The 111,480-nt window shown below is 39.3% G+C and overlaps 5 protein-coding genes across 8 annotated transcripts; 2 read left to right on the top strand and 3 right to left on the bottom strand.

The window, feature by feature from the left end:
- Positions 1–19,701: 19,701 nt before the first annotated feature.
- Positions 19,702–39,339, bottom strand: ubtd1b (ubiquitin domain containing 1b). 4 transcript variants are annotated; one of them, XM_053639752.1, is made up of 4 exons: positions 38,839–39,339; positions 38,296–38,685; positions 21,878–22,105; positions 19,702–21,319 (listed from the first exon to the last, which is right to left on the bottom strand). In XM_053639752.1, exons 2-4 carry the CDS (start codon positions 38,372–38,374, stop codon positions 20,943–20,945), a joined length of 684 nt encoding a protein of 227 aa, XP_053495727.1. In that variant the 5' UTR covers positions 38,375–38,685; positions 38,839–39,339; the 3' UTR covers positions 19,702–20,942. The 4 variants fall into 4 exon arrangements, with proteins under 4 accessions (XP_053495727.1, XP_053495728.1, XP_053495726.1 ...); XM_053639753.1 differs by having other exon boundaries at positions 38,296–38,644; XM_053639751.1 differs by having other exon boundaries at positions 38,296–38,611.
- A 40-nt stretch (positions 39,340–39,379) lies between these two features.
- Positions 39,380–66,077, top strand: mms19 (MMS19 homolog, cytosolic iron-sulfur assembly component). The gene is made up of 32 exons (XM_053639745.1): positions 39,380–39,428; positions 39,550–39,700; positions 40,421–40,469; positions 43,565–43,665; positions 43,885–43,970; positions 44,254–44,328; positions 44,496–44,565; positions 45,575–45,703; positions 45,919–45,980; positions 46,362–46,448; positions 48,510–48,584; positions 48,662–48,739; positions 49,279–49,417; positions 49,864–50,018; positions 50,396–50,474; positions 51,207–51,332; positions 51,644–51,725; positions 51,812–51,909; positions 52,018–52,182; positions 54,582–54,737; positions 55,467–55,566; positions 55,934–56,036; positions 57,309–57,383; positions 57,538–57,664; positions 57,841–57,947; positions 61,393–61,449; positions 62,811–62,997; positions 63,094–63,176; positions 63,611–63,775; positions 63,903–63,962; positions 64,111–64,211; positions 64,335–66,077. The coding sequence occupies exons 2-32, from the start codon at positions 39,613–39,615 to the stop codon at positions 64,363–64,365; spliced, it is 3,096 nt and encodes a 1,031-aa protein (XP_053495720.1). The 5' UTR covers positions 39,380–39,428; positions 39,550–39,612; the 3' UTR covers positions 64,366–66,077.
- An 80-nt stretch (positions 66,078–66,157) lies between these two features.
- Positions 66,158–81,758, bottom strand: zdhhc16b (zinc finger DHHC-type palmitoyltransferase 16b). The gene is made up of 10 exons (XM_053639749.1): positions 81,613–81,758; positions 73,964–74,211; positions 71,507–71,701; positions 71,231–71,319; positions 70,992–71,020; positions 70,744–70,877; positions 69,122–69,207; positions 68,893–69,016; positions 67,102–67,172; positions 66,158–66,954 (listed from the first exon to the last, which is right to left on the bottom strand). Exons 2-10 carry the CDS (start codon positions 74,207–74,209, stop codon positions 66,849–66,851), a joined length of 1,080 nt encoding a protein of 359 aa, XP_053495724.1. The 5' UTR covers positions 74,210–74,211; positions 81,613–81,758; the 3' UTR covers positions 66,158–66,848.
- A 3,692-nt stretch (positions 81,759–85,450) lies between these two features.
- prkar1ab (protein kinase, cAMP-dependent, regulatory, type I, alpha (tissue specific extinguisher 1) b) lies at positions 85,451–97,686 on the top strand. The gene is made up of 11 exons (XM_053639748.1): positions 85,451–85,576; positions 89,723–89,917; positions 91,688–91,855; positions 91,970–92,061; positions 92,173–92,234; positions 92,330–92,376; positions 93,236–93,394; positions 93,485–93,545; positions 94,427–94,548; positions 94,636–94,717; positions 95,141–97,686. Exons 2-11 carry the CDS (start codon positions 89,753–89,755, stop codon positions 95,311–95,313), a joined length of 1,131 nt encoding a protein of 376 aa, XP_053495723.1. The 5' UTR covers positions 85,451–85,576; positions 89,723–89,752; the 3' UTR covers positions 95,314–97,686.
- A 1,316-nt stretch (positions 97,687–99,002) lies between these two features.
- fam20a (FAM20A golgi associated secretory pathway pseudokinase) lies at positions 99,003–109,656 on the bottom strand. Its single transcript, XM_053639747.1, has 11 exons — positions 108,788–109,656; positions 106,851–107,044; positions 104,812–104,862; positions 103,600–103,678; positions 103,423–103,515; positions 101,646–101,761; positions 101,258–101,438; positions 100,605–100,714; positions 100,285–100,366; positions 100,143–100,202; positions 99,003–99,326 (listed from the first exon to the last, which is right to left on the bottom strand). The coding sequence occupies exons 1-11, from the start codon at positions 109,132–109,134 to the stop codon at positions 99,053–99,055; spliced, it is 1,587 nt and encodes a 528-aa protein (XP_053495722.1). The 5' UTR covers positions 109,135–109,656; the 3' UTR covers positions 99,003–99,052.
- Between the last annotated feature and the right edge of the window lie 1,824 nt (positions 109,657–111,480).

Raw genomic sequence — 111,480 nt, 5'->3', positions numbered from 1 at the left:
GCTTTCTGACTGTTCTGACTGCTGTTCACCCCTTGACAGGTGCCATAGTAATGAGATAATTAATGTTATTCACGTCACTTGTCAGTGGTTTTAATGTTAATGATAATGAGTCTTTATTAATCACATATACATTACAGCACGGTGAAATTCTTTTCTTTGCAAACCTCAGCAGGGTCAGCCATGATACAGCGCCCCCTGGAGCAGAGAGGGTTAAGGGCCTTGCTCAAGGGCCCAACAGTGGCAGCTCCGGACCTTCCGATCAGTAACCCAGACCCTTAACCACCAAGCCACAAAAAACATTATATCTCTCTCAGTGTTGTTGAGAGAGAATGTTGATATTCTGACTGTTGAAAAACACACAAAAAAAATTATTTATCAAGCTGGATACAATCGGATTCATGCGTAAACCGTTCATGTGAGCATTCAGACGGGAAATTAAGTATTCATTCAAATACTGTGACTTCGGAAAACTTTTATATCCTACTTGTACTGATGTATGTGTGTGTGTAAATTTACTCATAAGAAGGCTAATGTCAAATATAAATCAAATCATATCATTTGCATGAAATATTGCATTTTTCTATATGGAATATACTGTGGAGTTTAAACTGCTTATGCTTATTAGATTTACAGCATTGAGCAGAAGCCCTTATCCAGAGTGACTCACAGAACAGTTTCGGAGTCTCTATCAAAAACACATCCTCATGCCAGTTCACTCGGGACAAAGTGTAGCATCGAGGACATTTTGTGAAAGTTTGTTGTTTTATATTATTGACATTAATCAAAAGAATGTATTTTAAGCAAGCCAACACAAACCCATAAATTAAGACAAATAAAAGTGATCGTTCAATTGTAACCAAAGAAATGGCAGTGTTCAAAAGGAGGCCGGGTCGAGCTATCTGCCATAAACAAATTACTCAGCTGGCAGAAGATTTAGCACTCACTTATTATTATTGTTATTATTATTATTATTATTATTATTATTAAAGATTTTTATTGGCATAGAAATGAATCAATATGATTTCCACTTCTGTCTTTCAGCCTTTATCGTTTGTTTCATGCTCCCAACTGTCTGCACACTTTTATGGGGTTTTGTGGGCGTCACGACGTACAAATGAGCTGTTTCGGACTTGTGAACACATAGGCATGCAAGTAGGAAAATCAGCGTTTCTGGAACTTTTCTAAATGCGGCAGAATATTTTCGTTCGGTTTGGCTTGCACAAACATTTACAAACAACAAAAAGATTGACTAACGAGGCTCATTGTGTGTGGCATGGTTGGGCAACAGTAGTTGAAGAGCCTCTAAGGATAACATGAGAAACAGTAAGTTGAGCTCAGGATCGAACCAGGGACCCGAGAGCTGATTTCATTTTTATACATACAGCAGTTAGTTCTAGTCCATACTAGACTTGGCGGTTTTACTGTTTGTATTACTCCACTTGTCTTCCAATTCTAGCACTACTACAGTAGTGTCATCAGCAGATATGGCAGATGATACATATTTCATGAATGTAACTTCTGACTTAAAATATGAAATCCTGTCAGATGAAGGTGAAAAGGAAGAAGGGAAGCCAATTTCATCAGATACACCTTTAACAAGTATGCACAGATCAGTGTCAATGGGCTATCAGCGAGTGTGGCGTATTAGCAATCTATTTTAGTTAATATATATATATATATATATATATATATATATATACACACACACATATATGTATATATACATATATATATATATACATATATATATGTATATATACATATACGTATATATATATATATATATATATATATATATATATATACATATATATATGTATATATACATATACGTATATATATATATATATATATATATGTGCCATATTGTGTCCAAAATATCAGTTCCTCAATGTTAATTTCTCATTTTTAAAACGGTTGTATAAAAGCAATATTACACTACTGAACATTGGCATGAATGTGTTTACATGCAGTACTGCGCACTTGCGGCCGAATCACAGCAGTGCAGATATTCAATATAACCGCACTCTTGCTTGTGTGATATTGCTTAACTATATTATAAAAGTTGCAGGACATTTTGAATTTTCCATGATAGTAATATTCCCTGATCTAAAAAAAAAAAAAAAAAAATTCAGGCTTGGTCTGACCAGCTGCCATCTATGAAAAGAGGACACAACAGGAAGTCACTACAACGGGTGATCAGGGTAGCCCAGAAAATTGCATGGGCTGGTCTCTTATCACTGCAGGAGATCCCCCAGAGGAGAGTCTATAGATGGGCTAGTACAGCAGGTAGCGTTGCCGTCTCACAGCTCCAGGCTTTCCACATTCAATCCTCAGCTTGGGTTACTGTCTGCGTGAAATTTCTCCAGTTTCCTCTCACATCACAAAAACAGGCAGGTAGGCAAATTGGCTACATTAAATGAATCCTAGGTGTCAATGTGTGTGTGTGTGTGTGTGGGTGTGTGTGTGTGTGTGGGTGTGTGTGCTATATAGCCTGTGATTCACTTGCATCCAACGCTCTCCGGAATCGCCCGTGACCCGACCCTGACCAAGGTAAAGCTGTTACTGAAGATGAATGAATAAAAGGATGGATGGACGGATGAATGAATAGTTTTCTCTTTTTTAATTTATATATCAACTTATATTTATTGCCGCATCCATGAAAACAATGAAATTAGACATTTCATTGCACAACGGTTGTAAAGAATTAATAAGCAGTGGTTTATGAATTACCTCAATAAATATCACATAAGTAAGTAGCTTCACGAAAAGAAAAACAAGTCAAATATTTTTTTAACAAATGTAGTGACATAATTAATAAGACTCAATGTATGTGTTCAAATCAAGATTATTTTTAAAATATATATGCTAAACGTTAATGAACTGGTAAATGGTCTGTACTTATATAGCGCTATTTTTTATTATTTTTTTTTTAACCTTAGCAGTTCTACAGTACAAAGCACTTTACACTGTTTCTCATTCACACACACACACACACACACACACACACACGTTCACACACCAATGGCTGTAATCACATGTAATTTAAGCAACCAGCTCTATCTCGGCCCAGTCAGGTCAAGCAACATTAAGTTATTAAGTTCTGGCTCAACATGAAGGAGAGTTACTTTTACAACCCCAAAAGCTGATTATTTTCCAATAACAGCACACCCCGAAGTGTTTTATTCCTCTTAAGTGACAGCAATCACTAACCATCAGTTTATGGTCGAATTTGATGCTGTGGAATGTCTGCAATGTTACCACTTATTATAAAGTAACTATGAGCAGTATTTACCTTACCACAATGCAAAAAATGATATCTTAGCAAGTAAAATATCTTGAATATGGGCAACTGTAGTGTATCTGCCAATAAAACAAGATGGCTTCAAGCTTAAAATGAGAACAAAATGTCTAGACAGAGGTTAATCCTATATTTGCATTAATGTACAGTAATATTATACTAGGGAATAATAATAAAAGTGTGTGTGTGATTGTGCCCTGCGATGGACTGGCACCCTGTCCAGGGTGTACCCCGCCTTGTGCCCCATGCTCCCTGGGATAGGCTCCAGGTTCCCCGCGACCCTGAAAAGGATAAGCGGTATAGAAGATGGATGGATGGATGGAGGGATGGATGGAATAATAATAAAAGTGACTATATTTAATTTCACTTGCTAAGATGTCATTTTTTGCAGTGCAGCCTATCATTTTTCTTGAAGTTAATAAGACAAAAACATGCAGGTTTTCGTTACTGAGAAAACTGTTACAAAGTGCTGACACTGGAGTCTTCTTCCATTTATGTAAAATAGCCATCTCCTCACAAACTTCATCAAATCAACAATTATAGGCCTAGACTTTGTGGAATATCCATGATGCAAGGCCGTTACGATAGAAACAATAATGTATTAGAACAAGCACAAGCACAGGATTCAACAACTTCTTCCCATTTAGATTTGAGTATTCAACAGCACTGGGATATAATGCAAACTAGTCCATGTAGGCACATCATTTCTATATATTCTTCTTTATTACAAGAAGGGGATTTTTTTGGCACAAGTGAGGGACTTTTTGATTGCATCTCAGTTTGCTATTTTGCAATTGCATTTTGCTGGAATCATGCCCCTTTTAAGACAGGAAACCACCATGGTCAGAGTGAACTATGAGAATGTGAATGCTGGAAACCAAGCAGCCTAATGTATCTCCATGACCTAATGAAAAAGGGCATTAATCATGAAGTGCAATGAAAATAACTGTTTGAAAGTCATTTTGTTACGCAACTCAGATTGCCCCACGATTCTAGTGAAGAAAAATACGCTGGACCAAGTAAATCACTTTTGTTTAGAAAATGTTGTCATCTACTCTTTTTTTCCTGTCTGTGACTGCAGAAAAAAAGAAGTTATGATAATGGAAGTGACGGTTTGGTTTTGCTTCTCCTTGCCAAATACCGTCACCTCCTCCACTTTGTAACTCACCAAACACAACTCTCACATTTATACGGAATTGAACTTTATGTGACAAAGCTAGTATTTGGCAACAACATCACCAAATTAGAAATCTATTTCTGACACTGACCATGATTCAAAACTTCAAAGAAACTTTCAAAAATCTCCCTAATGTATCAGGTTACAGCATTTTTGGTTCCTTCCTCCATTGCTGTGGTGGCACAAATAACCAGGGCTGTAAATTCCCCTATCCTTTGTTTATGCACTTCCCAAGACCATGTCCATGAGAAGTCGACAGAATTTCTTTCGTCTCTGTGAAAAACCCCAAGCCGTATGGAATGTGCTGATAGCTTTGGTTTTTCAGGCCGCTCTCACATCTGAACTTCTCTGACCGAGTCATCTGTCCGCCATTCCCGCTTTCCCTAGTGTTTGGATGCCCTTGTCTCCAAGGTGACGTGCAAAAACACAGATGGTTCGTGAACATAGTCAAAGCATCACGAGGACATGAAGAGCACGGCCGATTCGAAGCTGCGGGGAGGGGCGGGGGGAGGCGTCTCACTATGCAGGATGCTTTGTCGTGTTAGTTAGATTATTTTCCTTACGTTTGGGTGGCCCTCTGTGCGAATAGGAAAATATTTTTACACACACATCACTGCTTTGTCTGCACAAGGAACACTTTTCTGACGATGTTGTACGTTATCTACCTTATGTTACGTATTGTGAATGCTTGCAATCCAATCATTTGCAATGCATAAAATCTATATCAGAAAAATTCCTTGTCCCCTGGTATGTAACACTGCAGTGTCAGGGAAGGCTAAACTTGAATTCCATGGATGTGACTAAAAAAATTTCTGAGACTGAAAATACTGCTGCATATCTAGTTCACTTACTTCTACTAAGTTAAAAGGCCTTCTACTGAAGGATACATATTTTCTTTAGCCGCGTGTGTGTGTGTCTAGGCTTGTTTGGCGGGTAGGGGGGATATTTCTCAAACCATACTTGCTTAGTGCTCTTGCAGCGCTCAAACAGATTTTTGCTCGGCCTTGATGCAAACGTGGCAACTGCCTCTTCCCCCCTCCTCTAACAACTCTTCCTCCTCCTTCCACCCCCAACCCTCCTTCCTCTCGTCTTCTCCCACTCCCACTCTCTCTCATTCCCAGTGCCAGACCGCCTGGGCCTTGTGGGTAATATGTGTGGCAAAACTGGAAGAGAATACGCTGACAGGCGAGTTGTTGCATATGTTGAGCTTCTAGATGTGTCCTGCCCTGGTCTGTACTGCAACTTAGGTTGAGGTATTCCGCTCTTGATGCACTAGATCATGGAAACTGCCAAGAGGAAATCTGATCTCCGTTCTTGGCTGAGACATGGCTGAGAGTTAAAGGGGGATGGACTGTAGAAATTAATTTATAGCAGTTACTGTTACTGTACTGGAATCCTGGATGTGTCAATTAGACCTGTCAGCAAAAGCTTGTGGAGATCTGGCGTCTCTGCTTGGGCTGTGATCAAGACTTTTCTCTCTTTCTATTTTCTGGAAGAACGCAACAACTCAGGCTGCTAAAAGACTAAGCTCTTAAGACAAGCTTTTTTTTGGGGGGGGGGGGGGGGCATCATACTCCCTCCTGAGGCAGCTTATAGTGAGCTTCCATTGGTTAAAGTGCTGCTCATTTAGTTAGTTACAGTTACAGTTACAGTATATAGCGCTTTTCTAAACACTCAAAGCACTTTACATAGCCTCAGAAGATCATTAGATAACATGAACCTGAGATAAACTGTTAAACAAACACTATGAAATTCAATGATTCAGCGACTTCAGTTTGTGTGGGAGGTGAGTGAATGTAGAGAAGGAACATGGAAATGTTTCATAATGTAGAACAGATGACGGTCATTGCATTAGAACCACAAAGGACGACTCAGTCGAACCACACGAAGAGGCGTGGCTAAAACAATGCACCATTTAATACAATAAAAAGCAGAAAACAGTTTAAAATAGTAATATGGTGTCTTTCGATAAAGCTACTAATAATCAGTATGTGAATTTGTATGCTTATCGTGACCTTGGATGATTATTATTTTTAAATGCATTTTGTATATTTGTTGTTTGTGGAAATTTCACACGCACCACATTATGTAACAAAGGATCTGGCCATTTGGTGAAATAATAATAATAATAATAATAATAATAATAATAATAATACACCAGGTAAGGAAAGCATTGCAGTAATCAGATCTCTCTGCTGAGGCTGCTCTGCATGAACCAGGGACATCCATTACCAGATTAGTTCCTTTCACATGTCATTCTAGCAGCAAGGCCAGACAGCAGTGGGATCTTTTTAAAGCTTCTGCTCAGCAGGGAGGAGCATGAGAGGGAGTGAGAAGGAGAGCAGACTTGAGCAGACTTGGCCATCTTGAAAGGGGGCTCAGACAATTTTCTCACTAAGCCAAAGTATGCATCTAACTGCACGAGCTGACCTGACCGACCTCACAGAAAATGTGTCACTGTGATCATACAGATCTACTGTTCAAAATTGAAGCCAATAAGTTAGGTGTTCACCCCAGAAACGTTCTTCATATCTTCAGGGGAAACAAATCTTATCAGATTGTGTTAGAAGTAATCAGAATGAACAGAAAGTGAAATACCATTTAAAAAAATAATACCCTAGACTCCATAAATGGGGCTTGCACTTGTAGAGTGCAGAAGTTTTCAGCTTATGTTAGCGGAATGTTAATTGATGTTTACAACAAGCTCATAGAGGCAGTTATCCAGTTCTGCTTGCCAAAGATTGCAGGGTACATGAGTGCATTTACTGACATTTAATGTTCTAAACAGCAACAGTATATCCAGAGGAAATGTCCATTTTGCTCCATTTTAGAAAAACAAGTGTGTTGCTTTATGCATATTTACTGCAGATTTGTTGCTGGTGCTTGATATTAGGTTGGTGAAAGGTAGGTTATGAATGCCTGTTCATGTTCAGATGAGAGATCCTGGTCATAAGGACACAACCGAGGCGCTAAGAGGATTTTAACAAAAGGCAGCTCATTTAACCTGTGAAGCTCAAGGCATAAAGTTTTCAGTTTTTCTTTCTCCCATGTTCTTACTCATCAACAGCTGTGACCTCAAAACCCATTTTTGTCCTTCTGCTTGGAACAGCCTGCGTTTACCGTAAATCTCCGCAGACAGAAAGATGACTGCCACATGGAGTAATAGCAATGGGGAACCTGGTGCATTTTTATAGGCTGGTGCTCCCAGTCGAGCAAATGCACCCGGCACAAACGAAACAGACATGTTAGCTCACCAGCTCCAAGAAATGCAAAAGTTTTTCTAGAGCATGGGTGGAGAAGATGGTCAGAATTTCCAGAGAGGAAACGGAGCGATTCAGTCTGCCGAGGTTTTTATGAGCTGCCTAACTCTGCCACTGATTTGATCATCTTTGCTTAACATTCCAAACACATTTGTTATATATAACTGCTGATGTTTCATTCCCTAGACAATGTATTTACTACCAAGAAGCATACATTACTTTATTACATATAATACATTGAACTGTGCCTCATTCATTTCCAGATATGTCATTTTTTTTCTCTCTCTTTCTCTTTCCACTGAGCTACTGTGCACAGGAAAGAGCACACTTAGCTCCTTGTTGCAGTATATCAATAGATGCTTTTTCCCACAGACCTCCAGCTCCCAGACTGTTTGCTCAGAGTGTGGGGGCTGCATGAAGTTGGCGCAGAGGCCAGTGAATGTGTTATTAAGGCTTATTTCTCCTTGTAGCCTTTCTCTTTCTGACTTCTCAGTGGAGGTTTTCTCAAAGTGGCCATCTTCTTCCTCACTTTTTGCCCTCTTCTGGCCCTGGCTGGATTGCCTAGTCAAGCAGATTCTAACCTCAGGCCTCCTCTCTCTTACCCAAAGCTGAACCACACTGGCCCAAAAGCAAGCAAGTCTGCCATTTGAAGTGATGTTTAAGTGATATTTAGTTTAGGATAGAACCACAACCTACAATCACAGAGCGTTAGGGTCCAGCATAGTTTGGTAATCTCATACCTGATTCAGTGACCATTAGCGTAGTTTCAAAAAGTCTTATCTTACCACTGAGTTTTCCTAAGTAACAGCTTTTTTTCTTAAAACAGCTGAAAGGAACTTTTATTTAGGGTCAGAGGAAGGGTGGGGCTGACCACAGTGGTATGGAGCTTTCAACAAATGAATTGGCTGTATGATATTCTTAAAATGTCATATTACAATAGCACAATGTTACATTGCAATAAAAATACAAAGGAAAGTCTGGCTGTGTTCATACAGGAATAAAATCTAAATGCTAATGTAAACCTGTCTGTATACATAACGCTGTTTGCAAATGAGAACATTTTAATTTAACTACAGTACTGATTTCCAAAGCCTTCTTATCTAGCTATGTGACCATGGCTTTGTAGTTTGTCAAAGTATAAGTTTGTGCATAAGGCCTAAGAAGGGCATTGATGTGTAACTGATGTGATGAGTCCATATACAGTGTGTAAGTCTTCAGAAGGAAGTCACTATCATTGATTCTGTGTGTTTTCACAGAAATCATGCGCTAACCTATTACTGATTACTGAGTTTTTCATCCATCCATCCATCTTCTATACCACTTATCCTTTTCAGGGTCACGGGGGGAACCTGGAGCCTATCCCAGGAAGCATCGGGCACACCCTGGACACCCAGGGTGCCAATCCATCGCAGGGCGCGATCACATACAGACTCACACACCCATTCATACACTACGGACAATTTGGAAATGCCAATCAGCCTTCGACATGGCTCTTTGGACTGGGGGAGGAAACCGGAGTACCCGGAGGAAACCCCCACAGCACGGGGAGAACACGCAAACTCCGCACACACAGGGCCACGGCGGGAATCGAACCCCCGACCCTGGAGGTGTGAGGCGAACGTGCTAACCACTAAGCCACCGTGTGTGTTTTTCATATATTGATTATTTATTATACACAGTGACAGCTGCTGGTGATATTAGACTGGAGGCTAAGATCTAATAACGGTCAATGGTTTGACAATGAAACTAATAATTCAATTTTATTTGTATAGCACTTTTAACAATGGACACTGTCACAAAGCAGCTTTACAGAAACATTTACATTACTGATATACATTTTAAAATTGATAAACTTATCCCTAAAGAGCAAGTCAGAGGCGATGGTGGCGAGGAAAAACTCCCTGAGGAAGAAACCTTGAGAGGAACCAGACTCAAAAGGGAACACATCCTCATCTGGGTAACACCAGATTATAAACAATTATGTAATTATAAATAATTTTTCTTCTGTATGCGATAATCGTATTTCACAATCTCACATGTGCCTTCTCAGTCACTGCTGATGACATGTTACTGATGGAGATCAAAATCTAGAGGCTGTTTCATTGTGTGTATTCACCTGACCTGACTGTCACTGATAGACTGCATAAATCTACAGTACAATCAGGGCTAGAAAGAAATCAGCCCCATCCGTGCATCTTCATACCATTCTACAATCATGTGAAAAAATAAGTACACCCTATGGAAATTGTTGTTTTGTTTTTTTTTTGGTTTTTTTTCTGACAGCAAATATTTGATCCTCTTTGAAACAGTGCCTATTAATAAAGGTGATACACTCTATCAAATGACACACAAAAATATACATTTTGTAGTAATTTGCACAATTTAAATGAACAAAAAACAAATCAGTCACATGGAAAAAGTATGTACACCCCTAAATTTATCCCACCTTCAAATACTTAAAATTTCAATCAGGTGTTGAAGATTGGGTGGGGGTGATTAGAACCTGCTTAGGGAGTGCAGGTGGAACCGGTCTTATTTATACCCCTCTCATATCTAGTGTCTGGTGTTTCCTTTGCTATTGAGCTGTGTTGTGTCATCATGTCAAGTTCTAAAGAGTTCTGTAAGGCCTTCAGAAAAAAAGGTTGTGGATGCCTATGAGTCTGGAAAGGGGTTTTAAAAGATCTCAAAATTATTTGAAATACATCACTCCACTGTAAGGAATACGATTGGCGCAGATTTCAAATAACTGCCAATTTGTCCAGGACTGGCCGTCCCAGCAAATTCAGCCCAAGAGCAGACCATCTGATGCAAAAAAAAGTCTCCAAGAACTCCAAAATTTTATCACAGGATCTGCTAGTAAGTCTTATAACTGTTGGTGTCAAAGTGCATGCTTCTACAACCAGAAAGAGATTGCACACATTTAACCTGCATGGGAGGTGTGCCAGGAAAAAGCCTTTGCAAGACTACAGTTTGCCAATGAGCATGTAGACAAAGACCAGGCTTTTGGAGTAATGTGCTCTGGACAGACAAATCAATGATATAGCCGTTTGGCCACAGGAACAGCAGACACTTCCTTCGCTGCCTCAGGGACTGGACAGCTTGCATTCATTGATTCAACTATGAATTCTGCATCATACCAAAGAGTGCTTGAAGATCATGTGAGGACATCTGTCCGAAAGTTGAAGTTGAACCGAAAGTGGGCCTTTCAACAGGATAATGATCCTCAGCACACTAGCAAATTTACCAAGGAATTGCTCAGAAAGAAGAAATGGAGGGTTATGAAATGGCCTAGTCAAATCCTGGATTTGAATCCCATTGATATGTTGTGGGGGGATTTGAAATGAGCAATACATGCAACTGAAAGAATATTGCATGGAAGAGTGGTCAAAATTTCCAGCAAGCCTGGTGGACAATTATGCAAAATACCTACAAGAAGTTATTTCTGCTAAAGGGGTAATACTAGCCTCTGAGGCCAATGGTGTACTTACTTTTTCAACAGAAGAATATCAGACCTATTGATATTTCTGTTAAATAAATGATTGAAAAATCTCATTTTCCTTGTGGTTTTGTTCAAGTATATCAACTTCATTAATGTCTGTTTCAAAGACGATCAAATGTTTGCTTGTCCAAATATGTAAAATAAATAAATAAATAAAGGCAACAATTTCCATGGGGTGTACTTATTATTTTTTCACACGACTATATGCATTTATCTTATGATCACTGGTGGTACTGTTGTGCTTGGTTCCACAAAAATCCAAAATAATCTGCTTTAAATCATTTGTTAACAACAAATAATCTGATGTTATTGCCAAAAATTAAATCCTTATATTGATGTCTATTTTTCTTTGAAAATAGCCCATTAACACTAGATACCTGTGATTATATACACTGCTAGCATCAGCCTCTAGGTACTTGTAGATGAGATAATATCATTTTTAATATTCATAAATGTTTATAAAGTTAACCGCGAATACTAGCTATACATGGCTGACGTAATCTAATTTTACAGGATATTTCAAAAGACTGGACTGCAATCACAAAAGTATGCCTAGTGAGAAACATTTAAAGGATGTTTGTATCTTTGAATCAGGCAACTATAACAGGGATTATTAACTCTTTGGAACCTCCTGCTCTAGAAAGTTATAAATGTACATGAGGTGACTGTCTTCCTCACTAAGTCCACCATCAGTGCAATAACATCCCAGTTGAGACTTTTTAGGTTCACATTCACACACTACGGACAATTTGGAAATGCCAATCAGCCTTCGACATGGCTCTTTGGACTAAGGGAGGAAACCGGAGTACCTAGAGGAAACCCCCGAAGCATGAGGAGAAAATGCAAACTCCACGCACACATTGTGGGTGTGGGATTCAAACTCCCAACCCACCATGCCTCCCATTAAACTGTTGATTCCCAGCCATTTAGGCTATTAACATAGGATATAGGACTGTTCGCAAGTGGGACATGTAGTGATGTAGTAATGCTCTGGATCACCCTAAGGTGTTCAGGTCACCTGCTTTTCATGCTTAAACGTGCATTAGCTTAGTACGTTTTTTGATTAGTACGTTTTTGTCAAGATTAGGTCTCTAACGGTTAGGTAGGTTCGACAATGTGATTTGAATCATATCACATCAAAATAAAAAATGACACTGGTTCTTACACCTCGACTCTGCACACACTGTTTTTCTAGAACTTAAATAAACATCTTGTACTGTAGCACTACTTGTATTGTTCTCCGCTTGATGTATCGCTTTGCTTGCATTTCCTCATTTGTAATTCGCTTTGGATAAAAGCGTCCGCTAAATGAATAAATATAAATGTAATTAATTATTCCGCCCATGTTCATGAAGCTCCGCCCCCACTGTGCCACCATGCCGCCATAGATATTAAGGGAAAGTGGTGATTCGGGTTATTTGTACAAGTAAGGTGTAAAAAAAAAAAAAAAAAACTTAAAAAAGGATAAATACGCATATTTTTTGAGTAGGCCATTTTTGTTTGTTTGTTTCTTCCACTTAAGATACACTTTTAGTCATACAACGTTTTGTGAAAACAACACCAAATATCATATTTGTGTTAAGCAGGGGAAATATGTTGTATTTCAGACCTACAAGGCCACATTTGCTCTGTGTCCTTTTGCTGTTCTGTTTACCTTATTGTCCGTTGACATCTGGACTCACTGCAAGCAAAGTAATTTGATGGGAATATTTAATAATCTACCTTTAAAAACAGGATTTAAAAAGCAGGAAATGACTTTCTCCACATGGGTCAACAAAGGCAGCACAATCCTTTTAAAAAAAATCTTCCTTACTAGTTTTCCTAAACGGCAATAAAAGTTCCAAACTAAGTTCAATTTAAGTTTTGTGGACACTTGACTCTCACACCCATATGTGGTTCTTCAAACTGTTGCCACCTATTTGGAAGCACACAGTTGTACAGAATGTATGCTGTAGCATTACAGTTTCCCTTCACTGGAACTAAGAGGCCCAAACCTGACACAACTGTGCACTATGAAGACATAGTTTGTCAACGTTATAGTGGAAGAACTTGAGTGAGCCCTGACCTCAATCCCACTGAACACCTTTGAATAGGAACGGCATGGCCTTGACATCAGTGCTTGACCTCAACGCACTAATGCTCTTGGGGCTGGATGGGCAAATCCCCACAGCCGTATTCCAAATTCTACAGGTACATCTAAAAAAAATGTGAATATCGTAGAAAAGTTCATTTCCTCATCATTTAATTCAAAAAGTGGAACTTTCATATATTCTAGATTCATTACACATAAAGTGAAACATTTCAAGCCTTTTTTTGTTTTGTTTTAATCTCGATGATTACGACTTACAGCTCACGGAAATCACAAATCCAGTATCTCAAATTATTATAATAAAGAATTTATAATACAGAAATGTTGACCTTCTGAAAAGTATATTAATTTATGCACTCAATACTTGGTCTGAGCTCCTTTTTTGTAGGAATTACTGCATCGACACGGCGTGGCATGGAGGCGATCAGCCTGTGGCACTGCTGAGGTGTTCTGGAAGCCCAGGTTGCTTTGATAGCGGTCTTCAGCTCGTCTGTATTGTCGGGTCTGGTGTCTCTCGTAGATTCTCTATGGGGTTCGGGTCAGGCGAGTCGGCTGGACAATCAACACAGTAACACCACGGTCAGTAAACCAGTTACTAGAAGTTTTGGCACTGTGGGCAGGTGCAGAGTCCTACTGGAAAAGGAAATCAGCATCTCCATAAAGCTCGTCAGCAGATGGAAGCATGAAGTTCTCTAAAATCTCCTGGTAGACGCTGCATCAACTCTCGACTTGAGAAAACACGCTGGACCAACACCAGCAGATGACATGGCAACCCAAATCATCACTGACTGTGGAAACTTCACACTGGACTTCAAGCAGCTCGGATTCTGTTCCTCTCCACTCTTCCTCCAGACTCTGGAACCTTGATTTCCAAATGAAATGCAACATTTACCTTCATCTTCCCCATGATTGTGCTTGTGTATTGAATCAGACTGAGAGATTAAAGCCTCAGGAAACCTTTGCAGGTGTTTTGAGTTAATTCGCTGATTAGAGTCTTCTCAGGTCGACATTTCCGTATTATAAATTCTTTATTCGGATATTTTGAGATACTGGATTCTTGATTTCCGTGAGCTGTAAGATATAATCAACAAGATTAAAACAAAAAAGGCTAGAAATATTTCACTTTGTATAATGACTCTATTAGTTTGAACTGCTAATAGCTGCATTCACGTTTACTCTAAGAATCCAGCTGATCAAAATCCTTCATTCTGATAATGTTGCGTCACATCTTTACTGTTACAAGATGATAAAACACAATAATTCCTTACCTTATTGTGCACAGTCAGCTCGACTTATTGCAAGCAAAGTCATTTGAAAGGATTATTTAATAATCTACCTTTAAATATGGGATTGAAAAATAATAGCAGGAAATGACTTTCTCCACATGGATCAACAAACACAGCACAGTAATTTGGTAACCCAAGACAGCATGTAAAGTTGTATAACTGGGCTAAAAACAGTCATCGTGTATACAAAATGGGAATTCTTTTTAACCGTCCACAACTTTTCTGTGTCAATAACAAGGCATTAGACAATGACGTCAATGAAACTTCCGCTGCCTTTTATTTGTGCACATCATCATCATCTGGTGGTCTGTTGTGGATGTTAACTATCAGTTGAACTAACAGCCTGTTGGTCACTTGTAGAACTATTTTGAGTTTACTCTGCCATCTGGTGGTTTTGTTGAATTTGTTTGCACTCGCACCACCATGTGGTGGTTATTTTCAGATAGCTGATATTTTTGTGTGAGACAGAAGGAAGTTAAAAGGCGGGGAAAATTTCGAAGGGGTGGTCTGGTTTACCGTAAATTAGACCAAGAGCATTGCTTAATCGTGCATATAAAACAGAATTGTTTCACAACACCAGATCATTCCTTCGAAATGATATCTTCTTGTCTGTCATTCCTTTGAAACCAACTCATGGAGATCTTCATTGTAAATTGTTTATCTTTGTAGTAACCCGATCTCAAGCCATTGATGTGAAGCATAGTTTGTGGATTAGGGTCTGTTTGAGGTGTTTGGGAACGGGAGAAATGTAGGGGAGGCGAGCTGGGACCGTAGCCCAGAGGTAGTTGCATCAGAACCTGTTAACTCTGAGACTCTGAGTTACAGGGTAGAAATAATTTACCATTCAAGTTCTGAGACAGGGAAGGTCTGAGTGGAGTGAGTTTGCAGGAAAAGTATGAACTTCTCTGTCGTCCTGTATACCTCAGCTGACACTGCTCTCTGACCCCAACGGTTTTTCTGGTGTTGAGAAGTGGAGCTGGAATTTGCAAAGAGAAAAAACAAACAACTTGAGTGTCAAAGATTTGCATTCGGTTGACATCACTGTAGCGTAGCTGTATTGTCATACAGCTCATACATTTTAACTAAACGTTGTCTTTTCAGGACCACAGCGCAAAGCAGTATCATGATACACAACAGTATCAGGGGTACTTTGTTCATGGCTTTGACAGATTTATAATCTGTATTTTCCTTCATTGGACCTGACCTCAACCCCACTGAAAACCTTCCATCCATCCATCCATCCATCCATCTTCTATACTTTCCTTCAGGGTCAGGGGGAAACCTGGAGCCTATCCCAGGGAGCATGGGGCACAAGGTGGGGTACACCCTGGACAGGGTGCCAGTCCATCGCAGCGCACAATCACATACACACTCACACACCCATTCATACACTTTGGACACGCCAATCAGCCTACCATGCATGTCTTTGGACTGGGGGAGGAAACCGGAGTACCCGGAGGAAACCCCCGCAGCACGGGGAGAACATGCAAACTCCGCACACACAGGGCCACGGTGGGACTCGAACCGACCCTGGAGGTGTGAGGCGAACGTGCTAACCACTAAGCCACCGTGCGCCCCTCCCACTGAACACCTTTGGGATGAATCTGACGATGTTGTGGCTGAATGATCACAAATCTCCGCAGCCATGCTCCAAAATCTAGTGGAAAGCTCTCCCAGAAGAGCGCAGAAGTACACCGGATCACTTCAAGAGCATTACTATCACATTTCAACCTCATAAGCTGATTTTAAATGGGTCGTTTCATAATTGAGGTGCCATTTGTGTCCCACTGATATTACATTTACAAATATGCAAAGGTGAAATATATTTTAAACATTTTAAACATGTTCCAGATAAATAACTTAAAACATCAATAAAATATTTACAGCACTTAGAAAAGAGCATTTTTGCCTGTCGCAACCCACTATAACTACACTTTACCTTGGAATATAACCATTAAAACACTTCAAATCTTACTTTTGCATTAATGTGTGAATTTATTTAATTCATCCCGTAATTAGAGTCATCCATTACGGTTTATGACGAATGCTATAAATATTACTTACTCAAAATATTCACCCCTATGAAATATCTGGGACAATCTACAAGTCACATGACAGGAAGTTTCATCATTCCTGAAGATCATGGGATTTTCATTTCCAATTGTATTTTAGTACTGTGACTAAGACTGACAAGGTTGCGTTGAAAGTACAGGCTTGCTCCCCAAATTCCACCCATCTATCCAGTTTCCGTACCGCTTTATTTCTACACAGGGTTGCGGGAAGCCTAGAGTCTATCCCAGGGAACTCGGGGCACGATGCGGAGGACGCCCTGGACGGGGTGCCAACCCATCACAGTGAACAATCACACACATTCACACACTACGGACGATTTGGAAATGCCAATCAGCCTACAGCGCAGGTCTTTGGACTGGAGGAGGAAACAGGAGTACCCAGAGGAAACCCCTGAAGCACAGGGAGAACATGCAAACTCCACCAGGTATTGTGGTCCAACACAAACAATTCTCACGTTGAAACAGCAGCAGACTGAAATGTATACTGCGTTTCTGTAGGGTGCTTCTGGTCTAGAACATGTACACATCATTCGTTAGTGTAATCATACACGCATTCATTAGATCCTGTAACATAGGCTCAAGCACATCCAGCTTCCTCTCTTTTGCACTCACGACTACTACGACTGGTTCCACATGGATACTCTAATCTAAACACTTGCACTTCTCCTCCCCCAAAAAGTCTCACCCCAGCTTCAGTGGATAATCTCACCTGGATATCATAAACTGCTCCTGTAATCCTAAAGACTAATGATGCTCACACTAAACATCCTTTCAACATACTTAACTACCGTTTGACTTTATAGTATGCCGTTTTAGAAGAGTAATGATTTTATAATCCCACTATCTGGTGTCACTCAGAAGTGGCCGAGTTGCCTTTTGAATCGGTTTCCTTCGGCGTCAGCGTCCACATTTCTGTAAAGCTGCATCGTGACCACGTCTATTGTTAAAAGCAGCGCAAAAAGAAAACGGAATTGAATTGAAAGTCGTATCGAGTTGGAGGAAAAAAAAATACATCAATCACTGCTTCTTGGACAACTCTAGATGGCAGTGAGATGTAACGCGAGAAGAGGGAACACAAAGTTTTGTCTCAAGGTCAAAGTTGAACTGGTATACAGGACCCCTTTCATGCAGACCACATCCTAAAGCACGCCCAAGGAAAGACAGCAATAACTCTTCTACCAATTGGAAAAGAAAAAAAAAAAAAAAAAGACAAAATTGTTGGGTTTTTTGAGTGATTTTATTGATACTTAAAATATCTGTGAGGAAGAAAAGGCTTATAAATGATCACAAAGGGATTCTTACGTGTAAACATTCTATACCACATACATGTTTAAATTCTCAATATACAGATATTCATCTGAGATTTATAAAAGTCTTTAAAAGTTGACAGTTTCTCCCCTGCTCCCAAAACAACAGCAGGATTCCGAAGAGAACGATGGCTTATGGGTACTTTTGGGTGCGTGTAAAGGGGAAGGAGGCCTTCAAACTAGCTCCTCAGAAGCAAAATGAAGAAGTAGAGGATCCATGGCTTTATGTAGCAGCTCCTTCAGTTTTTCAGTCACAATCTGGAACCTGTTCAACCTTGTACATAGATTTCAGAACAGTCACAGAGTCGCAGGAGAACAGATCCCACAGGCCATACAATCATACGTCAACCACGAGCAGTTTCTATGCAAGATGGAACATGTCCGTTTCCACTACAACATTCTTAAAAACATGTCTGCTTGTGAGCTACCTCTAGCATAATGAACAGAATTCATTATTCAAGGCTACAAATCGAATAAAAATACAGGTGCGTCCAACATACATCCTTCAGGGACTGTTAGACAGACATTCTTTGATTAGCTCACAGCTTTCTACTGCATTTACACTTCATGTTTAACATGAACACCAACAGGGTAGCACATATGATTATGATTAATGTGAAACAATATCCAACCATCCATGTTTTCTTTGATTTCTTTCTTTTTTTTTTTTTTTTTTTTTTTTAAATGATCAGGTACTCTGCACCTTATTAAAGACTAAAGAAACTCACTGCTTGACAATCTAAAATGCTGAATAGGTCTCAAAACAACAACAACAACAACAACAACAACAACAAAAAACCGAGAAGCTTTTAGGTTTGTTGTCATAACATGAGGGTTTTGGATTCTGCTTATTGTGAGGAACCCATCAGACCTGTTTTAACAACAAGCCAGAGGTCAGAGTCAACAAAGCAGCCTCAGGCAGCTAGATTCTCTGCTTCTTAAAAGAAGACAAAAAAATATATAAAATTTAAACACTGAGCATGAATAACGACTAATGATGATAGGTCATTGATGCGGTGGTGATTCAGTATGATTGGGCATTAGGCAGTAACTGTACTGTCATAGTACAGTAGATTTGTATTGCACATTGAGGTTAACTGGGGTTGGGGTTTACAGAAGAGAGTCCTGGCTTTACCCTGACACATTCTGCCTATCCAATTAATTATCTAATGTAATCCTAATAAAAATAATCTAAAAGAGCACAGTTCTAGAGATGAAGACATCATGGATAGGGTCCTTCCATATGGAAGCAGTAACACTCCTAAGCTCGAGTGTCGCTGGGAGCCTAACAGGGTTTGAACACTAAATAAAATGCTCCAAGGTCAGCCACAAAACAAGTTTATGCACCCTTCACTAACATCATTTACAAAGTTATGGCTTATTGTACTGTTTCTAAAGTTTAAAACTTAACCTAGACCGACAGCCTAACGGGGGTAAACAGTCTGAAAAGTTAAAAAGGAAAAAAGTACATTTTCCCTCAGATTCATCCTCAGGATGCGTCCACACCTAGGCGTTTCGTTCCATCCGACACCTCTGCACTGCTGGTTTTTCTAGGGAACTACTTTCATGCTCATTTACATTAGTATCCAATGACAACATCTAGTAGATATAAGGCCAAACCGGAGCTTCCCAAATGCAGTCATTTTATTTATCTATCCTGGCTGTACCAGTAAACAGAAAGGTCAAGCCAACATATGCGCAACTCAACAATGCACATCGTAGTAATGTTTTATTATGTTAATAAAGCCTTTACTGCTCATCAGCCTCTAGGATGTATTACATTATGAGAAACCCATTCATAAATCTATTTATTGAGTGTTGCAGACTGCATTTATACTCACATTTAATAACCTGATCCTTTTTCACAAAGCATACATTAAAATATATATCTATGCATCAAGTAGAGACATACACACAGCCTACAAGAGGCTGTCTAGGCAATCTAGTGAACTGAAATGGTTATCTTTGTAGTTTATACAAACAGAAATTGCATAGAAAAGTTGTGCCTTTGCTCAGAATTTCCAATGGGATACAAGTTTGTGGGGCCAGCCACTATTTAAAAAGACAAACGCACAAAAAAAAAAGATTTCATATTGAAGATGTTGGCCTTAGAGCCAACACACAGGCACACATCAAGAACAAATCAGCATATAAGAATAGTTTTTTTTTTTTGTCCTGTAAAAGGCGCACGATACACGTAGACGCTTACAACGAACAAGTAAGTGTGCAAATGAAGCTCACGTTCCTGTATTCTAAAAACAGAAATGCAAGTACATTGAAAGAAGAAATAAAAGCCTTGAGATATCATCTGGAGCAGGAGCGCTGAGGTATGGGTCGACTCAATCCTATGAACATTAGGCCTTTCTAGAATCACAGTCAAAAGATTATGGGCGTCTTTTTTTTCCTTTTTTTTTTTTTTAAAGCCCCACTTATATTGGCACTTTGCTCAAGCAAGCATAGACATCACTCTTTCAGATCAATAGCCAGTTTACCCTTTCTCTCAACAATCACTTTTCATCAGGTCAGTTTCAATGAGGCTCTGAAGTGGAGGTCTCAAATTCACTTTTACTTTCACTGGGTTTCATCGTCAGCAAGTCTGTCCACATGAAAAAGAACCAGCTCATGGGTCCAGCAAGGTACAGTGATGGTCAGAATCTAAACAATGACATTTATGTAATAGAGGATTAAAGCAGCACATGACGTCCGTCTTCCCTCTTTCGTCTTTCTTCTTAACTAACATTTTCCTAAGTAAAAGCAAAAAGACGAGATGGGCAGAGAAAACATGCTTTTCATGTAGCGGAGTGCACGGGAAGCATCGTATGCTGGCTGTCTCTTTCTTCTCTTATTGTTGCTTTTCAGTGATTTTTATTTCCCTGAAAAAAAGAAAGCACAGAAGAACAGCCATCCACGCTTCCCGTGTTCTCTGCGCCATTCCTTCCTGTCTGGCTTGATTAGTCGGACGGGTTCACAATGACCTGGACGACAAAGTCTTTCTGGATCTTGGTGTCCTGAAGGCGCGTCTTGTCCGTGAGCAGTTTGCCGGAGAAGAACCAGCGCTGACGTGCCACTTCGATGCCCTCTTGGGCCTGCAGCTGCTTTTTCAGCAGGCCCACTGGATCAGCCATGCTGGCGCTGAGACGTACGTCCGTGCCTGTCGAGAGGCGCACCTTGAGCTGGAACTCCTTCTTGGGGGCCGTCTGTGCGTCTGCGTTTTCCGACACGGATTCCTCTTCACTCCTCTCAGTGATCAGGTTGACGGGTGGTGCCAAGCAGTAGACGGGTAGCTGGTAGCGATTGCCCAGTTCATCGTAGCACTCGGTCAGGGATCCTAGAGGCGAAAGATGGAAACTGAAATCCAACGCTAACATTTTCACAGACCATGGATGTGGCACAGACTGAACTTAACTGAAAAGAATCATTAATACTGTAGCCTAGCAGTACAACTGAGTTGCTTACAAGTGATCGTTACTCAGACACTCGCTGGAAGAGATTGAAGTGCTGCGTTCGATAAAATTCACTTCTATACGTTTCAATTCGTTTATAACAGTTCTGGGTTAATATACAGACACAGCATTTGCTTAAATCTATAAAACACTGACCCAGGGAAGGGTAAAAAGGGTGAGAAGGTAATCATCAAAATTACTCATGTAACTCATTAGCTGGCTAAGCTTGAAAGTGTTGAAAGTGCTGAGGTGGGAAATGACATCATTACAACCTGCGAATCAACACTTCAACGGTACCACGAATGCAGCATGATTCGTTTCTTCAGTTCAGTGAACCGAATCGTACAGGATTATGAATGAACTTTAAAAACGTTCAAAATTTGCGTTAAAAGGAAACCGAAGAAGCAGATAAAAATCGCTGTTACTGGCTGGATTTCTCTCACCGTGTGGTAGTGTGATGCTGGCTCCATCCAGTATAGCCTGAGCTAGGTCATGGTCGTTGCATTCCAGGGCCACAGCAGCCGCTTTTAAGGCATCCCAAATTTCCTTGCGGCCCTCAAAAGCCGGTGCCGTGTCCCAGAACTCATCCCTCTTGCTGCGCAGCTGGCCTTCTGTCATGGGGTATTCGCTCTTCCACCTGGGCTTATCCTTCTTCAGAGGTTCGTTACGGGCTGGGTGAGACAACACATGAATTAAAACGATGTATCTGATGAAGAATACTCCACCACCACACAGAAGCAAACGATATCATCATGTAGAACACATTTACAGAGTATTATACGGAAGAGTAAACCCTCTTCCCATAAACAAGATCCGGGCTTTTAGCTACCGTAACATGCGGAATGAACAAACGTTAGCTATATAGCTAAAACAAACTATAATTTATCAACTAAACTAAGGGGAAAGGGGTGCTTTGTTGTGTAGTTTGACTTCTTTCATGCCTGGACCTTGAACCCTGAGGCAGATGTGCTCCTGTTCTTGGCTGAAATGAGAGGAATCCTTTGTGGTCTTCTGCTGTTGAAGCCCGACTGCATTAGGCCTCAATGTTGTCTGCTTCAACGTCCGATGTGTTGTGCAATCTGCTTTTCTGCTCACCACGATGGCAAAGAGTGATTATCTGAGTTACATGCATTCCTGTCAGCTCAAACCAGGCGTTTCCTGGAGTGTGAAAACCCCCAGGAGATCAGCAAATCTTGAAAAACTCAAATTAAACGGTCTAGCAGGCAATGGGTCGAAGTCAGTGGGTTTTTTGAATGGGTTTTTGGTTAAATGCGTGAAATAAGGTACGTGGTTAACAAAGGCGGTTGCTAACAAGTGGCTAAATGGGACTCCAGAGGTCGTCGAGGACATTAAACGGCACCACGCTGAACAGGAAAACTCATCTACTTTTTAAATTAAGATCGAAAGAGTTGTCGGAAGCTTCGTGGCGGTGAACCTTGAAATCATGCGACTGCGGTGTCGTTCATTTATAAACTTTAGCTTTTTTTTTTCCTTCTGGAGATTGTATTCAGGCTTCAAAATGCATAAAATCAGTGTTCGTTTGTGAAGATCATCTCGATGAACACCACATGTAAGAATCATAATCTTTTGTTGGTCACAGAGCTTATTTTCTGCAGTAATCCAAAAGACAATGGGAAAATCTTCCCGGTTGGCCTACAAAAATATGTCATCCATGCAGCGCTCTATTCTTTGCATGGTTAAATCCTTTTTTTTTTTTTTCTTCTTAATTGCACACAGCAGAGTTTTCTGTAACGGTCCAATTCTGCAGCCCACTACACATCGTACTCTCTGTTGAAAGTGAAAACACTTCCAGATTTGTCCAACACCTTTCAGAGATATCTCTTGTTTTTCTCTTAAGGAAACTACGACTATACAAGCAAGTGCAAATGTGTTATGCCACGTAGCGCAAAAGAAAGGAGGGGAAGAAAGACACTGTAAACGGTGCGTATAACCGTTTAAAAAGTTACACATCACTCATTAACAGCTGTGATCAGTATAAAAGTTACCCTTCTTCACCGTACAGTAATATGGCTATGTCAACCCCAGCGATGATGAATACTCCAACCGGATTTATTAAACGGTCTTGATTCATTTACAGCAACAGCACGTTCACAGGTACTGTAATCGAAGACTATTAACAAATGTATTTTTTGTATCGATTGGGTGAAGTTTTCTGGAAAGAGATGTTGATTTAACAAGCATGTCAACGTGTTGATAATCTGCCTGGGTATCATGAGCACTGTTTCTGGGATAGTCTTCTCAACTGCCAGGAGTGGCGTCAGACCAACATGGCCGCTCACACTGCGAACAGCGTAAAGTCCCCCTTCTGTACGTTTACATTAGGTTACAGCAGTATTGGCTTTAGATCAGTTAATACACAGACACAGTACGTGGTTAAATCTATACTAATCACGGTTTTGAAAAGGTAAATCGACACTACAGTGATCACTAACATCACCCGGCTAGCTTGTTGCTAAGCTACTACCGTCTATGCTGCAATTTCAGCCCGAACGGTTGCATGGACGTTTAAAAGTTCACTACAGTAGAACAGAAGCAATGATCACTCAGGCCTATAACTGTAAAAGTGCGGTTAAAGTAGCTTTTTATGAGCTTTACGTGCTCTGACAGAGCCAACAAAATACACACTTTCCCAGTTTCCCCGTGCCCAAGGTGGGAAACGATGTTATTACAACTTATATAAATTACCACTTCACAAAGCGTAACAGAAGCAGCATACGAGTCTTGATCAGTTCTGCAATGACTTTTCCTTTACGTATAAAATCAGAACACTCCCCATAAGATCAGAAACGTTCGATTCAGCAGACTGAATACACAAAAACGCACTTGACATTTTAAAAGATAGCGTTTTTCCAGTTGCAGTGCTTAGTGTACGCTAATATTAAGCTTACACTGTGAGATGAATTGCAAACAGGGTGGAGAGAGCGGAGATCAAGTTACAACTTAAGATACCAACGGTGAGGGAAAAGAACCAAGATTTCTCTGCCATGTCGAGCCTACTCAACTACAAAATGATTACTCGGGCACAAAGGATCCAAGGTGTCAAATATCTCATTTAATTGTTTTGTATTCGCAGTACAACAGGAAGCGTAGACTGAAAAGAAGCACTAGATTTCCATCTGATCAGTCCATGGCACATAAAGACACATGCATTATTAAAATGTCATGAACTCCAATTGTTTATTTGAGCAAGTTATGGACGCTCCCACTTTAACTGTGCGTTTAGGGTAAACACTGCCTGCAAAAGCCATCACGCTCACAATAACGCGTACACGTAATAAGGCCGACATTCACAGCCAACCACAAGAAAACCCCTATTTTGAATCGACAATGGGAGCAGAACACATTGTAACTCCACCACAATGGTGAGTAAGATAACATAATCGCTGAAAATCTGTCACCTAGACAAAAACACTTATCTTCGCTTATGAGACATATGATCTGCTTACCCACAGAGCGGGCTTTGCTTTTATAAACTAGAGGAAGCTGAGAGCAGTCGGAGAAAGACGCTTTCCTAAAGTAAAGGGGAAAAAAAAATCATAGTGCTGCTCCAATGGTTAAATAAAACGCCTCGGAGAGAAAGTGGAATGTGACCTAGGTGACCGTGGATGTCCTAGACATATAAACACACACACACTGTTCTGGTCTCCGTTCTCGGTAATTGTTTTCTTGAGCATTTTAAAAGCATTTTAAACTTGTACTCTGGCTGAAAATAATCCAAGATTACAGCACAACAGTTCAAGCAGCATGTGGATTCTGGTTACTTTATTAGAAAAATACCATGGGGGAAAAAAAAAATGGCATCTACTAGGAATGGCTGATAAGATATTCCCAAAATTTTGGACGGTAACAAAGCGACTGGGGTGAGCTCGCGACTTCCGGCGACACGAGCGACAGCGAGCGTTGGTGACTAGATGTGGGGCGTGTCCAGAGACGTGACAAAGTTTGAAAAAAGTCGAACTTTATGCAGATTTGGAGCGACTTGGTGAAGCGACTACCAACGGGAGTGAAGACGGGAGAGCGCACGTGAGACGTGATCCGCCCTGCTGCCTGCGAGTCTGAATTGTTTCGTTGGATCCAGACAGTCAGAATCGTGCACTTTCACTGCAGATAGATGGCCGCAATGGTGAAGAGCACACACTGCTCCTCCTTCCTCTCGCAGGATATCACGTATATACACACACACACTGGTGAATTTTATATACAAACACTCTCCCTACACTGTTTCATTTTAGAAAACTGATTTATTGTCAAAAGTGGAATGCTAGTTGCGCCACCCAGTGATGAATGTTATGGCATGCCCACTGGTGACTTTATACTACAGCGACTGGTGACTTGCAGCGATAAAATGGCTGAATGTGTGAATGTAGCTGAACAGCGCCACACAACAGAGCATTATGGGAGTTGGAGCTATAAAAAAAAAATGATCTGGATGTAAATGTTACAGAAGAGGTTTGCAAAGAGAATCAAAACTTCATATCGCTGGTCATATAGTGCTTGAAGCAATGTGTAAATAAATGTTCCTCCACGTCTAAACAATTCAATATGTGAGTGCATCACCAGGAATAAGCAGGCAGGGGGAAAATAAATGACCAATAATACCATGTCATGTTCCACCAAATCTACACCCCCACCCCCAGCTGTCCTCGAGTGAACACCAAGCCAGTTTCAAACGGATATAACATGTTGCCCAATTTGCACTTCACAAATCTGCACTGGTGTCTGGTTGTGTGTGTGTAAAATGATGTTGCGTGAGCAGATGCACCGAAACCACAGTTTCCGACTGGCATGTTATGCACACAAAGACTATAACTGCTTTCTGCTCATGGGGCCCACACTATTTTGCTGTGGCAAATACATGATATTTACTCAAGCACTGTGGAAAAAGTATCTGAAAACATCTATCAGTTCAACACCCACCACTAGCCTCCACCATATTTCACCTGCTTCTCGTTAACAAAAGTTAAACACAGGCAGGGCAGCTGATAAGCAGCAGCACAACAAACCAGACCATCAAGACTGCACAAGCTGCATCGATGTCAAGGAATAAAATATAAAGAACACACCCGAGTGTGTGTGTGCGGACAGAGAGTTTCTGAAAACATGCCGTTATGTTCGGTGGCCAAAGGAGGAACAACCGACTGTAAGAAACGGTTTTAAAAAGGTCACCTTTCATCCGAACAAATTATTTATAGTGTGCATGGCTTAGGTGCAGCCACGTAATCAGGATTTGCCCTGCTGCCTCGTTTCACACTACTGCCTGACAGGAGGTAAAAAGACGTCGTTAGCACGAAGTGCCAAAACCAACAAGACCTCCACAAGGAGACTCGATGCAGGTCCTAGCGATATAGTATTAACCTTACTCCAGTTGCTCAATATGGAATGACTCATTGATCATGAGAGAGGAAGAAAAAGCAGACAAATAACCACAGTAACATACAAAGATCAGTGCAGTGGGCTGGTTAAACAAGGGAGGGCAAAGAACTCCAAAGTGTCCTCGACGTGTGACATGGTCAAGAGCAGTGTTTTAGTTCGATTTTAACAGACAAGGTTCAATATTAAAAAGGACTTCTCCTGAAACATAATGTGCTCAGCTCAGCTCCTGGAATCAACACTATATGAGAGATTACAGTGAGATGGCAAGAGAGAGCATTAACACAATTGCTTGTATATTCATAGATCCTGGTAGTTTTTAGAAGAGTAATATATTAGATTACATATACACACACACATACATATCTGTTCCTGGGCCACTTTTAGTAGTTTCTTGGCTATTAACTGGGTATTAATATTCTATGTAAATTAAAAAATACACACGACAGACCACGTTGTTATACGATACACAAGGGGAGTCCATTATTTTCATCTATCAGCACGGTCCGGAGAGTGTTATTCCACTTAAACCACAGCGATTTGACAAAGATTACAATATTTTATTTTATTAACGTACAAAACATCACGCATTTTAAGGCTTATAGTTACATTTAAGATTGTGGAGCATCCAGGAGAAGTTAGTTCCTGTTCTCGCCTACATTATAGCTGTGTCATTCCTTCGCCAGTCTCTCGAGCTATCAAAACCGCAGCCTGTCAATTTACTGAGAAACTGGAAACTGTGATCTCCTCTTTCCCGAAGACTTTCCTGAGCGCGAACGGTTACAAAGTGCTTACAACAAGTCCCTGTGCATGAGCTGTTACTATACAGGCCCCTCCAAAAGTAGTGGAACAGCAAGGCCAACTCTTTTTTCTCTATACGTTGAAGACATTTGAGTTCGAGATCAAAAGATGAATAGGAGACAATCGATCGGAATTTCAGCGCCCGTTTCCTGATATTTACATCTAGTCTAGACGTGTTAAACAACTTGGAACATGGTGAGGTTTTATAGCAACCATTTTTTCAAGTGATCAAAAATATTGGAACATACGACAGTAGTGCTTCTTGTTGCCCAGGCATGCCCTGTTAAATGGACTGTTTAAACAATTAAGAGCTCTGAATGCCTACTCTTAGTTCACCTGTGAAAACTGTATTTGTTGCTCAAAAGGATGAACCTACATGACGACCAGGAGAAAAACAAGCCATTTTGAAGCTGAGAAAAGAGGCAAAAGTCGATCAGAACCATTGCACAAGCATTGGGCATAACCAATACAACAATTTGGAATGTCCTGGGGGGAAAAGAAACCACTGGTGCACTGATAACCAGACATGGAATAGATCAGCCAAGGAAAACAGCAGCAGTTGATGACAAACACAGAGAGATGTGAAGAAAACCCCCAAAACAACAGTTATCACAATCCACCGCTTGAAAAAACTTCAAGAGCAGAAATATCGAGGCTATACCACAAGATGAAAACCACTCATAAGCAGTAAGAGTCAGAAAGCTAGACTGGAATTCGCAAAGAAATACAGAGATGAGCGACAAAAGGTCTAGAACCAAGATTAACCTCTAGCAAAAAGTGATGGAAAGGCCAAAGTGTGGAGAAAGAAAGGATCTGCTCATGATCCAAAACATACGAGCTCATCTGTGAAACATGGTGGAGGTAGTGTCATGGCTTGGGCTTGCATGGCTGCTTCTGGAACAGCATCACTAATCTTTATAGATGTTGTAACTCATGATGGTAGCAGCAGAATGAATTCAGAAGTCTACAGAGACTTCAGTCTGCCCATTTTTAGAGAAATGCATCCAATCGAATTGGGAGGAACTTCATCATGCAGCAAGACAATGATCCAAAATGCACTGCCAACACAACTAAGGACTTCATCAGAGGGAAAAACTGGAAGGTTTTAGACTGGCCAAGTCAATCACCAGACCTTAACCCAATCGAGCAGCATTTCACCTCCTGAGGAGGAGACTGGAGGGAGAAATCCCCCCCCACAAAACAAACAACAACTGAAAGAAGCTGCAGTAAAAGCCAGGAAAAGCATCACACAAGAAGAAACCAACAATTTGGTGATGTCAGTGGGTCACAGGCTTGATGCAGATCTTGCAAATAAGGGATACGCAACCAAATATTAAGTGTTCGTTACTTTAATTTTCTGTAAGACTATGTTCCTATAATTTTGCTCACCTGAAAATTGGGTGGTCTGCCACCAAATGTCCAATATTCGAAGTTGTTTAACACTTCTAAATGTAAAGATCAGGAAATGAAAACTGAAACCCTGACCCATCATCTCATATACATCTTTTGATCTCAAACCCAAATGTCTTCATCATATAGCAAAAACAACAGAATCGCCCTTGCTCTTCCAATACTTTCATAGGGGACTGTAGAAACAATAACATACCAGAATGAGTGCATTAACGTTAACCTTCATGTAAAATCAGTCGTCATGTTACAGCCGGAACTACCTGTGCTGTTATACGAAAATAATGCACGCTTTCTGACCGTGTTTATAAAAATAAAAATTAATTTCAAACAGGAAGAACGCTACTGCAGGAAGACCATTTCATACATTTGACGTTGCTGCGACCTTGATCCGGTTTGGTTCAATTCCAAAATCTAATCAATGCATCTGCTGTTTACAATCATAGTTCAATATAAAATCCTACAAACATTCAACCATTGCTCTTGAGATACTGTGCTAATGAGAAACTCTGGCACATGCACGAACAACCCGGAAAAAGGAAAAACGGAAAAATTGTTTGGTGATGACATAAGCAAAACTGTCAATTTCTTTAATCGTGGATCTTGGTCATACAATCTGATAGGGAACATGTTATCGCAAAGTTCGTTAGAGAATTCGATTTTACTGGTCATCTCAAAACAGTCGGCTGAACTCTCACAGTCTGAAACCGGCTTTAGAAGATCATATCCGTTGATTAAAAACCTTCAACATAATTCAGTCTGGTTTATTGAGATGAAACCAATAAAATCGCCAAGCACTGAGACGCCTTCAAAAGCACAACAGGCCGGATGAACGCTTGCAGGTCTCTGAACTGATCTCAGGAGTCTCTTCCTATAAAGCGTATGAACCTGCTCATTTCGCCACTGTGCTGCCAAACCATGCACCGACCATTGTTCTCCATGCACCACACCAGTTCTCCACACTTCACTTTACTCAAAAAAGGGAAGGAAGTAAGCATTATGAAGCAAGGGCATATCACCATCATTTTATATAGTCTCATGACAAGTCTTTCACAATTGTTTATCTTATCTTGTGTCGAAAACAGTGCACACACGCGCACACACACACACCATGTTGTAATTAAAGATAACCCACTGGGTGTTGGCTGTTAGTGGTTTGTGCATCACAACTTCCATGAGGGTGTATCACTCCTGGGTGCACTGCTGAAGGTATACATGTTAGTACGTCTATAGAATTATCATCTAATAACCAGCACTAAATCTTCATTAACTGGCTATGTACCCTAGTGTATCCAAGATACGTGCTGTGTGTATTCAGAAACTGCTCAACAGTGCTCATATAGAGATGTGTGTTCATGTTATTATGGCACTGCTATCAATAACACCTGAAGGAGACCCCATAATTACAAACTGCTCCATGAAAGGATCACCTCCAGTCTTTGTTCAACTGCATTCCTACCCTGCAATCAAGTTTTTAAATCCTTTACGTGTACAATCACGTCGTAGATTTTGGCCTAGTCCGCACAGGTAAATATGCCAATGTCTCCTTTATCTGTTTTGAGTTTCCGTCCACAAGAAAATCAACCATCAACAACGCATCTTTTTTGAATCCACGTTCCAATTAAACTGATCTCATTTCTGACCAAGCTGTAAAATGTTAGTGTGGACGGCGGAAAACTCGAGTCGTCCCTCGCTCACTTGTTTACTACTTACTATAGAGACCGGGGGTCGTCGGCTGGTGGACCGAGGTCTGGGTGTGGACGCAGTAGAGTGTTTCAATGGAACGGAGTAGAGCACTACTCAGGATATTGCACCCGAGTAGATCAGCATATGAAGAAACCTGCCCATAGATCAGGAACTCCAGAATTTTAAACATGAACCAGTACCGCTTCGGGAGCAGATACTCTAATACAGCCAAAAATATAAAAATCGGTCCCTCCAGGTCAAGCAAAGCAAAGTCAAGCAAACGCCGCGATATTCGGAGGAGAATGCAATTGTTCGAAATTACCACAGATTTTTGGCCAAGACACGTCATGTGACGTCATCACCACGTGCATTCAGCCAAAGCTCTCTTCATTTCACGTGCGTCGAATGCGAGTACAGCTAAACGGTCTCATTTACTGACAAACATCACCGTGAAAAGACTGCGCAAAACAATTTCGTGCAATTGCAATTTATTATTATTATTATTAAATATATATATATATATATTTTACGCTCTCTGGTCTCATTAGTGAAGTGATGATATTTTCCAGTACAACATACAAAGAATTGTGTGTTTAAATCTCTGCTTCATGTTGAAAGCAGCTCTTCATCTATCTGGTCAAAAGTGATAACGTGACACACCAATGCAAAACAATCACTTCAGATTGCCCGTAAATTTATAGCCATAAACTTTTCAGGCACGGTTAAGCATTAACAGGTAGGCTAACTGATATCACCATTCAGTCATGTTGGCGGTTTATGCAGACGTTCATAAGCAAGGAATTTGATGTAACTGGACATTCTGATATACAGACATATGATATATAGGCTCCTGATATAGACTGTTCTGTATAGAGGGCGGCAGTGAGGGAGACGTCGCACTGAATTCAGGTAAAACTTAGTACCGAGTGCTCTGCTTACACATCACCATGACTCAACATTATATAAACGACTCAAACTAGAGCTGCAACAACTAATCGATTCAATCAATAAAAATCGGTTATGAAAATCGAGGTCAATGTCATTATCATTATTAGTTGGTCTGCGCGTTACTTCTGTTCCGAAAACACGCACTGGCAAGTACATACTCAACTTGTGTCCCAAATCACCTACTGTACACTTACACTATGCTCCATGTACTCTACCGGCTAGTCCAGTGGTTCTCAAAGTGGGGGCCACCAGGGGGCGCCTCAACAATTTGGTGTGAAAAATAAATGTATGTTTTCTCTCTCACTCTCAAACAACCACACACACACACACACACACACACACACACACTCAATTCCTAATGTAATGTAAAGATGTAAGATGTAATTATTATTAATAAAAAAAAGGGGGATATATTCAGAAGTCTGTATTTTTAAAGACATCTTGCAAAAGGGGGGCCTCGGTCAAATTTTAATGCCATTTGGGAGGCCTCGCCCTGGAAAAGTTTGGGAACCCCTGGTCGAGTCTATGAATATTAGAAGGGTGGTATCGTCTTAAACATACCACTATAGTTTTGTTTATGAACCGGAAGTATAAGCTGCTTCGCAGTCGATGGCGCATGACGTCAAGCACACGCGATGTGACGCCGCTAACTTTCAGTTTACTCTTCATGTCAAGCTCATCTTTTATGCCCAACATGACCTCAATCACCATCAGACGGAGGCGTAAGTGACAGCGAAAAGAAAAAAAAGAAAAAAAAAAGTGTGTGACCCAAGTCCTCCAAGGCAAGGGAGCATTTTATCTTAAATACAGTGAAGAAGATCGTAACCTGCAAACTTTACAAAGCGGAGCATGTGTAGCACGTAAGCACGACAAGTTTGTGCTTGTACATCACTACGTTTATATCTAAAATGCTCCACTGTGTTGCTTAAAATGTTTAGTTTAGTTCAGGTTTGTCATTATATGCTTGCAGTTTAAATAAAATTTTCAACACAACTGTTTGTCCAATCAATATATACAGTTGCGCCCAAAAGTTTGTATACCCCTTGCAGAATCTCCATCCATCCATCCATCTTCTATACCTCTGATCCTTTTCAGGGTCACGGGGAAACCTGGAGCCTATCCCAGGAAGCATCGGGCACAAGGCGGGGTACACCCTGGACAGGATGCCAATCCATCGCAGGGCACAATCGCATAACACACACACACACACCCCTTCATACCCCTTGCAGAATCTGCTAAATATTATACTGTTAACAAAATAAAAGATCATAAAAATAAAACCTTGCTTTTTATTTAGTACTGTCCTTAATAAGCTATTTCACATTATACATATAGACAAGATAATAGCTGAATTTATAAAAGTTACCCCATTCAAAAGTTTACACACGCTTGACTCTTAATACAGTGTGTTGTTACCTGGATGACCAGCCAATGTTTTTATGCAGTGATAGTTATTCATGAGTCCCTTTTTGTCCTGAGCATTTAAACTGCCCACTGTTCTTCAGAAACTTTTTTCTTCTCTGGTGAACTCCGTGCCCAAGAGGGTTAAGGCAGCACTGGAAAATAATGTTGGCCACACAAAATATTGACACTTCGGGCCCAATTTGGACATTTTCACTTAGGGGTGTACTCACTTTTGTTGCCAGCAGTTTAGACATTAATGGCTGTGTGTTGAGTTATTTTGAGGGGACAGCAAATTTACACTGTTACACAAGCTGTACACTCACTACTTTACATTGTAGCAAAGTGTCATTTCTTCAGTGTTGTCACATGAAAAGATATAATCAAATATTTACAAAAACGTGAGGGGTGTACTCACTTTTGTGAGATACTGTATATATATATTAAAAACACAACAACAATTGGACAAACACTTGTGTTAATGTAAAGTCTTGGTCCGAAGTTTATACGCAGTTTGTGGATTTTATTTTAAATAAAGGAAAAAAATGGTAAAGGAAGTTTAATGGATTATGAAAATAATCTTTAACTGTAGCCCTAATTCAAACGTTACAAATGACCAAGCAACCGAAACCACAAAACTACACATGAACTTAAAGTGATTTTCCTGTATTAAATACTCCATAAGATTTATGTATGGTATGGTATCCATCCCTACACACACACACACACACCACTCAGTGCAAAAGTCGTGTACGTCGGTTGTACACTGGATTTACAGTGCAATAACTATAATACAGAACACTGTTCAGGGAATACAATTTTGTCCACCGAGACGTCTGCCACTACAAAATGGCTGCACCGCATGGTGAATAAGGAACAAGTTCAGGTATTCCGGAGTAGCTTCCTGGAAACAAGATGGCAGAATTTTCGGTATTAAGCATTTTAACTAAACAAAATTAGTTTGTGTTGTTTTAATACACAAGCAACGCTGGGGCCTGCAAGAATGGGCGTTGTGTGTTCATGTTGTCAAAACAAACAAAAATGGCAGACCAGCCAAAAAGGTTAAAGGTCAGACACCCTGTGCACATGTCCATATCCCCACGTATCATTTTCACCTCTCAGTGTAGACGGAAAAGTTTTGGGCAACAGTTTCCAAAATGACTCTTGTTAGTGCGGACTACGTCTTTAGCACTACAAAGCAGAATTCATTCCACGAACTGGCGCAATATATATATATATATATATATATATATATATATATATATATATATATATATATATATATATATATATATGTCTTCACACGTCACGCAACACCCACACGTGTAAAAATAGAGCGGGTATTCTTTAAAAACAAACAGGAATGTTACATGTAATAACACAACACGTAGATGACGTGTCTATAAAAGCCATGAAATCCTACCTCACTTTAATGTGGACTTGTTAACCTAAAGCAGTCTCAGTGTGAATATTATGCCATCTTGGTACATGCCAATAATACAAAAATGCACCTTATTAATGCTGATAAATAAATATACATAACCACACACACACACACACGTCTGTAGATGGGAACAAGGAACACTGAGCTACATAAGCATTAGTATGGACAAGACAATTTTACAGCACAGCCGCAGTAACCTGGAGGTGAACTGTATGTCATTTGACACCCAAAATAATTCTGCTGATGAGACGCAAATGAATGAACAGTGCCTTCCTTTCAGGGAGAAAAAAAGAAAAAAGGAAGGGGGGTGGGCGTAGGGTGTTAGAGGGGTGTACGACAATGTAAACGCAACACAAATTCCTCCAGTGTAATCGCGGCATGAAACGATAAACATCTTGAAGTGTTTTCCCAGGCTGCCGAGTGATCTGAAGTGATGCTGGGGATCAAACACGGCTTTGGGATCTTACACGCCATGAGCGTATCTTGGATATGAAAAGTGGTATGGCTCCACAACGCTACATGATGCAGCACATCACAAAGAAGGAGCGAATATTAATGACATCATTTGCTTAAAAACAAACAAACAAAAAAAAAACCCCCCACTAAAACCGGACATGCTTCAGACCTAGCGAATGACTCAATATGAGATATTCAAAGATGAATATCAGGTCCTACATTATTATAAACTGCACTGGTGGTATTTTCTACAGTGTGAATTCGACTCCATATCAATAATATCTGCACTGCACTTTAACTGGAACGCTGCAGTCCTGTTACTGACTCCTACACACTCTTGTTTTTATTATCACGCCTATTGTTCTTAATGCAGTTTGAACTTATTCTGGTTATTCTTCCAGTCTGGTCGTGCCACTCTCTAGACGTTGATCTGCACCTGATATAGTAAAAGTGCTTCATTATGCCTCCAGCCTACATATACGCATAATGATGAAGCTGGCTTGGCCTATTAAATTTGCATTAAGAACACAGCGGGATTTCACAAACTAACGTTTACTACCGATACTCAGAAACTGTCCTGTGCGTATGCAAACGCTGGCATCGTAAACAGGTAGTGGGTTAGAGCGGCATTTCCAAAAGCTGCTGCTGGAATAGAAACACTTCACGTTTCATCAGCGAGTGCGTCGACGGATCCATTTGAATGCCATCGATGAGGCGAGACGTGTTAGAGCAGAGAAACTCCAACATGAGACTGCAAGTTAAGCGAGGCTCTGGGTTAATGTGCTATTTAGGTGGAGGGAAGGTTGTGAGCTCAAATCCCTGGTACGTTCGAGAGCTACCGCCAAAAAAACCCCCCAACAATCCCCACCCTGAACGAACTGTACATTCATTCAGCCATCTTCAAGAAGCGCTTAATCCCGGTCGGGGGGTTAGTCGGGGGTCGATGTGGATCTGGAGCCCATCCCGGTAAATTGCTTATGAAATCTTTAGAAAGAACTTGAACTCCTCAGTGACGTTCAATATTTATTTTGCAATGAAATTCTGGAGATTACTGTTTTTATTTTAAACTTCTTTCATCCACGTGTTGGTCTATTTTCACTTGAGTTAACAGTCACTTACATTACCCACAATGCCGTTTGCCTACCTGCTGATAATGGTGCGGTCTCTACCTAAAAAGAACGATGCGGCAGCGCTTTAATCCTTTAGTCTGTCCAACTCAGACTTTCATGCTAAATCAATGCCATTCTACTTCTGATCTTCATCACTAACTAGCTCAGCCGAGGCTTTCTGCATCACATAACTTCACTGCATTCTGGGACTTTGAGTCCAATGTTTGCTGTCTCAACAATTTCTGTGTTAGATTTCTCATTTATATGATGATGAAAACAAGATACTCCCGTTCTTTTGCTTTAGGAGCTGACAGTATAACCTGGCTGTTATCACTTATGCTTGTGATCACTGAATTTGTTTTTTGTTCCAGCAATAACAACGTTCCCCTTTGACATCGGAGCGGCACGCAAACCTCCAGCTACTCACGGAAATAATACAAATACAGCACCAACATACGATCACCAAACACATCACCGATAATTCACTGCAAACATATTTAATGTGTGCGTGTGTAAGGGTGGAGCTTTCCTTTAACTGCTCAGTTACATGTCATAATTGTGTAAGACTATTAATCATAAACAGCTCTGAAAGGTGGTAGATGTCGTTATGTGTTTTAGTAGCTGTCTTACAGCTGCAGTAGGTAAAATGTGATGTTTTTAATATGCTTCAAGATTAGGTCTCTAAAAGGTTGGGTAGGTTCAACGATTTGATTTGAATGATTCCTACCCATTTTCACAAAGTTCTGCCCCCAGGATCTTTTGTGGGCCGTGGAGCACAGTGTCTATAAGATGACTGACGTTTGCTGCATCCTAATTCGCCTACTAATAGCATGTACTCTTTCTGTGAAGAAAAATTACAGACATACGAGTGTGTAGCCAACACGCTGTGTAACGGAAAAGAACGTTGTTATGTGTCATTCATACGTCATAATATAATTGACCAATCTCTTGATTTATTCATTTATATTCAGTACTTAAATTCTTAGACTTGAATACCGAAGACACGCCACTGTCTCGTTACGCTCGTCCATCATGTTTGCAGGTTAAATTCAGCAAAGCAAACCGTCACAAAGCTCCTCCATCACAGAACGTTGTGGGCGATATCAGCTGGAAAAGTGTCCACGGATCCACACTTTGAAAATCTACCAGAAATAGTGGACCAGTCGGGATACCTTTGGGATACTCGTTTCAACATACTACGATTTGGGACACGCAAATTCTAATCTCGGACACTATTTAGGACGAACTGGGACGCAGCTAGAGAGAGTGCAACCAAATAGCGATGGGAAGCTCGGATCGTTGAATCTCGTTCAGCAAAATGAACGAATCTTTTTTTCGAGTCATTTCGTTCATTTCAGCAGAATGTAATTAAAATGTTACATGTTAAAGTCCCCAACACATCTAATACGCAAACGTTGATCACATTTGGAATAAAAAAGAAACTATAGGCAAATGCAGCCAAGGCCGGATTATGAGAAACAGAAGTGATTCATTAATAGCTCAGCATTAGGTCTTCAGGCTATGCAGTCTGTTAGTTCACCTCACCTCCAGATCCGATCCGTTCTTTCTTTTGTCACGTCTGTTCCCTGGAAACACAAACGATCAGTTCACGCCTCGAGTCGTTCGTTCATCACGTCACAGCCCCACTGCATTCAACCCATGGGGCGATCACGTGATGAACGAACGACTCGAACCTGAAGACTCGAGACCAGAACTAATCATTTCTGTTTCCTGTACAGAACCTATGGGGATGGTACAGCGCATGCGCGGTCAAAACTGAACGCGGTCAAAAACACTCTCTGAGGTGACTCGTTGTTCCCGAGTCATATTCAAGATTCGTTCAAAATGAACGAAATCACTCTCTGAGCTGACTCGTTTTTCCCGAGTCATATTAAAGATGCGTTCAAAATGAACGAAATCACTCTGACGTGACTCGTTGTTCCCGAGTCATATTCAAGATTCGTTCAAAATGAACGAAATCACTCTGACGTGACTAGTTTTTCCCGAGTCATATTAAAGATTCGTTCTAAATGAACGACCAAACACAAACACGCATTCCGAACAGAAGCACCTTTTCTAAATGGGTATTCTCGCCAACTCACTCCACTGTTTTTTTTTTTTAAATCATGCTGTACTAATCTTCCAGGTTATCTGTACAAGAAATAATAATAATTTAAAAAAATCGCCTACTGCACCTTTAACTAAGCAGAAATCTTACCTCCACGCTTTCTCTGGCCCCTTCCTCGGCGAGACGAGCCTTGAGACTCCGGGCGCTCTCTCCCCACACATCCTCCCATGGTGCTCAGTTGAACAGCATCCACATCGCTCTCTGATCACAACTTTAAAACCCGTTCGATATCTTCTGCGCAGAACTTCCTTGAATTTCTGCGGTGTGTAGTGCAGGTGTCAGAAAGCAGCAGCAGCAGCAGCAGCAGCAGCGTTAACGGAGGACTTCTTCACCTACTCCTGATGCTCATCAGCGCTGTTGACTTGTTCACGGATCAACTTTATAGAGCTGTCTAGGTGGTGAAACCCTGCGAGGAGCAAGACGAGCGGTTTAACTCGAGCTTCCCAGGGGTTAGAGAAGTGCGGTTAGACGAGTGCGTGTCTTCAGGAAATGAGTCGGGATTTAAATGATTTGTTATTGTTTCACAGACTCGGCTGTAGCAGCGGCACACAGCAAAACTAGCATCAATGCCTCGGACTGCCGAATCATATTACTAAAGAATATTTGGGTATAAAGTTACTGAAATTGTCCTACCTTAGAAGTGGACTATTTTCGTCGAAGTTGCGTTCAATTTCTCAGGTTGCCTCGCGCAACACAGCTTGGGGGGTTTTTAAACCGTTAGTTAGCTAGCTACACAAACTAACTAACTAATAAACAAACCAAACCAGTGAGGAGAATGATAAGTTCTGTAACTTAACGCATCCTGACGAAAAGAGAATATAAAACACGACCAGGATGTATATATTTGGATAAAGACAGCGGGGTAAAAGCAGTAGTTCACTTCACTCCGACTCCACTTGTGTGCGCGAGAACAGAGGCGAGTTATTTCTGGCTGGAAAACAAGCTCGCTTTAGCTAAACCTGCCCCGTCTCTAAGCTACACTCTCCAGGGGGAAGTACACTTAACAGCGTTGTCAGACTCCGACTTATCTTATTAATGCGCGAAAAGACCAAACACAGGCCGGTGTTCGAATTCTATCTCTTCTTCGAATCCCCTTAATCGCACTGGTTCAGCCAGGTTCAGCTGTTCTTTACCACCCTTGTGCGCATGCGCGTATTCAGTTGGTCGCCTCCTACGTCACACGAAAACCGTCAGTGATTGGACAATTCCGTATCTCGTACTTGGTATTTTTTTCATATTTAAATAAATTACGCGAACTCAATACTAAAAAAAAAACGTGACATGTAAAATACCAAGAACTTACAGTGTAATTTTGTTGTCGTTATAATCGTGTGTAATTATCAGGTAATTTACTTGCGCGAAAGACCGTCTGCGCATGCGCCAGGAAGACGTTGGAAACGCTTCGCGATGGCTACCGATAGTAGTGAACTGTTAGGTCTGGTGGAGGAATTTGTCTCGGGAAAAGCTGACAGTTCGGCTGCAGATATCGCGACAGGTATGTAATACGTCTCTGAATCATGAATGCTGTTATGAACGAACGGTAAATCTACATGTGTGCGGTCCTTAATTTACGACTAAACGAATATTGTTTTTTCCACACGTATTCCGACTAATCCCGCCCCTGCCCTGTGGTTGGCTAGAAAATTCATACATGAAGAGTTCTTGCTGTTTAATTGGTGGGCTGCTTCTTTCTCTGAACAACTGGCCAATCACAGCAGAGGAGGTTGGATTGTTGGAATACGGGTGAGGAGGGGAAAAAAATATCAACGTCTGGATAGCGTGAGTAGAATGATGCTAGCTGTCTCACCACATCCTGTATGCAGAACGAGAAGAAACTTACTTTCTACTTGGTTAGTGCTAACCAGGAATTGTCATGAAGTTAACAGTGGCATGTCGAAGCCTGCAGTTTGTTCCTGTGTGCTAGCTGATTAGCAGGCTTTTAAGTGGACATGCATTGAGACATTGGGCCAAATCCTAAGTGACTTCCTCCATGTAAATGAGTGTACTTGTAAACAGCATCTTTACTGACTTCTACATCAGGGATGATTTCAAAGCCTCTGGAGTACAATGAGTGTTCCCATGGACCCTAGAGAGCAAAAGTTATCCAGGACAAGCGGTCCAAAATTCATACACTGTTTCTAGTGGACTGTGTTCAGAGGGAAGCAAGTTAGGATTCTGTTCACTCACCTACACTTTATATTCATCTTTCTTGAAGGTGTCAAGGCTGGACAGTTCTCCATACTTCAGCTGGTTGACGCACTAGGGTAATGTATTACACAAACTCACTCACACACACACACACACACGGCAGCAACTTGGATGAAAATAACGGTACAAAGCTGTGCACTGTGGGGTCACCATAAGCCGACTTTACGCCGTACGACTTCCTGCCCTGTGTTTCCCGTCACACGTTAAAATCGCACCTCGTTAAAGAATATTCTTTGCTCGTGAGTTGAGATTTGCGGTCCCGTGACACGCTCACCGGCGGCTGACAGCCCCCAAAGGCGGAAGAAACAGTTCTGGCACATTTTGATTAAGATCTCAGAATGGGACCACTGCTACAACACTCAACTAAAATAGGACGGCGGCAACGGTGAAACGGTGAAACGTAAACAAAACGTGAGGTTAAAAGAAGCGTGGCTTGTTGAATCGCAGAGCACGTCTTCAAGCTCTGTCATGACGGAGATCATACCCAGGGCTTGTTTCTGTTTACTCAATCCCAGTTTCCGCACACACCCAGATCGCTCTTGATTGATTATGTACAGTTGCAGTCAAAATGATTCAACCCCCATTGCAAATCAAGTTTATTGTCTCAACCTACAGACTTTCAGCTGTTTGCAATGAACAAATCAAACCTGAGCAATTGAAATAGTTCAAACCCAAGAATATTACTGAACTGGAGGCCATTACTCATGACGAATGGGCTAAGATTCCTCAGGAACGCTGCAGCAGGTCATAACAGCAAAAACGTGCTCTACTAAGTACTAAAGATGCTTGCCATGAAGGGGTTGAATAAGTTTGAGACTGGAGAAATCATTATAACCATAACCCCAACCCTATTCAGTTGAATTTGGGGAAACCACTTTGAAGCATTGAACTGTTTTTCAATTGCTTTGGTTTGATTTATTCATTGCAAACAGCTGAAAGTCTGTACATTTTGCCAATAAACCTGATTTGCAATGGGGGTTGAATAATTTAGATAAGCAGAATGTATTCGTTTTCCTTAATCACAGTTAGAACATGTTGTCGTTAGGAGATCTTCATCGTATTATCTGACCTGGCGGACAGGTTATCGCGCAGTCTCCTTTTCAGTTCAGCCAGCATATTACCGGGACCATCTCGTCCAGCACGACAAGTGATAATCTTAAAAGATGCTGAAATGAAACCGCTTTAGTCAATCTCTATGAAAATCATACATATACAAGAGGGAGGAGCTGAGTCCAGCACAGTTTGTTGACTTTCCATGAGACGGACGAGGAGCATGAAAATCACAAAACTGCGCTGAACTGCAGTACAGGCGCAAGGGAACCCTGATATGTGTATATAATGGGATGAACTGTCAAGCCTTACAATAGATATAAAAAGTTTACACACCCCTGTTAAAATTGTGGGGGTTTTGTGAGGTAAAAAAAAAAAATGAAAAGAACCAATGTGAGATCTTTTTCCACCTTTTAGTGTAATACAGTGACTAACAAAATCCGAGTGAAAAACAAATGGAAACATAAGAAGAAATAACCTAGTTGCATAAGTGTTCACGCTCCTTAACTAATACTTTTTTTTTAAAGCACCCTTTGCTTGTATTACAGCACTCAGTCTTTTTGGGTAAGAATCTTCTTGCACATCTTGATTCGACATTTCCACTCTTCCTGACAGAAATTCTCCAGCTCTGTCAAATTGTGAGGTGATGATCTACCGCACAGCCATCTTCAAACCACTCCACAGGTTTTCGATAGGGTTTATATCTGGGTTTTGACTGGGCCATTTCAAAACGTTAATATTCTTCATGCTGGAAGGTGAAATATTTCTTCATTTTCAGCTGTCGAAAAGAGACCTGCAGGTTTTGTGCCCAAATAAAGGAAATCATGGATACCTATCTATCTTAACTAGAGACAGTCCCAGCTGAAGAGAAGCAGCCACATGGCACAATGCTGCCACCACCATGCTTCACTGTGGGTATGGTGTTCTTTGGGTGATAAACTGTCTTGTTTTTGGTTTTGTTTTTTTTTAGAAATATGCCCAAAATATTCTACCTTGGTCTCATCAGCCCATAACACATTTTGCTATATGGTTTGGGGTGATTTAGGCAGGCTTGGATGTTTTTTTTTCTCTCTCTCTCTCTGCGAGAGAGCTTCCATCTAGCCACCATTACCCCATAGCCCAGACGTGAAGAATGAGAGATTGTTGTTACTTGCATGGAATTGACCTTGGCAGATATTCCTGCAGATCCTTTAATGTTGCTGTAGGTCTCTCGACAGCCTCCCTGGACAAGAATAAGTTTTCTTCTCGTCAATTTTGGAGGGACGTCCCGTTCTTGGTGATGTCACTGCGGTGCTCCATTTTCTCCACTTGTTGACGGCCTTCACGGTGTTCCATGGGACATCTAATGTTTTGGAAGTTCTTTTGTTCCCCTCTCCTGATCGATACTTTTGAACAAGTGAGATACAGCACGTGCTTTTTAAGCTTTTTGCGGACCCTGGCGTCGGCAGTCGGATGAAACCAAGATGATGTCAAGAGAATCCTACAGAAACGGCTGATCTTTATTTGGGGTTCATCAGGAACACTTCATTGAAGACACGTGTATGATGATTACTTTTGAGCACGAGTTTCAGTATGATGAATGTGGTTAATTCTGAGCGGTGTCACGTGCCCCGTTATAAAAGGGTGTGCACACTTGTGCAGCCAGTTTGTCATTTTTGTTTTGTTTTGTTTTGTTTTTACATGCATTTTCTTTGAGTGGGAAAATATCTCATATGATTTTTATCTTAGTTTCATTTGATTTTCCAGCATAAAACCCTTGGGGTGTGTAGACTTTTTATACCCACTGTATATGTTTTATAAGGTACATAAAATCCAGTGTACAGGGTACAGACATGACGACTACAGAAAGTGCAGGTAGAATAAAATAAGGTCAGAGTGCAGCACTTCAATTTCAGTAAAACGAGCAAACAGTAAGTAAATCGGACAATATGGTGAACCACACAGGACACGCTGCTCTGTACGCAAACCCTGGAGCAGCTTCAGATTAAACCGAACAAACTGAATGACCATGAAAATGTGGGTTAATATTATAACAGAAGAGAACAGTTTCTGCATCTAATTGAAGGCATGTAGTCTGACCGGCTGTTTTATTGCCGCTTAGGTTAAGTTTAACAAGCTCTCAGACTCAGACACGCAGCCGAGGGGTACAGCTCCTCTCTCAAGTCCTGCAGACATGCTACAGCGACCTTTCAGAGAGCGAAGGTAAGCTTTTGTCACACACCCTACATCCTGCTCCGGCAATACTGACCAAATGCCGAGGCTGAAAAAAGGTCTCGCGAGCGAGTATCCATTCACAGTGTGTTCTGAGGTTGAATGTAACTTTTAAATGGGTTAAAAAAAAAAGAAAAGTATAACATATAATATCATTGCGTAGTGAAGAAGTGGTGAGCTTTGCGATTAATTTCTGAACCCTCTTTGCAGTGAAGGTCCTGGTAACGTTCTACGAGAACCGGCTAAAAGATCACTATGCGATCACGCCACACGTTCTCCACGGACTCACCGCTCTGGTAAGCCCCGAGCGTGCACACCGGCACCAGAGTGACTCTGTTTCTATTAAATAATCGATTCATTTTGATGGGTAGATTAGTGAGGAAATGCAGGTTCGTGTTTGGCTCAGGAGCTAATTATGATGCGATTTAAATTTGGGAATTACCGACAGGAATGTTAGAAGTTCAGATGTCGGGACTGTTTACATTTAGGTCCTTGAACAAAGGATGCCTCCAAAATGTGCCTGGATTGTGATTGGTTTCGTTTGTAAATGTATAAGTGTAAACGATATCAATCTTCCAGGCGAAGTGCGCAGTGCTGCCTCCTGGTTCAGCAGTGTCTATTCTGAAAGCCCTCTTCCAGGACGTGCACGTACAGGTGAATTACCGCACGACACGGACCCGGATCAAATCCTCTCTGTATTAAAGTGCTTTAGTTTTATTCGTTCTGAAAAAGCAGCCCCAAATGCACGTGGAGTTTTACGTGACGCACTGACAGCCTCATTTGCTAACTTTTTCCATGGTGTGTGGTGTTCATTTCGACAGTCCATGATGTTGACCGAGCGCGCATGTGTCTACAACATACTCATCAGCCTCATGGACTCAAGAGAAAATGGTAAGGGAGCTGGTGTTTTTTCAGCGAGGTTGCATCAGTGGCGATATGACACGTGGCAGTATTTAACCCGACGCTGTTATTAACTTCATAATGTTGTATAATAATGGCTGTATATTTTATTTAATATTATTTCTTGTATCACAGTGCTGGTGAAATGCTATAAAATAACAGAGAATGGACAGTTTCACAGACAGTCAACAATTATAAATGTATGAAATTATAATGTGGTGTTTTTTTTAATTAAAAAATATACTATATATAATCATCGGTAAATCTCTGTGGTATAAGAAAATGTAGCGTTCGAGTGAAATAATTAACTTTGTAGTCTAACAGCAGCCCTAAATCTTGTTCAGGCCACATCACACCACCCCAGCTTGGATTATTATTATGAATATATATATTTATATATATATATATATATATATATTACAGCTCGACCCCAAGTGTTTTATTCCTTAAATATAATTTTTGTTGCAAACATTTTGATGTTATAAAAGAGCTATTTAGTGCGTTCTTCTGCGATTGTACTATTATTAATATTATTACTAATTTTATTCATTTATCTTGTCTTTGTACATTTCGTTTAAGTTCTAAAGGTCCAAAAGTTCGGGATTGGTATATAGAGTGACATTAAGGTATAAAGGAACTACTTGAGTATCTGGATAATAGTGAAAACTGTGATAAACGTAATATCTTTGTGAGATTAAACTATGTGAAATGTATCTGTTTGTATACGTGTAGTCTGCATTTCTAGTTGTTAGGAGTTTCGTTTTATGCAACACTAAATTGAGGGGTTGAGGAGCTGGAGTGTAAAGATAGCCAGAGGTCAAGTGGACATTGAAATTCGGCCATTTTGAGCCGGTGACTACTAATGTTTGGGCTACTTTAATGTTTTATCAGGTTGTTATTCGTGGATGTTGATCCATACTGCTCTGACAAGCGCTCTCGCATGCTTTGGCTACTGACTTTCACATCTAGTGTAATTCTGTCTATTTTCCTAATTCTGCAGAGCTGAAGGGTTTGGGTCCAGACTTTGTGTATGGATTTGTGCAGGCTGTAGATGGAGAAAGAGATCCTCGCAACCTACTGCTGGCCTTCCAGATAGCCAGAAACATCATCCACAGAGGTTATGACCTCAGTGAGTACAGACTTGGAAACACACACACACACACACACACACACACACATATTTAGTCATGCGTAGTCTAATAGCCTCTGATTGTAATACAAATGTTTAGTCTGGAATCTCGGTCAGATAAGATGAAGAAATGCGCCACGAAGGCTTTGTCTTTCACTAGTTAGCTTCAGTAGCTAAGCAGATGTCACTGACTCATTCTTTTTTTTGTTCTTTAGATCAATTTACAGAGGAGCTCTTTGAAGTCACATCCTGCTACTTCCCAATAGACTTCACGCCTGTACGTAGAATTCCAGCTTCTCCTTCAAGCACAGTAACAAGTAATCTCGTAGGAATGTTTATGGCCGCGGACAGCCTGTTAATCTGAAGTCACTAATGTTTGTTTGTTTTTTTTTTTTTTTTTTTTTTTTTAAGTGTAATGTGATCTTATCAAATTAGCAAATTCGAGTAAATTGCAAAATGGTGATGCAATTGAAACCGTTCTATACAGATTATATTTTGGATGCCTTTTAAAGGCTGTGATATTAAACACTCTGGTCATACATATGTTAACTCCAGTTAGTATTCTCCTTCAAGAATGCCTGTAAAAACTGTAAATAATGACTAATTATACGCTCGTCAATTACTAGTCATTTTCTCCTGCTCTCCGTGTCGTGTTTAGCCACCCAATGACCCTCACAGGATCAAGCAGGAGGACCTCATCCTCGCTCTGCGGGCCGTTCTAACCGGCACGCCGCGATTCGCAGAGGTTTGTCACAAAACACTCATCTCTTTACACAAAAATTCTCAAATTGTGCTTGGAGCAGGGGTAGACAAATGATAAACTCAGTAGCTCCAGTGTGCTGCTCAGTCCCATGTTTTAGTTCCCCAGAAACCAAATCGACGAGGCTAAAAAGTGCTAACTAGAGTAAATATCATCATGGGATTACTCTGGATGGTATCACACAGACACCCTAAAGATGGATTTGTCCACTGGTGCAGCGGTTATTCTTCTTACTTCAGATTTAATCAGAACACAGCACTGGCACTCCCGTGTTCAAGGATGATGACCTGTAGGGGGTACATGTACATGTGCCTTGTGATCTGTATCACGTATCGAGGGAACGTCTTCAGGTATCGTGACATGATATTTCTGTCACATTTCGTGCGACCAAGTGTTCTTGTCTGAAGATCTTAAAATATGGACATACAACTATGGTATCTAAACAAGCCAAAGGTGCATCTCAAAACATTAGAATATCGTGGAAAAGTTAGTTTATTTTGTAATGTAATTCAAAAAGTGGAACTTTCATATATTCCAGATTCATTACACATAAAGTGAAATATTTCAAGCCTTTTTTTTGTTTGTTTTGTTTTAATTTCGATGATTACGGCTTACAGCTCACGGAAATCAAGAATCCAGTATCTCAAAATATTCGAATAAAGAATTTATAATACGGAAATGTCGACCTGAGACGACTCTAATCAGCGAATTAACTCAAAACACCTGCAAAGGTTTCCTGAGGCTTTAATCTCTCAGTCTGGTTCAGTACACAAGCACAATCACGGGGAAGATGAAGGTAAATGTTGCATTTCATTTGGAAATCAAGGTTCCAGAGTCTGGAGGAAGAGTGGAGAGGAACAGAATCCAAGCTGCTTGAAGTCCAGTGTGAAGTTTCCACAGTCAGTGATGATTTGGGTTGCCATGTCATCTGCTGGTGTTGGTCCAGCGTGTTTTCTCGAGTCGAGAGTCGATGCAGCGTCTACCAGGAGATTTTAGAGAACTTCATGCTTCATCTGCTGACGAGCTTTATGGAGATGCTGATTTCCTTTTCCAGCAGGACTCGGCACCTGCCCACAGTGCCAAAACTTCTAATAACTGGTTTACTGACCATGGTGTTACTGTGTTGATTGTCCAGTCGACTCGCCTGAACCGAACCCCATAGAGAATCTACGAGAGACACCAGACCCGACAATACAGACGAGCTGAAGGCCGCTATCAAAGCGACCTGGGCTTCCAGAACACCTCAGCAGTGCCACAGGCTGATCGCCTCCATGCCACGCCGCACTGATGCAGTAGTTCCTACAAAAAAGGAGCTCAGACCAAGTATCGAGTGCATAAATGAACATACTTTTCAGAAGGTCAACATTTCTGTATTATAAATTCTTTATTATAATAATTTGAGATACTGGATTTGTGATTTCCGTGAGCTGTAAGTCGTAATCATCGAGATTAAAACAAACAAACAAAAAAGGCTTGAAATATTTCACTTTATATGTAATGAATCTAGAATATATGAAAGTTCCACTTTTTGAATTAAATGATGAGGAAATGAACTTTTCCACGATATTCACATTTTTTGCGTGCAGTTTAAAGAATGTAGAAATAAAATGGCGTTTACTTAGCTGGCTATGAATATGAGCCATTAAGGCATGTACTGTATATTTACTTTACATTCTGTTTGTTGGCCTATTACACAACCACGAAACCAGGATGATGGTACATATGGTCAAAACCAACGCTGCTGGCAGTTTCAGCACAGATGAATGCTATCTTCAGATTTTAGTTTTTTTAAATTTTATTTTATATATATTTGTTGCATTGAACCTTTACTTAACTGTGATTTTAGAACTTTTACACTCGGTGCATGTACTAAACAGTCCTAGTTGGCTATGTCCAGGTATGCAAAGGGGAAGTAGTGCTCTTCCATGTCCGTCTGTTTTACATTGTTTGGATAATATACCAGTGACAACTCTGTTCCCTATTCAAATTGTTATAAGGATACAATTGTTGGTTTGTTTTACTGATTTGCATTCTTCACACCAACAGTTCCTGGTACCATTACTTATCGAGAAGCTTGACTCGGACGTCCAGAATGCCAAGGTGGACTCCCTGCAGACGCTGGTAAAACATATTCCAGCATATTCCGGCTTCCATGCAAACACTCAAAGTAATTAATAACTAGTTCTTTTTTGCTCTAGGCTGCTTGTGCACCTGTCTATGGACACAAAGAGCTGGCCGAGTTCCTCCCAGGGCTCTGGTCCTCCATACGCAGAGAGGTGACGTTTTATTCCAGCTTGTTTATATTGTTGCCAAATATTAACTTTTTTTTTTTTGCTCAAATATGTTTGCTCTGTGTTGTTATGTCCTGGTACTATTCGAATGATTTAAGTCATGCATATCTGACCAGCATTTCAACCTTTAAGTAACCCCCTGTAATTTTGATTGTCAGTAAACTGACTGCAGGCCATAATGTAATATAACATTTATTAATAAGTAAGGAATAAAACAATTCAGATTTCAGAACATGCAAAGGCGTGATGTGAAGCAGTGTTGAATATTTTCCTGTAACGAAGTGTTTTAATCCATACATAGTATTTCTTAGAAAGCTGATTTTTGAGAATGAACTCACTCCTTAGTGTTTTGCTCATGAATCATGAATCAAATTGATTCACTATCAGCCTGAAGATTCCAACACCTCCTATGAACATCATCACATCATATATGTATTATAATTCTATAATGTTTCATTAAGTAGCCTGCTGGTACCTCAGGGGCTACTTCTAAAACCAAGCTTGTGGCCTCGTTCGGTTCGCAGGTATTCCAGACGGCGAGTGAGAGAGTCGAGTCAGCAGGTCTCTCTGCTCTTAGTGCCATCACGTCCTGCCTGTCTCGCATTGTCCTCACATCAGACTCGGGAGATGCTCTGCAAACATTCCTAGAGCTCGTCCTCAAAGGTACCCGTGTATGGCAAGGGATAAGAATTCTGTATCTCAATCCCAACGAGGTACAAATTAGCCGTAATTTTGCAGATGATTGCCGAAAAACAAGTGTACTTTTTCTTTCGGTGGTGTTTACATAGATTTACATTTAAGATAAAGCAATTTTTTTTTTTTTTTTTAAAGTCATTTTTTTAAAGCCTTTCCTAACCTCTAACCCACTGATTTGGTATGTCAACTACCAAGCTTATAACTATTGCACACTTTAACTCAAAATTGTACTTTTCGTATTCGATATGAACATTGCCTTGGAATCATGGACGTTTTACAAACCAAATGACCAATAGGACAATGACCAGTTTACCCACTCCATAATTTCTCTCTCTCTCTCTCTCTCTCTCTCTCTCTCTCTCTCTCTCTCTCCCTCCCTCCCCCCCCTCGCTCTGTGTGTGTGTGTGTTTCAGACTGTCAGCACCATCTGTGTGAGCCAGATCTGAAGCTGGTGTGGCCTAGTGCTAAGCTGCTGCAGGCTGCAAGTGGCGCCTCCTACAGGGCAAGCCTCATAGTGACAGCAGTGGTGCTGCCTGCACTGTTCGAGCAGTACAACTCCAGAACTCAGGTCTGTTTCACATCCACTGAAAGATTACACACATGAACTAATGCAGCTGTATAGGTTATTTATTTATTTATTTATTTATTTATTTATCTTAGGTATTTTTATGGGATTGGGACACAGCATTCAAACTACTAGCTTCAAACTTCTTTTTTTTACTTTCTTAATACCCGGTTAACTTTAAAATTTGTTCTAAAATACAATGCAGGGTGTTTCAAAACTGACAAACAGGTCCCATGTGGAGCTACTTGTCTATCTGACTTAAGTATAGTCCCTCAAGTAGGCATAAGAAAAAAACAGAGTGATTGGCACTGTGTAATATATTCTTTCTGATCGTCATGGTGTGTGTGTGTGTGTGTGTGTGTGTGTGTGTCTGTGTGTAGTGTGCTCATCGGCGCACTCTGTTGGAGGTGTTGCAGGGCTTCATCCAGCCCACTGTGAGCAGCCAGCCTGCAGAACAAGGTGTGTGTTAATTAAACATGCTTTGACTGATCCTGCTCCTGCTGATCTCACCCCCGAGGCTATTCAGCATGAACTAGTCTTTGCATATATTCACATAAATGTGATTTATTTATTTTCAAGAAGCACTTTCATGATGCTGTAATCATTTGTATAAAACTGTTTTAGTGCCTAGTGTTGGGCATGTAATTACCGAATGGAGTTCTTTATATAGTCGTGCACCGATCAGCCATATCATTAAAACCACTGACAGGTGAAGTGAATAACGTTGATTATCTCATTACAGTGGCACGTGCCAAGGGGTGGGATATATTAGGCAGCAAGCGAACAGTCAGTTCTTGAAGTTAATGCGTTGTAAACTGGGCAAATGCCGAACATTTCATCTGTTTATAGTTAAACATGTTGTGGAATGTCCACAAATCAGCTTAATTCCTTTTATCATTTACATTATAGCTATAAACAGACGGTTCTCTGACCAGCCTCTTTTTTTTTTCCTCACATAAATCTAATTAGAAATACATTTATCTCTGAAAGTTAGAAAGAGCTGACACTGGAGACTCCTTCCATAAATGCTAGTGTGTGTCTTGTAATTTGCTTTGTAAACAGCCCTATTGTCAGAGCGGCTGTCCTGGAAAAGTAATCCAAACCTTCGGACCAGTTAGATTTGAAAATTCAACAACGCTGAGGAATAAATGATGTGGTGTTTCTCCCCCTTTCTCTTTGAACCCCACTCAGAGGACAACGTGCTGCTCCCCTTCCAAAAGTCTCTCTGCAACGTGGTGTTTTCTGCCCTGGCTGAGTCAAATGCATCTCTTCAAGTCACAGCTACAAAAGTTCTTGCCACACTGGGCCAGCAATCTGGTGAGTGCATATTGGAAGCATATTGTGCTACAGCTCAATGGCTAAATCATTTTAATATCGTTATGAAACTAATTTATACAGTTATTGAAGTTTATTGAAAAAGAACCTTGTGTAGCCTTTGGAGAGGCGAATTTGGAATCAACATTAAATATTTTGAAGCTCCCCATTTATGAAGCCCTTGAGGACTGAGATTAAAAACTACTGCACTGCCCCATTAAATTCTCTAAACACATATATGATCTCAAAAAGCATCGGGGTAAATAAATGGGGGAGAAAAAAAACACTTTATTTTGTATCCCCCCTCCATCAAGGCCTGTTACTGGAGACAGATGTGGAAATAGCGGTGGATCACCTGACGAGGCTCGTCGTAGAAGAGGACGACGTACAAGTCAGGTAGCTACAGCACCGGAGTACAAAATGCATCATACTTACTGCAGTTTGATTGAATGAAATGTCATACTTGTTCTGTCACGTCTCAGTTTGGCAGTAATGGAGTGCGCAGGATCTCTGGCTCGTCTCCATCCGGCTGTTTTCGCTCCCCGAATGGTTCCAAGACTGAAGGATGAAATATTCACAGGTAGCTGCAAGGCTTAAATTGTACAGTCTCTGCCACGATCGAATCGCTTGGAGGAATTCCCATGGAGAGCTGGCTTTTCGCTTGAATAATAAAGGCATCTTTCCACAGAACCCATGGCTGAAGGAGACACCTCCACTCACCCTCATAGTCGAAGCAAAGCAGCAGCAGCACGAGAGCGCAGTGTGACGGCTCTCGCCTACATCTCGTCGCAGCTCAGCGTGGTGCAGGAGAGCACCCATGTACTACTGCAGGTCTTATCTGCTGCACATAAAGGTACACAGCACTGCCTATTCTTTGATAGACAGGAGGGATGAGCCAGGATTTATGCATTTGTAAATAGTTGAAAAGGAAGGGAAATGAATAAACAGTTTAAATAGGATATCGTGTTGTGGGATGTTGTTGATCTTCCACTTTTTCAGGATCACGTTAGTTTGTTTGTAAATAGGAGGATCTCTAAGCAGCTAGCTGAGAATGTAAGGACTAGGCACAGTGTATTTCTAGTAGTAAGGCACATAATGTATTTGATGTACAGGCTCCTCTGAAAGTATTGGAACAGCAAGGACAATTCTGTTGTTCTCGTTACACATTGAAGACATTTGGGTTTGAGATCAAAAGATGAATGAATGAGACGATAAATCAGAATGTCAAATAAACAACTTTGAGAACATAGCACCTTTTGTGATACCTTCACCCCTGCCCCGTGGAGGTTGTTGGTGATGTCACTGACTTTTTCTTCACAGCTCTCATAGTGTTTGTCATCAACTGATGTTGTTTTCTTTAACTAACCTGTTCCATGTCTGGTTGTTAGAACACTAGTGTTTTTGTTTTGTTTTTTTCCCCCAGGACATTCCAAATTGTTATATTGGCTATGCCGAATGGTTCTGCAATGGCTCTGATCGATTTTTCCCTCTTTTCTCAGCTTCAAAATGGCTTGTTTTTCTCCCATAGACAGCTCTCTGGTCTTCATGTAGGTTTATCCTTTTTAACAACAAACGCAGTCTTCACAGGTGAAACCCAGGGTTCAAACCAAGAGTAGACATTCAGAGCTATTCATTCTTTAAACAATCGAAGACCCTCAAAAATGCCACTTTTGCAACTCTCCTTTGACTATAAAGTATATTCTTTTAGCTTGCCCTGTCTTTAATGTTATGAGAAAACATCTTTTAACTGGACACACTATAAAAGACCTGTTTTATAAGCTGGACCCCGAAAAACTACTGCAGTTTTGTTTGTTTGTTTTTTGATCGTGAGTTAATCTAAAGAAACTTATAGAACTGACATGTTGCACAGAAACATTTAACCTCTTAAACCAGATTTGACTGTTTCCCTCCTCTTTTAACGTTCGAATAATATATGTATCTGCCATAAGAGAGCCACCGATGCTGATATGACAATAAACCAAAATATTACTACTACTACTTTGGGCAGCAAGAAACACTGTCAGTCTCGTGTTCCGATATTTTTGATCGGTTGGTTCCAACGAAAAGTGCCACGTTCGAAGTTGTTCAACACGACTAGATGTATATATCAGGAAATGAAAGCTGAAAAATCTTGTCTTTTGATCTCAAATCCGAGCGTCTTCAGCGTATAGCAAAAACGATATTTTTGGAGGGTGTTATTGAAGGATACTATAGTAGTCTAGTAGCAGTGAACAGTTGCAATATTCCGTTTTGGCTCTACTACAGTCAGTCAGTGATACCGCTCTCTGATGATGACACCCTCCTCCCCTCCTTTACCTGCTAAATAACGCTGTTATCTTTTAACTTCTAAATAAAATATCTATTCGGCTGAGGATCAAACTGTGATGAATGGGCCGGTACTGATCAGAGCTGATGGAGTCTTGCGTAGCGATCCTCACACAGCAAAAGCACAACCTTGGGTTCAGCACAAACCGTGGTTTCCCAGCACTGGGTTTATAGTGCTGGGATGGCAGCGGTGCACCTGGGAGGATTGTCTGTTGTGTGACAGCACCAGTTGATTTTTCCATCTGCTTTTAGTGCATGTGTTTACTTTTGAATTGATTTGTAAAAGCGACCTTGAGTGTAAGACAGGCCTGTTATTAATCTCTTATTTTTAGCATTTAGTCAGTGACTGAAAAGCGAAACACGGCTACAACCGGTCTGTACTGGAGTTTTCTTTTGTGATTGTTGTTGATGCTTGTTTCCCCCCCCCCCCCCAAAATTTGTGATGGAACACTTTTTTTTTTTTTTTGTAGAAAACCACTTGGCGAAATCGCATTTGCGTTAAATAAATAGTTTTTCACGGTCTTTAACAGTGATGATTGCTGGCGAATGAGACCTTTTAGCTGTACTCATTTGGCTGAACACACATTGTGATGACCTCACATGACGCGTTTTGGCCTGCGGAAAATCTGGGTAATTTTGAAAAATAGCAAGCTCCGCCAAATGTTGCGGCATTTGCTTGATCGTGTTAATATCTGCGATTGCAAAATCGAGAAATCCTGCAGGGACTGTCTAACAAACCACAAAACCAGGGGACTCGGTGAAGTCAGGTGAATTATGAATAGGATAACTTCAGTTAAAATACTACTGAAATGGAGCGTTTAGGAGCTAAGGTTTATCTTCAGTGAAAATCTGGTTTAAGTTCAAGTGCTGATTGTTTTCTTGATCGTGTTTGAACGCTGGACGTTTATCCTGATGCACTGTGTGCAGGAAGCAGCAGTTTCTCGACAGAGGAGGTGATTTCAGTGTGTCGCAGTCTGCAGAGGATAGCCGAGCATGCTCAGCACACAGTGGAAATCGGTGACTTTTTCCACAAAGTTGTCATTCCACGATTACTGGGTCTGTCCCTGCATGCAGCTCTGCATAGTAAGTATTTCAACTGCTTATGCGTACATTACCCAGTGTTGCCTAAATATCACGGAGTTTTAGCTTGGTTCAGTCACCACCTAGACTAATGTTAGTGACACTTGTTGCTTGCTTGATTGACTCATACGTGCAACTGAATATGTGATAAATAAAATATAAATAATAATAATAATGATTGTTTACAGTGGAAAAGGAGTAATCACTTATACGATCACTACGATGCTATCGTAAGCATCGTCTACATCAGTCTTTCCAGTCAAATAGTTGCCTCATCATCACTCGAGTGTTCACTCGTATTTCGGTGCTGAAGTAATAGCTGACTAATTCGCTGAGGTTTGTTGTTTTGGCTAAATTTCCCATGTCAAATTACATAAAAATTCCAGCTTCGTCTGCCGCCATCTCTACAGTGTCAGAAACGACATCGTAGACCATTTTGAAAGCCGCAGATGTGGCATGTAGCCAACAACTTGAACAAATAATGATTTTCACCGAGTTGTTTCGGTGAAATTTATTTACATATACTTAAAGTAAAGGTATCGACATACATTAATCAGAAAAAAAAAAAAACAACTTTGCCACAATTCAGTCACGTTGACATCGGATGAGACTTTCAAGACCACAACACGCATAACATGGACTGATGAATGGCAAAAATAAAATGCACAAAGAATGTGAATGTATATATATGTGTGTGTGTGTGTGTGATATATATAAACATGCTTATTGCAGGTCAGAAGTGCTCGGGTCACACTAGTCCCCTCACAGAAGAGGCCATACTGTCTGCTATAGTTCCTGTCATAAGCACTGCTTGTGCAGCACTACAACCAGTGTAAGTCACTGAGATAACAGGAAAACCACACGCGCTCAGAAATTACTGCTGTATGCAGATCAGCCAGACGTGCATGTGAGAAGGCAGAAACTATTCTGACAGTGTGTTTAAAGTCATCCCACAAAGATAGCTTGAAGTGTGAAATGATGTCTAAAAGTTCTCATTAATGACAGTCGAAAAGAACCTTAATATAAAGTGTTATTGTATTAAAAGTTATACATGGATTCTTCTAAAATTAATACGATTAACATCAGCTTTTCATACAGTACTGTCACCCCTCTAATAGTTTGTAACTCAAGAATAGTGTATAGGCCAAGACTGTTAAGATGTGCCATTCTGAATTACCCAAAATCTCTGATCTTCCTAGACCTGCTACTCAAATGGCTGCGCAGGTCGTTTCCCTTTTCTTAGATGGAGATGTATCGTGCCTGCCAGAAAACGCCTACCCGTCCCAGATTCAGCTGCTCGAGGTGAGAGACGCGGCTCTCTTTCTACTCGTATCCTCCTTGCAAACATTCACCGATGCTCAAGAAGGCAACTACTACTACAGGATGATCGTGTAAATTGTTATTTCGTTTAGTCCTGCCCTTCAGAAGCTACATCAGATAGTTACATGTTTCCCAGAAGACAAAATAATAACAATTTACACGATCATCCTGTTCAAAAGTTTACACCCCTCCCCGGTTCTTGATATATATCGTGTTGCCTTCTCGAGCATCACTGAACGTTCGCACCTTTCGTAATAGTCGCGTACGAGTCCCTCAGTCGTCCTCAGTGTGAAAAGATTGATCTTGAAAATCATATAGCCGCTGTTGGAAAGGGCTCAAATATGCAGTTGATGCTGGAAAAGTAAAGAATGTGCAGGACCTGGAGGATTTTTCTGAAGAACAGCGGGCAGTTTAACTGCTCAGGACAAACGAGGGACTCGTGAAGAACTCTCACAAAACATATTAAACACAGTCGCTGATCATCCAGGTAACAAAAAACAGCATTAAGAATCAAGCGTGTGTAAACTTTTTTCATTTGTGTAAATTCAGTTATTATTGTGTCTTATATTGTGGACTATATGTGAACATCTCTGTAATATAGCTTATTCAGGGCAGAACTAAATAAAAAAAACAAAACGGTGTTTTAATGAATCCTCTTTTTTAAAAAATGAATATGCTGATTCAGCACAGCGTATGTAAACTTAGGACCTCAACTGTATACATAGACAGTACTGTGTAAACGTTTTAGGCAGCCTTTTTTAGGACATATTTTGTTGTAGATGTTTTATTTTATAACGTCTGCATCATCGCGTCAGTATTAAGTAATACAGAAAAATGTCATGTATGTCAGTATAGAAAGCTGTAAAGCTATAAAACTTTACAAAATGAGATTAATGAAGTTTAAAAAAAAAAAACAAAAAAAAAAAGGAAAGGGATTTCACAACAGATATTGACTTTTAGTGTATTACTGTTTCCTGGTGTTTCTGGTATTTTTTTTTTTAATGTTCAAACATCTCATCTCATTATTTTTAAGGCATCTTTGCTTTACAGCATTTCTTTGCATGTGCTTAAGACTTTTGCACAGTACTGTACATATATGATACTATTAACCATTAATGGATCTGTTTGGGCGTGAAGCTTGAATCCAAGGTGATGGATACACTGGAAAAACCAGCTTTACATTCTCCTCATAACCTCCTCACGTCTTTACTCGTAAACCTTTACTGAAGTATAAAATGTTTGTTTCCCTTGAAGAGCCAGTCAGACTGTTGGTCCCAGTCACAGCTGGTGTGTTTGCTCATGGCCTCTGTGTGTTCCCTTTCACAACAGGTAGGCGTATACAAAAACTTTCATTTTCATTAACACAATCAAATCCAAATACCTGCATACAATCAGTTACTGCGTCATCAGCTGAATGGCTTTTGCCACAATTTATTATTATTATATATATATTTTTTTACCAATCTGTATATTCCTGTGGTAGGTGGACATTCCTGACTTTGACAGGCTTCTAGTCCAGTTGGAGGAGCTGATTTTTACATGTCCGCACCCGTTCTCCTACACATCCGCAGCTAAGTGTTTTGCCGGCCTGATCAACAAAAGAGCAGCAGGTATGTAAAAAGCTTGGTCACTGATGCTGTGTTCTCCAGTGTCCTCCATTATTTAAAGTTAGGATCGTTTTGTCTGTATCTGTGCCATATGGAATATTTAAACTGGAGTGTTTATTTAATTGGTCTGTATAGTGATTTGGAACAGAGTGTAGCTTGATGGGTGTTGTGTGTTTTAGGCCAAGCCCTGGATGCTGTTCTGGAGAAGACCTTGAAAAGAATAAGTGCAACGTTAAACTGCGAATCCTCGGCACAGCGAGTTCAAGCCTTCACTTTACTAATCTGGGTAAAGAAAAAAAAATAGCTCTCGAAGCATGTTAATTCGAATTTTCCTTTCTGTATTCACTCCTTTCTGTTGTACCACAGTGCTGTTGAAATCTCAGATCTTATTGGAGTTCAGACAGGTTTTTATTAATGCACTTGTCCTAATATATTATCGTTTCAGTAGTAACAGCTAATTCAGCTAATGCGCTACATAATCAAAGCCTAATAATACGGTTATTTATGAAATAAACATGTTATTTACAGTAACAGAGGAAAAGTATCATCTTTGACATGGTGAAGTTTACTGCAAGATGAGGTTTAACTTTTTTTTTTTTTTTTTAACATTTAACATGTATGAAAGGAGTCTCCATTGTCAGTACTTTGTAACAATCGGAGGTAAAGACAGGAAAGTCTAAGGACAGAGGACTTTATGGTTTGTCTAAAACGGGCTGATTTATTTGTCGTATTAACTTCAAGAGAGAGTGAGAGAACTGCTTTATAGCTGCTGTAAAGTAAGTGATGCCAGGATATAACTTGTTTCGTGGAAGTTCCACATGATTAAATGTAACTATAAATGGATGACATGCCTGTAAATTGCTGTGGTATAGGAGGAATAAAAACACTTCAGGACATGCTGTTCTAAGACAGTGACTACGCTTACATGGACAGCAGTAATCTAATTATTGAGCTTACTCTGAGTAAGATAATAATGTGATTAAGGTGTTTACATGAGTCGCTTTCAGAATATTCCTGTCATGTTCCCGTTTTACATGTTTTAGAACATAATTAGATTAACGGCACACGTCATTACGTCACCGCGCCACGCCGTCCCTCCAGAATTTCACGCATCAACATATAGTTCGTCTTCGTTTTGGTACCGTATACAGTTTTGGGTGTTTTTATTAATTTTTTTACGAACGCTTTAAATGCAGTTAATTATTTGTCATGCTGTACGTGCAAATAGACGACTGCTTGAAGCCGTGAGCTGCGTCCCAAACCGCGTACTTACCGTCTATATAGTAGCCGAGATACATGTATTTTTCCCCACTACAGGTCTGTAGTAGGCAAGTATGCGGTTTGGGACGCAGCCGAACTCTCTTGTTCGCCGTAAAATGTTGAGCGCTGCCGTGTGTGATCGTGTCCTGTCGCAAAATGCGGTGAAAACTCCCACACGACGTTAATAATGTGATTACATGTCTGTAATACACGTAATGTGACTAAAACAGCAGTACTCCTCACGTCTTAATTCGATTAGTGCTTACTTCGAGTATGACCTTAATTAGATTAAGGTAATTAAAAATTGCTGTTTAAACGGTAGTTTCTTAATCAAAGTATGGTCTTAATCGGGTTAAGAGTGGATTATTGTTGTCCATGTAAACGAACTGAATGATCAACTTTGGGGTGGTAACAGTAATTCTGCTTCACATCACCCCATCATGGTTTTCATTGGTGCAGTTACTTTATATATAATGTAACCATGATAAAGAGCAGTGAAACAAGGTGTACACTATACTGATTGTTATTATTGGAGGTAATACTAACCTGAAGGAGGATCAGTATCAGATGTGACATCTTACAATCCAAACTGGTGATGTATCTTAGATCATGATATTGACTGATATAACACAGGTCATGTTCATGAGCAGAGAACAAAGGACAAAAAGAACAAAGGTTTTTTTTGTTTTTTTAATAGAACATCATGCCATCAGAACTGTGATATTTTGTACAACTTTGCAATAGGATTTGCTGACAGTTAGCCAATAGATACAGTATCTCACAAAAGTGAGTACACCCCTCACATCTTTGTAAATATTTGATTATATCTTTTCATGTGACAACACTGAAGAAATGACACTTTGCTACAATGTAAAGTAGTGCGTGTACAGCTTGTGTAACAGTGTAAATTTTCTGTCCCCTCAAAATAACTCAACACACAGCCATTAATGTCTAAACCGCTGGCAACAAAAGTGAGTACACCCCTAAGTGAAAATGGCCAAATTGGGCCCAATTAGCCATTTTCCCTTCCCGGTGTCATGTGACTTGTTAGTGTTGCAAGGTCTCAGGTGTGAATGGGGAGCAGGTGTGTTAAATTTGGTGTCATCGCTCTCACACTCCCTCATACTGGTCACTGGAAGTTCAACATGGCACCTCATGGCAAAGAACTCTCTGAGGATCTGAAAAAAAGAATTGTTGCTCTACATAAAGATGGCCTAGGCTATAAGAAGATTGCCAAGACCCTGACACTGAGCTGCAGCACGGTGGCCAAGACCATACAGCGGTTTAACAGGACAGGTTCCACTCAGAACAGGCCTCGCCATGGTCGACCAAAGAAGTTGAGTGCACGTGCTCAGCGTCATATCCAGAGGTTGTCTTTGTGAAATAGACGTATGAGTGCTGCCAGCATTGCTGCAGAGGTTGAAGGGGTGGGGGGTCAGCCTGTCAGTGCTCAGAGCATACGCCGCACACTGCATCAAATTGGTCTGCATGGCTGTCGTCCCAGAAGGAAGACTCTTCTAAAGATGATGCACAAGAAAGCCCGCAAACAGTTTGCTGAAGACAAGCAGACTAAGGACATGGATTACTGGAACCATGTCCTGTGGTCTGATGAGACCAAGATAAACTTATTTGATTCAGATGGTGTCAAGCGTGTGTGGCGGCAACCAGGTGAGGAGTACAAAGACAAGTGTGTCTTGCCTACAGTCAAGCATGGTGGTGGGAGTGTCATGGTCTGGGGCTGCATGAGTGCTGCCGGCACTGGGGAGATACAGTTCATTGAGGGAACCATGAATGCCAACATGTATTGTGACATTCTGCAGCAGAGCATGATCTCCTCCCTTCGGAGACTGGGCCGCAGGGCTGTATTACAGCTTGATAACGACCCCAAACACACCTCCAAGACGACCACTGCCTTGTTAAAGAAGCAGAGGGTGAAGGTGATGGACTGGCCAAGCATGTTTCCAGACCTAAACCCTATTGAGCATCTGTGGGGCATCCTTAAACGGAAGGTGGAGGAGCACAAGGTCTCTAACATCCACTAGCTCTGTGATGTCATCATGGAGGAGTGGAAGAGGACTCCAGTGGCAACCTGTGACGCTCTGGTGAACTCCATGTCCAAGAGGGTTAAGGCAGTGCTGGAAAATAATGGTGGCAACACAAAATATTGACACTTTGGGCCCAATTTGGCCATTTTCACTTAGGGGTGTACTCACTTTTGTTGTCAGTGGTTTAGACATTAATGGCTGTGTGTTGAGTTATTTTGAGGGGACAGCAAATTTACACTGTTACACAAGCTGTACACTCACTACTTTACATTGTAGCAAAGTGTCATTTCTTCAGTGTTGTCTCATGAAAAGATATAATCAAATATTTACAAAAATGTGAGGGGTATACTCACTTTTGTGAGATACTGTATGCATCCTTGGTGAATGCGAATTAACACTATTTAATTCTTAATTTCTTTTTCGTAGGTGGTCAAGGCTTTGCTTCTGCGCTACCATCCTCTGTTAGTGAACTTAACTGACAAGGTAGATAATTTTTCTTCTTGAATTCATGAACAGAATCGCCTTGATTGTCTTCATAAAGTTTGGGTTTCTCTTTGTTCCTCAGTATATGTAATAAATTGATCAGTAATGTCTTTCTCTCCTGTAATTCTGTAGCACTGTCTGAGGAATTTTTGGTCATTTGTAAGTGTGTACGATACTGGCTTCACAACTTCAATTTGATTCGATTCTCAGATATTTTTAACAAAATTTGAATGAAGAAAAATGATGACTGAAAAGACTTTTTTTTTATTACAGAATCATAAAAAATGCAATACAATGTGCATTTTTTTTTTTTTAAGTACATACCTTTTTTTTTAATTGTTATGAACAGAGGTTTAATGTTGTACACAAAAAGTACTACATGTTCACCATATCTTTTAAATATAAATAATTTAATTAATTAATCAGTTCTCCCAAAAATTTTGATTGAATAAACAAAGTTTCTGATCTGGGGATTTTGAAAATGATCGCCCGAAACATAATGAGCTCTGTATCAGGAACAGAGCTCCAAAGTCGGCTAAAATGCCGTATTTCCGCAGCCTTTAGCGTTGTTTGAAAGCTTCTGAAGTGTAGCTCTTTTTAACCGCTATAATGTTGTCGGGTAACTGTATATGATACACGTCGGTCGTTGCAGTCCAGAGCTATCAGGCCATCGGACTTCTCAAGTGTACACCTCGTAGGCTCTCCATGAAAGAACGCGATATGACCGGCGTGCGCTCTGTATATTTGAACTCTGTGGCGAGTGTTTTTAGTCTGATCTATAAAGGGATTCCAACTCTCATTGCAACCAAGCATGAGCCATACCTGATTTCACTTGTTTACTCAGTTCATCGTAGTCTCCAACCAACCTTCAAGCGTGTGTCCAATTTGTCTGTAACGAAGGTCTGCAGCCACAGCAGTCCTTTCTGGATAAGACTGAAGATTGACCCCTGCTCTATGGGATGTGCAGATTGAGACCTCTGGTGTTCAAACATTGCAACTGCATTACATGCACATTTAATAGAATGCTCATATTTCCATGCTGCACATTGTTACATTTTTGCACCACGATGTGTCCTTACAACTAGTAATTAGGAGTCTAGCCACTGCAATTGAAGGAAGCGTTTTTGTTTTAATTTTAAATTTAATTCTTCGCTTTTTCTGCCCTAAATATGATGGCCAGCATTAGGTGTTAAAACACCAGATTAAGTGGAAAGGTGCTATGGAGGTATCTACCTCCATTACTACTGTAACTTTCTGAACAGTACATAGTATATATTTGGCAAAATAACTTTTGCATTTTGTTGAAGGTTTTTCTTTTGTGTTTATAATTTTTATACTAAATGCCATTTTCTCTCTTTCAGCTCTTCTGCCTTCTGAGTGATGATCAGTTAGGTTCTCAGGCAGCAGACAGTTTCTCGCTACTTATGAGCGATTCTCCAGATGTGCTGAACCGCAGCTGCCATGCCAATGTGCGCATTATGTACCGCCAGCGATTCTTTACAGAGAACTCTGCTAAACTTGTACAGGGCTTCAACTGTGCAGAGCAAGGTATTTACAGACGTGGTATCACTTACTACGGTAAACTTTGGGCACTGGCCTCTCCTAATTCCTATCTAATAATATTTCTGTCTTTGTATTTTTCAGAGAAGAGGTCTGTATTTCTCAAGGCCTTGTCACACATCGTCAATAATCTGCCCAGACAAGTGCAACTCTCAGAGCTTCCTGCTGTGAGTACATCAGTCTGCTGTGACAGGAGCTTCATACCTTACATGGATGGAGTAACATTGTTAAATCACATTGCTACTAATCCCAGTCCTGATGCAAATTACATACTATTAATAAATACTACGGCTATTATTAGATATTAGCAATTAAGCTGTAAAATCTACAGTCATGTGAAAAAAAATAAGTACACCCCGTGGAAATTGTTGGCGCTTTTTTTTTTCCTTCATATTTGAACAAGAAAATATTTGATCATCTTTGAAACAGTGCCTATTAATAAAGTTGATATACTTGGGGGGGGGGAAACACAAATAAAATGAGCTTTTTTCAGTCATTTATTCGACAGAAATATCACAATAGATGTGATATTGAGAGAGATTTCTTCAAAATGATTCACTTTGACTTGCTACTACACTAACCTTGTATTGTTGTTGCTTAGTTGCTGCCCCTGCTTTTAGAAGCATTGTCATGTCCCGATGAGGCGGTGCAGCTCTCCACTCTCTCCTGCCTTCAGCCACTGCTCATGGAACCTCCACCCGCTCTCACCACACAGCTGGAGGCTCTTTTCACCCGTCTGCTCGCTCTAACCACCAGCCCTGCTATGGTACACCATTTCACACTTTAATTCAGTGGCCTATTGGCACCGTTTGAATCTGATCGATTGAACTGTCTTTGTGGTGGTCTGGAAATAATGCTGTGAAAATGCTTTCTCCCTAATCACACCCAAACAGAAAGTGAGGATTACCGCCTTGTGCTGCGTCCACGCCCTGTCTCGCCTGCCTAGTCACATGGTAAGAGTCTAATTCATGGTGAGGAATGATCAATAAATCATGTGCATACCGTGCAAGTGAACCATAAAGCCGGACTGATGTTTTGAGTGCTGTCCTTTGTACATGTACACCTTAACTGCTTTGACCTTTGCACGTTCGAATTGTGCAGGTGTTGCCTTTCCGTGCCAGGGTGCTGCGCACTCTTGCTAAGCCACTAGATGACAAGAAGAGACTGGTGAGGAAGGAGGCGGTAGCAGCCCGTAGTGAATGGTGCGTTTATGTGATAGAAGTATTCATTATGCTCTATAATAAAGATATTTGTTTTATTTAATTTGCCACAGAGCATTTCAAAGCCTAGCCTTCCGTGAAATAAACTTACTTGTGTGTTTATAGGTTTTTGTTAGGGAGTCCAGGAGGAAGGTGAAGTAGAGAGCACTGCTGTCCATCACCCACAGCCTCTTCTACACACTTCTAGTCATTCTGTCGTACCGCATCGCTCTACTTACACACAGCAGGAGTGAATGAAGTTAGCCTGTTTCATCTAGGCATAAGGAACACTTGAAGAGGAATGTACTCAAGTAATGCACTGAGGTAGATGGAGCTCACTCCTGCCACATTTCCTTCCTGAACCTGAGCAGGTGATGCAGGAAGTCTGACATGATTTCTGGTGCTTAAAAGTAAACGTGGTTTACAGAGTGTTTTTAGTCTTCGCCAGTTTCCATTGTATGAACAAATAGTCATGTAGGCTGCTTTTCTGCTTTCTCACACATATCCCGGTCAGTCTTGCCATGAAGCAAAGGGATGTAAACTATATGTTCAGTATGTGAACATGGTGGTTGAATTGATATTTTACTGACATTGTTTATTTAGTAATCAAAAAGTGTTTATTTAAAAAAAAAAGAGAGAGAGAGATTCCATGTATTAGGCTGCTTTCACATTAGGCATGTTTTTTCCCCATAAAAAGATCTGACCCTTTTTTTTTGCGTATCTCCCTCAACACACACTGTACCCCTAACAACACACTTACCAGTCCAAACTAGTAACGTTTAACTAACTAGTTTAGCTTGTTATCTAGAATAGATTTATTATTGTCAGTTAATAAAGATTGTTTAACTTTGGTGATGAGAAGGTTGTCTGCCTTCACTGTAGCTTTGGAGGCAACAAATCAAGAGAAGCGGATCTGCGTGTGCAGGTTGACTGTATGCATAGTGTGTTGACTGTATGCATAGTAAAAGTAGGACCACAGTGTTTTACTGGTGAATGTCCTAAAACCAGACAAATTGTTATTTATACTAATATTGCAACATTGGAGTAATTCTGGTTCAACATGGGGGGATGGGCAGGCTTCAAGGTCTATGGTTTGGTCCTGATCGCAGTTTACTGGCGGTGTGGAGTTTGACCTGCTCTGTCCATGTGGGTTTCCTCTGGACGTTGAGAAGAAATGCACAATGCACCATGCTAGACTGGTGTCCAGTTACTGCATGTATTCCCACCTCATGCACAGTGTTTCTGGAATACACTCCATATCCATGATGATCCTGCCCTGGATAAAGTGCTCACTAAAGATGATTCGAGTTAATGAATGTCCTACATTTCCATAGGTTCGCTTACTAAATAGATTGGCCCTTTGTCCTCTATGTTGGTTTGTTGCATCCCCCCCCCCCAATTTGCTTGACTGGTTAAAAAAAAAAAAAAAAAAAAAGAAGACATGTTTGATATCATTTGACACTTCTGAAAACAGCATCTTTTAAAAGTATCGCATTCACACTTTCCATCACACTTTCCGTTGGGTTACACGTAAAATATGCGCTGGTGGTTGAGGAAAAAAACATAACCAAGTGTAAAAGCAGCCTAAATGACTTTTTTCATCTGTATTTTCCGTTTTCCAAGATGTTCTCAAAGCCACAGGGTTGATTTGTTGTTCGTTTCATTTCACTGGAAAGACCCAACACTGAAGCCTCACAAGAAAACTTATGCCAAGGATCAAGTAGACAATATTTAAACATCAATCAAACTCTTTGTAAATGTGTAAAATGGAATTAAACCCCATTATTATACTGTCATAAATGTGTTCCTTTATTAAACAGTGTTTAATTAAAAATAAATAAATAAAAAATAGCTGGAATCCATCTGGAACTGCTGGCTTCATCTCCAGAGAAGACCATGAAATCTACTCGAAACATGATTTATTATAAAAAGTAAACGTACAAAACTGCTCAGCTGTACGGAGCACAGCTCCGATATCACTTTTATTCAGAATGATCGTTTTGCCGTTTCGTGAAATGCTGTTGAATTTCTCATGAGCAGCTGATCCTCATCAGCCTTTAGCAGCCAAAACATTTTAATGAATCATCAAAAAAAAAAAAAAAACCCATTAGGTCAATTTGATGATTGAATTGTGTACCTAATACATGTGAAAATTCCATCTTCCCAAATAGACTTAAAAGGCACACTGTAAAAAATATTTTCAAAACGCTATCATAACCCAAGCAAATCATACATAACTGGACCAACCCCTCAGTAACTGTACTTCTCCCAACCAACTGTTCTCCATTAATGTCCGTTCAATGGAATGCACAGGCCAAATTAGAAATCTTTCACACATTAAAATACGTTAAAAGGATGTTTGATGTTTCTCACAAATAGCACACGTCTAGAAAAGATCATTTTGCAGTAACTCTTTGGCACATCCAATCAGTCACTTATATGTTTAAGACACTGCAATACACCACTGTACAAAAGGCATAAAAACAGCTTCTCCTTGTCATAACGACTGAACAGGGCCTGCACTTCACACCACAGTGATGCTTTGCTAACACAGAAGTGCAGATCTTTGCACTAAGTGGACTGAAATCTGCTGGTTTGAAATGTGGGTGGGTTTGTGTGCTTGTTTGTTTTATTAAACCTTTATATGGTGTCCATAGCCCCGTGTCTGTGTGTAGGACAGTCCCATGTTAGCCCATCACCACGAGGAGGATGACTGGAGGGTAACAGTACCCGTGTTATCCACTGACTGTAGGAAACAATATATGTTTAAGCTACTTGCAAACCTATTCAGTTTTGCATTAAAATTACATCCATTTCACGTGCGTTTTTGTATTCAACTTTGCTTCATAAGTTATCAAAAGTCTATAAGAAGAAAAAAAAGATGCACTTGTACCTCTTTTTCTCCACACCAAACAGGATTTTCCAGTTATTTTTTCTTCCATGATGATACGGATTCCTGAATACCTACACAGAGAGGTGTTCGTTATTATCGAGTTAAAATACAAGAGCTCATGGTCTTGTGCATGGTGCCCTGCAGGGTTATTCCTGGGATAGGCTTTGGAGCCACACTGACCAGGATAAGTGGTTACTGAAAGTGAGTGAAATAGAATAATTGTCTTTTTATGTGCTCGTAGTGGCGCTTAATTCATTTTGAAGGTGTTGATTAATTTTCTATAACTGACAGTAGTTGCAAGGCAAATCACAGGTACATACACCGATCAGCCATAACATTAAAACCGCCGAGAAGTACCTGGCAAGGGGTGGGATATATTAGGAAGGAAGTGAACAGTCAGTTCTCAAAGCTGATGTGTTGGAAGCAGGAAAAATGGGCAAGTGTAGGGATTTGAGAGATTTTGACAAGGGCCAAACTGTGACGGCTAGACGACCAGGTCAGAGCAGCTCCTAAACAGCAGGGCTTGTAGGGTGTTCCTGGTATGCAGTGGTTAGTACCTAACAAAAGTGGTCCACGGAAGGACAACCGGTACACCAGCGACAGGGTGATGGGCACCCAAGGCTTACTGATACACATGGTAACTCCGTCTGGTCTGATCCCACAACACAAATTGCTGAAAAATTTAATGCTGGCTATGATAGAAAGGTGTGAGAACACACTGTGCATTGCAGTTTGCTATGTATGGGGCTGCGTAGCCGCAGACTGGTCAGAGTGCCCATTCTGACCCCTGTCCGCTGCCGAAAGTGTCTACAATGGGTACGTGAGCATCAGAACCGGACCATGGAGCAATGGAAGAAGGTGGCCTGGTCTGATGAATCACGTTTTCTTTTACATCATGTGGATGGCCAGGTGCGTGTGCGTCGCTTACTTGGGGAAGAGATGTCACTAGGATGCACTGTGGGAAGAAGGCAAGCCGGCAGAGGCAGTGTGATGCACTGGGCAATGTTCTGCTGGGAAACATTGGGTCATGGCATTCATGTGGATGTTACTTTGACACGTACCACCTACCTAAATATTGTTGCAGACTAAGTACTCCCTTTCATGGCAACTGTATTCCCTAATGGCAGTGGCCTCTTTGAGCAGGATAATGCGCCCTGACACACGGTCACGTTCCTCAAACTGTTCCTGAACAATTTTTGCAAAGAGTTCAAGGTGTTGACTTGTCCTCCAAATTCCCCAGATCTCAATACGACCGGAATTTGTGGGATGTGCTGGACAAGCAAGTCCGGTCCGTGGAGGCCTCACCGCGTAACTTAAGGATCTGCTGCTAACGTCTTGGTGCCAGATACCACAGCACACCTTCACAGGTCTTGTGGAGTCCATACCTTGATGGGTCAGAGCTGTTTTGGCAGCACAAGTGGACCTACAGTACAGGTTTTAATCTTATATCTGATCGGTGTATGATAAATCAGTAATTACTCCAGATAATTAAAACGAGTCCTTGCCTATCAACTGATCAAATTACCTTACGTGCCAATATTAACTTACAACTGGTGCGTAACAAATCAGTTTACAAAATTATATGATAATTACATAGCGTAATACTGAAAAGTCTCCAGGTCATTCTGATCATCTTGATCATTTGTGTATAAAGATAATTCTGAGCTCCTGCCCCAGACGGTGTAGTGAAGTAAATGAGAACGTTGTGAATTCTAGGCTTTGAACATAACGGCAAACTCAAAAGAAAACCAGGCATATTACCTGTTAATTACTAGAAAGCAGAAAGCACACCTGGCCTATCTGCTTCAGGCGTTTTTTCTCTTTGCGGTTAATGAGTCTCTCCACACTTGTCTCTCCTCTGGTGATAAGCACAGCATGCCAGATGGTCAGACCTCCCAAGGCTACTGCCACTGAGCTAAGCCCATAAAAGGAACAAATGTGTTTTTAAACGCTAAATATGTATACATTTTAAATAAAATTTTAAAGTAACGGATGCAAAGTCACATCTGTCACGTCTTACCTGGTTAGCACCCACATGTAAAGAAGGCTCTTATGAAAAAGCTTCTCCTCATTAGTGAAATGGGGTGGAGGAGTCTGATAATAGCTCTTATGAAGAAACATAAAAAAAAAGAACATTAGATGGCAATTTTACAAGTAATCAGATGTCTAACATGGTTCACATCAAGGATTAGTTTCTCAATCTAAATCACGTTAGTAAGTGATTTTTTTATTTTATAATTATAATGTTCTAAGTCTGTGGATGATGACACGCAGTCTTTATTCAACATTAAGCACTTTTCCGACTAGGATGACTGTTGTGTCTACGTTATTATCCTCATGGCCTGACTGCTTGGTGACCACTTAATATGAAGTGAAGCCAATGGGTGCTTCTCATCTCTTATTTGTGCATCCTCATTTCCTTTCCTCGCTTCCTTTCCTTGCATCTTAGCTCCACCCACTTAGGATGTGAGGGAAGGATGCAAGGATGAGATGAATCGAAGAGAGGATAGAGAGGAATCGAAGCAAGTCAAATGGGATATCCTCGCTCTCTCAAGCGTCACTGTGCTCAACTGGATGACTTCACTGCGCCTCAGGGATCTGCCGTACTGCTATTTTTTTTTTTTTTTTTTTTGATCTGCCGTTATGTTGTTGGCGCTTGGTTAATAAAACATTCTTAATAAAGCCAAATGCACTGGTATGTGAAATGTCTGGGTTATTCAACGATGAATTAATAAACAATAGATAAATGATCGCATTGTTTGTGCAGCTTTGCATATCCAAACATGCAAGGATCAATTAATCACAATGCTCACTGTAAGCATATTATTATTTAATTATATTTCACACAAATGCCATCACACCATCAAAGGACTTTTTGTTGGAGATCGTGGCAGATGTAAAGGAGGAGGGGAATTTATACGTGCGTCGGATTTTTCGACAAGAAAACACTTCTGCATAGGATACACCCGTGTATCCTCACTCCTAGCTCCTCTGGAAGCTTCCTCGCTGTGCAATTAGAGAACTGATACGTCCTTCAAGATGGTTGACGCCGATCGATTTCCAGGTCACCGGCTGGAGGACGGAGGAGCGAGGAAACGAGGAAGCATCAATTTGATTATTGAGAAGCACCCAATGTGATACTATTCAGTCAGCTGAGTGAGGTTATGAAGCCTTTGTACAACCTGTCTCGAGGCATATTGAAGGCTCATGGGGATATAATAAAGCCCTGTGGCAGTCACTGGATCTTCCTGCATGCACATCTTCAAAAACATAATGTGCCCTTTAATGACCTGTTTTAATGATCAACTCCTAACACCCCAGGTTGAAAGACCTCATTCACGCATAAACCAGGGCGCTACACCCTGAGGACGCACTTGAGGAACTTGCTTGTTCCTACCGGTTACTTTGTGATGTGAATCACAAATTCACATCAGATTATTTAATGGTAACATCATTACCTGTCCCAACACTGTGGAACAGAATACTCATTTCAGATTTTCTAATCACGGTATATGATATTGGTAAACAATCACAGACCTGAGTCGACTCTTCAACTCATCATGTCCCTTATGAGTCCGGTTTAACTCTTAACTCTTAAACCTCTGCTGTTACATGACATCTAAAACAGTCCAGTTCGCCTACCTCAATGGCATTGTAAGCGTCTAAGAACATGTCTTTGGCGCTGATGCTGCAGTAGATGCAGCCCATGGTCATATAAAGGCAAAAGGAAAAGAAGTAGCGGTGGTTGAAATGGCCCACGCAGTTATTTAACCAGGCTGTAAGACACACGGGTTAAGGATAAAAACCAACAAAATGGCAAACAGGGCTTTAGCTTACATACGGTTTGGTAGAGAAGGTGGCAAAAGCGAAATAAAGCAAAGAAAGGATACGACAGTGATGGTCCATTTTTAAAACACACCTGTGAGGAAACAGTTCATTGGAATTCTCAGTATTTAACAGCTGACACATTAAGAATCATTATTGTAATCATGATAAAAATGACAGTAATTATCACATCATTACATAAATGCCAACTGCAAACAATGTTCTATTAATAGCTTTAAAAGGGATAGGTATTTAAGTTACATATAATTTAATATGACAATTATCTTCGAAGCCAAACACCTACGCGTTGCAGATACTGCAGTGGTGCGTCCTAGTCGGTTTGGGGACAATACACTTCTTACAAATGGTCACTGTTGGAATATCACACTTTTCCTGAAATATAAGTGGATCAAGCACAATGTTACAGTCCCCTGAATTCTCTTAAGTCAATGCAACAAATTGTGCAGCAAACAGAAATGATAGAAATTCGCGGCTCAAAGACTGGATATGCCACACTGATTTAGTCCGTGAGTAATAATGTAGTGGGGGGGGTTAGGTTAAGAAGCAATGAATGAAGTACCTGCGGAGAATGTCCAGGCGATGTTGTGACAGCCTTGTAGTAGTGAAACACAATATTCACAAGATTCCAGTGGCCATAGCAGAGGTGCCAGAAGATCCAGTGCGTCGGGTACGTGTGTATGATCAGAGGCAGGACGCAGAGGTAGACGATCAGCACTACAGAACCGGTGAGAGCAATCACCAGACACACAAACACCTTCATAAAAAAGGAGAAGAACGCATTAGAAGCACCAGGAGCTTTAATGGTTGTTTTCTTTTTACAATTTTGTGAATTAAACCCCTGGATGGGGATTTTTTGGGAAGATGAGACACAGCAAACACACTCAGGTATGGATCAAAATAACCGGCCCGACAGCAGTGAGGTGGTTTCAGTCAATTGCAGTTGCAGTGAAAAACGGCTTTGTGACTGAACTGTCTAAATTGCAGCAAGTAAACTAAACACATTGTGTACTTTGTAGGTATGTTTTATTAGATGCGAACTAAGCCACAAACTGAACCAAAGGACAGAGCTGTAGCGCTGTAGAAACGCCATGTGCTCTGATGAACATAATTAAAATAAAGGGCACACGGTGGCTTAGTGGTTAGCACGTTCGCCTCACACCTCCAGGGTCGAGGGTTTGATTCCCGCGGCTCTGTGTGTGCGGAGTTTGGATATTCTCCCTGTGCTGCGGGGGGGTACTCCGGTTTCCTCCCCCAGTCCGAAGACATGCATGGTAGGCTGATTGGCGTGTCTAAAGTGTCCGTAGTGTGTATGAGTTGGTGTGTGATCCATATAGAAGATGGTTGGTGGAAATAAAATTATATTTATATAGTTATCTGACTGTTTATTTAGTGCAGGCTTGGATTCTCTCTAGTTTTTGTCATTTCTTATACAAGCTTTCATAATATAGGACATTACGTGTGAGGAAGACTTTTAGCAACAATTCTACCCTGTGGCCACTCACCTCCAGTGTACTGATCCTTTAACCACCAGTGATTAAACCAGGCTGATACGAGTGTACCAGTGATGTTGGGGTTTTTAAACTTTATTGGATATGTTAGAGTGTAAAAACTGTTCATCGATTCCCTTTTCTATGGAAGCCCTTAGCGGCCATGCGTTATTAATTTTTTTTTTTCCCCTGTTGTTTTCTCGTGATCTCGACATAAGAAAAAGCTGTTTTCTCACGACGTAATATTATCCCGAGAAAATCTTGCGCTTTTGAATGGAACTGGCGTTAAATACACGTTGGCATCTTCGCCATCATAAATGTAATAATCGCCCGCCGTAGAGATGGACTTTATCTCCGCATTAAGAGAGAGGTGTGTCCCCTTCACAAGTGTCGGACACTGATGTGGAAGTCGTCAATCCTGCAGGGATGAAGTGTTTTTGTAGGCCACCCCAGACGTTAGCATCACCCTGCTTCCCTCCACAAAAAGCCAATAGGATTTTTTTTCATTGGCTTTTGGATTACTGCAGAAAATAAACTCTGTGACCAACAAAAGTTTATGATTCCTACATGTTTCGTTCATTTAGATAATCTTCACAAATGAACACAACATTTATGAATTTTGAAGCCTAAATAGAATCGGCAGAAGTAAAAACCTAACGCTAAGGCTCTAAAGGAACTACACCACGGTCGCACGACTTCAACGTCACCGCCACTACGCTTCCGACAGCTCTTTCAATCTATATTTAAAAACACTACAATGGGAAAACACTATAAATTGATAAATCTACCAGTTGGAAAGTTTGAGTTGCAGGAGCGCGAGTATAAACACATCAAAGCTGTAGTAGAGGAGTTTTCCTGTTCGGCGTGATGATGTTTAATGTCCCCCGACAACCTCTGTAGTACCATTTAGTACCGTGTAGCAACCGTCTTTTTCAAGACATGTAAAATCTTTTTTTAAAAATCCCGAGTGGGGTATTACTGGTGTATTTTTAGGGCGTAGTGTAAAACATGAACATGTGTTAAGCTTGTGTTAACCACAAAACCTTATTTCAGGCATTTAACCAAAAACCCACTGACTTATTGACTTCGGGACGATGGATGCAGAGTACACAGAAAAATTAAGTCGTAGTCGAGAAAACAACAAAGAAAAAAATGAATAATGCATGGCCGCTTAGGGCTTCCGTACTTTTCTGAGCACATCACAGATTCATTTCAGTAAGAGTATAGTCCAACTGTTTAAATATAAGGCAGGTTAGACAAATAGGTAGAATCAGATTTATGTACTGGAGCTGTGAACATTTTATTCTTGAACCTGTCACTACAGAGCCCAAACTATACTTGTGTTCAAATATTTGAGACATATAGTAATTTTCCTAGTTGGATTAAAATTGCAGTTAGATTCGAGATGAGATTAACAATCCATCCATTGTCTGTATCGTTTATCCTATACAGAGTCATGGGGAGACTAGAACTATGCCAGGGAACTCGCAAAATATACTAAAAAGTAAAAATCATATCAGTCAACTCACCACCCCAAACCAGCGGGTCAGGTTATCCACCAACCAGTAAACAGGTTCAAAGATCGAGTCAAGCACCGTATCCCAGTTGGTGAGGACGTTGAAGTAGAGGGAGTTGAAGATGATTTTTCCATAGCTCCATAACTGCCGGAGTGGGCCAGGCCGCTTCCCTTGTCTCTGTTGGGGACACAGGCGGACCCAGCGCACTGAGAGACGCGCGAGTCTCGAGAAATAACACCTCCAGCTATGCGTCCCCATTCCTGAAACACACGAATACACAAGTGCATGAGATGCACAACTGCCTCGCTCCATCAGACCATAGTCTTTAAAATAAAAGCAAAATCTAAGTTGTAACCAGGGGAACTATATACACGTATGTATATATATATATATATATATACACAAATATAACCATATACAATGCAATCTTAGAACGCAAACAGGGACAGCAAAAAGCAAAAGGTGGACATAAAATGATTCAACCTGAAATCAGCATTCGGGAATGTCCAAAAGTGTCAACTACCCCCCTCAATGTGAGATCCGTCAATCATATTTCATCACACAAAAACAAAAAACAAAAATACATGTCACTCTAAAAAGTGAACTAGAATTAGTCTTACCTTAACTTTATTTCTTTTTTTCCATTAAAAAGAATCTTAAGCTGTCTAAATCATTAAAAAAAAAAAATAGTCATCAGATCATCTAAATGCAAGCAAGAAAACATCTTCCATCTTCAGCGGTCAACTGCAACATTACAGCACTAGCGAGGATGTCCTGATGCTTTTCAAAGAAGCAAAAGCATCAGTGTCAGTAAAGTTGAGCTCAATCTAATCTCGGCAAAACAAACACTGCTAGAAAGTAGGGCAATGCGATCGAATAGGTGCAAAAAAAAAAACAACCTCTCTAAATATTTTAACAATTTCTTACCTATACACTTTCCATTCCAAACTCCACAAGATACAAGACCACTGTAACTCAGCACTGAATTAATTTCCTCAAGGGAAAATGTCCTCAAGTCATCTGATACAGTATCAGTTCCAAAGTATGGTCCCTACCTGGGTCTTGCAAGGTGCGACTCATGAATTGTTAAGGGGCTTTCAAAAGTCACCACAACACACTATGGAGCCTTGCTAATTTGGGAACAGGAGAAGGTGAACGGAGAAGGAGAAGCCGTGACTGCCTTAAGCAAACTTGAGAAAGTCATTTGATTAAGTGTAGCCATTTCACCTGCACCATCTGCATACTTTATGCAGGAATGTGTACTCTAACTAGGACAGCATCAAGTATAAAAACTTAATTTTTGTACAAGCAGATAAATCTTGAATTTTAGATCAACTGTCTTTAAAAAAAAAAAAAAGCGGGGAAATCCTGCTCTGTCATCTGAAAATGAGCACAGGAAAAGAAACAAAATCAGCTAATAAATGTGGCTGTGCATAGTAAGTGAGCAAGTTAGATAGGTAAATACATTTTCTGCACAGTTTTAGGTTCATATGCCACCTGTTTGCACTTGAACAGCATGGAAACCCAAACCTGCCCTTGGTTCAACTGCCATGATTATGACTGACTGATTGTAACACAGCACCGGTCCTAGCCCCTGATAACCTTCTCCACTTTCACTCGATCCCATGTAAATAGCAAACTCCTTTTCCATTGTTCCATTGCGATCAGTGACAGGTCACACAAAGATATGCAGAGGAAATTAATGAGTTATTTGTTTGGCAGAATATTAATTTCTCTCACATGTCTGAAAGCCCATCCGTAACTTTTGCCAGCCTGATAACTAACGGCTTTTTAAAACTGACAAATACGGCCTAAAATAATGACGTAAAAGGTGAAGACTAGTGAAGATTAATCTTAGCCCCACTTGCTATATTCCAAATTGCTCTCTTTATACATACAGTGGATATTAAAAAAAAAGTCTACACACCCCTGTTAAAATGTCAGGTTTTTCTGATGTAAAAAAAAAGAACAAAAGAAAAGAAAGAACAGAAAAAAGAACCTAAGTTAAACCATGTCAGAACCTTGTTTCAAGTGACAAGCAAACACAAACGAAGAAAGAAACAAAATACTTCTTCAATACCCCAGCTTGCACAAATGTGCACACATTTTTCTAACTGGGAATGTGGCAGTGCTCAGAATCAATCAATCACATTCAAACTCATGTTAATAAACGCTAATTAATATACAGCTTCCATCAATTAAAATGACTGATTACCCCCAAATAAATTACAGCTGTTCCTATAGGATTTTCCTGACATCTTCTTGGTAACATCTACCTGTAAATAGCCATATGGGCTGCAAAGAGCTTATAAAGCAGGTACGGGATCTCATTGTTGAAAAATATCAATCAGGAGATGGTTACAAAAAAATATCCAATGCGATGGATATACAATGGAACACTGTAAAGACAATAATCAACAAGGGGAGAAAATCTAAAATTGATGAGAAGATCAAGAGAAAACTGGTCAGGGAGGCTTCCAAGAGGCAAGTACTGGTTGCTCCCTACACGTGACAACAATCTACTGAATTCTTCATATGTCTGGGTGACAAGGTAGGGTAGCAAGACGGAAGCCTTTTTTAACCAAACCACAAGTGTGAACATCCAAGTCCGGGTAAAGTTGGCCAAAAATCTAATTTTTTGGACTATTCCCAAAACCGTGTGGAATAGTGTGCTATGGTCTGATGAGAACAAAGTTGAACTTTCTGGCCTTAATTCCAAAATATATGTTTGGCACAAAAAAACATCATCAAAAGAACACCATTGTGCAATGTTCCCAATGACCACTCACTGATCACCGTTGGATTACAATTAGGGCTGAAACTAACGATTATTCATTAATTGACTAGTTGGCCATTTATTTTTTAGATTAATCTGATGGTTGGGGGGGATGGGGGGGGGGCAAACTTCCAGTACCATTTTTTCATTTATTTAAAATAAAATACACAAAGTGAGTGTTACGAATTTAAACTTAAGACTAAAACTTTACACAACTGTTTGTTCAATTATATAAGACTGAAAAGAACCCAATACTCGTATATGTATATATATATATATATATATATATATATATATATATATATATATATATATAAGGGCTGCAACTAACGATAATTTTCCAATTAATCGGGTGGGGCAAAACTTTCAGGTTAGTAAAAAACTAATGTATTCCATTTGAGACGATATTACCTTTCTAAAATACATACACTAGTCCAATGGTCCTCAACCTTTTGTGAGCTTTGGACCCCTAGCATATTTCGAACAATCCACAAGGACCCCCTCACTCCACAACAATTATAGGCTATATATTAAACTGTCATTTCAATACATGATGCTTTATTTTATTCATAATTAACATTAATAATATTCACATTAAAATTGAATCAAAACATTTCAAGATTTTATTGTTTACATTTTATTGTTGGTGTGACATTTAATTTGACTCTCTGAATTATCTTTTGTTTATTTTATTCATCAATGCGACACTTGAACTTCTCTACCACTCATAGGTTTTTTAATTTTAAATAAATTTAAATTTAAATAAATGTTTTAAATAAATTTCCATCAATGAACGATCATCAGCTCAGCTAACGTGATATTTGTGAATGCACGTGAATAACCAAATTGATTAATTTTAAAACATCTCATTTGAATATATTTTGATACATTTAACAAAAAATAAATACATTTTTAAAACTTTCATACCGACCCACTGCAATTACACCACTGACCACTAGGGGTCCGCGGAAACACTGCACTAGACGCGAGTACATAGTGCATAGCGTAAGTTCATAATACATCATTTGGGACACATCTTTAGTATTTACTCTCTGAATCGTGTTTTCGGAACAGAAGTAACATAATGAGTAATTGTGCCGCGCGCAGACCAACTAATCGATAATGAGATTCGTTGACAACGATTTTCATAATCGACTATTATCTATCTTATCAATTAATTGTTTCAGCTCTAATTATAATGATCACTCACTGATCACCACTGTTCCCAATAACCACTCACGGATAACCACTGATCTCACTGACCAATTACTGATCACCGTTGTTCCCAATGGACACTCACTGATTAAAGCTGTTCCCACTTTTACTGATTAAAGGTGTAATATAAACTTACTATATGGAACTATTTTCAAGTGTTCAACTATATATATATATATATTTTTTTTTTTAAAGTGGCAATTTATGCACAACTTTACTATCAAACTAAAATAATTGTTGCACCACCTTGGTGTTTTTTTAAATTTGGCTTTAATGCATATTTGTATTCCAATTCACTTACTATTTTACGCAATATATAATGTAATATATGTATGTAATTTATTTATGTAGCAGAATGAAGTGTGTGAACAATAAAATCGACTGTTGAACATGAACGGCAGCTTTCAAAGACCTAAAACTCCCAATAATTCAGTGATAAAAGAAATGTTACACAAAGATTCAAATTTACATCTGCAAAATACAATGCATTAAACTTCTGCTATTTCACAATTAATACGACATGACAGCGCCTCCTTTCCCACACTAAATGCCACCTTCAAGCAAGGACAAAGTGACTCGTCACAGAGCACAAGTGAACGCTGATCCTACAGCAAGGGCCAATTACCCTGCCAAATGTCATGAAAGGTAGTTTTCACAAACAAGAAGTGGAAGTGAGCTGCATGCAACAGGTGGGAAGAATGTCTTCACCAGGCCTCATCCACCTGACCTCCTAATCTATTATGCGTCCATCTCTTCTATTCTATTAGGAGTCTGCACATAATCTCTAAACCAGAACCTTTGAACTTACGTCATTCAAAACTCATGACGGAGGACTGGAAACATTTCCGAGAAAATTTACATGTTCTGTCGCACTGACACACACTTTCCTGGATATGAATTCATTGGAAACATGTCAAAGTGCACACAGGGCCCTAAACACGCATGGTTCTCCCTCTCTCTCCCCCTTACACCCCCCACCTGATTACCCAAACAGACACACACAATTTTTGAAGACATGTTCTTACCCTGATTTGTTGTTGCCAGATATTTTTTCAGCATTGAAATAAATAAAACACCAAGTTCAGATGACCTTCTTGACTGTCATGCTTGACTTTCAGTGACAGTTTCTTCAACAAACAGTGGCCTTTAACTGTATAAGCGACATGGTCATGTGGCGTAACCAGTATTTTTCATAAAAGTATTATTATTATATACAGAAACATTCATATGGAATAAAATGTAATCCTCTAGTGTAGTGTAATAACCCTTTTTACACAATTTGTCAAAGATTATTTAGAAAACTGAGGTGTTTTCAGCACATATCCCGCTCAATATTGCAAAAACGCCTTCAAATTTAAATTTAGAGATAATCCTAATAAAATCTATTTTCATGTGATATTTTAAAAAAGAAGTAATTATTTTTATGAGTACACATACATGCCCTCTAGGTGGATAATAAAATGTTTCTCATTCTCTTGCGGTTACACCATTTGACATTTTCTTACCTTCTGTAAAACATGGTGCACATGTCATTTCAAATGGCATAAAATCAACATAAATACACTATGTACATTTTATCAAACCTGATGCATGCTTTTAAAACAAGTTTTTAAAAGATTTCTTAATTGCTGATCTTGCCAAACCTTATTTGTCACTGGCCCATTCACAAGTAATAAAGCGATTTATTCCATCTGTAACCATTTCCATGTCTATATCCAAACTACTCACTACCACGGCTCTTTTGTCTGCATTCTTGATAGAAATTATAGTATTCTGTAAACATGTAAATATTTTTGTTTGACTCATTTCATTTTCAGTAACTGATTTATGCTGGTCAGGTGGATCTGGACTCTATCCCCGGAAGACTGGGCATGAGGTGGGAATACACCCTGAATGGGACACCAGTCCATCACAGAGCAATGTATCCCATACATAGGCTCTACTTGGGCCCAGGTAGATCAAGACCCGTCCAGGTAGATAAAATCCGAATTCCAATTTTTCTTTTCAATCAAGACATGAAATTGTCAGTTCATACTGATCACAAACCAGCAGACCTTCAACCACCAGGTCAACCACTGGAGATACCTGCTGCTCCACTGTGCTGCCCCGGTTTGGGTCCCCTTTGTAAATACAGTAGGACCCCCGTATCTGTGGGGGATAGGTTCCAAGCCCCTCAGCGGATGCCCAACCACTATATACTCTACATATATATTATAAATGTAATTTAGAAATTAGGCACAATAAGTGCCATCTTTGGTTTTCCATCTCAGCATCAGCCTCTGAACCATAAACAGAATATTGCTGTCTTGGACCTCTCCACAACCCCCCTCTATATCAGTCTGGCTTAAAGATTTAATGTTCTTTTTAAAACTTGAAAAAATGAAATATAACATCAGAGGCAGGGGTGAATCATTTTTGGGAAAATGGCAACAATTTATTACCTACTTCAATGATGTACGCACCCTGGAGGTGGATTGAGGGAAGGTAGACCGTAAATACTAATCATCTTACTTTTTTTTTTTCTTTATTTGTTTGTTTGTTTTTCTGGTTGTTTGTTTGTTGTTTTTTGTTTCCCTATTTCTTTTGGTTTTGGCTGTGATTATTTTGTTGGGGCCGGGTATGGTGGGGTTGTTGTATGGGGTGTTATAATATAATATAATATGTAAAATGCGATTTTCCAATAAAAAATTCTATGAAAAAAAAAGAAAGAAATTAGGCACAATAAGACATTAACAACAATAACTAATAATAAAGTAGAACAATTATAATAACAAAAGTTATGCGAATGTGGTCTCTCTCTATTATATTTATTGTACTGTAATCACCTTCCTTCTTCTTTTTCTTCTACGCTGGGCAGGATCACACAAGATTTCAACACATTACTCAGCACACTTTAAATTATGAATGTTTATTGTATTTCTGGAACTTTCTAAGAATTTTTTTTTTCTTTTTCAGACGGCGGTCAACCACGATGAAGTGAAACCATGGTAACCGAAACAGCGGATATGTTGGTTTTACTGTATGTACATAGTTAGTTTGTGTTGTTTTGACCAAAGATGACCATTTCTTTCTATAATAAATAAAATAATAATCTACTGCTTTCTATTCTATTCCCGTTCACTTTTGAAAATCTTCCTTCTTCATGACACTTTCTAATATGCAAATTACCATGACAAATCGATGAATATGCAAATTAGTCTATGATGTCATTTGGCGACTTCTACCGATATTTTGAGCAGACATTAATTTCTCCTGAAAAGACCTAGCAACAGATACGTTTCATGTTTTATCAACATTGTGGGGGTTTTTTTATTATTATTATTTTATTACTGTAGGTGTTTAAATTAGGTTTAAAGTGCAGCGCTTAGGTTACTATCTAGAGTGAAATATCGCTGACTGACCAAAACCGGTCGTTAAAATGGGAGACACTTTTGAGCAGAATCCTTTAGCTTTACTGTGAGTAAGGTGAATAATTAGTATTGTAGCTAGCACACAGGAGGGGAAAGGTAGTGAATAAGCAGAAAATGTTTTAACTACACATTATCCGATTCTGTAGAGAGAGTAATGTCAGTGCTAGCTGCTCCACATCATGATTTATAGTGGATGTTGCAGTAGACACACTGAAGAACAGCTCGTTGTGTTCATTCTCTAACTGAACTCAACTACTCACCAGTGGTTGGTACAGTGAAAACACAGGACCGGTCCGGTTCACAGCGCTGATATTCGTATCATTTTTAATAAAAATTGATTTTAACACTGTAGAATACTGACAGCTCTTTTTTTTTTTTTTTTTTTTTTTTAAGCTTGCTCTTTTTCTTTGGTGTTTTCTGGCGGTTGGTGAATTAGCATTTGGACTCATTATCGCCCCCAGCTGGTGGTGGAGTGTGGAGACGGTGGAGGAAGTACTAATGACCCTATGGATGCTAAATATAATGTAATAACAACGAAAAAATACTAATAAAATATTAATAATATCCAGGCTTACTTCCTAATAACAATACTTCATTGATTATCTTTTCCCAATACTTTCTATTAATCCTTAAACTGATCCCTTTCTCTGTTATATACAGTACATATTGCAAAAGTATTACTACACTTTTGTATGTACAAACGTTTGTACATACTGTACCTGACCATCACACCCTAATGTGGTTCTTCTCCAAACTGTTGCCGCAAAGTTAGACGCACACAATTGCATAAAATGCCTTTGTGTGCTGTAGTGTTACAGTTTCCCTTCACTGGAAATAAGAAGCCCAAACATGTTCCTGCATGACAATGCTCCTGTGCACAAAATGAAGTCTGTGAAGACATGGTTTGCCAAGGTTGGAGTGGAAGAACTCAAGTGTCCTGGACAGAGCCCTGACCTCAACCGTACTGAACACCTTTGGGATGAACTGGAAAGCCATCTGTGCCCCAGGCCACTTCACCCGACATCAGTGCCTGACCTCACTAATGCTCTTGTGGCTGAATGAGCACGAATCCCAACATAGTGTATGTTGGATATATAGAGTGTATACATTCATTTTTTGTTTATTTTTCACTTGGTTGTACCTTCAGCAATAATTTTCTGTTGATGTAATATGGAGAGAATGAGGTAGGGGTGGCTCAGTGGTTAGGGCTCTGAGAAGGTTTAACAAGTTGGGATGTCTGAATGGGTGAGTTTTAATGCACTGCACTTGTAACCATGCCTTACACCTCCTGGTTTGGGGGTTCGAATCCTGCCCTCGCCCTGTGTGTGTGGAGTTTGCATGTTCTCCCCGTGCTTAGGTGCTTTACTTCGGGTACTCCGGTTTCCTTCCCCAGTCCAAATACATGCGTTATAGGCTGATCGGCATTTCCAAATTGTCCGTAGCGTGTGAATGTGTGTGATTGTGCACTGTGATGGGTTGGCACTCCATCCAGGGTATCCCCTGCCTTGTGCCCAGAGTTCCCTGGGATGGATCGAAGGATGGATGGAAGGTTGCACTTGTATACATGACAATACTGTTTGTCTGCCTATCTATATCTATCTATATAGTAGAGAAGAAGCATATAATGGTGCTTAGAGATTAAATATCATTATATTGTATAAAGCTATTAACTACTAAATACAATTTAACAAAATTCACCCACCAAGCTTGATTGCTTTCGTTATAATACTTAGGATGCAATAAGGGCTCATGGGCACTAGGGGGCCTCCAAGAGTTACTCCATGCGTACACTCTCTTAGAAACAAAGGTAGGCTTAGCCTTTCCTTGTCGCTGAGGTGTACCTCATCCTTAACTTTAGCTTTAACATGTATCTTCAACCTAGAAATGTAGATATAATGTACATAAAGTTATATAATTGGACTGTAATTACTTTAGAGTAAAGCTACACTTACAATTTCTAGTGAAGTTAGGCAGGACTGGACTGTTAAGAGGCAAAAAGTGAAATCTGCTGGTACAGCCAGTCACAGTGCATAAAACAGAGTGAGTCACTGTTTAAATATTGGAAAGAGGCTTTCTGCACCATAGCCAAACCATAATCAGGCAATGCTCATAGCTGTCTGACTGGCAGAAGTGGAATTCAAAACCATTCCTCCACAGAGCTTAACTCCAGCCACTTGGCCACACTACCTCATGTTCTAAGAAGAATTTAATCCACAGCCATGGGAGTGGTGACTAGGGCTGCCAAGAACAGGAGAATGAGAATCAAATCCATGTGTTTTGGGAACATTGTATATGGGAAGGTTGAAACCATAACCGGGTATGGTGCTGTTGATTTCGAAAAATGCTGCTCCTAATCTGATCTGGCATTCAGCTGGTGAGTAGGTCACATGAGGTTATAGAAGCTTTAGTAAAATCAACAGTCAAGTAGGCCTGTAATCATACTGCTAGTTATATGTTTTTCATGGTTCTTATTTTCTCAGCTCAATTTCTTAACTGAGTATACATGGAGTATCGCATGGAAACCTGTCCCTTCCTTCTTATATAAAGTCGGCATTTTGCATCCATAAGCATCATCATCAGCACGAGAGAATCTATTAATTAATGCCAGAACAAAATTAACTACTACTGGTCAAGTGGTGCAGTGAAATCATAAGAAACTTGAGAAGAAAAAGCCAGTTCACCAATATGTACATCTTTCGTGCACCATGTAAAAAAAAAAAAAAGAAAGAAAGAAAAGAGAGAGAGAGAGAGAAAAGCATGTGGTTTATCCAAATCGACAATGCTAAAGAATGACAGGGATTATGTACCCTTCTCTGACTCTCTGTGTTAGCCATTGTTCTCAATATATAACTATCATATGTGAAATGAAGTATTTTATTAAAACATATACATTAAGGGTGTGGTTAGAGTCATATTAGGTAAGAATATGGTAAAACAATATTGGGTTATTTGGGGTTCTAGCATACATGCTACTGGTATTTTTCCATATTCATTTTTATTTTGTCCATATTTTTTCTCAGGTGCTAGAACTTCCAATTTAGAAAACAAAGCATACAGTGGTACCTTTAGAATTTTCTATATTTCTTATTATATAACAGCCAACCATGGTGTACCTAAACATCACTGAAATAGAACCTTTCAATGTGCAATGTAGCGTAGGCTAAAAGTGTAAACAAGCAGAAATTCTGGAAGAGATGACAGAAAAAGTCATTTAAATATTTCAGTCTGGAAAGAATCACAAATCAATTTCTAAGGCCATGGGACTCCAGTGAACCACAGTGAGAGCCATTATCTCCAAATGGAGAAAAGTTGGAACGAGGGTGAATTTTACTGCACGTGGCCGGCCAACCAAAATTCCTCCAAGAGCACACTGACAACTCATCCAGGAAGTCCCAAAAGAACCCAGGCGAACATTTTAAAAAAAACATCAGGCCTCGCTGGTAAAGACAGATCTCTGGTTATACAGTAGGAATCGTTGGGTTGCAGTTGTTGCTCCTAAAGTGGCACAACCAATTATTCAATTTAGGGGAGCCTTTTTCAAATGGGTGATGCAGGTATTTCATAACCCTTTTCCTTTGATAAATTCACTTTAAACGCTGTATTTGTGTTTCCTCATGTTATCATTGTCTCATAACACATTTTGTATGAGGATCTGAAACCATTTACTGTGACAAATACAGAGAAATCAGGAGAAGGGCTGGAGGGGGGCTTACATTTAATGTCAAAGTACATATCTCTATATCTGTACTATTTAGCAGGGATGATGTTAAATATGACCACACATTTAATTATTTGATTTGTTATTATTTATATTTGGTTGGAAATCTATACTGCACAATGTGCAAACTAAGAATTTCATTAGACACGTGCACATGACAGTAAATACTCTGATCCTGTTGTTGACGTTCTAAAAAAAAAAAAAATCTACAAAAATGAAGAACATTTTTTTGTTAACCTTTGTTTATCGATGTATAGAAAGAACGAGAAGACGTGCAAGTATACAGGTTAGTTAAAAAAAAAAAAAAAAAGAAAAATAACAATAATAATAATAATTTTTAAAAAACGGTGCAACGTTCCCTTTAAGGTTGCCAATGGTTACGGCTTCCGTGTCAAAGAGGCGAATTGACGTCAATGGCAGTTTTGGATTGGTTTCGACCGTTTCCGGTGGAGCAGAGAAACCCGTTCGGCAGTGGAAGAGAACATAATAACACGCTAAATCTCTAGGTAAAATGAATTTAGTTTGATTCGAGAGGATTGGGAAGGTTGGATGTTGTCTTTTCGTTGTTAGAGTTTTAGCGCGGCGCAGTGTGACAGTAAACCGAGGTGTAACGACGCTCTGTTAATGAGGCCGAATGGCTAAGCAGCTAAATGCTAATAGCAGCTAAACCTGTGGAGAATGCTGCTCGCTCATTCCCAAATCTCTGCCCAGTTCTTATGGAAATACTGCACCAACGCAGGGTGTGAAATAATAACAATAATAATAATAATAATAATAATATTAAAATTATAATAATTATTATAATAATAATGGCTTGAGTGCACTACTGTCCAATCCGGAGCCGTTTGGGATTCGGCCAGTGTTATTTGTTTATGACACGAATATAAAGATGGCGTCGCTTCTGTGGGCCTAAAGCTGCATTAGATGCTAAATTGTAAATGTTCTGATTCCTGAAACAGCAGGATGTTGAAAGCCCATGCGACATGTTCAGGTTTCTTTCTGTGATCTGTAAAATATGATCCTTGTGATGCATTAGCATTCCTTAAAAACAGGACGACTTGGTCAGCTAGTCCTCCATGCTGGTCTGTTATTCATTTCTAGCTCGAACCTATTCATTTCACCTGTGTATAAAGTGTATACATACATACACACTTTCTTGTTGATCATCACTGTACGTATCAGGGTTGCTATTATTAATGTGGTAATTTAATATAATAATGAGTAAATGTGGATCTGCTGGCTTTGTGTGGTGTAAATCAGATTATATTTATATTACATAAATGCATGAGCTACTACGAAAAATTATAGTGTAAAAGCTCATTCAGTGACGGAACACGGTAATTCTGCCATCCATGTGGCTTGGCGGTTAAGCTCTGGGTTACTGATCGGAAGGTCGGGGGTTCAAGCTCCTGTCACTGTTGGGCCCTTAACCCTCTCTGCTCCAGGGGCGCTGTATCATGGCTGACCCTGCGCTCTGACCCCAGCTTCCTGACAGGCTGGGGTGTGCGAAGAAAACAATTTCAGTGTGCTCTACTGTATATGTGACCAATAAAGATTCATTATCATTATCATCACAGTACTCGAATGATCTCATGTTTGACGTCTTGATTTAAACCTGCTTTATTCAGATCTTGAATTTCGGGCCTACCAGGTTCTCATAGGTGTGTGATGGAATAGTGTGGTTAGGAAATCTCAAAACAGTCCCTCCAGGATTTTTTGCGATGGCAGCATTAGTCAGTTAACGCGAAATCGAGCGAATTCTGCAGTACTTGCAGAAGTTTGTGATTTTTTTCTAAATTAACACAGGTTTCCTGCAGATTTGGGCCAAGATGTGTCATGTGACATCATCACAACATGTATTCAGCCGAAGCTCTCTTCGATTCACGCGCGTCGAACATGAGTACAGCTAAAAAAAAGTCTCATTTACCAATAAACATCACTGTGAAAGACCGTGCAAAACAATTTAGTGCAATTTAAATTCAAAATCAAGTAGTTTTCCGCCGGAAAACACAAAAAAAAAAAACCACTCACAAATCACGCATCTCTGGCTACAACGATCACATCAAAAACCTCAGCAAAATCCTGTATGGACTGTCAAATGCTTTTACAGTTTACATTATGCTTTATGTGTTACGTTTGTGGACACCTGGTCTTCACACTCATAAATGGTTGCCACAAATTTGGAAGCACACAATTGTACAGAATGTCTTTGGCGGCTGTAGCATTACAGTTTCAACTTCATTGGATGTTGAACTCGAGTGTCCCGCACTGAGCCCTGACCTGAACACTATAATGAACTGGAGCCTCCTCACCCAACATCAGTGCCTGACCTTAACCTCACTAATGCTCTTGTAGCTGAATGATCACAAATCTCCACAGCCACGCTCCAAAATCTAGCAGAAAGCCTTCCCAGAAGTTTCGAGGTTATTATAATAATCTGGAATGGGATGTTCAAAAAGCACATATGGGTGTGATGGTCTGGCATCCACAAACCTTTGGCCATGTAGAGTATTTTCAGGTTATTTCCAGCATTTTTGTGTTCTCAGGTATAATGGCGTGTCATAGTTTAGCAGGACAGAGTTTTGTTTTTATGTGCCTATAGGATGTTCAGGTTTCCCATATAAACAAATGGTAGAATGTTGAACACGCTCTGTACCTGTTTAGATGGTCTTTGATTTGCTTTTTGAGAAGCTGTGTTCAATTTGATAATAGCGAACACACTACTAGGGCTGCAACTATTGGATATATTAATATATCATTTATGATAAATTATGACAATTAGGATGACGATTTAAAAAAACACCACCACCACTTTAATTAACGAAAGAATTAATTAGTTACCAGTTACATCAAATATCTAGGACATTTTAATCCAAATTAAGACTTTGTAATGTCATGTTTTAGAAATAGTTGATCACAAATTCAAGCCTTGCTGTCATTTACTTGTGTTCATTTCTGCGTTCTCTGTAATGTATGCAGCTGGAGCATGGTAGGAAGCCGGGAGCAGTACGAAACATTTCAGGTTACACCTAACCTTGACATTTATTTTTGCCTTCAATGACGCATCTAAAACAGATAACAGCAACTGAACATTGATTCATTTTCAAAGCACTCCAAAACTACCAATGTTCTCATGCGTGTTTGATTAGGCCTGTAATGATAAATACGTTATTGACTTATCATATGATATATGGACATGACCTCAATATCGCCCATTGTGCTTACATGCGTGTTTGTTTAAATAAGAAAGAATGTCACCAACATTTTAGCCATGCGCTCTGCTTCTCTCCTCTCGTTTGCTCTAGGGCTGTCAAATTAAACTTCGAACTTCAAATATTTGTTGAATTTAAGTTAAAATGCACATTTGAATGCAAAAACTGTGCATTTAACACGGATTTTAATTAAAAATAGTGTTGGAAAAAAAAAATGACACGCAAGATATTAATAAATGCAGTAAGAATGTTTTTTGAAGAAGAAAAATCTAGAAAGAATAGTCCTAGTGTTTGAAATAATCCAGTCCTAGTCCATAATGTCGGGGTTTGAGCCGCTTAAGCTGCGTGAGCTGAAGCTGAACAGCAAATGAACAGCGCTAAACTGAAGAGCTTTACTAGCGGGTTAATTAACTCACCCAAACGCATCCCATACACACATGAGATTAATCAGACATTTACACGACATAAACGTAATATTACAACCTGCTTCTGCACAAAATGACGTGAACGTGAACGTAATGCGCTAGGTAGAACGGTAAGTCATGTCGTGAATACGCTCTTTCTGTAACAACGCACTGAAACACGCACAACGAATAACTGAAGCATAAAGAGTTCACAATATTGTATTACAGAAGTGAACTCACTGTAATGTTGTTATTTCAGGAGATCAGGTTTTCACAACAAGGACAGTTCTCACGTGTTTTTGTTTAAGTTAATATTTAAAATGTGTGACGACTAAAATGCTGTTGACTAATACTCGATGCCATTTTAGTCAGACTAAAATTAAATATGACATGACACAATATCGATTAAATTAATAGGATATTTTCACCAGAAGACAAAAACTGCCTATCTGTGGCATAAAATGGTCTTAAAATGACAATAATATCGTTTATCGCAGTCATTTCTGAGACGATATATCATCCAACGAAAGTACTTGTCATGACAGGCCTTTCCTTGATGACCATCTTGATGAGTTTGTTCCAGGTTCAGTAAGGTGGACGTAGCCAGCTGAATGTGATCAGTAGATAAAACCATCTGGATGTTTTAAGGAAAATATTTCACTGGCAGCACACTGTGTTAGAAAGTAGAACACAGTCTGGCAATGAGGCGATACCATATTATATGCATAAAAGTTACAGATGTTTTATTCAAGTGGTGAAAGTATCTTATTTATAAAATATTTATTGCGGTGCTAAACGCTCCCACAGGTTTCTTTACAATGATACATGTGCAGTACTAGAACTGTGTAATATGGTTTGTAGGATGTTTGTGACTATTGGTGAGCTCTTTATTAGCTGTATCTCAATGTAAGCTGACATTTTATCACTTTATAATGCATTCACATGCTTTATTTTATTGTTACGTTTAGTATTTTCTTGCTCTATTTTCTTCCGTCAGCATTAACCCGTACTCATCTCCCCTCCTTTTTGCCCCTAGATCCAGAGGTCTAAAAAGACACAGGTCAACATGGCATCAAGCAGTGAAGAGGAGAGGAGCCTGCGTGAGTGTGAGCTCTATGTACAGAAGCACAATATCCAGCAGCTGCTGAAAGACTGCATCGTGCAGCTGTGCACGGCGCGGCCTGAGAGGCCCATGGCTTTCCTTCGAGAGTACTTTGAGAGACTTGAAAAGGTCTGCTTGCTTGTATTGTTTTCTTTTACATTTTACAGTATTAAGCATTTTGACATTACAGTATAATGTTCACAAAGGCAAGGACAGACTGGGACGTACTCGCTCTGAAATACGGATTTTTTTTTTTTTTAAATTGACTAGTCGATGATGTGATATGAATGACTAGACAAGTAACGGGTTTTAAGGAAGTGTTGCTGGATGATTTTTTTATTTATTTTTTTTAAACCAATTTATATACATGTCAAACATTGCAATCTTTCATGTGCAAACAAATTCACAGCAAACAGTGTTTTGTTATAGTAAAAATAGAATTCAGTAAAATAAAGTTATATATGTTCAGGTCTATAAAATCTTGTAAATGCTTATAAAATTTATCCTAAGAATGAAAGCGCAAACAGTCCGCAATCACTTTTAAGATTATTGCCTGTGATGGAGATTCTGTCAAAGGGGCAATGTCTAAAAAATTTTTTTAGTGGGCTAGGTGTTTAATAATGTAGTTAACTGTTACACTACAATTGAATCTATAAAACTGCTTTATTTTATTGAACTGAACATTGTATTTATTTATTTCATTTTTTATATTCACTATATACAAGCTAATTGAAGGACCAACGCTTCCCCACATTTATTCACACACTGCTACTGGAAAATTGTGTACTTGTTTTCTAACCTTTGTCATGTGTATTGTTATTCTATGTTTGTGGTAATTTGCAAGTTATAGTAATGTCATTTCCCACCGCAGGATGTTTGACGTGTGGTTGGGGGGGGGACCAAAACATGGACACATCCATGAAAGCATGTGTTTTGTTTGCTCTGTTACAGGCTTAAGTGGCTATCGGTACTGCTGTACTATAGTGAACTTTAAACGTTCATGCAACAGTTTGGACTGAAATTGCAGCACAAAAACAACAGCAGACAATAGTGTATAGCATTAGCAACAAGATAACCAGCAGACAATAGCAAGTATCATTAGCAACAATCTAGCCGGACAACTTTAGTGATAACTCTAATGTTGATTACCTATTCAAACCAGTGATTAGTATGGCCAGTGTTATAGATTTAACCAAACACTGTGTCTGCAGTATATATTTCTGCATAAATATGATCTAAAACATCAGATTTTCACCCAAGTCCTAAAAGTAAATCAAGAGAACCCAGTTAAACAAATGAGACAAAGACATTATACTTGGTCATTTATTTATTGAAGAAAATGATCCAATATTACATATCTGTGAGTGGCAAAAGTCTGTGAACTCTCTGTGAATGTGTATGTGAAGTATCTGGTGAGACTTGTGCAGCAATAACTGTAACTAAACGTTTCCAGTAACTGTTGCTCAGTCCTGCACACCGGCTTGGAGGAATTTTAGCCCTTTCCTCAGTACAGAACAGCTTCAACTCAGGGATGTTAGTGGGTTTCCTCACATGAACTGCTTGCTTCAGGTTCTTCCACAACATTCCTATTGGATTAAGGTCAGGACTTTGACTTGGCCATTCCAAAACATTAAATTTATTCTTCTTTAACCATTCTTTGGTAGAACGACTTGTGTGTTTAGGGCTGTAATCTACTGGCTGTAATCTACTGGCTTTACCTCCTACAGCCTCAGAAACTTGTACAGCTGATGAAGGGCTTTTGTCCAAAACATCCTGTTTCTCTGGAAACTTTTTGCACTGTAGTTAACAATTACCATACCTATATAAGTAAACATAATATATACAAATGTACAGTCATTTACTGATCATTTGATGGTTCTTACCACATGATCTTTGTAGGAGGAGGCTAAGCAGTTGATTAACCAACAGAAGGCAAGCTCACGTTCAGACTCACGTGAGGATGAGGTTTCTCCTCCCATGAATCCGGTGGTAAAGGGCCGTAGGAGAAGAGGGGCCATCAGTGCTGAGGTCTACACTGAGGAGGATGCTGCCTCTTATGTGAGAAAGGTCAGCAGCCCTAAAGACTATTATAGGCACCCCAGAACACTAGTAATCTTCAAAAGCACCCTTAAAAACATTATCATTTTCTGATATTTCACTGCTCAATTTCTGCTTTTAAAGGTTATTCCTAAAGACTACAAAACCATGGCAGCCCTAGCCAAAGCTATTGAAAAGAATGTGCTTTTCTCACACTTGGATGACAATGAAAGAAGGTAGGAATTTTATTTTTTTTTTTAATAAAATTTTTTAGAAGCAACATTAAGATTTTGTGGACGTAAGCCATTAACTGTTTCTCTTTCCACATCCCCCCCACCTCTCCACAGTGATATATTTGATGCCATGTTTCCTGTCACTTACATAGCTGGAGAGACTGTTATTCAGCAGGGTTTGACATTTACAGTTAAATCAAATTTAATAAAATGTATTCCTTTGTTTTTGTGTATGATCCTGAATGCAATTTTTTAAATCTCACTTCCGCAGGTGACGAAGGCGACAACTTCTACGTAATCGACCAGGGCGAAATGGACGTAAGCCTGTCTTTGGGTCACGTGACCTAAATATTATTTAATGTTGTGTGCATATAAAAATAGAGTTGAACAGAAATTTTACTTAGGAAATGTAAAACAAGTGAAGAAGTTCTTAAGTAAATTCCGATAGGTTCAGCACCCCTGTTGTTCGAACAGGACGTGGCTGCATGTTTAGCTCGTATTAATGTTAATAAAGCCCACAACTCAAAGGGCCCCTTATACAGTTATTTCAGATATTACTTAATGAGCACACAGTACCACATATGTGGATAATATCTATGATAATACCTATCCCTAAAACATCAGGGGAAACACTACATGAAAATTTTAGACCAGTCGTATTGACTTCTCTCCTGGCAAATTGTATGGAAAGAATTGTAAATAAACATGTTATGTCTTCAGTGAGTAAGATTTTAGATCCATTGCGGTTTGCCTATAGAGCATACAGTGGTACAAAAGGTTCCACAATTACTTCAATTGATTTTATTGTAAAGCATGTCCAGGACTATAAATCTTATGCACGGACACTTTTTATTGATTCCACCTCAGCTTTTAATACAATGCAGGTTCATTTGCTTCGATCACGTCTGTATAATGTGAATATAAATTCCGCTTTGGTGCATTGGGTCGAAGATTTCCTCACAGATAGACCACAATAAAATAAAATAATTAACAATGGCCCACAAAGTAGTGTTACAGTTGCCACCTCATAATAACATTGATTATTTTCCTGACTCTTAAATAATCTTATAAACTGTTATATAAGGTTAGACATGACCGTTGTGCATGAACGTTTAATTTTGAACGACGCCTATTATGTAGTAAATGTTCTTTCGGTTTGGGTTGTGGATTGGAATAGGTTTATGTGAACAATGAGTGGGCAACCAGCATCGGCGAAGGTGGCAGTTTTGGTGAATTGGCACTGATCTACGGTACTCCCCGCGCAGCCACTGTCCGAGCGAAGACCAACGTCAAACTGTGGGGCATCGACAGAGACAGCTACAGGAGAATACTGATGGTAATGAAATACAAGCTATAACTGATGAAGTGCTTTTCAATTTAGTGCTCAGTTTGTAAATTGCAAATTAACATGCGTGTGTATTTTTAGGGAAGTACTCTGAGAAAGAGGAAGATGTATGAAGAGTTCCTTAGTAAAGTATCTATTCTCGGTAAGTGTTGCCTACCTTTTGACAGGGACGAAACGATAGTAACAGCAGAGGGCTTTGTTTGGTTTAAAACTGCAGTTATGTTTTTGAAATACATTTCTGCTGTTATGTGTTTCACATAATGGAGTTTAATATAATCATTGTTTATTTATTAATGCCCATTTTTCACTGTGGAATACTTTCTGATAAATATATATATATTTTTTTTTACAATTCTTGAAGTTTCTGGCTTTACTGGTCAGAATGTAGAGCTTATATGTTTAATTTGAGCATGAGCCTTCCTTACCGTTTTGTTTGCCATCATCCCTACAGTAAAACATGGTGGTGGTAGCATGTTGAGCGTTACCCTTGGTCTCTTCACAGTTTTACAGAGGCCCAGAAACCAAAAATCAGTGCAAGGTTTTTAAAAAATTTAAAGGCAGTGTTGGGCTCTGGCCAGCTGCAATAAAAATTTTTTTAAAAAAAACATGCTACATGTGTAAATGTTATGCATTTGCCAATATTTGATTGTGTGAATATTTTGGAAGTTTTAAAATATTGTAAACTCTCCTGCATGGTTTTTGCGAAGACAAAACATATAAAACATTTTGTGCCCAAGTGATAAAGTATGTCCCATTTAAAAACAAACAAAAAAACAACAACCCACATTTAAAAACAGTCTGATAAAATGCCAAGCCAGATTTGAAGGCAGCATTATGTGCATGCTTCTCAGAAAAGGATTCCATACATCTGTTGAGCATTGAGAATGACTTTTTCTGAGACAGGTACAGGTAAACAGTATTTTTTAAAAATACAGATCCTTAAATCATAAATGGTTACGTAGTTATTGTCATTTGAAAACTTTAATTGCAGCTTTAACATGTTTGAATGCTGTTGGTTCCCAGAGTCACTGGATAAATGGGAGCGTCTGACGGTGGCTGACGCTCTGGAGCCGGTGCAGTTCGAGGACAGCCAGAAGATTGTAGTACAGGGAGAACCTGGGGATGAGTTCTTCATCATACTGGAGGTGCCTGGGTGTTTCCATTCGTAAACTTGCAGTGATTTCCACCACATTTACATGTTACATGTCTGAAGCTTGTGTATGTTTTGCCAGGGATGTGCAGCTGTACTGCAGAGACGATCTGAGAATGAGGAGTTTGTAGAAGTGGGTCGCTTGGGACCTTCAGACTACTTTGGTGAGTACTTTTTTTTTAAATCCTCTGCAAGATAAATTACAGTACGTCTTTGGAGGTATTACGTTTCTCTGTAATTATAGCTTGGGTTCTCGATAGTAAGGCTCAGCTGTTTAAAGGTGTTATTGTTTCTCAGAAATTACAATTTATCATTTATGAAATTACAGTTTTGCCAAAGCTCCATACATGATAGTTATCGGACAGAGTCAGACGTTTTTCAACTCTGGGAATCTGTAATTATCTCCTTATGGCAGTTTAAGCAACATCTCTTTCAGAGATAAACTATACACAGTGGACCATATTTAATTTTGGTCTCTTTTTTTTTACATTTTTATTTTATCCAAATTTATTGTGCTTTACCCAGAATGATCATCTATTCGATATTAACTGTAATCATGTGCTCACACACTCCTTTGTGTATTCTAGGGGAGATTGCATTGCTAATGAATCGACCACGTGCCGCCACTGTAGTAGCCCGAGGCCCTCTGAAGTGCGTTAAGCTGGACCGACCACGTTTCGAACGAGTGCTTGGCCCCTGCTCAGACATCCTTAAACGCAACATCCAGCAGTACAACAGCTTTGTGTCACTGTCTGTCTGAACACATACAAAACTCTTTAATAGCAGGGTTCCACTCATGCAGTTGGCTTTTATTTCCTTTCTACTCTTCGTTTATTGCTCACCAATGTAAGCATACTTCATCTGCACTTGAACATTGCACTTGCTAAAAACAGCAAAATGGCATCTGTTCTGTCTCAGCATTGACATACTAGTGAGCAGACAATCAAAACTTACTGAAGATAAATCCACACACAGCCTTTACTGGGCATCGTTTTTACATTTAACTATTTAAGACAAATGGAGGGGTGAGATTATATTTTTAAAAAGTCTGTTCAAAAGACACGTTTTCATTTTAGTTTGCTTTGCTGTAGTTGAAGTCATTTTTTAAGAGTAGTTTTGTAAAATACTAACTGAATTAGTAGGTATATTAAAAATACTTAGTGAGAACTTTCCCTATCAAATTCATACACAGAAACTGTAAGCATGCTTTATAAAGCTTTGTGTCTTACCCCTACCGAAGTAACTGTTTCTTGAAGTCATACACATCAATGAGATTTCCTTTGTATGTTGCATCCCCTGAAGTGAAGGAATTATATACATGTATACACTCACCATCCATTTAAATAGGAATACCTATACACCTGCTCAATTATGTAGTTAAACCAATCATTCAATCATGTGGCAGCAGCATAATGCATAAAATCATGCAGTTAGAGGTCAAGAGCTTTAGTTACAGTCTGTGTAAACTGTTGCATGTTAAAAATCTCAGGAGATCAGCAGTTTCTGAAATACTCAAACCGGCACCAACAAACATACCATGGATAAAGTCACAGAAATCACACCTTTCCCCATTCTGATGTTTAATGTGAAAATTAACTGACACTCTTGAACTGTATCTGCTCGATTTTATGCATTGTGCTGCTTCCACATGATTAGATAACAACATGAACGAGCAGGTGTGAATGAGTATACCGGTGTTCCTATTAAACTGGATGGTGTGTGTGTGTGTGTGTGTGTGTGTGTCTGTGTGTGTGTGTGTCACACAATTTTAGTGGTATGTTAGAGAATTTCTAACCATTATTTCACTGATCTTTCTAGGAATGATCTGTTACTTGCACCGAGGCTTTATTTGAATGAAAGTGATAGTTTCAGTGGGGTTCAGAGCCAGTGCCAAAATGCAGGTAACAACAAGAAGTCTTGTTTAAAATGCTACAGTCCTAATTCCAGCCAAGAATATTTCCAGTTATCACATGAGCAATTAAGCAAAATGGCAAGATTTAATAAACTGTAAAACTCCAGTATTAGCAAAGCCATTTCAGTAAGTTGTTCCATACTGTCATTTTTAATTTCACTGCATCTTATTTTCAAGTTTACTTTAGGAGCTTTGGGCCATATTAATTAATGTATACTTGCTTTTTTTCTGAACTTCATGCAACAACACATTGTTTTGAGCAAAATATTTTTTGTGGTTTTGTGTTTGTAATGTAGATATAAATGGCACAATTTCACTGCATGAAGGATGAAAATGATATGATGTTGAGTCAAATGAGAACCTTAAAATTGAGACATAAATTAGAATGGAAGCAAATTTGTTTCTAAAAGAATCCAGGTACTCTTGAACTGAATGGAGATTATATAGAAAAAAATCTCACTTTTGTGACCCCTATTTGCGATAACTAAAAAAATATAATAATAATTAAACAAGTTAAGGTTTTCATTTGACTCACCCTTGTATTTACAGGATAGCTGTTTTTAAAGTGCATAAAAGGAAGGTTCAGCCATAGAGAATGCCCAGTGCCCTCTGTCATCATTGTTACACTTTATTCCTTCACATTATATATTTATTAAATAGTATTTTATGCCCTAAGGTACCCAGAGTTTCTCACTCACCGTCTATATGATTCATCTATCTTTCTATGTATGACAACGTATATTAATCTAGCTTTGCTTGGCTTTTGTTACTAAAGACGCTATACTCTTGCTAGCCCAAACCATGAGCTGGTATCATGATACTTGTAGTCATTAGAACTTCAGGTATCATAAACAGTGGACCATATGTTCTATTTCTTTTTTTAAAAAAAATTATTTCACTTTTGCTTTGATTTCCAGTGTACCATCAACTAAATGTTGTTTTTTTTGTTTTGTTTTTTTTTTTTTTTTTGGTATTGCTTGTCAAAATGGCAGTTTAAGCAATAAAACATTGCTGAGACATGTTTGCATTAATCTTTTCTTTGTTGTCCTAATAGCCAGCACATACTCAATTCTAACTTTAGATCAAAAATACTTAATCATCCACTGTTTAATCCTGTGCAGGGCAAATGGATGCATCATTAAAAGTGAGTCATAATGTATACCAACCACAAGGGGGCAGTCTTTGGTTTTTGCCTTTCTTATTGTTTGTTAAATCAGGAAAAACAACGAAGTGCTTCATATCCGGGTTTTGACACTGGTTTAGAGTACTGAACCTGGGTATGTTTTGAAGTGGAAAGTAAACATGGATAAAACTGGTCCCCACTGGAACTGAAGTGCTTTGATTAATGTGTGAAATAAAGGAAAGCTTGCTAATGTTTAGAAATCTCATGTAAGCATTCCAAGAGCACATAAGGACAGGGAAACCTTGACGAACACATTTTTATGTATCTTACAATGAAGCAGTATATTATTTCTTAACAAGGAAGTAATAAAGCAGTATAGTATTTCTTAACAAGGAAGAATTGAAGCAGTATAGTATTTCTTAACAAGGAAATACAGACCACAATCTTTTTGATTGTTTTGAAATTTTGCAGTCCAAATGGGTAAACTGCTTCATGTGGGACTTCATTAAAACTAGGGATTAAGAACTGATTCAACTCACTCACTTTTCACTAATAGATTTATGAACAGCTTTTTATAATTTAGTTTTACATATTTGAAAAAAGAGGCATTTTTTGTTGTCACTAGGAACATGCTGCTGCCTGTTCCAAAAACTGCTTTCTACCTTCTACCTTTGACATTTATGTTGCAATAAAAATGCATACCACAAGTTGGAACAAAGTTTTGGCAGAGGAAGGGTTGCCTGTAAATAGTTTTTTCTGGCAGGTTTGAGATTTCACTTGAAAGCCGACAAGAAGCGAAGAGACAGCCAAGGATTATATGCTTGCTTGCCGTCTGGACCGAAAGCCACAAATCCAATCTGTTTTAGACATTTTAATGGCATATATTTTTCTCTGGGGAAATCAACCTCTTCACTGCTCTCTGTCCTGTCTTTCTCTCTCCCTAATGAGTATTTGTTTAAAATGTTGCAGAAAAAAGCAGATAATCAGGGGAATGTTTGAAAGTTCCACGCAAACATGTGTTTCCCTGAAAAGTACATCACAAATCCCACAGCCGTTTCTCAGGAACATGATGTCGTCTGTCAATTTTACGATTCTGAAAACAGCTTTCCCCACAGTAAAGTGTCCATTGTGCAACAATTTGGTACAATATGTGCACATCTACAAATAGTGTTTGTTCACTTACCCATTTCCCCACCATAGGCGACTGTGATGAAATTAAATATAAAAGGTTTTGCTCAGACAGACCAGAATCACGAGGAACATCCATGAGTCAGTGATCCAGTGTTTTTTTTTTCCCATAATTCCTTGGCTTGATCCCTCTGTTCTTTATCACACATGTCTTAATCCATCTCCTGTATTTGCCCTGGCCTCTCTGTTTACATCTACCAGATTATTCCATAAAGTCTATGATCCCTTCTTTTTTTAAAAATATATATACATGTTTCCTTTTTTTTTCTCTTGTCATCATCCATCACCTGCTATTTTGTGGTTTCGCTCTGTAGCTGCACTGGAGGCCTCCATGAAGTCTGTGACCACCACCTTGGCTTCCCCAAGCTTCTTCACACATCTACTCACAGACTTGACCACACGTTCCAGTCTCCGATCAAGAGCCTGTAGATGGTGCTCAGTCAAAATGGGTCTAAGTGGATCTCGATCCAAAGACTCTCTCATCAAATCACTGAGACGATACTCTGGTTGCATCAACAGCTGCAGCCGCAGCAACGTTGAGCGCTTGATTCTGAAAGAGAATAGATACCACAAGAATAATCAGAGGAAGGTTAAAGCAGTTAATAACATGAGAGCTATTATGTTCATTCACTGAAATGTTTTCAAGTGTTGCTATCCTTCATTTATTTTCTTTCTGGATGAATAATATTTTTGTTCAGGTCAAAACCTTGGACACAAAAAATGTGCACTTTTTTTTATTATTATTATTTTTTGTTTTATTGTGCAAGTTTGGCTATTGATGATTTATTTAAATAAATAATTTTTTGGTAAAATATGATAAATATGATATCAGTGATAAAAAAGACCATTTGAAAACAAACATAAAACACGAAGGTGATTGTAGTCACTGTCATTTTGTTACTCACACCTCTGCACCTGGCATAAAGAAGCTCCACAAATATCCTTGTGTGACCATTAACATAACTATTATTTGGATTGCACAAACTCGTGGAGTCTATGCCAGCTCAAGTGCACACTGTCATTAAAGCAAAACGGGGACCAACCAAATACTCTGCAATTCATGTAAATATTTTCAAGATTTTACTTTTCTCTCAAGTTGTTAATATATTTGTAATGAAAATAGTTGTATTCAATTAGACACTTTATATTTGTGTTTTTAAAGATAAGGTGTCAAAAGTTGAGGTTTGAAGTTGAGGTGTCAAAAAATATTTTGGCCAAAACCAAAAAATTGTTTCTTTTTTTTTTTTTTGCTGTTTGCCAGAATTGCGCCATAGAGACCTCCAATGGGTTTTCCTTCACTCCCTTTTCTCAGTAATTATTTATGAAGGTGAAGTGTATATGCTGTAACTGTACAGGAAATACATACATGCAGCACTGGGTCAGTGGTGCCAGAATTGACATTTCATCATAGGAGTGTCTTCCAAACCTGTGACACAAGCAAATATAAGTGGTTGGATTGAAAGAAAAAAAAAACCGCACCAATCAATTTACTGTGAATAAAAGCATACCCTCTCGCATTGTCAAGGTGAAGCAGAAAACCTTCATCACCAAACTTGGTAAAAATTTCATAGTGGTGCCGGTCCATGTTTCCTAAAATAATAAAGCAAAAGAGAAAACAACATTATGTCCTTTACATGCTTCACAGACTGTTATTTGCACACTATGTCTTGAAAAAAGTTGGATAACCCAACATACTGTATATTGTTATGAATGTCTTGTAGTAGTAATAGCTAATGATAAGACATTATGTACAGTGCAGTCGAATACTAGCTGTAGTTAGTCATGCATCTAAATCTTGGGTAGCACTGAACAAGTTGTGTTTACATACCTGTAAGGAAGTCAAATATGGCCATGTCAATGATATTCAGTAGTCTATTTCCAGAGCTGTAGGGGTATAGTCTTTTGATGGTGTCACAGTATGATGGATTTACTTCCCATCTAAAATAATAAGACAGATGTCAAATTTGTGGCAACAGTTTGGGGAAGGCATATATATGATTGTGATGGTCAGGTGTCCACAAACAAATTTAGAATCCCCCTCTCCCCAATTTGATCATTTGTCAATTCCCACCCACCAACCAATCGGGTAGGGTGAAGGCTAACATGTGCTTCATCTGAGATCTTTTCTTTTGTATCACTCGGGAGCCAAGTTAGAATTAATAAATAGGTATAATAAATAGAATAAATAGGTCAACCCATCAAACCCAGCTTTCACTTTCAAATATGTGAATTCACTATTTTCATCCACTGATTACTATGTTTGCAGTCCTTGAATAATTTCTTTATATTAATGTCAGGATTAAGCATAGTGACGGGTTTTCCCAAAGTCTTGCAACTTCAGCTTAATTACTTAGGGTTCAACCCATTAAAACCATAAACTATTAGGTAAGCTATCACTCCCAAATATGTCACTCCATGTTTTATATCCCATGTTAGAAGTCCTTGACTTATTGCTTTATTAATCATCAGAATTAAGCATACTCCTCTTTTCCAGTAAAGGTATAAGAGCGGATCCAGGGGCTGGGGATGGAAATGCGGGGTGCTACACTCAATCCAGGTAGGTAGGCTGACATGGATCCTTCCAGAAGGTCTGGATGCCCACACACTGCATATTCAGTCTTACACACGTACAAACACTTGGCAAAGAAGCACGTGTTGTTAGCTGACGAGGAAAGAAAGAAGTAAATTGTAAATTAAACTAAAATAGAATATACATTTTTATATACAAGATACAAGATTCTTGTCAACAATAGGGTTGCTGTCTATATTGTTTCACAGAGATTTTTCACAGATTAGGTATCTTTGGCTAAAAGTATAAGAGAAATAGCAAATGCTTATTTATCATTTCTGTGCGCATGCAAGAACTTGCCTGGCGAGGTGAAGAAGACACTACGGAGCTCCTCGTTGTAGGTGGTGTACAATACCTCACCTGTGACATTAATGAGTCTCCCAACGACAGGTGGAACTCTCCGGAAATCAAGGACTCTGAGCAGGACAGATTACACAACAATATTTCAGTGGATGAAAAAAGACAAATAAAATTTTGGCTGAATTTTTTTTAAAGCAGTGGAATTATAAGATGTGAATTTATCTACTTGCATGCAGTATAATAAAGGTATTAAAAAGAGGGTAGTTAAAAATTTAAGCTAAGTCATTGGAAATAATTTTCAAAAAACAATCTGACAATTACTTATTATCTAATTCTATCACATTTCATATGGCTAAACCACTAACATGCTTGTTCCCTTGAACACCAACTAGTGACTCAATGAACTGACTTGGCATGAATTCTATATGCCACATCATATGCATATTTTCCTTCACCTGAGATATATATTTTTTACTCAGTAATGACTACATTTTATAATAAAAGCACTCTAATATTCAATGTAATGTGTATGTTTCATCTTCATATTTTCCCTTCACTGTGAAACTCTGGTGCAGAAATATTGCTAAGATAAGAAATATAATGTCACTACACAATGCAGAACAACTACTTCATGCTTTTGCCACCTCTAGGACGAATTATTGTAATAATTCGGCTGTTCCTGTAGGTGCATAAACAAGCTTCAGTTAGTCAAGAATGCAGCTGCAAGAGTCCTAACTAGAATCAGAAGATATGACCACATCACTATTTATCTACACTGCATTGGCTCTCAATCAAATTTTGCAACTGATTATAAAGTACTACATTTGACCTATAAAGCACTGAATGGTCTCACACCCGTAGTAACTGTGCAAACTTTTGGTGATGATCCGCCACGCCCACTTTGATCAAAAGTTGCTCGCAATTTTTTCTACAGTACCTCAAATAGTGAAGGCTACAGCAGGGGGCAGAGCTTTCTCTCTTAGCACTACAAATGCTATGATAGCTTTAGGACTGTAGTTGCCATAAACAGTTTTGCACTCAAGTCTCCATCAGTGAACAGCTGATAACTTTGACAAAATAGACTTCATGTTAAAACTGTAATGAATTCCCTGGTTACACAATTGCACTTTTGGCCATGTAGTACACAGTTATAGAAGGGAATTATTTATAATTGCACTATCTGGTGTCACCCAGATGAGGATGGGTTCCCTTCTAGGTCTGGTTCTTCTAAAAGTTTTCTCCTCATATTGTCTGAGGGAGTATTTCCTTGCCACCGTTTCCTCTTTCTTGCTCATTAGGGATAAATATACACATTTAAAATTTATATCCTGAATTTATATATTTCTGTAAAGCTGCCTTATGACAATGTCCATTGTTAAAAGAGCTATACAAATAAAATTGAAATGAATTGAATTGAAAATGTATTTATTTACTTGCAGCTTTAAGAAACAATTCCTCCCTCTTTGGTAATTTTAAGTGTGCGTGGGTGACACAGCAATTATGCAGCTTTAGTATTTAAGACTGCCACACCCTGAGGAGGATCTGAGGCATAGATTACACAGTGAGACATTCATTATAGCTTAGACTCTTTTCAATAAACACTTATTTTAGAGTCTTAGGGACTTTGCCAGCCAAATTAGTATCTTTTTGTTTTTAATTAACTGGAGCTCAGAGGGGATAGATAAGTACTGTTGCATTTATGTATAGAGTCAAATATTATGCTTGATTGTTAATTTGAATGACCTTTCAAAGCAACAACAAAAAACAAGTATCAAACCTGTCCAGGTGGAAAGAGGCAATTTCTGCATTGTGTCTCTGGAAGTCAACAAAATAAAAGAAGTCCTTGGGTGTCTCTTCATGTCGTTCCTGTCTGAAACCAGTCATTTACAGTTTCTTACATTATAAAATCACACATCAAGTATACATTATTTGATCTTTTTACTTTTAGGCTTACCTCATAGGTTTGAACATCGCTTTCCCAAAGTCTTGCAATTTCAGTGCAAGTTTCAAGTGATGGCCACTTGGCTTAACCACTGTGGGGATAAGTAAAGGAGATCATTATTTTTTGTCACACCTTTATTATATATTAAGGTCGCTTATTGTTATCCAGTATAAGGTATTTTTGTTCTATGCAAAGTGTCCTATCTAAACACATTCACGTAGTGAGTCACATACATACTTATTTTTCCTTTCTGCACATAGCTGACTGCATTGGCATAATGCATAACAGAACAAATGTTAGAGGTTTAAATTTCTCTTTATGGCCTGGGAGTGATAGCTTAATTACAGAGGGCTGGGTTTTATTTAAACTGGTGGTTGGTATGCCCTGTTCTTTGCTTTTGTCTGCGGTTGTAGCATTCCTTGGCTCCAAATGAAACTGCACTGTTTTTAACCTCCTTTTAGTATTTTATATCATATCATATCATATCATATCATATCATATCATATCAACAGTTTACAACCATGCTTCACATCAAGAAACTCAGGAACTGATGCAAATCAATAGTTCAAAGTCAAGTACAACATGTTGAATCCCAAGAGAAATAGTATAAAGGCAGTGAATGCCCCAGGCAAAAATATTAATGTATAAAACTGTTAATGTGTTAATGTGTAAAATCAGTGTGTCTCTGTTGTTAGTCATGTTAGCTCATTTTTGTAAATGATTAGACATTTAAATTTTATCCCACTGTAGGTGTGTATGTGATTTTGATTTGGTAGAATGTGTTTGTGAAGCTACACTATCTACAATTCCAGGGCTGAATAAGTCCTTTCTCTAGGGCAAGTGTTTTTCACTTGGCAGTTGTTTGTAACTTTTAGGTTACTGTGCCCCAGCCAGTAGCTGCGATAAAAGGACACAGTGCCATAATCTCATTCTTTCGAAACTCAGCCGCTATTTGCTCTACACCAGCACCTTTAAAGGATTTTTTTTTTCTGTTTCTTTTATTTGCCTCTGGGTTACAAATTCTTATTTTTAGACTAAACAAAGGAAATAGTAATTTCTTGTTGCAAGATGAGCTGTTGATTTTTGTAACATTAGAGTCTCTTAAGGCAAAACTGAGAAGACAAAAGCACTGCTAGTTAGAGCAGGTTAGCTGATTTCTGCTGCCAAATATTATTGAAGTCTCCCTGTCAGGTTATAGCTGAACAGAAAGAGCTAAAAACTTACCTTGCGAGCAGTCACATGCTCCCTTTAAAGCTTTTTCATCTTGAGTGTAATCTAAAATATTTGAAGACATCAATTAGACTTTTAAGTCTTAATAATTTTAGATATCATACAGAGATTAAATGCACTGGAATCTTGTCTGAATTTTTGTAGGTTTTCAGAAACCCATCGTGTTATTTTAAGGACCATTATTTTCAGGTACACTAGATCTATAATTTATATTTGCTCAGAGTACTACATTATTTCATGGTAATTAGTAATTATGTTGACACTACCATTCAAAAGTTCGGAATTGTTGGAAAAGTTTGGAATCAAAGTTAATATGAACTCCATTTTGTTTCAGATACAGCTTGATTGGAATAAGTATTGTAATAAAATGATCGCAATAAGTATTTGCCCAAATCCCGATTTCTTTTGTTTTTGAGTATATCTCATATTAAATTGTTTTAGATCTTCAAACAAAATACAACATACAACAATGGCAACCTGAGTAAACACACAATACAGTTTTTATTTATTTATGTTTTATTTAAGCAAAAAAGTTAGCTATCACCTAGCACCAATGTGAAAAACTAATTGCCCCCTTAAACTTAAAATCTGTTTGAGCCAACTTTAGCAGCAATAACTGCAACCAAACACTTCCGATAACTGGAGATCAGTCTTTCACTTACTTCTAGTACTAGAATTTACTCCTATGCTTTGGATCATTGTCTTGCTGCATAATCTATTTGTGCTTGAGTTTCAACTTACGGACTGACGATTGGAAATTCTCCTTTAGGATTTTCTGGTAGAGAGCAGAATTCATGTTTCCTTCAATTATTGCAAGTTGCCCAGGCCATGAAGCAGCAAAGCATCCCCACACCATCACACTACCTCCACCATACTTGACCATAGGCATGATGTTCTTTTTGTGGAATTCTAGGTTTGTTTTATGCCAGATGTAAAGGAACCCCTGTCTTCCAAACAGTTCCACTTTCAACTCATCAGTCCACAGAATATTCTCCCAAAAGGTTTGAGGATCATCAAGGTGTGTTTTGGCAAAATTCATATGAGCCTTAATGTTCTTCTGTGTTAGCATCACCACGCCATTCTTCCATGGATGCCATTTTTGCCCAGTGTCTTTCTGATAGTGGAGTCATGAACAGTGACCTTTATTGATGCAAGAGAGGCCTGTAGGTCCTTTGAGGCGTAGCTTTGTAACTCTTTCCAGACTGATGTATTTCACCTTCTTCTTCATCATTTCTGGAATTTGTTTCAACTTTGGCATAATGTGTAACTGGGTAAGACCTTTTAACCAACTTCATGTTGGAAAAAGTTCTATTTAACCATTGATTTGATTGAACAGGACTGGCAGTAATCAGGCCTGGTTGTGTCTAGTCCAGCTGAACCCCATTATGAATGCAGTTTCATAGATTTGGGGAATTAGTAACTATGGGGGCGAATACATTTTCACACAGGCCCAGCTGGTATTGGATAACTTTTTTTTTGCATCAATAAATAACATTATCATTTTAAAAACTGTATTTTGTTTTTACTCAGGTTGCCTTTGTTTTATCTTAGATTTTGTTTTAATTTCTGAAACAGTTAATTATGAGATATACACAAAAACAGAAGAAATCAGGATGGGGCAAATACTTTTTTACAGTACTGTACATTTCCCATCATTTGTAAAAAGCCATAAAGCATTATGTGAATAAATATGTCAATATGAAATTTAATCTTCTTCTTTTTTTTGAAGGGCAGTAATCAACTCGAGGTGTGGACATTAAGGACAAATTATTATATAAAGGTAAAAAGAAATAAATACTAAACAAAAGCATTGTTGTGTGTGGTTTATGTTATATATACATTCTACTAGATTGTATAAGATTTGTGAATAGAATAATGTCATGATATATGTATAAATGTATAGTGAATAGTATCATGACATGATTTTTGTCATGATATATGACAAGTGATTCAGAACTTTTGACTGGTAGTGTACTCAAATGTCCATTATGGGTTATCAATCATCAATATTTTAGCAATGGACAAATAACCACCTGCTCCAATGATAGTGGCACTATGCATATCTTGCAGTAGCTTATCAATGTTTTGGTCATCTCTGGAATACAGTGCATAACGGTTGATCCCCAAATGGAATTGCAGCCAGCTAGAATCAGGATCAAAGTTTACAGGTTGCTCTGGCAATGAGATGTTCGATGCTGCTGCGGCCTCAATGTAGAACTTCTGCTGTCTGTGGAGAAGATATTTTAGCTTATATATGCTAACTTTTAAAAATACCATTGTATATAGTTTTTGCAATGTTTGTGTTGGTGTAAATCTTTGTTGGTGTAAACCCAATATTTGAAAGATATCAGGAAGGGCATTATTACTACAGGAATTTATTTTAATCCGCAATTTTCCAAGACAATATTGGAAATTGTTAGGATAATATCGTAGATTATCTGATGCAAGTAAATCTTCCCTGGCAGAATAGTTTTTATTTAGAAGTTTTTATTAAGGATTTATTAAGGATTGTTTTCAGGGACATTCTGGATGCTACGCTCATAAAAAAGTTATTTTTTCACCTTTTTGTTTTACACACATTTGGATGTCCATGACCATAGTAATGTCTTGGTTCTTTGGTGATTTACAACATGGAGGGTATATAATCAAGCTGTTTTCTGGCAGACCTTGCACCATTGCCTCAAATTATTGATCCATCTGGCTACAAATATTTGCTAACTGGCCCAAAAATCTGTCAACGTGACATCTCTAAATATGTTGCCTTTTTTTTCTACACACAAGCTGAGAGTCATAAGTGTGCATGCATCAAAACACCGTAAACAGTCATGATCATCAATTATCAAACCTACTTTAGCACATTTACAAGCTAGGTATACATTCTAGGTATACGTTCACTCTTTTTCCAGATGAGACCTGGATATGGTGAGGTAGTTGAATTTAGCTAAGATGTTGACTTCCTCACCAAACAGTGAGCACAAAAATTTACAAATAATTCTGTGACTGGCCATGAGTTCTCAACAAGTTGCTTTTTGGGTGCTTCAGGGAACTCTTGCAATCAGTAAAGTTGACCTCAATCCACAAATCACAGGCTAGAGTTTGCTCAAAACAATCTAAATTAGTTTTTCATTGGTTGGCAAAGCTAAACAACCAAAACATAAGAAAACTTTTGACAGCTAACCATATGAACTGCCATCAAATATAATTTAAATAATTTTCCCATTGTCAGAGTATGTTGGACTTCCTTCACTTTTGAAATAGAATCTGCAAAATGCTCCTATGGACTTATTTGGCTCATTTCACACATTTAACATATACAAATTTGGAAAAATTTGGATTTTGAAGTAAAATGCTTTGGGTATTAAATATTTCAATACGTAAATATTTCAATGTTTGAACATATATTTTAATTGCATTTTGAAATGCAATTTTTTAATATAGCCACCGTACCCTGAAAGATGGTCCTTTATGTTAAGGTGTAACTGGATGTAATACATATTTTAGCATTTTAAAAAGGCATCATGCCTTCAGTGTTACTCTTTAGAGGATCATGTTCCAGGCACTATGGTGTGTTTATTTAGATTGCAGCCAGAGTTGTTGGTTTAGCAGTCACCTTACTTTACCTTGCAACATTCATCCCCCACCCGGAACTGCCAATTATATTCATTTTCTTTCAGAGGACAGACAAAAGTATAACATCATTATACAAGTCAAATGAAGCATAACTAAATTATATAACTGTCTATTATATATGTATTGTGGTGCTGTGGCAACTGCTGTCTGAAAGAATGAACCCAAGCAACATATGCTTATATTTGCAATATGCATGTCTCTGTTAATGCTCCTTATCTATAATAGTTAATAATCTACAGTCTTCATAATATTGTACAGTCAAAAACAATGCAGCATGTTTGGGGCCAAAAGTTAAATTTTCACTTTGTTAACACTGGGTAAATTCATAATTTGCACTCACCTCTCCCAGCGGGTCACTTTCCTCCTGTAATATTCCATGAGCTCCTCTTCTTCAAGCAATATCTCATCCGGAGTTAGCTCTGGCAGATGAATATTATACAGTGGATGGCTAAAGAGCCTCTTCAGCTTGGATCCTTTTTGAGAGACAAGGTAGGAACTCAATGTCTTTTTGTGAGGGACCTGTTCAGTATAGCCAACACTACCATTAACCCCATTGCAGTTACAGCCACCCCTGGAATAGTCATACCAGGCTCTCAGCCTGGGAAGCAGAACAAAGTAGACATCAACTGTCAGAATGATGATGAAGGTGATGGCCAACAGGAACCGGTCCCTCTTCATTCTTGCCATTAGTGGGGAAGATGAGCTCAGAACAGCCTCACTTGATCGAGATGGTCACAGTTGTTGAGAAGGTCTTGTAGTTCTCCAGCATGCTGAGTTATATGGATTTATAGGACTTCTAATTCTTCCAGTCTTTCAGATACATCTGTTGCTTTGTCCTTTAATGCGGCCCCTCCAGCATACATACACGGAATTGTTCCCCTGTGGTTTTGGGCTCAGGTCGACGGAGATAGAGCCAACACATGTTTGTGTGTGTGTGCGTGTGTGTGTGTGTGTGTCCCTCTGTTTAGTGGCTGACTAAGACCATGCCCTTCTGCTCTCTTCTGACTGGAGCACAGGAGCAGCATGCTACTCTTGCTTCTTGGCAAAGCTCCAGCTGCACCTTCCCATTTCCCATGTAGACGGAGTCTCTGGTCAAAGACACATGCGGTCACAGACTGTGTGTAAATGACAGACACGGAGAAAGAGGAAGCATCCAAACATGCGTAAGAGGCAGCAGAAAAAAGCAGATGTGTGATCCTCATGTTTTACTTGTGAAATGATGAGAATAGTGCTCTGTTTTTCCTCTGATTTAAGCACTGGCTGGAGAGGAAGAGCTTAATGTGGCATTTTAACAGAATTCTGGAGAACTGGGTGGGAAATGCAGAAAGCATTTCCCAGCGTGCATCTGTGTTGCTCCTTCCATGATATTTTTGAACATATTTTGTGTGTGTGTGTGTGTGCATGTGTGTGGGTAGGAGAGAAGGGTGAAGGGTGCTGCAATGAAATTTCTGAGGTCCTGTTTCATTTAAAAGAATAGTTTCTGTCATGTTTCTGAGAGAAAAACACCAAGGCACACAGGGCTCAAGACAGGAAAGACTAACTTAAGTACTATATATTTAACCACTGAAAAACACAGGTTTTCAGTGTTTCTTAAATTGTAGGTTTTAAAGAAAAAAAACAATGTCTTCTTATAAAAATGCATCATGGCCACTGTAGCTGTTTATTTTGTTGATGTTTCCAGATGTTAAGTGGAGAATGTGTGTTTGGGTAACACCCTCTGTTACTACTGTGGCGTGAACTCATTTCTGACAGATTGCCAAGGATTAAAATGAGTCAAAGTAATATAGGAATTTCTGTGGGTGGAGTGGCCTAAGATACATCTAAGAGATGATTTCTAGTCAGCACTGGATGTGTTTATGATTTTGGTCAACAAATAAGATCATAAGATTGCAGAGAAGTATATTTGACAATTCTAAGCTCATGCTCGGATTCATTCATTCTTCTTTTTTAAAGAAAGCAGGTTTGCAAGAATTGTACCATTTAATTCAGTTCATGCTTATTCTTAAGCTTTTAACAATTTGGAAAATGTGGCTGTTATGCTGTGTGGAACATTCTGCTGGCATACTTTGGGTCCACTTGTCTCATTTGTAGACTCACTACAGATTAATGCAAGGTTATTCTGACTGATAACATTTGTCCTATGATAAAACATTACTATCCTGATGGGTGTGGTCTCTTCCAGCATGATAATATCCCCTTCCACAGGGCACAAGGGCTCACTAAATTGTTTGATGAGAATGAAAATAATGCAAATTTATGCAGTGGGCTTCACAGGCACCAGGCAAACATTTTCAGATGCATTGATGCCAGGATGCATTGAAGCTGTTCCAGTGGCGGTCCAAAACCTTAATAAGACACTTTATGTTGTTTTTCCCAATTAATTTATCTTTAATCTGAAGATTACTTATGAGCAAGCCATGAGCAATAGTGGCAGGGAAAATATGAAAAAAGAACTCAAAAAGGAACACATCCTCTACTGAGTTATATTGTATAATGGGACTATAAATCATTACTGTATACAGAGATAGAAGAGTGAAGGCAAACAATACTAACATTGTTGAAGGTTATGAGGTGTTGGTTATGAACATTTTGTGAATAAGAGTGCTAGGATGAGCATGGCATAGTCTTTAACAGCGGTAATGCATTTATTAACTATTTATTATTTTACTTTTATTTATCATAAGTAATGTTAACAAGTACCAAAAGTTAAGTATTTTTTTTTAAGTACCAAAATAAGTTAGCGCTTGTACTAATGTATGACCATCACACACATATGTGCTTTTTGAACATCCTATTCCATATTATTATAATAACCTCCACTCTTCTGGGAAGGCTTTTGGGAGTGTGGCTGTGGGGATCTGCTCATTAAGCAGCAAGGAGGCCTTAGGTGCAGTAGGCATTCCAGTTCATCCCAAAGGTGTTCAGTGGGGGTTGAATCATGGCTCTGTGCAGGACTCTTGAGTTCTTCCACTCCAACCTTGGCAAACCATGTCTTCATGGACCTCACTTTGTGCACAGGGACATAGTCATACT

Source organism: Ictalurus furcatus, chromosome 13 (assembly GCF_023375685.1).
Source record: "Ictalurus furcatus strain D&B chromosome 13, Billie_1.0, whole genome shotgun sequence".
In the NCBI taxonomy this organism is placed as follows: Eukaryota; Metazoa; Chordata; class Actinopteri; order Siluriformes; family Ictaluridae; genus Ictalurus; species Ictalurus furcatus.
The sequence above is the reverse complement of the archived record's forward strand: the minus strand, read 5'-3'. Positions and strand labels throughout refer to the sequence as shown.

Bases quoted from the DNA above. Each gene is read 5' to 3' on its own strand.
- ubtd1b (XM_053639750.1), bottom strand. From the start codon at position 38,374: ATGGGAGGATGTGTGGGGAGAGAGCGCCCGGAGTCTCAAGGCTCGTCT. The intron at 22,106-38,295 runs GTAAGATTTCTG...TGTCTCACCCAG, and splicing joins GGGCCAGAGAAAGCGTGGAG to CCCGTAACGAACCTCTGAAG. The intron at 21,320-21,877 runs GTGAGAGAAATC...TTTCGCCTCTAG, and splicing joins CAGCATCACACTACCACACG to GATCCCTGACCGAGTGCTAC.
- mms19 (XM_053639745.1), top strand. From the start codon at position 39,613: ATGGCTACCGATAGTAGTGAACTGTTAGGTCTGGTGGAGGAATTTGTC. The intron at 39,701-40,420 runs GTATGTAATACG...TCTTTCTTGAAG, and splicing joins GGCTGCAGATATCGCGACAG to GTGTCAAGGCTGGACAGTTC. The intron at 52,183-54,581 runs GTACACAGCACT...CACTGTGTGCAG, and splicing joins CTTATCTGCTGCACATAAAG to GAAGCAGCAGTTTCTCGACA.
- zdhhc16b (XM_053639749.1), bottom strand. From the start codon at position 74,209: ATGGGGACGCATAGCTGGAGGTGTTATTTCTCGAGACTCGCGCGTCTC. The intron at 71,702-73,963 runs GTGAGTTGACTG...TTTTTTATGAAG, and splicing joins TGACCCGCTGGTTTGGGGTG to GTGTTTGTGTGTCTGGTGAT. The intron at 71,021-71,230 runs GTAGGTGTTTGG...GTTTCCTCACAG, and splicing joins CACTGCAGTATCTGCAACGC to GTGTGTTTTAAAAATGGACC.
- prkar1ab (XM_053639748.1), top strand. From the start codon at position 89,753: ATGGCATCAAGCAGTGAAGAGGAGAGGAGCCTGCGTGAGTGTGAGCTC. The intron at 93,395-93,484 runs GTAATGAAATAC...GTGTATTTTTAG, and splicing joins GCTACAGGAGAATACTGATG to GGAAGTACTCTGAGAAAGAG. The intron at 94,549-94,635 runs GTGCCTGGGTGT...ATGTTTTGCCAG, and splicing joins AGTTCTTCATCATACTGGAG to GGATGTGCAGCTGTACTGCA.
- fam20a (XM_053639747.1), bottom strand. From the start codon at position 109,134: ATGGCAAGAATGAAGAGGGACCGGTTCCTGTTGGCCATCACCTTCATC. The intron at 104,863-106,850 runs GTGGTTATTTGT...CAAATATTTTAG, and splicing joins TGCCACTATCATTGGAGCAG to ATTACACTCAAGATGAAAAA. The intron at 100,715-101,257 runs GTATGCTTAATT...TTATTATTTTAG, and splicing joins ACCTTTACTGGAAAAGAGGA to ATGGGAAGTAAATCCATCAT.